Here is a 128,924-nt window from a genome sequence, read left to right on the forward strand (position 1 = left end):
TTGACTAAAATTAAAATTGAAGTAGCCTCATGTGACTGTGGTGACCATTTCTCACAGCACAGTTCTTTCTGGAGATGGTGAGCCCTAGACTAATGCAAGATCCTGGAACAAAGAGGACGCGTGGCCAGGGTTCCCACAGACTCACTGAATACTTTGGGACATTTATTTATCGATTGTCATACCGAGGGTTCAACCCAGGAGTGCTCTTCCACTGAGCTACCTCCCCAGTCCCTTGTGGTGTTTTTGGTTTTGTTTTTGTTTTTTGAGGCAGGGTCTTGCTAGGTTGCCCAGGCTGGCCTCGAATGTGTGGTCCTCCTGCCTCAGCCTCCAGAGTAGCTGGCATGACAGGCCACCTTGCCCTGCAGGACTGTTACATTACCGTACCGTGCAGGAGCGGCGGGGTGGGTGGGGAACCCCAGTGAATGAATCTGCAGCGGTTACACTTGAGCTCTTCCCAAGGGCTCTGGGGAGCTCCTGTGCTTTTGTCCGCGTCCTCTTGTTTGAAGTATGAAGAGATTTGAAGACTCCAGAGGAGGCAGGCTCCTGCGGGGCTGCCTGCTGAGCCTGGAGCCTGCCCAGCCCACAACCTCCAAACCCTAAGTCTCCCGGTCACCTCACTCCTCCAGTTGACAGAGGAATGAAGCGCGGGACCCACACAGTGGCTGCGGCACTGCCAGCAGGTGAAGGACCTGGGCAGTGATGGCCGGAGAGCAATTCCCAGTGAGGCCCCGGAGACAGCACATGCAGGTGCAGGGAGCCCCTGCCCCAAGCCTGAGCCCTCCCCACCCCACGCCTGTCCCCTCCCCACCCCCAGCCCATCCTGCTGGAAGCTTCCTTTCTCTCTTGTGGTCTTGAGAAAGGGACTGCAGCTGGTGACCACTGCGGTGTCAATGACTCCTGGGAAGCTTCCGTTTGCAAACGATGTCTGTTTTGACAAGAATCAAAAACTTAAGCCAAAGAACATCATCTAAACGGCAGTGCCCGGGTAGTGCCTCTGGAGCTTCGCGTAGCAGGCCCTGTTGGAAGTCTGGTCGTGTTAATTCGTTTAGCTCTTGTTTTTTAAGTATTTATTTTTCAGTTGTGGTTGGACATAATACCTTTATTTTATTTATTTATTTTTATGGGGTGCTGAGGATCAGACCCTGGGCCTCGAATGTGCGAGGCGAGCACTCTTCCACTGAGCCACCTCCCCAGCCCCTGAGGGAGAAGCAGGTGCTGCCCTACTTGGAGGTGGGGAAACCAAGTCACCAAGAAGCCAGGTCGCGAGGAAGGCGAAGTTCAAACTGCAAGGAGCCAGGAGGCCAGGGCTCAAGTCACAGGCTAGAAGGGAGGAGAAGGAGGCACGTGCCACCTCAGTGAGGTCTTTTGCTCTCATAAGATGAGGGGGCCACCCAAGGACTGGCCCAGACGCCACTGTGGCTCTGCCCATTTGCTGGTCTGGCCCTCTGGAGGCATCTGCGGTGCGGACCTCCGGTCTAACAGTTGGACTTACAAGAATGCACGGGCCAGGAACTCTAGGTGTGGACGTGAGCTGGGTTGGCCTCAGGCCTGCTTCTTTGTGTCAGCTGCGATTTTTCTAGATTACTCAGCCTTGGGGAGGCAAGCTGGGCCAAGGACAAGCCTTTGGCTGGCAGGAAGTGGTGTTTAGAGTGCAGCTCCACCCCCTGGGCTCAGCCTCCTCTTCCAGGAGCTAAGAGGACACAGAGGCCAGGTGGCGCAGAGCTGTGGCTCCAGGAGGTTAGCACGGGCTCACCCTGGCAGCCCGCTCGTCTTGGGGAGCCTCGCTGGGCTGAGAGGGGGCCCGATAGGTACTGGTCTCCAGCCTCCATTCAGTGACACTCTCTGCACCAGGTGTGGGCACAGCCCTGGGGGTCCTTCCAGTGTGCATTAACCGTTCCCTGGACCAGGGTACAGGACAGCCTGGGTCCCTCGTACTAGTCTTAGGCAGTTACCACCTCAGTGTCCTTATCTGGACAGTGGGGGTAAAGGCAGCCCTGAGCCACAGGGTCACCTGGAGGGTTGCAGCATCTTGCCTGGGGCTTATGCGCTAATCACCGTGACTTGGGCTCCCCTTGCCCACCTTCCCTCTCATTCTCCCTTCCTCATATCCAGCTGATAGGCTTCTGTACCCCAGTCCTCTTCTGTGACTGTGTGTGTGTGTGTGTGTGTGTGTGTGCGCGCGCACACACACATATGTGTTGCTGGGGATGGAACCCAGTACCCTGAACGTGCCAGGCTAACACTCTACCTCTGAGCTGCACCCCCAGTCCCACCAGATCACAGGTGCAGACCAGGGACCAGTGGGGGTGTCCAAGGAAGCAGAGCATCAAATGGAGAGCGAAACCCGCTGGAAAGGGAGGAAGAGGAGAGGAAGGGCTTTGTCCTGCCTCCTTATTTGTGTGTGGTGCAGGGACTGAACCCAGGGCCTTGCCTCCCACGTGCTAGGTGACCGGTCTACTACTGAACTACATCATCGGTCCCTTTTTCTGCCCTTTGGGGCACATCTTCATCCTGCACTGCAAACTGTGGAACTAGCCCTGGTTCCATCTGAAGGTTCCTGCATCTCAGGAGTGACAGTAGGGAGCCACTGTCAGTGGGCACCCATGAGGACCCTCTGTTAGGGAAGGAGCATGGTTTCCACCCTTGTAACTATATGCTCCTTCTGACCCAGCTCTTCCACTCCCCATTGGAGAGATGCAGAAGGAAGCATGTGTGAGGACGTTTCCCCCAGGGTTACTTAGAACAGTGGGACTAGTGGGATGCCCGAGGAGGGAAGGTCAAGTGCGTAATCCATATTGAACGATCAGACTCAGCTGCTAGGACTATATCATAGAACATTATTGACATGAGAAAAACTCATATTTTCAAAGAGGGGACAGGCTATCAAAGAGCATGTACCACCTGATATTTTTATGATGCCTAGGGAATATGAATAGGGAAATGTTGGGCCACTTGATCCTTAAGCACTGGCAGCTGTTCTCAGGTAGTGACGTGCTCCAAGCCCCCTGCATGGAGCACACCTCACTCTCCAGTGCACGGGGGCGCTGTGGTGCAGAGGGCCAAGCAAGGCCTGCAGATGCTGGAGGTCAAAGACCAGCTCTGCTCCACAGAAACTCTTGTGACCCTGGGCATGGCATTGAACTTCTCTAGGCCTCAGCATCCCCATCTGTAAACAGGGAAAGGAAGGATCCCCCATCACAGGGTGGAGGAGACAAATGGGTTAATAAGTGCAGGGGACTGAGAGCGGCGCCTCGTGCACAGTAAGCGTCACGTACCTACTGGTGTCATTGTCATCATGAAGAAGTTACCTAAGGGGCCAGGTGCGGTGGCGCCAGCCTGCAATACCAGCAATTTACAAGGCTGAAGCCGGTGGGTTGCATATTCAAGGCCAGCTTCAGCAGCTCAGCGAGGACCTAAGTAACTCAGTGAGACCCTGTTTCAAAATTTGAAAACTTTTAAAAAGGGCTAGGGATGCAGCTCAATTGCTAAGCCCCACCCCCACCCCCCAGTTCGATCCATGGTACCAAAAAAAATTATGTCAGGGGAAAATATTGGGAGACAGTATTACACTCTTTTCCTTTGGATAATGTAGACATGGGTAGGGGTTTTTTCTTATAGACCATTCCATATTTTCTAAGTCACATGAAGCACACATTACTTTTTTAATTGGGGGGAAATGTTACTGAAAGAAAAAAGGGAAGGACTTTTTACTTATTGTTGGGGAAATGAAGGATGAAGTCAGGTGCACAGAGTCCCATGCTTTTCAGGCCAAGGTCATGTGTGGATTCCTGAGCTTGATCTCCTTGGTAGGTCTCTAACCCCCACCTGGGCTACATGTCTTCTCCTCAGTAAGAACTCACACCTGCCAGGCACAGTGACACAGCCTGTAATCCTAGTGACTCAGTAGGCTGAGGCAGGAGAATCTAAGTTCAAGGCCAGCTTCAGCAACTTAGCCAGACCCTAAACAATTTAGCAAGACACTGTCCCAAATAAAAAAAAATTAAAAGGACTGGGGATGTGGCTCCATGGTAGAGTGTCCCTGGGTTCAATCCCCAGTACCAAAACAAAAAACAAAACTCAACACTTGTAAGGTAAGGCCGATGTCAGTGCTGAGTTACAAGCTCTTAAGATACCTTCAGCTAATATATATAAATACACACACACACGCATACATATATGGTCTTTAGCTAATCTTGATAGATTCCATAAAAAGAGGTTCACATATTTCTATTAATCAATTTATGCTTACATATATGTGTGAATACATATATAGAGGTGGGGGAGGGAGAGACAGAGAGACTCTTCAGCTGTAAACAGATTAGGTCCCATTCATAGCACTGAGACTAATCTGAGATTAGGTCCCATTCATAGCACTGAGGCTAATTGCTAAATTACTTATTTGCCTCTCTTCCTGGAATCCTGAGAGTTTCTTCTTCATATCCCTGGCATTTCCATTTCTTTTGTTTTTGAGACAGGGTCTCACAATGTTGTTCAGGTTGGCCTTGAACTCCTGCACTCAAGCAATCTTTCTGCCTCAGCCTTCCCAGTGGCTGAGACCACAACCATGCACTACCACTCGGGATCAATTTTTGTTTCTAAACAAATGAATGATATTTAACAAAAATCCCAATCATCAAAAGTGAAGAAACAAAAAAGTCCCACAAATGCAAGTTTTTACAGAGAGGAGGGTATAACAGACAGTGAGCTGAACTGGGAACCGGAAGACCAGAGCAGACTGGCCCTGCTCTTACTGACCCCATTCACAGATGAGGATGCTGAGGCTCAGGAGGCAAAGCTCACTCAGAAGAGAGCCAGTGAGCTTGCTTTAGGCCACCCCGTCCTTCCCCAACACTGGAGATGATGATGATGTGGCCACCTTGGCAGCCTCTGGGGAGAGGTGGTCTCTGTGAGCAGAGGCTCAGGTGCCCACTGCATCTGGAATAGCAGCGACAGAGGGAGGCCTTGCAGGGTTCCCTGGCCATGCTGGCTCCCCTCATCTGTTTCTTTCCAGCCACTTCAGTGGCTGCATCTGGCCGTGTTTTATGCAACAATGGAAGAAGCTCTGAATCCTTCCAGAGAAGGCATGTATCAGAGAACAAGCAGGAATACTTGTTTTGTTTTGCTTTTATAATGGCCTTGAGACATATAATTCACATACCATAAAATTCACCCCCTTATACAATTCGGTGGTTTTTTAGGACAGTATGTCAGAATTGTGCAATTATGAATACTACCTAATTTCAGAACATTTTTATCACTCCCCCCAAAGAAATCCCTTATCCTGTTCACCCACAAAGAAGAGTGAAATTATGTCATTTGCAGGAAATGAATGAAACTAGAGAGCATTCTGTTAAGCCATCTTAACATAATAACAAAATAAGCCAAACTCAAGAGGGTCAAGGTTCATATATTTTTCCCTCATCTGTGGAAGCTAGAGAGAAAAAGGGAAAGTGGGGGTATCTCATGGAAATGGAAAGGAGATCAGCAGAGAGATCCCAGAGGGAGAGAGGAGGGAAGGAAAAGGGAATGATATGGACCAAATTATATTGTTATCATGTGACGTGTGAATATGTGACAATAAGCCCCAACATTATGTACAGCTATAATGAACCAATTAAAAATATGGGGTAAGTCCCTTATTCTTTACAGCATTCCCCACTAACCCCAACTCCCCACCCCTGGGAACCATGAATGTACTTCCTGGCTTTAGGGGTGCCTGTTGTGGACACTTCACACAGGTGGGGTCATATGATATGGGTCCTTTGGTGTCGCTTCTTTCACTTAGTATATTTTGTTCAAGGCTCATCTAGGATGGAGCCTGAGAGAACAAGGACAATCGGCACATGGATGATAATGGAATTCATTCATTCAAATTTACTGAGGCCTGTGTGTCTGCCCCGAGGAGGCTAAAAACCTGTCGGGTTTCTAACAGGTATAGCGGGCTGGGGGGTGTGAGCTCAGTGGTAGAGCCATTGAGGCCTTGGGTCCAATACTCAGCGCTGCAAAAATAAATAAATTAATAAATAACAATGGACACTAGTAAGAAAGGCTAGAGTAAAGGAGAAGCTGGACGCAGGGAGAAAGAAAGAGAAGTGACTTTAAACGGAGAGGTCAGCGAAGGACTCCCCACAGGTGGGTGCCTCGGACGATCCCACTAGAAGGAGGCCGAAGGTGCCCAGTGGTCATCGCGCTGCCCCTCGCCGGCACTCAAGGATGTCCCGCGAGGCCCAAGACCTGCAGGCCTCGTCCCCACCGTGCCCTGGCGCTTCCAGGCCGGTGGTCACACCGGAGGCATTCTTCGACGCGGATGGTCCTGGTAGGCCCGGCGGACGAGTGCGGGCAAAGCAGCTGTTGGGGGCAGCCAAGGAGCCCCAGCTCCCCCGGCCCCGCCCGGCGCAGGCCGCGCCCGCCCGCGAGGCCCCGCCCCCGATAAGGCCCCGCCCCGCAGTCCCCGCTCCGGCGCACTCCCTCCCGCCGGCCGCGCAGGCTCACTCCGCCCTCGCGCAGACCCCGCCCCGGCGTCCCCCGCCCGCCGCCATTGGCTGCGCCGCCGCGCTCCCGCTCGCACTTCCTGGCGGAGCCATGGCCGCGCCGCGGGCCGGCCCGGGGTCTCCCGCGCCCGCGCCCCGCCGCGCCGCGCGCCCGCCGCCTCCTGCGCCCTAGCGCCGCCAGGTGGGCCTACGCCCGCGGGCTGCCGGCCGTGCGCCGTGCGGGGCCGGAGGGCGGGGGTCCCGGCGCCGCTCTGTGCGGGGCGCTGCGGGCGGGGCGCGGCGCGGGCAGGTGCCGCCGCCCCCAGGTGCGACAGGTACGGCCTGGGCGCCGACCGCGCGGCCGCAGGTGAGTGCCAGCGGCCCCCGCGCGTCGCGGCTCCACCTCCTCGCAGCCGGTCGGAACCTGCCCGGGCGGCGGTTGTGCGGCGGGTGCCGCCAGCGGGTGCCCGGTCCGAACGAGCGACAGAGGCGACCCCGAGGCCCCGCCGGCGACACCCGGACGGTGAGTGCTGCCCGGCGCCGTGCCATTCCGGCCGCGCTGTCTCCGGCGCTGCGCCTCCCCCGGGACCCGGCCGTCCCGGACGTGGGCTCCGATCCCTGGTTTACCGAAAAGACCTTTCACACGAAACGAGGTCTTCGCCGTGTGAGCGGACGGCCTTGACCCTTCACCTGCTTCCAAAAAGCCCCGGAGACCGCCGACGTCCACGCTGGTAGAAATGGGCCCCGAACCTCCTGCACGGAGACAAAAGGGAGCTTCCGACGCCGGGAACTCTCTCTAGATATCTTGGCCTAGAAAAGAAAGCTGCTAGCTTTTGAGGGCAAAGCTGAGCCTTGCTTGGCTGCCTGCGGTCGGGGCCAGGGGATTGTTGGTGTAGAGAGGATCCTGTGTTTTCTGCTCTGTGACCTTGGGTGAGCCCCTCAGCCACCTGGCACCGGTGTCTTAGATGTCGCACAGGGCCAAGGTGGCACGAAGTCAGGGGTATACAGGAGGCACTGTATGAATGCTGGTCGTCTTCTTTCTTCTCTGGGCCTCTCAGCCTCAGAATATCAGGAAGACCCGGGGCAGGTACAGCCTGTCATAATCACAAATTCGCTAGCTGTGCAGAGATATAGTTGCCCCTTCCTTACCTGTCCCCCAGGAGTTGGACAGGATGGAATGTGCCTGAATTTGTTTCTCCCATGGGAACAGGCAGCCCCCTCCTGTGTCCCCATTTATCTTAGAATAATGCTGACTTCTTGTCACATTGTTCTTTATTAGCAAAGACTGTTAAATAGGTAACAAAATTGATTCTTTTTACAGACTCAGCAGGAAAAAAATTCCTCCATAAACCCTCAGCCCCACTATGTGACATGTTCCCACATGATTTTCTTAGTTCTTCCTCCTTGTGCCCTCCCAATCCCCCAAGGTCCTCCTGAAACCTGGCTCTGGGCTGTCAGTGAGTTGTGTGGCATTTCAGCACTGGTAAAAACCTTAATACTGTGGTGTACTTGCCCATGCTGAGTTTGACCATCAGGTTCAGGGAAGTTCACACACTTGCTCGAGTTTATGTTCAAGATAGGGCAAAGGCCCCAGCCAAGGTTTCCTGCCTTGGACTTTCTTCCCCCTATGTCCAAGCAGAATAACAGTGCTGGCCTCTCGGGGCTGTATGGGGACCAAGCAAGCAAAGAGAGACAAAAGCCCAGAGAACAGTGTGTGTCTAGAATGTACTTTATACATGCTCATCATCACTGTGCCACATCCTCCACTTCGTCATAATGTTCAAAAGTGTGATCCTTGCTGGGGATACAGCTCAGTTGGTAGAGTGTTTGCCTCACATGCACAAGGCCCTCAGTTTGATCCCCAGCGCCACCAAAAAAAAAAAAATTGTGATCCTTGAGAGGTTTGGGCCTTGTTCCGTATGCTCCCAAGAAGAGCCTAGATTTGAAGATGGATTGTCAGCTGTTAGCTGTGTGACCACATCTCAGTGTTCTTATCTGCAAAATGTGACATTCACCTGATCAAGTATTGAGGGAGTTCAATATAAGGTAGCACATGGAAGTCCTGTGGCTTGTTTCCAGGGCCATAGTCTAGGCTCTGAAATGATAACTATTATCATTATAATCCTGATCTAAAAGCCCCTAGTTGAGACTGAAGACTCAGGTGGGAGCTGGGAATGTACATAACTCAGTGGTTGAGTGCTTGTGTAAGTATGCATGAGGCCCTGAGTTCAGTCCCCAGCACTGCAAAACAAAAAGAAGTGGGTATTAGCAGGAAGTGGGCTAATTGACATGTCAGATTTTAGATGCCAAAGGAACCCTGGTTAAATATTCTAAAGGCTGAGCTGGGGCTGTAACTCAGTGGTAAAGTGCTTGCCTAGCACATGTGAGGTCCTGGGTTCAATCCCCAACAACACATAAAAATAAATAAATAGAATAAAGGTATTGTGAAAAAAAATTCTAAAAAAAAAAAAAAAACCTGTTCTAAATAATGCTGACAACCTGATTCTTTGAACTCACAGGTCAGAGAGTCCTGTGTATTGCTCTGTTCTCTCCCACGTTCCTCCTTGGGACAGTTCTGCACTTGTTGTCCTTGGTATCTACAGCAGATCCTGCGATTAATGAATGACCTGGAGGAGCTCCTGGGGAGGGCTTCAGGACCAGACTTCTAGAGTTCATGTGCATACTCAGAAATCCTGTTCTTGTTGTAGGGCTGTGATCTCTCACAATGGAGGGAAGCCGGCAGACGCGAGTGTCTCGGCCCTACAAGATCAGCGAATCTTCAAAGGTCTGTGCCTGCACATTGCCTCAGACATGTGGTGTGCTGACTGACTCTCGCTTGTTGTTGGTTTCAGCCATAAGCAAAGGTAGATAAGGCAAGGGGAAAGAGCACCGGAGCGCCAGACTGCTGAGGGTGCGAGGGCACGGTGTGCACACTATGGCGTTGTCATCCTTCGCCAGGGTGGTGTCCTGGGGCGTCCCTCCTGTGTCACACCCGGCTCGCTTATTCGAGTACTAATGCTAGGATGCAGATAGAATAGGATGGGAACTGTGGGGTCTCTGTCCCAGTGTGGGGCTCAGCACCACCAGAGACAGGCGCATGAAGAACCTGGCTGCTGGCTTTAGGGTGGGGCCTCACCGGGATCCTTATGTGGAGGTTCCAGGGCCTCTTTCCTGCCCTGGACTCTCAGGGACCTCAAGAGTGAGCTAGGGTGTGTTCTGCAGGGCTAGGCTCACAGCCCCCTCAGGCTGGCTCCATCAGAATCAGCCTGAGGGAGAGTGGGGAGAGTCTGTAAAAGTGCCCTGCCTGGCTCCACCTGGGACCTGCTCAGTTAAGGTCTGAGGGCAGGACCTGGGGGTTGTGCCCACGGTCCAGTCCGTGAATAGAGCAGTCCCTGCCCCACAGCTGCTGTAGGTAAAGATGGAGGGTGCTCATTTGCAGCACAGTCCCCATTTGCACTTGTCTCCAGCTACAAATACTAATAATGCCCTCTTCTCTTTTGAAATTTCCCTTTTGGAGATTAAATTTTGTGGTTGCTTTAGCTTATGCATTTTGAGGGTGAAAACTGGTTCTTGGGGTGCAGAAAACTTACTTTTTGTATACAGAGCAAACCATGAGACCTCACTTGGGCAGTAGACAGGGTGCGGGTGGTGGTGGAGCTCCTGGAGAGGCTTTAGGACCAAACTTCTTAAAAGGCTTCTTAGTGGGAAAAAATGGAGAGATTCTGCATTGCCCAAAGAGGTGGCGAGCGGCTCGAGGTTGAGGCGGCTCTGTAGAGGCATCTGAAGGGAAGGCGCTGTGCAGAAGGGGTTGTTCCCCTGAGAGATGGTCTCCTGTTGCCACCTGAGTTTGCTGAGAAAGCTCCTGTATGTCTGCTTTCTGTCCATGAGCACAGAGGGCCCGCTGCGCTCAAAGGGGCTTTGTTCCTGACCTTGGCTGCAGACACAGTGTTGCTTTCTAAGTTTGACAGCACTGGAAATGTGTGTCTTTTAAAGTCAGATTCAGAGTCTCTGAATGGGAGCTTTTAGGAACAGGACAGGATCCGCTTTTCTTTAGTTGATTGTGTTTCTAAATTTTCTTATAAAAAATGAAAGTGGCCAAATCATACCTTGCATTTATGAACAGTAATTTAATTCACGTAGCCAGCCCTGAGATGGGCAGATAGCCTGTGTCCAAACCCTTCCTACCACGGCGCTCAGCTCAGCTGCTTCCCAAGTTCTCAGCTTGTGGTTTCTCCTGGTCTGAACTTGACTGGAGTCCCAGTGGGCCACTCTCGTGTGTCTGGGGGCATCCACTCAGCCTCAAACCTGCGAGCCTGGCAGCCAATAGCTGGTGCAGGTCATTCATGCTTGGCATGGACTCTGCCTATGTGCGACTCCACTATTCACTTAGCCACCCTGTGAGGGGACAGTGTACAGTGAAGCAGACCTTCACCCCCACACCTGCTGCATCCTCTAGATCACTGGCCCAACCACCTGGTCTCTTCCATCATCTGGCCTTGCGTGCAGTGATGCACCAAGAGGGGTAAAGACCAGTACAGCAAGGAGAGTTGGAACTTCTAAATTACCGAAATGCCAGAATTCTGCTCTTTGAAACTAGGGTTGTGTGTGTGTGTGTGTGTGTGTGTGTGTGTAAAGTCATCTGTGCAGCTGAAATGCCAGACACAGGCTAACCCGTGCACCTCTCCCCTGCACCACTCCGCTGCGGCAGATGGTCCCCTTGCAGCTGTGCCTGCCCCCCAGGCTGTATTCCTGTCGCACCACAGCTGGCTTGTGTGTGCCCATCTGAGTGCTAGGTCCCACCCCCTCACCACTTGAGAGCTGTGGGCTGGGCGCCCCCTGCGCCCCTTACTTGCTTCTCTTGGATGCCAAGGCTTTGCCTCACTCAGTCACCTGCTATTGTAGTGCTTCCTAATTTCCTTCCTGCCATCTATAAGGGCCCCAGGCCAGTGTCTGTGGGAGCCCAGACATTCCTGCTTAATTAGAAGCCAAAACTAGGCCAGCTTGCCTCTGTAAGCAGCCAGATAAACAGCCACCCCTGAGCCCTCCGTGGAGGAGCAGAGAGCCTGGCCCTCTGGGCTGCGGGGAGGGAGCCTCAGGTAGTGTCTCTGCGCACCCTCAGCAGGTTGTGAGGACACTCTCTGCTCTGGGACGTCAACAGGGTGATTGATGCTGCACTTGGCCAGACGCAGAATGACCACAGGAAACCATGGCTTCTAATTACAGCAGCAGTAAGAGCAGACTTGAAAGGGAAGAAAAGGAAACGCACCATTGCTGGACACATTGAGATGGGCCTCGAGTGTGCCAAGCACGCAGCACCAGCACCTTGCAGACCCGCAGTCTAGTGCCCTTCTCTGTACAGCTGCGTGCTCCCCTTCTCAGGATTACCACTAGCCAGTTCTTTCCTTAGCCCCCTTGAGTAGATCAGCTACTGTATGATATTTTTTTTGAATGGCCTGTTTCTCCCTACATTGAATTTTTCTTGCCCTTTGTGTGTGTGTGTGGGGGGGGGGGGTAGGTAAATAAAGCAGTGTGTGTACAGTATCCCTAAAATAAGGTGGGTCAGTCCTGCAAGGACTCAGAATCCGGTCTAGATTTGATGGATGGTTGTGTCCTCAAGAGCCTGTGGCGGGCGCTTGGCATTCTCACTGTCTGCCAGCTTGAATTGATCAAACCGATTGATTGGGATCATTCATGTTAAATGTATTACTTCCAGGATAGTGTGGTAATTAAAGCTGATGAAGTCAGACCCAGGTTCAAGTCTCAGCGCCACTGCTCAGTCCCTGTGGGATCTGGGCAGGTTTTGTGGTATCCACCTCCCTCACCTGGAAAAGGGGGGTTGTCAGGGTCGTTTGTGATGCTCGGAGGAGAGGATGTCTGGTGCATAACACAGCAGAGCACATCCTGAGCCCCAGGGAAAGACGGCTCTGCACTTGCATGCTAGTGGTCCTTTAACCCTGGACTGGGGTGTGAAGCCACACTTCCCAGGAGGATCCCAGAGCACCTAGTGGTAGGCAGGAGGCCAGCCACCTCCCTGGGTGGAAGCATGAAAGTGGGAGCCACGCTCTGGCATGACCGTGTGCCAGACACCGTGTGTGAAGTGGGAAGCTGTCTGTCAGCAGATTACCGTAACCTCAGTAGGAGTTGACAGCCTCATGGTGGGCACTGCTCAGGCATTGCTGGGTCAGCACTTTGCCCTCTTCTATCTCCCTACCTCCCCAAACCTGGGTGATAACACCCTGGTCCTCATTGCCAGACCAGAAGGTGGAGCCTCAAGTTCCCGGGCTTAACCCAAGAACCCAGTGAGCAGCAGAGCTAGGCTCAAACCAGTTCCCAGCTGACTTCAGGGCTTTGTGCACAGCTGCCCTCTAATATGGTAGCACCTTCCCGTCCTTTGTCATGACCTGGAAGCAGGGAGGGGAGAGAGAGAAGGAAGGGGACAGAAAGGAGCTTCTAGCACTCTGTTTAAAAAGAAGGAAGAAAGCCGGGCACAGTGGCGCACGCCTGTAATCCCAGTGGCTTGGGAGGCTGAGCCAGGAGGATGGGGAGTTGAAAGCCGGCCTCGGCAACTACTTGGCACTGAGCACCTCAGTGAGACCCTGTCTCTAAATAAAATACAAAATAGGGCTGAGGAGGTGGCTCAGTGGTTGAGGGCCCCTGGGCTCAATTTTCAGTACAAAGAAAAAAAGGAAGAAAATGGGGAAGGGGGAGAGAAAGCAAGAAAGTTTTTAGAAATTATAAAAAAAAAGGAGAAAGGATGGACAGACACACAGAGGCCCTCTGTGGTCCCTCATTCCTCTCCCTCTGGGGCAGGTCGCAACTGCTGGGTGGGTTGAGCCACCCCCTGACCAGCCCTCCTCCACAGGTGTACCGCTGGGCCGACCACTCCTCCACGGTGCTGCAGCGGCTGAACGAGCAGAGGCTCCGTGGCCTCTTCTGTGACGTGGTCCTGGTGGCAGATGAGCAGCGCGTGCCAGCCCACCGCAACCTGCTGGCTGTGTGCAGCGACTACTTCAACTCCATGTTCACGCTGGGCATGCGGGAGGCCTTCCAGAAGGAGGTGGAGCTGATCGGCGCCTCCTACATCGGGCTCAAGGCCGTGGTGGACTTCCTGTACAGCGGGGAGCTGGCGCTGGACGGCGGCAACATCGACTACATCCTGGAGACGGCGCACCTGCTGCAGATCTGGACAGTGGTGGACTTCTGCTGCGAGTACCTGGAGCAGGAGGTGAGCGAGGACAACTACCTGTACTTGCAGGAGCTGGCCTCCATCTACAGCCTCAAGCGGCTGGACGCCTTCATCGACGGCTTCATCCTGAGCCACTTCGGCACACTGTCCTTCACGCCCGACTTCCTGCAGAACGTCTCCATGCAGAAGCTGTGTGTGTACCTGAGCAGCAGCCAGGTGCAGCGGGAGTGCGAGCACGACCTGCTGCAGGCGGCCCTACAGTGGCTGACGCAGCAGCCAGAGCGCGAGGCGCACGCCTACCGGGTGCTGGAGAATATCCACTTCCCGCTCATCCCCAAGAACGACCTGCTGCACCGCGTCAAGCCGGCCGTGTGTTCGCTGCTGCCCCGCGAGGCCGACTGCGAGGGCTTCATCGAGGAGGCCGTGCACTACCACAACAGCCTGGCCGCCCAGCCCGTCCTGCAGACCAAGCGCACAGCCCTGCGCACGGATGAGGAGCGCCTCCTGTTTGTGGGCGGTGAGGTCTCTGAGCGGTGTCTGGAGCTCAGCGATGACACCTGCTACCTGGATGCCAAGAGCGAGCAGTGGGTCAAGGAAACGCCCCTGCCGGCCCGGCGGAGCCACCACTGCGTCGCCGTGCTGGGGGGCTTCATCTTCATCGCGGGCGGCAGCTTCTCGCGAGACAACGGAGGGGACGCAGCCTCCAACCTCCTTTATAGGTATGACCCCCGCTGTAAACAGTGGATCAAGGTGAGATTAAAGCCAGATTATTTCTTTTCTCTTGAGGCCTCTTTTCTTTGCCCTAACCTAGTCTTAACTTCCTTTCTCTCCGGGCCTTGGCAACAGTCCTGCTCCTGAACGAGGTGTGACAATAAAGAGATGAGCCACGGCTCCCACCCTCCCCACCCATGCCCCCTGGGGAGAACGAGGGCTGTCCGGGGACTCTCTGCCCCATGCCACATCCCACGTCAAGCTGCACGAGGCCCCAGCCCCATGCAGCAGTTGAGTGCCTAGGTTGTGACCAGGGCAAGCGAAGAACCAAATTTTCAATTTTACTTAGTTCTAACTAATTTACATTTAAGTGTAAATGGCCACATGAGGCACCTCACTACCAGCTGCTGCTTCCAACACGCTCCCTGAGTCTCGGCCTCCACCAGGCTTCTCTTTCGGAAACATTTGGGAGCAGCTTTAAGGAGTCCACAAAGCCCATACCTGGCCCTTTGGCAGGTATCAAGGCAGGATCAGGGAGGAGTGTGAACCCAGGTGCACACCTGAGATTGCGCTCCCACCTGGCCACAGTGTGGCTGGGATCCCAGGCCCATTCCTCCCCCTCTCCCAATCCCACATTTCCCCTCTGGAAGTGCATGTGGCCTTCCAGGCAAGGGGGTGTGGCCTGCATTGATTGGCATGCATCTGGCTCGGGTGGTCCGGGATGTGCCTTCTCTTGACCATTGCCCATTAAAATCTGTGTCCATCTTTATACTCACACCTCTGTATTACTTCTTAACTCTGTGTCTTTCTGAGCTTTAACACTCAGAATGGATTCAAGATATCCTTTTGATTTTATTCTCAAAAGTCTTAAAACCAAGCCAGGTGTGGCAGAGCGTGCCTATAGTCCCAGCCACGAGGGAGGCTGAGGCAGGGGGATGGCAAGTTTGAGGCTGCCCAGGCAACTTGGATTCTATCTAAAAGTAAACATTTTTTAAAAGACACAGTTCAGTAGAACATTTGTTTAGCATGTGCTAAGCCCTGGGTTCAGTCTCCAGTATCTGGAAAAAAAAATCTGGGCTGGGGATAATAGCTCAGTTGGTAGAGTGCTTGGCTCCCATGCTCAATGCCCTGGGCTCAGTTCTCAGCACCACACACAAAAATCTGAAACCCAGGGTGAAGCCATACCACTGGAGGGAGGCTGCAGCTTTGGAAGCAGCTCAGAGACTGTAACAGCGGCGGGGGTGTCTCGTCTGCAGGACCACATTCAGTCCCGTGTTCTGCAAAATTGCTAAAAAAAAAAAAACAGGAACGGTCAGGTCTTCCACTTTGCGATGTCCTGTCAAGTGCTACTTTCTTCCTTTAACATGACGGCAAGCAGCCTTAATGTTTTAAAGACTCCTGATGGAGAGTGCCGGGGCAGGCAATTTCTCGTGTCAGAAACCCGCTCACCAGACTACCTGCTCTGCTCCTCTGAGTCCCGGTCCACGAGGTCGACCACGTGGCCAGACAGATTTGGGAAACCGAGGGTTCCCTTCCTGAGGTTCTCAGTGTCTTGAGATCCAGGGGCTCTGAAAGTCTCACCAAAAGACCTCTTCTTGCCCCCCAGGCTCACTGGCCACATCACACCTCCTGGGCTGAGCACTCCATAGACATAGTTGGAGAGCACAGTGCTAGATAATGACACTGACCGGCATTGAGGGAAGGGAAGGTACAGGTGTGTTGCTTCCACAGGTGGCCTCCATGAACCAGCGGCGTGTGGACTTCTACCTTGCCTCCATCGGGGACATGCTGTTGGCTGTTGGTGGCCGGAATGAGAATGGAGCACTCTCTTCGGTGGAGACCTACAGCCCCAAGACTGACTCTTGGTCCTACGTGGCCGGCTTGCCAAGGTGACTGGGTCCTGAGGCCTCTTCTTCCAGCGTGACTTCTGGGAGAACAACGTTTAGTCCGCTCACTTTTGGGGTATTCTGGCCTCCAATTCTGGGGGGAAATCTGGCTTATGGGCAGCAGTGGGTAGCCACAAGGGGTCCAGGGTGCGGGAGCCTGGGCTCCAGTTCTAGATTGTCAGTGAGTGCCCTGCGCTGCCTAGATAAGCATCACCTTTCCAGATCCATGTGGTTCCTGACCCCAGGAGTCTCGAGTCACCAATGGGGGATTTACTGGAAGACCCCACTGAGCTCTGAGGGTGGGGCCTTCGCCCACTCAGTCTTCTCTTCCTCACTGCAGCAGAGGGGGCCGGCGGTGAACCCTGCCCAATGGGGTGGGGGGCAGAGATTCTGCTGGTGATCCTTCAGGCGCACCCAGTGGGCAGGAGCTGTCCAGGTGAGCAGCCCAGGCACCTCGGGGACCTTGTCCCGAGGGTTAGCAAGGGTGTGGGCAAGTGTAGCTGGCGCCAGGAGTCATGCCAGGCGCGAGTCCCAACCCTTCAACTCGTAGACGGCCTCTTTCACCTGGAGGATCCTGAGGCCGGCACAGTAATGACAGGCACTGCTGACCGATAGTAAGTGGCTGGCCCCTGCAGCTGTCACAGTGGCCAGGACTGCTCTTCCTAACTCAGGGCCAGGTGCTGCATGTGACTTGTCACCTTCTCTGGGTGACAGGACAGGACAGGCCAGCCTACCCTGGGCCATCCCCAAGCTGAGGTACTTCACCAACCCATTTCCAGGTGGAGAAGTGGAGCCTAGAATGTGTTCAGTCTGTTGTCCCCACAGTCCCGGCCAGCCAGCACCGGCTGTGCACTGGACACTGCGAGGACTATTATTCCTAAGCACTGCATGCCCAGGGCTGAGCAGTCCATGATGCGGCAGTGCCAGTGTGTCCCCGGCTGGCCCCACCGACTCATCTCTCGTGTGTCCTTGTTGGTAGGATGGGGCCTCTTAAGCCCCAGCCCACCTCAGCGTAGGACCCTGCTGGCCACTCTGCCACCCTAGGCCCATGCTGTGAGCTCCGCCAGGCACTCTCTGCCTGTCAGGCTCCTGCCATCACCCTGTCTGGAGTCTCACCGTCCTATTCTCTGGCTGTTTGTTTTGGTGGCCGCACTGGGGCTTCATTGTTTTGTGGTTGGGTCTGTTGGGTCCTTTTCTCAGTAAAGCAGCACCTAGGAGGGTGTGGTGGTGCCTGTTCCCTGTGCGTCCTTCCACCCTACGACTCCTGATGGGCAGAGGCCCCGGGGCGCCCGCAGCCGAGGCCACTGTGCATCAAGCTGGCGCAGCACTGAGCACCATCTCTGCTCCGTCTTGCAGGTTCACCTACGGCCACGCGGGCACCATCTACAAGGACTTTGTGTACATCTCGGGGGGCCACGACTACCAGATCGGCCCCTACCGCAAGAACCTGCTGTGCTACGACCGCCGCACGGATGTGTGGGAGGAGCGGCGGCCCATGACCACGGCGCGGGGCTGGCACAGCATGTGCAGCCTGGGCGACAGCATCTACTCCATCGGGGGCAGCGACGACAACGTCGAGTCCATGGAGCGCTTTGATGTGTTGGGCGTGGAGGCCTACAGCCCGCAGTGCAACCAGTGGACCCGAGTGGCGCCCCTGCTGCACGCCAACAGCGAGTCGGGGGTGGCCGTGTGGGAGGGCCGCATCTACATCCTGGGCGGCTACAGCTGGGAGAACACGGCCTTCTCCAAGACCGTGCAGGTCTACGACCGCGACGCCAACCAGTGGAGCCGCGGCCCCGACCTGCCCAAGGCCATCGCCGGCGTGTCGGCCTGTGTCTGCGCCCTGAAGCCGCAGCTGGAGGACAGGAAGAAGAAAGGCAAGGGCAAGCGGCAGTAGGGCAGCGCCAGCGCTGCCGCTCGCTCCTGGCCCCGTGGCCGGAGCAGTAGGCAGTGGCCACCCCTTAGCCCTCTGGAAACGTTACGTGCTCTTGGCAGCTTTTTTACTTTTATGATTCTTGGTATTTCTATGGTATCATAACCAATTAAACATGGTATATCACTTGACATATTATCTTGCCTGAGTGATTAAACCTGGGCCCAGGCAGAGACCATCCCTGGGATCTGTGCAGGCCTTCTTCCCAGGGAGGTCCCCACGAGTCCCCTTGACCTTCCCCCGGGAGCACCAGCACACAGAATACACAGAAATGTTTGTGGAGAGACGCGGGCCTTACGGGGTATTTCGGACCACCGAGTCTAAGCAAACCTGGCCCGTCTTTTAAAAATACAGATTCCAGGGCCTTCCTCAGAATTATCAACTCCAAAACTACCAGGACCGTTGTAACCAGCCTTTGAATTGTGAGCGTTGGCCATGGCCAGCAGTCGCTGGCCACGTCAAGCATGTGTTGAGAATGCAGGCCCACCAGGGCAAGTGATGGGCCAAGGGTACCACTGTGCCCTGAGAGTCAGGCTGGGAGTGGGGACTTCCTGCTGCGGACCTTTTCTTCTGGGCTTTCTGTCACAGCTTTTCCTGGCTGGGGATCTCTCTGCATTCTAGAAAGTTACAGGTAACCAAGAAAGAAAGGGAAAATAGCACGAAGCTCTTTGGACGTGTCATCCTGTAATTTGTGGCTTTTCACCCTCAACGTCCCTAACATTACTGTAAGAAAATCTACATTTCTCAGGAAGAAGAGTGAACTTTGTAGGACCTGCAGTTGTTTGCAATGGCTGTAGCTCTGAGGAGCCGTTGGGAGCAGAACACACAAACTCGTGGGTTCCCAGGGTGGTTGAGTGCCCCCCTCAGCTCAGGTGACATGGTGCTGGCCCTGGGTGCCTGCCACTGTGTGGCTTTGCCTGTCGGACAGGTCCTTTAGCAGATCTCCATCTGTGCCCGCGAACCTTAGCCGGCAGGTGAGATGGGAGGGCCTCTGTCTGTGAGAGCTGTTGGTTCCCTTGGCTTCTCCTAGATGGCTTCTCCTAGATGTGGTTTCTAGAACAGTCTCAGAGGTGTGCCCTCCAAGAGCTGTCAGACTGCAACCTAGCTGGCAGGTGACACAAAGCGTGACTCGAGGCCAGGAGTGCGATGGTTTTGACCCTGAGCCAGGAAGGCCAGGATCTGAGACCGGGATGCAGAAGCTCACTGTTGACACTGATGCGGGAGCGGAGCGTCTCGGTGCACTTCTGTTTTCACCCTTTGCTCTCCCCCAGGGTTTCCTGTCGTTCCCATCGCCCTGTTCCTGTTGTGGCCCAGGAGAGGGGGACATGAACCTGGGAAGCCAAACCAGTGCTGTCGCTGCCTCGCTGCTGGTAGCACGCAGGCCGCAGAGCGAGCTAGGTACTCGTGGAAATCCTGCAGCTGTGGGGAGGTCCTGCCAGGAACCCCGCACACCAGCAGGCTGCGCCCTGAGAAGTCCCGCGTTAACCACTAACCTGTGACTGAGACTCGCCTCTGCCTCTCAGGAAGGGTTTCATTGCCCAGACTCCTCCTTCCCCGCTCAGCCCAGGTCATGAACAAAGAGGAGGCGGCTCTAGAGAATCGAGTCAGTCTGGGGACAGCGTGCTGGAAGTTCTGAGTGGTTTGGACAGCAGATGGCTTTCACCTTGGGGAGGGGAGAGCCACTAGGGTCAGCCTAAGCCAGCTGTTAAGTTGTTGATGCTAGGGTAAGGTGACATGCTGGCCCTGGCTTTCTTGTGCCCCGTGGTTACATACCATGTCCTGCACTTTGCATCTGTGCCGTCCCTCTTGATGTGGTTGATGTCGTTTGTCATTTTCATGGAGTGGATGATGACGTTACTGATGCCAAGAGCATTCCACAGGTGGAGGACTGACAGGTAAATGTCGTCCTGGGTTGACTACAGAGTTGGCGGCAGCTACCCTGTGCTGGGCTTTTGTGCTCGACAGAAAAGGCTCACGGCCAGGTGCTGGGACAGGGCCAGGTTTTTGTCCCCTGTGTTTTTAAGTTGGGGGACAGAGCTTGGAACTGTGTGTAAGCAGGTGGCCTTTTAACCTGCAGTGGGGATAGCGTGGTCTCAAACCAATCTTGAGATGGGTGACATGCACAGCTGCCCTTGTGTGGTCACTGTGCAGGCGTCAGGCTGTGTGGAGCTTTGAGAACATCTGGACTTTCTTTTTATCTTGGTCTTTCCAAATAATCGTAGCAGGCTCTTATTCGATAGGTCTTGATCTTCCTCATTTTAAACAGTCGGGGTTTTAACTGTGTGAGAGTTGTATTTAGTCCTCACCCTGTTTGCAGAGGACAGTGAAGAGCTGGAGGACGCTGGCGTTCACAGTGGTCGCTCTGCTGCTGACAGTGCAGATTGCAGACGCCCTGTCGCCCCTAGTCCCAGCTACTCGGGAGGCTGGTGCAGGAAGTTTGCAGAAGGTGCCTAGAGTAGAAGCTCAACTCTGTTACTGAACTTGGCCTCCGCCCGCGATGTTCACCTCCTGCCATCTTAGTAAGTCTGCAGGCAGGTCCCGCGGCCTCCATCAGGAAGAACCCCAGGTGTGCATTTGTGTTCTGAATGCCCTCTACCTCCCCTTAATGGTAAGGCACCTCAGGAGTCTTAGCAGGGACTCCAGACGCTCTAGGGTGTTCACTTTGGGGGTGGGAGGCAACCTGCTCTGTTTTCGGTACGTCAGCTGTTTCCAAGCATCTGACCCCTAAGCAAGCAGGGCCTGTCAGTGTGTGCATTAGTACTGGAAGTGAAAGTGCCCTCTGCCCTGGTGACCCCCATAGAGCCACCGCCCTCGTTCTTTACCCGGGTCCCCATGATGTCAGCTGGGCTGACCACAGTCCAAGCAGTAGCCCATGGGCTCTTGGACTCTCAGAGCTTTGGGCCTGGACCTGCAAGGGAAGCTGCAGCCGTGGTCCAGACCTTCTGGTGTCTCTGTGGGTTCTGAGCATCTGCCTCCAGGAAGAACCTCTGGACGTAAGGCACTTCCGCCCACATCAGCGGCCCCCAGCCCTTGCCTCTCCAAGCCAGCTGGTTTTAGAGTTCTGAACTGTTTTGATACTTTTCCATAGTTTGCTAAACCATTTTGTAGAATGCCTGCCAGGGTTGTTCCTTGTGTCCCCACCTGCAGCCCCTTGATTTGTCTGTACAACAGTAGCCAGGACTTGCCTCGTGAGGCTTCCTCTAACACCTTTCCGTCTCCACGTGACCTGCAAGTAGGACTGTCCTAAGTCCCAGCTGAGCCAGAGGGCACCCGTCTTCCCAAAGACACCTGACTCCCTCACAAGGTTCTGTCTCTTCTGGAGCTCCTACCTCAGTGGTGTCAGTCAGAGGGACCCCACGGCTGGTCCCCACATCACCTTTCTCACCATCTGACGTGTGGCTGGGGTCCTGGTCCATCCCATTCACCTCTAATGACAGCTGAGCACAGTGGTCTCACCTGTAATCCCAGCCACTCAGCGACTTGGAAGGAGGAGGCAGGATGGCAAGTTCAAAGCCAGCCTCAGCGACTTAGCCAGGCCCTACGCCACTCAGTGAGACCCTGTTTCAAAATAAAAGATAAAAGGTCTGGGGGTGTGGCTCAGGGGTTAAACACCCCTGGGTTCAATCCCTGGCACCCCCATAAATAAAGGGTTAAAGACGTCGTAACAGTGACACTCCTCACGTCATTTCTTGGTTTTTGGTTTTATACTTTGTTAGACTTTGGTGGCTTCTGAGGGGTTGGAAGACTCAGGACATTGTCCCCTGGTTGCCTTAGCTAGAAGGATTGAAAAAAAAGCACTAATTTTGGTGGTGGAGGGACAGAGGGGTGAGTGGAGTCTGTCAGTTTTCTTTGAGAAAAGAAACTGCCCTGGAAGGGGCTGGACGCCATCTTGCAGGTGCAGCTGCAGGGAGGAGGGGCAGGGTCCCCGGGCAGGTGGAGGTAGGAGTCACACGCCAGTCCCCTTCCCGATTAAGTGGTCCGTTGGGTACGTCCTGCCTGCTGATGTCACAGAAATCTGTGATTGTGGGGTTTCCTCGTGTGTTGCTTTTGTATTTGTGATTTTATGACATTCAAAGTTTTCCTGTCTTACCTCTTTTTAATTGATTTTTTCGGTTGCTTCCTTTTTCTTTGTTGATAATTCCATACAGAGATTTCAGTTCTTGAAACACATTAAAATGATCTGCCTGCCAGGTGCGGGTGATTTTGTGATCACATTCCCAGGCTTGTGTGGTTATTCAGTGGCCGTTTTTCCTGTTTTCTCTGCACATATGAAAAGGAACCCCTGCGCCATCAGCGAGGAGTGTGACTTGGAAGGGAGCCCGGCTTCCTGTCAGGGTCGGGAGCTGGGCTCTTCCGTCGTCCTGCTTTACTGAGCCTCTGATTGCTGTGTTCACCCAGGAATTTCATTCAGGTCTCTGACTGCAGCACTGCGTCCCGGTGACCTGCAGTGACACCGTTTGCTTCATTGTGTGAGTTGGGGTAATTTGATTAGAAAAGAAGACTAGACACCAGGGAAGCGAGCCTGTGACAAGCACTGGGTTATTTTTAGAGGCAGCCGTTTCCTCTGGGGCCTGAGAGGAGGCTGGCTCTCCGCCCGAAGAGAAGCCCCTTCCTGTGTGGTCACTGGCCCTTCAGCACCGGGATGAGGGAAGGAGGCTCCTGCACACCCGTCACCTGCCAAACCTGGTCCAGGAGCTGCCCAGACAGGCCTTGTGGCCAGCCAGTGGCCAGCCCAGGCCCAGGCCCCGCGTTCCTCCCTTCCCCCTCTGCCCCAGGCTCCAGATGAAAGTTCAGGCGACTCCAAAGCTCAGGGTAATGACCTTGCCCAGGCTGGCCACCAGGGTTGCTGGCCACCAGGCAGTGGTCACCTTGGAGTGGACTCCAGTCAGATATTTGGTGGAGCTGGGGACACAGGAGGAGGAGCAGCTGAGGAGAAGGTGCTTCATCTCCTGCTGAGTCACGGCTCCCTTCCCAGCTGTCCCTGGGGCCCCGCAACCCTTCCCCTGCTGAGCAGTCTGGGCGTCACCTGGACACCATGGACACCCAAGCTGCTTCTCCCCTGCCCTCCCCTCTGCTCCTGCTGCCCCGCCCCTCTCCTCTCCCCACCTCTAGTCTCCACAAGTGCTGGCCTCACCCAGACTTCTCGATGGCAGCCTGAGGCTCCCAGAGCAGATGTCCCAAGTGTGATTAGTGGAGGCCACCTGGCTTTTCCAACCTAGCCTGAGAAGTCGGAGACTGTCCCTGTATTCCACTCCCCAGGGCCATCGCAAGGCTCCTCAGGCTCAGGGAGGAAGCACAGAGGGCACCTCTTGGCTGGAGGGAGAGCCAGTGACTTGGCAGATCCACCTGCAAACCCCAGCAGAAGCCTGTCCCGGGGCCACTGCCCTGGGCAGCAAGGGCTGGCTGTGGGCCCTGCTAGTGTACCTCCTGGCCTCTGCCCTGGGGAGGGCGTCCCTGCAGCTTGACCCACATCCACTTCCCCGGCGTTCCCAGCCCTCGGAGTGCCTAAGAGGCAGTGTGTGACCATCTCGTGGCTAGAATCAGGGGCCAGGGCCCTGTGCGGGGACTCTGAGGGCACCTACTACAAGGTGCAAGCCAGATAGAAACCCAGGTCTGCCCACCCAGACAGGCTCTCACGCCCTGAAACAGCCACCATCTAAGTCACTGCTGGGGCCCAGTCTTATGTCCCCAGAGCCTCCACTGGACACCGGGAAGTGAACAGGGAAGCCCTGACTTTCAGTCAATCATCAGCAAGATTGCTGTCACCTAAGCCGCAGGCAGTAGCAAGTAGCCATGGTTACGGGACAGGGGGCCCCCAGCCATTTCTTTAGAGCTTTTCATGGACACATGGGCACCACCTGTGGTGGGCTGAGGCCAGCCCGTTGTCTCAAGGACTGCCCACGTTTCAAATTGAGACCAACTCCACCCACCCCCTCTGTGGGGCCTGAGGGCAAGCGCTGTCTAGACACCCAGGACACCTGCCCGGGGTTTGTGGTCCAGCGGGCAGAGAGGTACTGACCAACACCCAGGTCAGGCAGGGCAAGTGCACCAGGCCTGCAGGACAGTGCCATGGGTGGAGCACGGAGGCCTGTGAATCCTAGCTCAGCAGAGCTCCATCAGCTTGGCCCCAGGGCATGCATAGAGCAGCCACAGCCCTGGGAGAGGAGGAGGAGGGACCACAGGTGACAAGGCTGGAGCGGACACGTCAGATCCACGTCTTCACAGGAGAGCTTCCCCTGCTGCTCAGAGGAGTGTGGCGATGGAGGAGATGACCCTCAGGCCCCTGCAGTCTCTCTGTGGTGGCCACAGTGGTTGGACCAGGGGCTTCTGTGACAAAGTCCTTCAGCAATGTGAAGCTAGTCGCCCCTAGATGTGGAAAAGGGCTGAAAGCCAAACCCACTTGGTCACGCCTCCTGGGAACCAGCTGAGCTCGCTCCCTAGTGTCGCTCTCCTCCTGGTCTGCTCTGGGGGCAAGGCAGGCCTCTGGGACTGGACACCCGGACTCTCCTCAGGGCTGTCTCAGAGTAGATGGAGTGTTCTCACCTGTTCCCGTAGATGGGGAGCAAAAGCCTGCTGTGCTTGGGATGGGTGTCCCCCAAAAGCCTGGGTGTTGAGGCTTGGCCCCAGGGTGCTGCTGTTGGGAGGTGGGGGAGCCTGTGAGAGGCAGGGCCTGTTGGGAGGGCTCAGGTAACTGGGAGTGGGCCCTGGAAGAGGAGTGTCTCCTACTTTTCTCTTTTGCACCCCATAATGAGGCAAATGGGACTCCTCCACCACACGTTCCTCACTACAGGCCTAAATGGGACTAGTCAGTCATGGACTGCTACTTCCAGAGCTGAGCCAAAGTAAACCTTTCCTCTTTTTAAGTTTATTTATCTCAGGGATTTGTCACAGTAACAGAAGGATGACTAACACAAGGCTGCTATGTTCTTTCAAAAAATTAACAGTAAAATTTATTGTTTGTGTGTGAGTGTGTGTCCTGGGTGTCCATGAATTTTAACAAAAAACCACTCACTACTAACATGAAAGCCCATGGATGAATAGATGGCTAACAAAGCCTGGTCCCTCCCCTCAGTGGCTGCTATGTTTTAGATGGGAGGTGTCCCCCAAAAGCTCACGTGTGAGACAATGCACCAAGTTTGGAGGGGAAAAGGCTGTGTTCTGAGACCTGAATCCACTGGTAGGAATGGACTGGGTGGTGACTGTAGGAGGTAGGGTGTGGCTGGAGAAGGAGGTCACTTGGGCTGTGCCTTTGGGGTGTATGTTTTGAAGGGCAGAGCAGAGCTCTCACTCTTCCTGGGGCCAGTCCTGAGCAGCTGCCTTTGCCCTTCCTCCATGATCTTCTGCCTCGCCCTGGGCCCAGAGTTACGGAGTCAGCCATCACAGACCAAAACTCAGAACCCAAGAGCCAAAATGAGTCTTTCTCCTCTGTGCTGCTCTCCTCGGGCCTTCTGGTCACTGGGAAACAGTGGACTGTCACTCAGCCTTCAGGAGGAAGGAGCTCTGGCCCGCGCGGCAACCAGGTGAGGCTCCAACACGGGGCACTGAGTGGAGAAGCCAGGGAGAATCTGTTTACAGGAAGTGCCCAGGGTAAGCAGATCCCTAGGGACAGGAAGAGAGCAGTGACCACAGGGATGGAGCAGGCACGGGAGGGGAGGGGGAACAATGACGGAAGGGCACAGGTGCCCCTGTGGGGACGCTTGAGCATTTCTGTGGCTCTGGAGAGTCTTTCAGTCATGCACTTGCAAAGGAAGTTGGTGTGTGACTTATATCTCAATAAAACGGCTACAGTATTAAGACAGGATTTCACCCCACTCTCATGGTCTGTGGCTCTCAAGAGCTGCAAGTTGTGCACCAGGATTCAAACCTCCCTAATTGGAACCTAGAACTGGTGCTGAAATGGGGAGCCTGGAGGGTGTGTTCCTTTGAGACCTGGTGAGTGCAGAGCTCAGGCATCCTCCAGAGGGGGCTCTGGAGCTGCGGGCCTGGTGCTGGATCAGCTGCAGCACTGTCACCAGGAACTTGCTAGCAGGCACCCTCAGGCCTGCCCGCCCTCGCAATCATGCCCTCAGGGCTGGGCACAGGAGGGGAGTTCTCTGATGCATGCTCTCCAAGGTACCTGCCTCCTTTCTCTATCCACCGGCCTTCTTGGGCTAAGTCCCTGCCCAAGAGCCAACCACTGTTCCCTGTTTGCTCTGACCCAAACCTGAACCACGGTTTCTCCCCAGCTCAGCACCGCCTGGCCCAAACATAGCCCAAGGTGGGCCACACCTCTTCAGGGACACACACCTGTGGCACCCCTGCCTGAGGGCAGCCCCAGGAAGCGCTGGCGTAACCAGCCCTTTGAAAAGGCCTCCAGCGTCCATCTGCTGTCCCCCGGGGCCCAGGCTCTGTCCCAGAGACCCAGCTTTACAGGCATTTCACCCCAAGGCCCTGGGCCTCACGTCTTTCTAAGTTGCTAAGACGGCGTCCTGTGCGCAGCTCTCCATTTCTAGATGCCAACACTGGGCCTTCCTGTTCCAAGCTGAACCCTGTGGACCTGGCCCCCTGCAGCGCTGTCACTCACTGGTGTCACCACAGCCCTCCTTGGTGTCTCCGGCCTTTACAACAGGGGCTGATCCCATCTGTGTCATGGTCAGAGCGCGGGGCTGTGAGTCGGGGGTGGTCCCTTTTCTCAGTGGCTAGGTGGCAGGCCCCTGAGCAAGACACATATCTCTGTGCGTCTGAGACAGATGGAGACGAGTGTTCCTCGGAGTGACCTGTGGAGCCCTTGCCCACTCGGCAGCTGCCCAAAGGCGGAGTCTGTGCTTACAGAATGTTTGGGGAACTCTGGAGGCAGAGCCCCCCTTGGAGAGGGGCACACAGTCACACACACACGCAGCCTCTGAAAGTCCAGTGGATGACACCAATGGCCCACGCTGGCTGTCCCTGGTCCCTCCTGCTGTCTCTCTCTGTGACAGAGATAGTGCGTGCACCCAGCACTCTGGAACATGGGAAGCCAGGAGATTCTGATGCCCCCTCAACTCCTCTGCTCCAAGACTCAGTGACTGTCCTGTCCTGGAGATATGCAAGGGGGCGGCTGGCTGACTGCTGGGGTATGTTCCCCTGGAGGACGGGGGTTTGATAGGTCCACCAGGTGTCAAGTCTGGCTTTTGATTTTGCAGGTCTAGAATCTTGATTTGGTCAATGCAGCTGTGATGGTTAATGCTATGTGTCAGCTTGGCTGGGCCATAGCAGCCAGCTAAATGGTCAGATAATTTTCTAAATATTTCTGAGAAAGTGCTTTAGATGTGATTACATTTAAATTGGTGGACTTGGAGGAGATCGGCCTCCATGCTGTGAGTGGGGTCTCATCCAATCAGTTGAAGGCCTTATGAAAACAGAGACTCACCTCCCTTGGTAAGGGAATTCTGTGAGCAGGCAGGCTTTGGACTTAAACTGCAACATTAGCTCTTCCCTAGGTCTCCAGTCAGCCGACCTACCCTGCAGATGTTGGGCATGCCAGAAGCTTCATAACCCTGGGAGCCAATTACTTCCAATCAATGTACCTCTCTCCATATGTCTACTTCTGTGTTAGTCTTTGGTCACTGTGACAAAACACCTGAGATAAACAACTTATAAGAAGAAAAGGTTTGCATGAACAAGGCCCTGGGTTCAATCTCCAGCACCCAAAAAGAAAGAAAATTGGAAGGAAGAAAGGAAGGGTTGGTTTTTTGGCTCGCAGTTTGGTAGGTTTCAGTTTGTGGTCAGTTGTCCTGTGGCCTTCGGCCTGAATGACACAGGACATCACAGTGGGAGCACATGCAGAGGAGCACTGTTCACCTCACATCATTGGGAGGGGAAGTAGATAGAAGAGGGGAGCTCAGGGTCCGACATCCCCTTCTAAGACATGCCCCCTGACCTTTCTCCCTTCCACTAGGCCCCACCTCCCTAGCCTGTAGTGCCGCAGGCTGGGGACAGTGTCTTCAATGTGTGGGCTTTGGGGAATATTCAAGATCCAAATCGTAGGGCTGGGGTGTGGCTCAGCATGTGAGGCCCGGGCTCAATCTCCAGTAGGAAAAGGAAAACCAAAACTATATTCCCATCTGCCAGGTGTGATGGCACACAGCTCAGGAGGCTGAGACAGGAGGTTTGAAAGTTCAAGGCCAGCCTCAGCAACTTAATGAGACCCTACGCAACTTAGTGAGACCCTGTCTCAAAATTGAAAATAAAGGGCTGGGGATGTGGCTCACGCTCAAGCCCTAGAACAAAAGAAAGAAAAACTCTATCCACATCCTGCTGGTTTGGCTTCTCTGGAGACCCCAACTGCTGCAATGTCCACAGGAGAACCAGCTTGGGAACCACGCCACGCAAGCTATACCGTGGAAGATGGCAGCAAGGGGACGTCCCCCAAAAGACAGGGCCGTGCCCTCTGCACCCAGCTGTGAAGAAAAAGAAGTGGGCCAAGGTCCAAGGGCAGCAGTCCCCTGAGCCATGCTTCAGTTCCCCTCTGTCAACCACAACCTGAAAATCCCAAATGAAAGATTCTAGAAAAAAGTGAGTTGTAAGTCTTAGATGATGTTGTTTGTGAGTCCTGGCTACATTTATCACCGTGTACTATTCCAAGGTGTTGTCAGTGATTGGTGTGGACCTCCCACTGAGCCGCATCCACCCAGCAGGCCTTATCAGAGGCAGGGATGCACAGGAAGGGGCGCATGCACGCACGCGGGGCTTGGTGTGGCAGAGGTCTTGGCCGCCTGCTGTGGGTTTGGAACGTGCCCCACGGGTGCAAAGGCACACGCAGGCAATGGTGGATGGCTTGACTGGCTGGTCAGACCTGGAAGGCCAGGAGGACTGGAGAGGAGGCCCGAGGACAGGCTGGGAGTGTGAAGGCCTGGTGCCCCACGGGGACATTCACTGCAGACCACCCCCCACGCCAGAGGCGCCCAGTACTCTACAAACAGAATGGCTGGTGTCTGTCACTGTGCCCCCGAGCAGCACTGCGGGCAGCTGAACAGAGCAGCCGAGGTGGCTGGGAGGGAACTGGCGAGTGAACTTCCCCTTGTGGGCTCCCGGAACTACAGGTCCCCAGCTGCCGCCCCCTGCAACACCACAGATGGAAGCCCCCGGCCCCACTGTCCCCTCACGGCCATTCCTCGTGCAGATCTCCCCACGCCCCTCTCCTCCTGGGTGTATGTCTATGGCGACTCTGTACTGTGGCTGCTGGGAGGATGGAGAAGACCTGGACCTAAACACGTCCACCGGCATGCCCAAGAGGACAGGTCAGGAACAACATGTGCCCAAACACGCAGGGCAGGACTTGGCAGGACCGCCTACGATTGGGCTGCTTAGGAGTTACGGTGCCTGCCTGGCGTGCGCTGGCCCTGGTCAGTGCCCTCCACCGCACTGCACCACACTGTGTGTGTCCTGTGTGTGCGGTGTGGCTGTGTTGTTTGTGGTGTGGTGTGGGGTGTGTGTGTGTGTGTGTGTGGTGTGTGCCGGGCATTTCCCATGCATCATGGACTAGAAGAGAATCTCACTGCTATGTTGAGTGCCACGAGAGACCTGGAGCTTTCCTCCGCAGAGCCAGCAGCTCTGGTCTCCCCTGGACGTCGGCCGCCCTAAGCGAGTTTTGCTTTTATATTTAGAGAGAATTAAGGCAAGCTGGATTTCTAGGTAGGATGAGCCTTGGTCTCCTGCGCCTGACCTCCCTCCAGCTTGTCAGAGATGGTAGCCATAACTGGGGTAGCCAATGACAGGTGGCAGGGTGCTCCCCTGCCCTCCCAGAGGCCACCCCCACCTCAGAACCTGTCCAGGAAGTTAAGTTCAACTTTACTGCGAAACCAGTGGCTCAGCCGCTCACAGCAGCTGCATCTTATATGCAAATCAGTTTATTTACTCACAGTGGAGCACAGCATAGCAATAACCTGCCGAATGGCAATTATGCTTTTTATTTTTTAAAACTTCCATTAAAATAAAGCATCTTAAATTGGAAAGAAACAATCCACGTCACAAGCCTGTTACTCAAAGAATGTGTGTCTGTTTGGTGGCCCCAGCGCTATCACTGTAAGCCCTGCCCTGACTAAACCCTCAGCCGCCCCAGGCACAGTGACATGCGGGTGTGCCCCAGGCGCAGTGACGTGCGGGTGCATCTGGCGTCTCCACATGCATTCCTCACCGCCAAGCAGGGCTCCGTGGAGTCACGAGATTGCACATGAGAAGACTTGGAAAATTAAGTTGCTGGTAGAGGGGCAGAGCTACAACCCCACCAGGCGCCTCCAACCCAGAGCAGGGCTGCTGCCCCCGACCCTGCGGCTGTGCGGTCCGCAAGGCCCACTGAGGTGGAGCAGGGCAAGGTCCACTCAGTGTGCCCCCAAGAGCAGCCTTTCCTGGGCCTGACGTTGCTCGGAGTCTTCCGCCGCCATCAGGCCAAGGGCAATGGAGCTGGGGCTCTCTGTGGAGTCCAGCACCTCCTCAGGGACTGCCGGCAACAAGTCAGAAATGTGCCATTAGGGTGGCATGTCCCCTCTCTCACCTTCCACAGGCTGGCCCCTCAGTGTCTTCCCATTCTCCTCCCTGTGACCCTGCTGCTCTGAAGCATCTGATGCAGGTGGCTTATTTGGGACAGCTATGACTTCTCCAGCTTCATGCATGCCTGTGCCCCGGAGTTCACAAAGCACCTCCAGGCTGGGACTCGGGCCCCCACCCCGGGAGGGTCAGCTGGTGTTGGCTTCTTGGGGGTCTTGGGCCCTCTCCATGTTCCTGTTTACACTGGTATGGGGGATGTCACAATCTCCTATCCAGAAACCAACTGTGAGAAAATCCTCCCCACACCCCCCATCACAGACCACAGACGGGGACAGTGAGGCTTGCCAGAGTGGACTTGCTCACGGGTCCCTGCTGCTAGGTCGGGGGCTAGGAACAAGTTCAGACCCCTGGACTTCAAGGTCCATGCCATAGACGCCCATCACATCCACGTTCACCACCAGCTTAAAGGAAATCAAGCCACCATCACAAGCTGGTTCGCTGGGCTCATGGGTTAGTTTCTCTTCAAAATTTCATGATTTTTCTTACACTTTCTTTGGAGTAGAAAAGGAAGTATTTTTGTGGGATAACAGAAGTAGAAGGAGTGCTTCCCCCAGGGGCATCTGTCTGACAGAAAAGAAAATCCCATGCAAGGTAGAAATTGAAGGAAAATAGACATTTTTTATGCCTGGGAAAAGGGTTTGGAGGGGTGACAGGACCAAGAGAAACGAGAGTTCTAAAGAGCAGCAGCACCATTTCAGCTCATTAATAACACAAACACGTGGCCCTGAGTGGTGGCTTTTCATGACTTAAGTTGCTGTCACATCCCTCATCTGGTTCATCTCAGTCTCCACACATGAGGTGGGCAAGGTAACCTGGCTCCCTCATTATACGGAAGATCGAGTCACAAAAATTAGAGTGTCTCCAACGTCTTCCACTGAGTTGGGGGCTGAATTGAGAATGGTGGATGGGGCTGAGATTGTGGCTCAGCAGTAGTGCACTTGCCTAGCATGTGTGAGACACTGGGTTCTATTCTCAGCACTACATAAAAATAAATAAAATAAAAGTCCATCAACAACTAAAAAAATTTTTTTTAATTTTTTTTTTTTTATACCTGAAATCCCAGTGGTTCAGGAGGCTGAGGCAAGAGGATCACAAGCCAAGGCCAGCCTCAGCAACTTAGTCCCTGTCTTAAAAACCTGGGAGCCAGGTGCATTGGCACAGGCCTGTAATCCCAGTTGCTCACGAGGCTGAGGCAGGAGGATCTCGAGTTCAAAAGCAGCCTCAGCAAAAGCGAGGAGCTAAGCAACTCAGTGAGACCCTGTCTCTAAATAAAAAAATATGGAATAGGGCTGGGATGGGGATCGGAGGTCAAGTGCCCCTGAGTTCAATCCCTGGGGCAAAAAAAAAAAAAAAAAAGGAATCCAGACCAATGTGACATCTTGTATTTTTCTCGACTTCCTCTGCAGTCCTTCCCCCTGGCTGGCTTCCTGTAAGGTGGGGGTGCCTGACCGGGGTCAGCTGCCTGGGGAGGGACAAGACAGGGAGGTGAGCACCCTGTGCAGAGAGGAGCTGTGCGATATGCACAGTGCACTAGAACGACTTCAGCTATGTGCATTCTGCCACGGAGAGAGAGAGACCAGAGAGAGAGAGAGAGAGAAACGACCAGGCCACCTGGTCCAGCTAAGGCACCGTCAAGGAGTGAGCATGAGGCTGACCCGAACCCGGGCTCCCTCCCCATCCCCACTTCCTCCCGGGCAGGCTGCTCTGCGGATACCAACACGTCCCAGCAGGGAAGCCATCATTCAGGACACGTTCAGACAACTGAAACCTGATTTTGTGACTGTGGGTGTGTCCAGCTGGGGTTCAGATCCTCTGTGTCCAGAACAGAGAATTGAGCAAGACACACACAAGTAGCAGGCCCAGTACAGGGGGAGAGTGGGGTGGGCTGAGCAAGAAAGGCCCCAGGCCCACATCTGGAAGTCACGTCTTACCTGCTGCTCTGAGGGGCGTTCCCTTCCATGTGGACTGGACCTTACCCCATTTGCTCCCATTAGGGTACTTGATCAGAATATTGTCCAAATTTCCCCCATTAGTTACTTTAGAACACCTACCCCCATTGGTCAGTTCAAAATGTTGAACCTGTGGTGGGAGTTGTCATGGTGATAAGTCCTCAGTCGCTGGAGTTGTCCTGGTAATGGGACAGGACAGGACAGGACTTGCCTCCCCATCTTGTTCTCCACCATCTTGCTTCCACCATCTTGGCGTCCCTGAACTCCTACCTAACAATTTGGCTCTGCAAGAAGAACCATCTGTGTTGGTTTTGTTAAGTGACACAGGGATAGAGCCAAACAAGAAGCCACCAGATGAGGGACACAGAGATTGGAGCAATGATTCTATAAGCCAGGGGACACCAAGAATTGCTGGTGACACTAGAAGTGGGAGAGAGAGGCAAGAAATAGTCTCACTCTGCTCTGGTTTCACTGTGTCCCCCAGATTTCATACACAAGAACCCTAATCCCCAAATTCATGTTAATGGCATGAGGAGGTAGGCCCTTGGGAGGTGGTTAGGATTAGATGATGTCATGAGGGTGGGGTCCTTGATGGCATTAGTGCCTTATAAGAAGAGGAAGAGAGACCTCAGCTGGTTTGCTATGTGGCCAGGTGATGCCCTCTGCAGTGTCCCCATGTAGTAAGGGGGCCTCTGCTGATCTGAGACTGTGGCCTTGGACGTCCAGCCTCCAGGAGGACAAGCTAAATAAACCTCTATTCTTATAGGTTATCTGGTCTCATGTATTTTGTTATGACAACAAAAAATGGGCTAAGACCCTCTCAGAGCTTACAGAGGGGGCAGGGCCCTGCCATTGCCTGGATTTTGGACCTCGAGCCTCCAGGATTGTGAGAAAATGAATCTTTGTTGCTCTAAGGTATCTAGTGTGTGGTTATTTGTTACAGCAGCTGGTGGCTGGGTGGCTCCAGGACTGAGGACTCCAGATGGCCTTGCTGAGACTCCTTGGAAGCCTCCCGCTGCTGGGCCCTCCCAGTTCATCTCTTCTCCCTCAGGCCTGTCCCCTCTGGCCTCTTTGGGCTCCTGCTTCTCTCCCACATACCTGGAATTCCGCCCTTATCAAGATGTTGCCATATTTGTTTCATTCACTCCTTTTCTCTTTCTGTTTTGTCCTCAAATATTTTAAAGCAAATCCCACATGTGATGCCATTTCATCCTCTAGGTTTCCAGAGCACGTGTGTTCTTACCTAAACAACAGCGTTATCGCAGGATGGCTTCCTGGTAAACAGCTCCTCAAGGCTGGGCCTAGCACTCCTCAGGGTGTCCCCGAAACATCTTTTTATGGCACTTGGTTTGACTCAGTTTTTAAATAAGATATAAATTCTGCATTTGGCAAATGCATGTTTTTTTTTAAATATTTATTTTGTAATTGTAGTTGGACACAATACCTTTATTTATTTTTATGTGGTGCTGAAGATCGAACCCAGGGCCTCACACGTGCGAGGCGAGCACTCTACCACTGAGCCACAATCCCAGCCCCAGCAAATGCATGTTTTATTCTGGATCTGCATCAGGTATGAGCAACACGGTTCAGACAAGTCTTCCCTCGGATTCCCAGCCCTGCAGTGCGGACACCAGGAGTAGCTGCCCCATTGAAGTTTTTTTTTTTGTTTGTTTGTTTTTTAACATATGTTTTTTAGTTGTAGATGGACACAATATCTTTATTTTACTTAATTTATTTTTATGTGGTCCTGAGGATCGAACCCAGTGCCTCACGCACGCGAGGAGGTAAGTGTTCTACCAAAGAGCTCCAGCTCCAGCCTCCCATTGAGTTTTGGGGGAATTAAATGAGGTCATCTGTTCATTCATTCAACACATATTTTTTGAGCAGCTTCGAGTGCCTGGTCTAGGTGTTGCAGAAATTTGGGGAACAAGACCATGCGGCAAGTCCTTGAAGCTTGGGTCCAGGTGGAGGGGCGGCACACGTCAAGCACACACAGCACAGATGAAGCCAGAGACTCATCAGTGCGGAGAAGCAAAGCAGGATGAAGGGAGGGAAGGCAGAGGAACAGCCACTGTGGCGAGGGCTCCTGGAGTCCTTTTTGAGCAAGCAAAGGGCTGAGAACCTGGCTTTGCAAGCCTGGGCTCATGTGATTCGCCTGTCACGGCCAAAGTAGCCAGGACCACAGGCTTGCACCCCACCCCCAGCTCACGCATGTGCATGATTTTATGACATCCTGAACTGGTCATTCGGAAAAAACTGACTCACTCAGTTATGCATATCTTCCAAATGTTCAAACTTTCCATTATTCATTATTTTTTAAATCACATTTGTTACTATCACACCAATCGCATCAGAAAATCTTTACTTCTTGGGAAGCCATCTAGCCCATGTGGGGGACATGGGTTTCTTTTTTTTTTTTTATGGGTTTCTGATTTTTGTTTGAAAGCTTGAATTTGGTCTTTGGCAACAAATGTCAAGTCACTAAGTCCCTCCTGTGATGACATTGAAAGGGTAAAGTTTCTAAGCTGGAAAGCTTGAATTAAAATGTAAAAGATTAGGTACTATTAAGTTCCTCTGTTACACCCAGATTCCTGAGATAGTTAAGACAACGCCCTACTGGCCATTCAGCCTAGGGCCCTGTGCAGTTTGTCACAGGGCCCGAACCAATCAGTTTGAATGTGTACCCAGTTTAGAAGTGACCAATCACCCCTGCCCAGCCTGTTCCCGCCAATGAATGGACTAATCATGTATCAGAGTTGTTGTTCAATTTTCCCGCGCCTCATGATGATTTGTTCTGATGTATGCAAAGCCCCCCGCCCTCTCCAAAAAGTGTACTTAAGCTCTGCTTGACCTCTGCTCTGGGCTCTGGGCTGCTCTCCCTTCTTGAGTGAGCATGGAGCCCCAGCGTGCTGGAACGGACCCCTAATAAATCCCCCTTGCCATTGCATGGAGCTAGTCTCGTGTGGTCTCTCCTTCTCCGACGTTTCGCTGGACCCTTACAGACATCACCTTTCTTTCTAATGTTTCTGCAAAATAATGATGATAATTTCACCTTTTTTTTTTTTTCCAGTACTGGAGATGGAACCCAAGGCTTTGTGTATGCTGGGCAAGCCCTCTACCTCTGAGCTACATCCCCACCTTTTAAAAATGATTTTGAGACATGCTCTCACTAAGTTGCACAGGCAGACCTTGAACTTTTGATCCTCTTGCCCCAGCCTCCTGAGTTACTGAGGTGAGGTAGGTGCCACTGGGCCCAGGCAGTTTCCACCATTTATGTCAGACATCTTGCTACGCAACTTACATGTTACCTTGGTACTATATTTATTGTCACTACATCCCTGGGACGTATTATTTCTCCGAATTTTACAGATGAGGAAATTGAGGTCAAGAGAGGTTAGGAACCTGCCCAGGGTCACACAACTATGACACACTTCTGTATTATCAGAATTCCAGAGAAATATTTCTCAGGTAGGAAAATTGAAATACTCTGATCCCTGGGGTCAACAACCAACTGCTGTGTGACAGACCAGTTTCCCCTGGTATAAACGGGAGACACAATCCCCATGACCCTCTGGAAAACACCCACTCACCAGACCCAACTCAAAGTGATCTCTTTGGGGAAGCCTCCTGCCCTCCCAGGGGACAATAATGAAAACGCCATGACCACTGCTCAACAGAAGGTAGAAAGGTCATGCCCTGTGTGTGGGCTCCTCTCTCATTTCCTCCTGGCCTGAGCCTAAGAGGCAGCGGAATTATCCTGCATTTGTTGCTGCTGTAACAAATGATCACACTGAAGGCTTGCTTTACAGTTCTTCAGGTTAGAAGACTCACTGGGCTAGATAGAGGCGCAGGCAGAGAGCCCTGTGCTCCTTCTGCAGACTCTGGAGGGACGTTTCTTGCCCTTCCCAGCTTTCAGAGGCACCTGCACTCCTTGGTTCCCTTCGTCTCCCACCTCAGAGTCAGCCTCAGCAGCCTCTGGAACCCCTCCCTCTCTCCAGCTGCTTCTGCGGCACCTCCTTGTCTTCTGACCCCCTTTCTCCTGCTTCCCTGTAAGAACCTCCGTGATGCCAGGGGACACCCCTGGATAATCCAGGGTGTGCTCTCATCTCAAGGTTCTGAATGTAATCACCCTGGCAGCCTCCCTTCTACCATGGAAGGCCTCAAGTCCCAGGCACCCAAGGTTGGGATGTGGATATCTTTAGGGTGTCTCGAGGGTCTTATTCTGTCTACCACATCTCATCAGGCAAGACCTTCACAGAAAGGTTAGGCAGCTTGCCATAGTTCACACAGCCAGTGGGAATCCTGAAGTTCCTCCACTGACCCTACACTCATGGCAAGTACCTGGGCCAACAGGGTTTTCCCATTTATCTCCTTGTTTTAAAGCCATGTGTTAACATCTCTGTGAATTATTTGAAAGTGAAGACTGAGACTCACTTATTAAAATTGTAATTTTTGGGCTGGGGATGTGGCTCAGCGGTAGCGCGCTCATCTGGCATGCGTGCGGCCCGGGTTCGATCCTCAGCACCACATACCAACAAAGATGTTGTGTCCGCCGAGAACTAAAAAATAAATATTAAAAAATCTCTCTCTCTCTCTCCTTCCTCTCTCACTCTCTCTTTAAAAAAAATTGTATTTTTTGCTCAACATTATGATAAAAATCACACAATTGTATGCCTACTGTAAATCACCAGTAGGCTTTCCTAGTCCTCACAGGAGGGCTCTCCATGTGCAGGAAAGTTTCATGTGGTGTCTTCCCCATCTTTTTGTTATCAAAATTTTCAAACACAGAAAAGTTGAAATATAGCATAACTCAGTTTTGACAATTATTAACATTTGCCACATTTTTTTTCTGTCTCTATGCATCTGGATGATACAGATTTTTTTTTTTTTTTGGTACCAAGGATTGAACCCATGGGTGCCTAATCATTAAACCACACCCCCAGCCCTTTAAATTTTTATTATTTATTTTTTTAATTTTGAGGGCCTCACTAAGTTGCTGAGGCTGGCTTTGAACTCCGAAGTCTCCTGTCTCAGCCTCCCAAGCCACTGAGATTACAGCTGTGTGCCATGGGCCTCCTCCCTCTCTTGATGTTGATCCATTAAAAAAAGTTTGCACTGTGGCTGGGGATGTGGCTCAAGCGGTAGCACGCTCGCCTGGCAAGCGTGCGGCCGGGATTGGATCCTCAGCACCACATACCAACAAAGATGTTGTGTCCGCCGAGAACTAAAAAATAAATATTAAAAATTCTCTAAAAAAAAAAGTTTGCAGGCTTTAATATTCACCCCTAACTTCTTCATGTTCACCCCTAACTTCTTCGGGATGCATCTTCTAACAATGAGGATATTCTCTCCATGATGCACAGTATCATTTTTACACTCTGAAAATCACCAATAATTCACTAATCATCTATACGCAATCCATGTTCAAAGTTCTCCAATTGGCAGAAAATATATAGTGAAACAAGCTTAAAAAACAAGCTTTATTTCCGAACAATCTTTCCCTTCCCCTTTGGTATCCCCTTCCCGGCTCGCTGCTACAGGAACGTGGGCTGGGTCTTGCTGGCATCTGCAGACACCGGCTGACAGGAAACCTGTCGTGGTGATGCACGACAACCCTGTCTTCCCAGGAGCTCGCTGGGCCGCTGGGCTCTCGGACCTCGTGAGCAAGGCGTTGATCCGACCGCACCACGGGAGAGGACACCAGGGCTGAGGAAAGCCCAGCGCCTAGTCCGGGTCACACAGCCCTGGCTGCGGCCGGCCGCGGGGCGCCTGCTCCCCAGGGCGAGGAGCCCGGGGGCGCGGCCACCGCCACGCGCTGGACTCAGGCCCAGCGCTGCAGCGCGCTCGAACGAGAGGGAATAAATGGGAGGAAAGGGGTGTCCACGAGCCAGGGGGCTGCAGGCACCTGCGGCGACCACTCCGAGGCCCCGCCGGAAGGCGGGGAGGCGCGAGCTCCCGGGGCCCGGCAGGCGACCCCCCGACCCCAAGCCGCCGGGCTTTCGCCCCCCAGTCTCCACGCGACTCTAGGCGGTCGCGCCCGGGTCCAGGCTAGGGCGGGCGATGGGCGGTGCGGGCGGTGAGCTCCGCGGGTGGTGCGCTGAGAGCGGGACACGCCCCCCGGGGGCGCGCAGGCGCCCCGCGCCCCGCCCCGCCCCCGGCCCGGCAGTGCGCAGGCGCGACGGCCGCTGCGAGCGTGGACGTGCGGCGAGAAGATGGCGGCGGCGGGGGACGCGGCGTGAGGCGCCGGAGCAGCGCCGAGTCCCATTGAAACGGGCCGCCATGGCCCTTCACAACCCACAGGTAGCTTGGTTGTGCCCCCGGACGGAAGGCCGTGTCCCGGGCAGTTGGGGGGACAGCCCCGCGGCGGGCGGGCGCGGTGGGAGCGGTGCGGGCACGCTGCCGGCCTAGGCCCCGCGCCGCGCCCCTCTGTGCCCGGCCGCCCCCGGGCCGCGGGACTGGCGCCGGGCGCGGGCGCCGCGGGCTGGCGTCCGGGCGGGGCGGGCCTCCGCGTGCTTGCGGGCCGCGGTCGAGCCGGCACGAAGCGCCTGCCCGCGCCGGTCGCCGCGCCCCTGGCCCCCCGCGCCCCGAGCCCGCATCCAGCCTCCAGCGGCTCCGCCACGCGGGCTGCGCCTGCTCCGGCTTCCAGACCCGAGCCGCTGCGCAGCATCCGGAGGTTCTGCTGCAAAGAAGCCGACTCAAGTCGCGGGGACCGCATTTGCACTTGCCTCTGGCTGACATCTTTTGCACAGATGCACCCCAGCCAGGCTGACACTAACGCACCCTGTCAGAGCAGAAGCTCCAGCTCTGGGGCCGTTGAGTGTAATCCGGAGCGGGGAGAGAGTCTAAAGGGCCTTGCTGTTGGGGAGATGTGCGTGCATGAGTCGAGTTCTCTCTCTTCCCCACTCTATTTTTCTCCCTTCCCCCAAATTGCAGTTATTCAGGCTAAAAGTCAGCTTGGGTCGTTACTTGTCAGGCTTGCCTTAGGCCCCTGTTTTGTTGACGTCTAATCCTTAGAAATTGTTGCACATTTTATGTCATCTCGGTGTGCTTTTTTAATGAAATTTGGGAAATAAAGTAGCTATTTGGAGAACTGGCGGCGAGTAAAATCATAACTCTTAAGCAATTGATTGGTTTTTGTAGTCTCTGGGCAGATGAAGACCTGATTAGACCTCTTTTAAACAATGGTTTTAATAACTTCTGATTGATGCATATTGTGGGATTAAAAACTCGCAAATCTACTTTTAAAATAGGTACTGTAGGAAACTGCGATTTTAAATTTGTGTTAGTTACCTTAGTTTGCATCAGAATGTCCCCCATTTAACTTATGCACACTTTTACATTTACTTTTGTAAGTGCTTAGTGTAGTTTCTTGCACCAGAAAGCTGCTTAATAGTTGAATAATTTTACAAATTGTGTTATTCAAATAGTTTCTTAAGAACTTGATTTTTGCCTTTTGCTCAGCTTAACTACTGATTAAATAGCTTATTATTAAGATTAGTATGAACAGGTATAATACTTCTTTATGAACTGGTGTTCAGGCATAATTCACTTTAATAAGCACCAATCACAATGCAAAATTGAAATCTAAGTTAATAGTGGTAAAATGTAAGCCTAATTGTATTTTCATTTGTGTTCATTGTCTCAGTATTTGAGTTTTTATATGACCATATTGCCTGCACACATCTTTAACACATTGGATTGGCAAATATTAGCTAAATATGAATATTAGCAACATTTTGTATTTATTCTTTCAAACCGTGACTTAAATTCTTTGAATGTCTTTCACAGAAAAGGGAGCAAAAGCAGTAGTTTGATTTTGCACAATTTTATTTTTGAAATAATAGTAATAGAAATAATATTAGAATCATATATGATAGGACTTAATTATTGGATCCTGCTTGAGTTGTTCTGAACATTTGAAGAAGTTTGTTTTATTTGGTCACCTGCTATCTTCAAGGTCTTTCAGTCTTAATGGTTGTTAATTCATTAATTCAGGAATATTGGTTGCTTTCCATGTGTTAAGTGCCATTATATGCAGACTACTTATTTACTGTTGGAAGTAACATCCAGAAGCTAAAGGTTAAGGTCCCATTTGAAAATTGACTTGTTAGGTTCGAATTTAAACTTTTCATATAGATTATAGCCTTCTTCCATAGTATTGTAAAGAATTGGTTGAACCTTGTTCCCTAGATTGAAGTACAGTGGTGAGAAACTCATAAGCATTTCAGATGCCAGTATCTTTCATCATTTTAACAAATACAAGTGATGAACTTTGACATTTGAAATGTAAGTACATTTCTAATTTGTATTTGTTGTCTCAAGTGAACTGATGAAATGATTTAATTATTTTAAAGCTACTTGTTCTGTCTTGTGTTTGAAAAAATTGTTGTAGCCATCAAAGTAATGAATAGTGAAGTCTTCACAATAAAGCTTCCTCACCCAGTTTCTGTCCTTCACATAGGAAAGCTTAAGAAGAAAAGGATTCCAAAGTTTGATGATTTGTTATTTAATGCCAGACCTAAGTGGCATGTTTACTTTTTGCTGTGCTTAGAGTATTCAAATAATGGAGAAACATTGTATCATCTCCACACAAATTAGTTACATAAGGTTATTTTTATTCTTTTCTTTCTTTTTTTTTTTTTTTTAGTACATCTTTTAATAGATCAGAGTTTTCAAGTGGCACATTAAAGGTGGTACTCAGGACACTTGTCTTTGATACCACAGCAAAGAATGAAAAATAATAGGAAGAGCCTGCTTTCAAATTTGAAATCAGGCCGTTATTGCTGCTTACTGCCACACATGCAAGAATTACTGTCGGGATTCCACCTCTTGGGTCCCCTTCTTCCTCCGGGAGAAGTCTTTTCTGCTGTCCTTTAATAAACTTCTAATTTCTCCTCTGAAAAAAAAAAAAAAAGAATTACTGTCACACAAAACAGACAAATCTGTTTGCAGTGGAATGTGCTGGCTTTGGGCCATTGGATTACTGTTATTTGTCACTTAGTGCCACTTCAGCAGTGTAGAAGTCCATTTCTAAAGACTTGCATGTGCTTGGACTGCAGTTTTCCTGTCTGTTGAAGTGATCTCCCAAAAGGTTTTTCTATTACTGTTTCTGTTAGTCCAGGCTGGGTTAAGAACTAGTGTAAGAACATAGAGGGAACTTGTAGAGTATGTTCATAGTATTTGTTTCAACGACCAGAAAATGTATAGTTTATGTAGACTTTCATGACCTAGTTATTTTCTGACTTATTAGAAAAATCTCCTTGAATGTGATCCATTTTCATTGAAGACCTGGGAAACCAGAAGCTACCTCTCCATTAGGCCTTGCCTTGGTACCTTTCCAGGCCCAGTTGCTCCTTCCTGGGAAAAGGGCAGGTGAGGTGTTGCGGTAGGAGTGTGGGTTAGGACTGGGAGAGAAGGGTAATGTCCAGGAGAATTCAAGCCTGTGTTCCTGGAGTTTTCCCCCTTAAAGGCAGCACCTGCACAAGAATGGTGGCTGTTCTTAAGACCCTCAGGCCCCTACCTTCTGGGCTTGTGTCTGCAGCCTTATTGATTGTCATTCTTCAGATCAATTCTCCATTTATTTTTCTAATATCAGCTCAAGGGCCATGAAGTCCACATTCCATGATTCAAGAGTCCCACAATCAGTGCATTAAATGAAAGAATCTCCTCATAGGAAGGCAGGTGCTGTGCTTGTGCCTGTGGTCTCTGGTTTTAATATTTTGCTGCCTCAGTGCACACCTCTTTCTCTCCTCTGATAGTGGTAGTGTTTGGTATTCTCTTTGTCCTTATGAAGAAATGCTCCTTTTCATCTCTGTATTGGTACATTGGTACATGTTGGTGTTTTTTTTTTTTTTTTTTTCTGGCAAAGGTTTAAAAAGTATCAAAAAATTTATTGACAGCTCTAAACTTACAGTCACTTACAGTCTCCCTGGAGCTATTGTAGAAAAAAAATAGGTCTGTGTAAATGTTAATTGAATACTGTTAGATGTATTAGGTATGCCCTGCTGTAAGATACTGAATGCTGCCCCCCCCCCAATGGCATTAAAACTGCACAAAATGCAGGTTAGGAATGTAGCTTAGTGGTAGAGGGCTTGGGTAGGGTGCTGAGCCCTGGGTTCAACCCCCAAAACAGAAAAAGGAAAACAAAACTGTACAAAATAGAGTGTCACATTCTAGACCTGATATTGTGGGTGCCTTGGATAGGGTGAGAATGGAACTGCCCTGTAAGTAGCTTATCCCACTAGGTCCTCAGAGGAGGTTTGCTGTCTGGGTGAGATGCGGTAAGGGCAGCTTTGCAACCACCAAAATAGAAATTTTCCATTGTGAGTGCATGTCAGAAATAGTCATTTTTGTTTTAAAATGCATGGAATAGGTTAGGGGATGTAGCTTAGTGGTAGAGTGCTTGCTTGGCATGTGTGAGGCTCTGGGTTCAATCCCTGCACTGAGAAACAAAACAAAACACATAGAATAAAGCCAAATTTTGGTCTAAATTACATTTTGCAAGCACAGACCTTGTCAAGTAGAACTAGGAGCATTTAATGTATAATTCTATGCAGAAAGTTATGCTTTACCTCAGGAGTTGACAATCTGCATTGTTTAATTCTCACATAAACATGATAGTGTCCTTTGCCATGGATATAAGCAATGTTTTTTAATTTTATTACATTTGTTTAAATTTAGCCAGGACCATTAACTTGTGAATTTATTGGTTATTTAAATAACTGCAAGAGCTTTCTAGCATCCCTTTCCCGTCCCATTTCTCCTATGTTAGACATTTTGTAACTGAAAAGAATAGTGAAGCAGTGTCTCTGGTGAGACATATATCATTATATCATTAAAAACATACTCTTTCTGTTCTTTCAGAAGGTATCAACCTTTCCCCTTTTGCAAGGTCAGGCTGAAGCTTTGGGGTAAATAGTAAAGAGTTTGGAAATAAAAGTTTAATTCTGGAGTTTTTGGAGATTCCCACCAGTGTTGTAAAAAAACTTTTCCTTGTATGTGTGTGTATATGTCTGTTTGTGTGTGTGTGTGTGTGAGAGTGTGTGTGTGTGTGTGTGTATATATAAAATACCTTTTTTTTTTTTTAAACTCGGGACCTTGCACATGCTAGGAAAGCCCTCTACCACTGAGCCTAACCCCCCAGCCCATCTCTTAAGATTGTGTGTGTGTGTGTGTGTGTGTGTGTGTGTGTGTGTGTATTTTTTGTACCAGGGATTAAAACCCAAGGGCACTTAACCACTGAGCCACATCCCCAGCCCTTTTTTGTATTTTATTTAGAGACAGATCTCACTGAGTTACTTAGAGCCTTGCTAAGTTGCCGAGGCTGGCTTTGAAGTTGTCCTGCTTGATATATTTAAAAAAAAATTTTTTTAAAGGACTTTTTTTCAAAGCAGAATTGAGAAGAAGATGAAGAAATTTTTAATCTATGGCTTCTCTTGATATTTTAGGTAATAATTTTCTTTAGATGGTTGTCAAGACCATATATATTTATTTAAGACCTGAAATAGTCCTTTTAGGTAGATCTGATCTTTGGACAGGAAGAACATATTTAAAGTAAGACACCAAAGTTTGCAGTATCAGCATTTGAAGAATGCCGCACAGTATGAACTGTCTAGTTTAAAGCAATCCTTATAGCAACTCTATTTGTATTATTATCACCATTTACAGATGAGTGAAGACCTAAAGGTTATGACTGGAGGTCACATGGGGCTGATAAGTGAATTGTCAGGTACTTAAAAGCAGGTCTTTGGACTTCAATATCCTGTGTTTTTTCTACTTTGCCAATTGCTTATCTTAAAGAGACTGTAAAGAGCCCTGTATTTGACATTGTGACTTCCCCCATAGGAGTTCCTTAATGAAAATGTGTAGAATGAAGAAGCAAATGCTTAAGTGTTTAAAAGTTTAATATGTTACTAATTTTGTGTAGAGTATATTATGATAAAAGTCCTTACTGCTTTTATTTTTAATTACAAAATAAAGATATGTTATTTTTAAACCACGCCAACAATACAGAGCATTAAAGTGAAAAATATAAGTCATCCTCCTCTCTGCTCATTAGCCCCCAGCTTGATGTTTCTCTTCTGTGCTTTTCTCTTATGGGGCATTTGTGGTTGTTATTGTGTTGTTCCATGTTCCATGATGCCGTCTATTCTACCCAGATAGTCACTGAACTGAACTTTTTGAAGCAGACATTGTTTTCATAATTACTGAAGGCACCTGCCCAAGTGAGGTTTTTCTTGTTTACTTGATTTCACCAGGGAAGCAGATATTCTGGAGGTTAAAGTGGCTTTCCAAGATCCAATGTACAGAGGATTATGGAAATTTCTGAGGAATAAAAATGTTGTCCAAACAACTTAAGTTTTTTTCTTGGTAGACATTCAGCCCCTTAATTTTAGCTGCCATGCTCTGGGTTTTTATTCAAAAAGAGGTGATTCTCATTCAGATTCTTGTAGGCCCATTGCCTTTGCACAATGGAGTACCCAGAGTACCATCCTTTCCTTGAATGGAGAGATTGGCGGGTCACCTGTCTGTGAATAGAAGAGAAGTAGGTAATTCACCTGAGTTTTTCTTCACTGTCTCTAGAGTCATCTTTTCTCCTCACTTTGTGGAGTTACAGTACTGCAACAGAGGCAAAAAGAGAGAGAGAGAGAGAGAGAGAGAGAGAGAGAGAGAGAAACTCTTCCCAACTCAGGTCTGTGTCTCCAGAGACAACCACACTGAACTGTTTCTGATTGATAAAGTAGAAAATTAGGTCTTCCAGGGGTAGCATCCTGTTTTGTCTGGAATTAATTTGTAGGCTGTTAGACACTTCTATTCAGAACCACATAAAGAGAACTTTATATCTTTTATGATTGTTCTTTTCAAGATTTTTGGTGACTGGATGTCATGAGTGTAGCGTCAAAAAGGTAGCTCCCTTAGACTTCAGAAGCTCACAGAGCATTGGGGAGAGAAACAGGCTAATTGTGCTGGATCCATTTTTAGATTAGTAGTTCTTGTAACTACTACACTGTTCATATAGATAAGTGAACAGTGTCACATATCAAGAACATGCACTTATTGGTTGCTTTGTTCAACCATGGAATAGTAGTGAGACTGGGCCAGGTGGCTCATGCTTAGCTACTTGGGAGGCTAGAGCAGAAGGATCACAATTTTGAGGCTACCCTGGGCAACTTTAGTGAGTCTTTCAGAATTAAAAAATAAAAAAGGTTGGGGCTGTAGGTCAGAAGTAGAATGCTCCTGGGCTTGATCCCCAGTACAAAGAAAAAAAATAATTACTGGGTAGTTCTCGTACACCAGGCATTGAGGCTTTACCAGTGAGCAAAACCAGTCCTCATCTCTCACATGGAGCTTATGGTCCAGTGAGGAGGACAGTTGCTAATCAGGTAATCACAGCAACACATGTATCATACCAACCTCAAAAAGGTGTCCCAAAGGTCTGGGACTGTGGCTCAACAGTAGCGCTTGCCTTGCATGTGTGAGGCGCTGGGTTCAGTTCTCAACACCACGTATAAATAAATAAAATAAAGATCTATCAACAACTAAGGGGAAAAATATTTTTAAAAAATATGTCCCAAAGAAAGGGAACAAATTCTGTTGGCATAGCTCAGGAAAGTTGAGGAGGGTTTTCAGGGAAATTGAGGTTTACAGCAGAGACAGTATGACACCGTGTGTGGTGGCCCTGTGCCTGGAGGGAGGTTGGAATGTTTCAGAGAGCTCAGCCTGTGTGTCTCAGTACAGAGCTGGCAGGTCCATGATTGTAACCACTATTAGACTTTACTGTCGTTATCCTGAGGAAAATGTGGAAGAGGAGATGAGACATTTGGCCATGGAATTTCATAATCAGGTTGCAGTTTGGAATCACACTCTGCCTTATACAGAAGGCTGTCATGGGGTCTCAGTAGCCATAAGGAGATCAGTTAGAAGGGTTCTTGAACTTTAAAAAAAATTTTTTTTTTAGTAGTAGATGGACACAATACCTTTATTATTAATTAACTTTTTAATGGGGTGCTGAGGATCGAACCCAGGGCCTCACATGTGCTAGGCAAGGCTCTACCACTGAGCCACAGCCCAGCCCAGCCCAGGTTCTTGGACTTTTGACTACGGGTGCGTAGAGGTGGAGTGGCATGGTCCAGGAGAAGGTCAAGGTAAGGTGGATTGCAAAAGCAAGAGAGTGTGACTGTCAGGGCTGGGAGATGTCTCTTCTAGCAGGGTGACATTTGAACTAGAGTTTTCAGGCAGGAAGCAGGGGACAAGGGCATGGGGGGAAGAATATTCAGAGGAACAGTCTCAAAGCCTGTGGCATCTCTGGGAAACAAAGACCAATTTGTGGCTAAAATGATGCATAGAATGAAGTGGTGAGATGGGTGTGGAGAGGAGAGGTGAGGACTAAGTGTTCTCTTGGAGCAGGTGGGTGTCTAGAAAACCACAGGTCTGAGGTGGCAGCAAGGGTCCTGGCATGGTCTTCCTCTTGCTAGGTGGGACAACTGTGGGGGTCTGATAGGGATCCTTCATGAGTGTCTAGGGCTGGATTCCTCGGCTCTCCAGATCTGGGAATCTACTCTGCAAGCATTTTAACTACCATAACTTTGACGGGGAAGTAGGACATTTCTTTTGGGGACTTCTGAGGCAGATTGATGCAAGGTGAGTAGCCCTTGAATGTCCTTAATGATAATGGGAAGAATAGTTAGGGAAGGTGACTTAAGCATAGCATTCCCTTTATTTTTGAGGGGGTAGGGACACCTTTAAAAACATTTCTTTCCGGATTATATTTCTACAAATAAAGTATTAAGAAAGGTGTCACGCATAATATCCTATGATTCTCCTGGGATTATTTCTGTTAAGGTCTTTAAATGTTACTTTTAATACTTTTGGAAGCAAATTAAAAAATTTTGAAATAATTGCATGTAATTTGTGATCCTTGGGCACCCTCTGCTGACAGAATTGCCCTCCGGGTACCCTGAGTGCTGATCCCTGTGAACCAGCCCCTAGACCAGTGTCGAACCCCTGCCCAGGTGGCCCTGTCCCGGCGCTGTCCCAGACCCCAGTGTGGGTGTGTGCACAGCTTTTTTCATTTCACCTGTGAATAGGAGTGAATAAATCATACTTTGGACAGATATTTTGCTGTCTCAGAGACTAGGTTATGTGTGAACAACAACAAAAATCCCAGCTTGTCCTACTCTGAGAGTGGTATTATCCAATTTCAGCACTGAGAGGAATTAAGCAGAATCAGTCAGAGGAACCCAGAACTTTGCCCCTTTGATGATTCATCATGTTGGGTCTTCACAGTGAGATTTCTGTTTTGTTTGAAGTTCCTTAAGTGACTGATGATTTCTTTTCAATAAACATTTATCTAGCATCTGCTTGCTGCCTGGGCCTGTGTTGGGGGTTAGGGTTAGATGCAGAAGCACATTTGTTTTTCTTCAGTGTAAGTACAGATGTGTCCCCAAAGCTATAGAGGTGCTCTCACTGGGGCCTCCACCCCTGCCTTGAAGTAGTGCCCCGGCCCCTGTCCTGCTCATCGCAGCTGCCTTCCAGTTCTTGCTGAATCCTGGCTATGATTAGCCTGGTTCCACGGACGTTCTCGTTGCTGGTCAAGGATTTGTCAGCTAAGAGCATTATTTTTTTTAATTTTTAATTTTTAATCATACATGACAGTAGAATGCATTTTGACATATTATACATACATGGAGTATAACTTCCCATTCTTGTGGTTATACATGATGTTGAGCTACCCTGGTCAGGTATTCATATGTGAACACAGGAAAGTGATGTCCAGTTCATTCCACTGTCTTTCCTATTGCCATCCCTTCCCTTCATTCCCCTTTGAGGGCATTTTTGTGTCTCTAGTCTTTTCAAGTAATTGCTCTTGGTACTACTTTGCTTCCTATCTCTGCTCTTTGTGCCAGGAACATAAACTTCCGTTTTCATCTGTGACTAGAGTTCTAGTCAGTGAGGAAGAGCTGACCTTTTTTTTAAAAAAAAAAAAAGAAAAGAAAAAGAAAACTCTTGAGAAAGCAGTCTCCAGTTGGACTGGAGGTTCAGTGCATGTGACTTAGACACTGTGGCATCATCCTGGCCATGACTCCGTCTCCACCTATTTGCCAGAGCTGAGTTTGGAAAGAGTCGGCCTCCCATCCCACAACAGACAAAATGCTTTCTTCTTTTTAAGGTGAACAGAAAGTAAAGTACGGGGCTGGGGATGTGGCTCAAGCGGTAGCGCACTCGCCTGGCATGCGTGTGGCCTGGGTTCGATCCTCAGCACCACATACCAACAAAGATGTTGTGTCTGCCGAAAACTAAAAAATAAATATTAAGGAAAAAAAAAAGAAAGTAAAGTACATTGCTGTTCTTTTTCTTTGCAGTGGCTTTTTATCTAATGGAAACAGACTTGAGTTGTATTAATTAGTTGATCACTTCTTACGAAAATGGAAACACATCTCATGTATTTTGTGTGTAAAGCCGTCTTTGTGGGCCCTGTGAACTTCAATCCTCTCAGGGCTGCCTTTCCTCTGGGAGGCAGGTCACCTACAGAGGCCTGTGTGACCCCCTTGCTGAGTGTGTGGAAGGGCAATCTTGCCTGGTGGAGGTGATGTTGTATGCCAGGTGAGCCACTACCAAGCAAAGGGAGCCATCGCCTGCCTGACAGATCTGGGCAGGGGTCAGGGAAGCATTCTGGAGTCTGGTGTGATCTGGCTCCTGTGTGCTCCCACTGCCCAGCAACTTGGACACTCAAGTTGTTTGCCCAGACTGAGCAACTGGACAGGGACCAGTGGAAGGAAATAACAAAGAGGACAGTGTATGGGTTTGTCTTGTGGTTCTAGTTTTAGGAGTGAAGATGAGTGTAGCTTGCACAACTACAGGAGACACAACGGCCCTCTGGGGAAGTCCTTCGTAATGATGAGAGCTGATTAACCCAGTGTCCCAGATGTAAAACACCTATAAAAACTTAAATCAGGTAACCAGTATACCACTTACGGTAACTTGGAAATAATTTTTATGTTCACAGAATTGGAAACTTGGGACTTAACGGATTAAAAAAGTTGGCTGCCTTCTGAAGTGTTCAGATTGATGGTCATTTCACTGAGAATGTGGAAGTGGTCCTTAAGCCCCCTTTAGGGTTTTAAGTGCCACTCTTGTGCAGTGTCTTGAATCCAACTAGCTCACATGTGTATTACATATAAGTTATTTTGTGAAATTCTTCCCTTGTTTCTCAGCAAGTGTAGCCCTGAGATCTGAAGTGGTACTAATACAAATACAGCATCAGGAGCTCCTCCCTTCCAGTTAGTGTGACACGGCCCTGAACTTTGCTGACCTGGTCAGAGCAAATGCAGTCAGCCCCAGATCTGAGGCCCGCGAGAGGCTGTTTTTCCCAGTCAGAGGCCTGGTTGTGTTGGTGGTGGTTCTCTTTATTTCCACACCTTGTCCTTGGACAGCCCCGCTGATGGCTTCACTCATATTCCTCGCTCTGTGCTGAGCTCGGCTGTCCTCACATCAGGCACTGTGAGGACAGTAGTGAGAGAGAGCAGGTTGCTGCCGCAGGAGACCTCTGCTTGTAGCTGTGCTCCTCAGCAGTGCCACAGCTCCTGTTCCCAGGAGTCTGCTCCCATGCCATCTCCTCAGGGAGGCCTGTTGATGGCACCTTGGAAGCCCCGGCCTCCTGCCTGCTGTCTTGCCCTGCTTTCCTTCCCGAGCACCTGGTGCCCGTCTGGTACGCTGCGGTTCTATATCCTAGTGGAGCTTGTAGTTTTCTGTCTCCCCAGAAGGCAAGTTGAAGGAGGGCAGGGATTGTGTCCCTTTATTCAGTGTTATGTGCCCAGGGGCTAGAACATGACAAGTGCTCATTGAACGTCTATTGACTGACTGGTTTCTGTGGTGCTGGAGATCAAATGCGCCTCACACATGCTAGGCAAATATGCCCCCGAGCCACCTCCCAGCCGTTGGCAGATATTTATGTATAAATTAATTAATAAAAGCTATGTCACAGTGGGTGATTTGGAAGTGCAGAGTCCAGTGGAAAAGAGCTTAGATAACCAGCTATTCTAAGCCAGAGTAGGAAATGCTGTCACAGGAGAGTTATGGGGGACACCATCACTCAGAAGGTTTTTTGGGAAGAGAGTTCACAAACGTGAGCCTCTGGAATTGAATTCTGCAGTGTGAGGAGCTGGCCAGGCCAGTGGGGCCCAAGAGAAGGCCCTGCACAGTGGCATGGGATGTAGGGTGCAGGCGAGTCTGGGAAGGTGTCTGGGCTGCTTTTCACCCGGAAGGTTCTGCATGGGCTTTTCCTGGACCAGTCAGGATCCCTATTGAGAAAGCACTGTGGTGGCCACATGCATTTCAGAGGCGACAGGTGAGCCTAGAGGCAGGCACTCTTACAGAGATGCTTTTGAGGAGCAAGGGATGGCTGCGTGAGGGCAGAGTAGGTCAGGTTGCCAGTGGCCATGGCAGGGGTGGGCAGCTTCCTTCCCTGAGTGCTGGCGCTGCCTTTCCTGTTGTGAAGCAGTGGGCTGTGCTCCATGTGCGGTTTAGTGGAGTGTCTTCCTCCACTTCTCGCATTGTGAATATTCTTCCGTTAGACTGTTTTCCTCCAGTATTCTCTCCCTCCCTCCCTCCCTCCCTTCCTTCCTTCCTTCCTTCCTTCCTTCCTTCCTTCCTTTCTTTCTTTCTTTCTTTTTCTTTCTTTCTTTCTTTCTTGTTTATTTTAATATTTATTTTTTAGGTGTAGGTGGACAAAACACAATGCCTTTATTTTTATGTGGTGCTGAGGATCGAACCCGGGTCCCGCCTGTGCAAGGCAAGCGTTCTACCGCTGAGCCACAATCCCAGCCCTTTCTTTCTTTCTTCATTAGTGCTGGGTTGGAACCCAGAGCCTTGTCCACTCTAGGCAAGCACTCTGTCACTGAGCCACATCCCCAGTCCTTCAGTATTTTTTTGTGGGGGAGGGGTACTAGGGATCGAAATCAGGGGCACTTAACCACTGAGCCACATCCCCAGTCCTATTTGTATTTTATTTCGAGACAGGGTCTCACTGAGTTGCTTAGTGCCTCACTTTTGCTGAGACTGGCTTTGAACTTGTGAACCTCCCGAGCCACTGGGATTACAGGTGTGCACCACTGTGCCTGGCACATTTTTAATTCTTAACTGTACCAAGCATAATGCTACCTTACTGTATCTTACAGTCCCTTGAATTTTGCTGTGGTTTAATTGTTCATGTGTCTGTGCCTTGTGGGCAGCACAGATTCTGATTCTGGCCTTTGCATTGTTCAAAGGATCTAGGGCAGAATTGGTTTCTCTGAACCTCAGGTCTTTTTCTTCATCATTCAGTCAGTAGATCTTTATTAGATTCTAAGTCTTGTGCTTAAGGCCTTGTACAAGATCCAGAACTGGAAGACATGGGATCACAGAGGTAGATCATGGTTAGCACAAGATGTGAACAGTGCTTTTATAAAGGGGCTCAGGAATCCGTGCTGAGGAGTTAGTGCCTGTGTTGAGTTTGAAGGGCAAGTGGGAGTTCATTAGAGCTGCGGAGGAGGCAAGAGCTGCCTGTGTGAGGTGCGAAGGCAATGAGTGAGTGAATGTAGACTAACTGGGTCTCAGGTGCCCAGGGAGATGAGGCTGGATGGGAGGCAGGACAGCTGTTGCCCTAGGCTAGTTAAGATTCTGTGTACACTCTGCCACCAGGAGAACCATGTGTTCTGGTTTACACCCATTGTCCTAGTGGAGCTAGTAGTGATCCTTTCATTCTGAAATGTACCTTTGATTTGGATGATAAATGGTCACCCAACTTAAAATCAGAGTTGGAGGCATTGGGCAGAATCAGCAGGGAGCATTTAAAATGCTGGAATGAGGCCAGGACACTACCCCAATTAACTGACCCCAGAGTTGCTCAGGTGTGGCCTGTGGACGTTCTGATTACAGTATAGCCTGGGTTCAGGGTTGAGAGCGCTTGTTTGGCCTTTGTCCTCTGGGTTTACCACCCACCTCAACCTCCCAGGTGAGCACCTCTGGGACTTGGTGAGCTGCTTGGATGAAAATCCCTCTCTTCAAGGTGTTCAAATCCAGAGTACCACATATTTGCCCTCAGGAAGATTTTTTGAAGTCTCAAGTTAAATTTTTCTACCAAAAGATTTTAAATCTTAACAGTGAACTTAAATATATAATTAAAGAATGGAGTGCAAACTATTATAATTTCGGCTAGTACACTGTATCTGCATAATTAAAACCTTGGGAGGACATTTTTTTTTTAACAGCTTGTGAGGTGAGAGTTGAGTTGAAGTCACTAATGGACTTCTTCCTTGGGAGCTGGGCTAGTCTCCGCTCTCAGAACCCTTTTTCTCAGAACCCTTTATGCTCAGCAGATGGTGACTTTGCAGCTTTGTATTTCTTTGACCTGCCTGTCTTATGAAACTGGCTTCTCATTAACAACTGAAGCAACTCATTAAAAGGCAAATTCTATGTGGACTTCTTTCCAAAATTGAAAGGAGAAGCAGGGCAAGGACCCACCTTCTAGTGGCCCTTGTCATTGGGCAGATGAGATTGTCCAAAGCTAGCATATTAGAAGAGTTTGTGGTCACACCTTTTTCTTCACAGACTTCCTCTAAAATGAAGCTCTGGGTTAGTGGTGTGCCTTCTTTCCTGGCAGGCGGCCTTCAGTAGCCAAGCTTTTATTGGTTTGGTTCCAGCATGTTTCATTTAGTGAAAAACCCCGTAGCACAGATGGCGCTTACAAGTTTCTGCCTGTGTAGCACTTTGTTTAGTGAAACAGGATAGTTTTGCTTCAGTGTTTTTGGCAGTAGTTGTCTGTGTGTGTAGTGAGGAATTGAGGACATGGTTGGAGAGTTTTGGTGGTAGGAAAGCCTGAGAGCAGCCAGGAGGAATCTCAGGTGACCAGGTGATGCTGGGACAGAGGCTTAGGAAAGGTGCCGGGCTGCTGCCTCGGAACAACAGAATGAAAACGCCAAATACTAAAAAATAAATATTAAAATTCTCTCTCTCTCTCACTCTTTCTTTAAAAAAAAAAGAAAGAAAGAAAACGCATGCAGCGCATTTTAGATGGATGCTGGCCTGCGGGTCTGTGGACCAAGGGATGTGAAATCTTACAGTTCTGGTGAGTGAGTGCTTACGTAGCTCTTGAGAATTCTGTCTTATAAGTGAAAAGCCTGCCCTGTGCTTCAGGAGCCGTTTTCCTAGTTATGACAGCTGCCTCAGCCATCTTTCCTGTTCAGCAGTTTTTAAGAGAATCAACCTTACTGAAGAATAATTTGATATAATAAATGTACCCATTTTCACACCACCACAGCCAACATCAAGAATATTTCCATTGCCTAAAACTGTTCCTTCCTGCCTCCTTGCTGTGAGTCCCCACCCCTGTCCAGGCAGCTAGTGAGCTTATTACCCTCCTTTAGCATGGGCCCCAGCAAAGACAGAACTATTTCTGCTACAGTTTCTTTTTAGTTGGTCTTCTGTGTCTTTTCCATTTCTGTTTCTTCTTAAGACTGGCGCTAAGGTGGTTATAGTGGATATGAAACTTGAGGGATCTTAAACTTCCACTGGGGCTCTCTCCCAGGTAGTATTTACTGATTGACTTCCTAGTTTATCATCTGCTGTCTGTGATGGAGATTCTGCATACCAAATTCTTACGTAATGAGGGCTCTATATTTTCCTGCTGTTTAGTGCTAGCAAAACAGTTAAAATTTAACTGCCACTGTGCAATTTATCTCTATTGTAGACAGGACAGGAAAATTGTTAAAAAGCGGATTTTTGTTAAGTGAGTCCTACTTGGAAACAGATTTTAATTCAGTGTCTTCATGAAAGAACTGAGAGAATATGTAGCCAAGTACATATTTTGAGAATGTTATGTCAGGTGAGAGGACTACTCTGTGTGTGTGTGTGTGTGTGTGTGTGTGTGTGTGTGTGTGTGTTCTGCTTTGTTTTGGTACTAGGGATTTAACCCAGGGGCGTTTAACCACTGAATTACATCTACAGCCCTTTCTATTTTTTATTTTTAGACAGTGTCTCCCTAAATTGCTGAGGGCCTTGCTAAGTTGCTGAGGCTGGCTTTGAACTTGTAAACTTGTAATCCTCTTGCCTCAGCCTCCTGAGTCACGGGGATTACAGGCAAGCACTACGACATCCTGCTATGAGAGGACTACTTTGTGATAGGACTTTAGTGGTCAAAATAAAATGCACAAACAAATGAAACTAGCCACCAAATGGCTGTACTTTGAGTCCTAAGAAGGAGAGATGCTGTCTCTGAGAGTGGCTTTGTAACATGGGTTGTCTGCTTTGTTCCCTTCTTTTCAGGACTCTGTGTCCTAGGGAAAAGTAAAGCAAAATTCAGTGGCAGCCAGGCAGCTGCAGTGCATTCAGTGGAGGAACAGGACTTTCTCTGCCTTCCTGTCCTTTGTCTGTTTTTGCATCTGTCACACTCACTGCAAATGGAGGTTCACTTGCCCTGTAACAAAACTGTCAGTGTCTTGAGCCCTTCTTACTCTCACAATCCCACACAGGTCAGTGTGGATAGTTGCTGCTCAGTAAATATTGTTAGTGAAGTTGCTGCTTTGCATTGACTGTCTTCAGACACCCGCAGAACCAACCACATCACTTTCCAAAGTTGAAAGCACCATGTGATTGTTCATAGATTTCAGTCAGCATCCATCCTGCACTGTTGTGATCAATAATTTTTCCTTTTGAAGCAAACATTGACTGCTTTTTTTTCTGCTTTGAGATATTCACATGCCCCGCTGTTCACCCATTTAAGTCAGTGTGCCTTTTAGTGGCTTTCAGTATATTCTCAAGTTATGCAATATCACTACAGTCAATTTTAGATTATTTCATTACCCCACAAGAAGCCTCCGATCTGTTGTGCTTATTGCTCGTTGCCCCTATCCCTTAGCTTTGTACGAAGTCGGCTTGGATTGGATTTGTCTGTTCGGGACACTTAAAATGAATGGAGACTTAGAATTTGTGACCTTTAGTTAATCTGGTTTCTTTCTCTCAGCTTTATGTTTTCAGGGTTCATCAGGTCATCACATGTATTAGCCTGATGACATTTCCAAACCCATGTTCCTTAATCCTTGTCAAATCCAGGAGATTCTTGTAGAACTGCAAGGTCGTGAAGTCCGGCATTTTATAGGTGAAATCCAGGTTTTCATCACTCAGAAAAGTTGTTTCTTCTTAATGTTTACTTACTGGAATAAGGAAATGAGGGAGGAGAAGCCCCATTTCTCAGTTTCTCCTGTGTTGGTGTGACTTGGTCATGCTGGTGGACGCTGCCTGGCTTAGCTTTGCATCTGTAAATGGGAGACTGTTCTGGAGCCTTTGTGATGGTCTTCCAGCTTGGAAACTGTTAAGAATGGTGCCAGTGGGCTGGCTGGGGATGTGGCTCAAGCTGTAGCATGCTCGCCTGGCATCCATGCCGCCCGGGTTTGATCCTCAGCACCAAATACAAAGATGTTGTATCCGCCGAAAATTAAAAAATAGAAATATTAAAAAAAAAAAAAAGAATGGTGCCAATACAAGAAATTACGATTATCTCCTGGAAAGCCTGATCTATTGCCATTGTCCTTTTTGAAGGCAAAGAATATTAATTTAGGGGCAGCCTACGTATACTTGCTTTTGAATTGCTAGAGAGGTGAAGCATTTGGAAGTTTAAGAACTCAGAATGCTGTGCTCTGGCGCCCCCTAGTGTAGGGCTCTCCAGTCACCCTCAGTTTTTGTCCTCAAAGTGGTTTCCTGTGGCTCCCTTTAGTCTGGGTAGAAAAGCTATGGGTGTGCAGGTGGTGATAAACCTGTTTCCTTCTCCCCGTCTTTTGGGCTGAGGTTGAGGAATTTATTTCTGAGCCTAATGTCTTTGTTTTTCCATTGGCACAGACACTGATGTATCCAGCTTTGCCCAGCCCCTTCCCAGGGCCCTCTGATAGCTGAGGTAGCCCCCAGTTTAATCCAAAGACAAAAACCAAGAGTGACCAAGCCAGGGGCCTGTGTTTCAGTGAGGTCCCATCCCATCTGTGTCTCCTTCCCATCTGTGTTGTGGGCTTGCCCTCTCTTTCCTGAGATATTTATTTTTTTCATGTCCTCTCTAAAAGGGGCAGAAAATAAATACATGTGAATAATATAAATTTTGAAAGTCCGGGATGGGGTGGACACACATGGTCCTTCTGCAAAAGACGAATGTGGGTGGCTGATGCCTCACTGCACAGTCAACTGGACTCTGGACGCCACAGCACATGCAAGAGGAATGCTTAGTAAGTCTCTCTCTCTCTCTCTCTTTTTTTAATGTATTTTTTAAGATATTGATGGATCGTTATTTTATTAATTTATTTATATGCAGTGCTGAGAATTGAACCCAGCGCCTCCACATGCTAGGCAAGCGCTGTACCACTGAGCCACAGCCCCCGCCCTTCACAAGCTGCATTCTTGTTCAGCTTTTTGACTCCGATGTACTGCCAACTTTGGTGGGGGTCCTCAAGACTGAGGCAGCTTCCCAGCATTTACCTTACAGCCTTGGTGGAGCGGTTGGAAGGTCAGAATTAGGGACAGCAGTGCAGACGTTCTGTAGCACGTGTGGCTTACCAGGGCCTTCAGGTACTGCTTTGTTTTGTCCTTAAAGCAACCCTTTGTGTGTCCTAGGTCCTGCACTGGATTTTGGAAACAAAGGAAAGAATGGACTTGTTCCTACTTTTTAGTCTCACTTGCTAAATTAATTGTAATTAATTCATGTGACCAGTGGCATTTCCTTCCTCACTAGAGTATGAATCCTGTGAAGTCAGGCACATCTTTATTTTATCCAAAGATGTATAGATCTTTCCCTTTATTTAACAGACTTTAAATTTATTAATCCTCCACAGAAAGGAAAACATTCCCATTCAGATAAGGAGAGGAGTAAATATGTTTTTCAGCTTTAGATTTTTCTCTTTAAAGCTTATTATTTGGAAATAATTTCAACTTTACAAAAGTTGCCAGAAGAAAAATTGTACAAAGAGGGCTCAGATTCTCCTTTACCCAGATCCACTTACGACTTAACTCCATTTGTTGAATTATTTTGGGTGCTTGAATTCCCCCTCAGAGACACACAAGGTATCCAGACCACAGACTCAGAATCAGACACACTTAATTAGACAAAATTTTCTCAGAACTCCTTTATTCCTAAATGCCTGAGTGACTTTCCTAAGGAGAGATTTTTCTCCCACGTCACCACAGGCTGCGACTCCCACCATGTAAGCTCACACGGATACAGGGTGGGCTACCGGGTGGGCTACCATGCTGTGGTCCAGATCCTTGTCCCTCATGGTGCCTACCTGTGACTCTGGATCCAGCCGGGGGCAGATATTGCATTTAGTTTTTGTTCCTCTTTAGCTTTCTGTGATCTGAAACATGATGTGATCTTTTTGAATTGCACAGTCCCCACCCTTTGCCTTTGGTAACATTCTGCATTTTGCCAAACCTAAAAGAATCTTTATTTTTGAGAGGTGGTGCTAGGGATCAAACCCAGGGCCTCTTGAATGCTGGGTAATCAATGTACTGCCGAATCACATTCTCCCAGCCCTAAAAATAATTTTTCCCCCCAGTGCTGGGCATCAATCCCTGTGTTTGAATTTCTTTGTAAACTCTTAGGTGTCACAAAACATGCTTCAGCCTTGAGTCAGATATCATTTTAGTTAAATAGTTGCCATTAAGATGGCAAGGCAGTGTAATTTATGTCCACTGGATGGAATTTGCTCTTCAATAAATATTTGGCCTCTTTTATAGTTCCTTTGGAAGGGTTGTTAAGGATTGAGCCCAAGAGTACTCTACCTCTGAGCTTCATCTCCATTCTCCACTTTGTTAAATTTTGAGACAGAGTCTTGCTAAGTTGCCTAGGCTGGCCTTGAACTTGCACTCCTCGTGCCTCAGCCTTGGGAATTGCTGGGATGACATTATGCCCTTTTTTTAAAAGACTTGAGGTTACATATGAACTCAGTAAAGTGTGTTGAGAAGTGTAATGTAAATCAATACTTCACGTTCATTTTCAGTTTTCTAGAAGAAAACCTGCCCAAAGAAAATACCTAACAATCCTATAGGACATTCTAGTTCTTTTTTTTTTTTTTTTTTTAATATTTATTTTTTAGTTGGCGGACACAACATCTTTGTTGGTATATGGTGCTGAGGATCGAACTCGGGCTGCACGCATGCCAGGCGAGCGCGCTACCGCTTGAGCCACATCCCCAGCCCCCGACATTCCAGTTCTTATCTCTATATGTCTTTTCCTCATTCTGAATTAAAATAGATCCTTTGGTATCACTGGTAAGAGAAGATACAATGGATGATTTTTAGTGCAGCATGCTCTTAGTGAATCTTAAGTTTTAACTTCACACTTGCAATATCTTAGCAGTTCCTTGGTTACTACTCTTGTACCTTTTGAATTCATTTTCTGGAATTTATAAGGAGCACTCCCCCTTCCAAAAAATGGGTATGTTATTTTTCCTTCTTTCTTTTCCTCTTCTGCCCTCCACCTTCCCTGCCCAACCTGGGGTTGAGCCCAAGGCCTCATGCCTGCTAAGCACAGTGCTCCACCCCTCACCAGAGACTGTTACTTTTCTTTTGCACTTGAGTAATAATCTGACAATAGGGTGGAATTCTTTGAAAAAAAATACTGTGGAATTCTAGGAACAAAGTAACTTCTTGAACTTTCCAAATATTTTGTCCCATTGCTTTATAGCTTTGCTGTTCTGCTCTTAAAACCTGTTGAGTTTTAAATTTAGCTCTTTACATTTAGTAGGCTAGTTTCCACACTTTCTAATAGCTTCCCCAATTCCTTTTCACCATTCCATTGCTTGGGATGTGCCTGAGTGAAATTTAAACTTTCCCCCTTGTTGCTGAAGGTAAGAAGATCTGAGATCATTTTGAGACTGTTACTTTTCACTATTACTGTTAACACATAGTGTTGTTGTGGACTTGTTGCAAGTATGTGGAGACATTTATTTGCTGGGGGCTGACCAAGAGACCTCCCTCAAGGGCCGGTCCTTTCCTGTGCAGGGCAGACTACCAGCAGAGGTGAAAATTGGTTACCATTTTTCTGCATTTATTATAGTAATGAGTATTATCCATTTATCTAATATTTAGTTTCAGGTTATTTATTTACTTATTTATTTATTACCAGGGATTAAACAAAGGGATACTTAACCACGGAGCCACATCCTCAACCCTTTTTTATTTTTATTTTGAGACAGGGTCTCACTAAGTTGCCTGGGACCTCTCTGAGTTGCTGAGGCTGGTCTCCAACTGTTATGATCCTCCTGCCTTAGTGTCTCGAGTTGCTGGGATTACAGTTGTGCACCACTGCGCGTGGCTAGTTACAGGTTATTTTTGAGGCACACATATATAAATTTCCCTTTAAGTTAATGGATTTTAAACTATGCAGAGCAGAGGACTGTTCCTCCCGCCCCCCACACTTAGTAGTTTTCAAGTAAAGATCAAGGAATTGCTGTGGAAATCACTCAACGATGGTTCTTGTCAGTGACTGACTTCTTGCAACTCCAGGAAGCATACACTGGTGGGCACTGGCTGGCGCTCATCTGTGCTTTTGCCATGTGTTTTTCCAAAAATCTGTGAAATCAAGTCTCATAGCTAGATGCTGCGTTTATCTGCTGTATGTGTCTGTGCATCATGTTCAAGTGCATTTTTAAAATTAAGAAATTACGTACTCAGAGATCATTAATCAGGATCATTAACACTTGTCTGTTTTGGATTTACCTCTCTTCCCTCTTGAAACTCATTTTCAGCTTTTTGCTATGTTAGGGAAAATTGAAATGGAGGTGGTGACATGAGTCAGCAGAAAAGTGAATGGAGGTACAAAGGCAAACCGGAAATACTGGTGGATCAGAAATCTCTCCCATCAGCAGGACTAAGCTTGCTGTACACAGTTGACATGTTTCACAAGAAACTTTGTCAATTTTAGAGTAGTGTTCTTTGACAGTTTATGGAAAAGTTTAAGATTTTTCTTTTTAGTAGTTGGTAAATAGTACACATAGAAAAATTTCAGTTTGCAGTCCTCAGTTTAAGTTGTAAAAGGATTTGGGGGATTCTGGCCCAAATATTGCATAGGATTGCTACCATCCACATAGTATTTTTGGGAGAATATAAATGATTTATATTTTTTATGTGATGGCTGATTCTCTCTCTTTTTTTTCCCCCAGTATATTTTTGGAGATTTTAGTCCTGATGAATTCAATCAGTTCTTTGTGACTCCTCGCTCTTCAGTTGAGGTAAGATAAAGCTGTTTTAGTGAATAAATGTAAATCAATACAATTAATGGTTGTATTTGCTTCTTGATTTTTAATTTGTTTTTGAATGAAGAATTCCAGTCTACAGAAAAGTACAGACTAATATGAGAAATGCCTGAACCCACCAGCTAGATTTGATGAATATTAACATTTTTCTGTATTTGCCTTATATTTTCAAAACATGAAAAAACTATTACAGATGCAGTTTGGAGCCTGTTGCCTCCATCTCATTCCCCTCCGTGCCCTGGAAGAGCTCTGTGGCAGGTGCCACGAGCGGTTCCTGACTATGTTGTTCACCTAGGCTTCATGCACATCTGTTGTCTCCAGGGAGTGAATTGTAGTGTTCTGTGAGCTTCAAAATGTCGTGTGAATGATATATTGTGTTCATCCTTTGTAGTTTATTTTAAGCTACTGTTGTATGCTTCAGCTTATCTGTGCTTATACATTTATTCTTGTTCTTTGATTTTAATTGCTCAGTACCATGGCTCTAATGCAATAGTTTATTTACATGTCCTCCTGAGGACCATTTTGGTCTTAGGTTCAGCTGTTAAAAACATAGACATAGCTTGTCCTGTCTCCTTGAGTCCCTCTGTACGCATTCTCCGGAATGTGGGGTGGGTGGCCCAGATTTGTACCCCTGGGGGAAATGCGCTTTTGTAGTCTTCCTGGTGATTGGTTACTGGTTTGCTGTCTGAGAGGTTTTCAGTCTGCATTCCCTTCAGCCAGCCTGCCGGTTTTCTTCTTCACATTTTTTTTGGGGGTGGGGGGTGGGTGGGTACTGGGGATTAAACTCAGTCAGGGGCACTTGAGCCACACCCCCAACTCTATTTTGTTCAGGATTACAGGCAGTGCCACCACACCTGGCTTTTCTTCACATTTAAAAAAAAAAAATCAATGTAAATTCTTAGTATTGGCATATTTTGAATTCTAATAAATGGATTCTCTTTTAAAAAAAAAATTTTTTTAGGGGCTCTGACTTTGCCTTGCCCACTGCAGTTGTGCTCTCAGCACCATTTGCCGAGAGCACCTTTATTTTATGTGGATTGAACACCAGTGCCTCACACATGCTAGGCAGGTTCCACTGAGCCACAACCCCAGCCCAGATTCTCATTGTTTTAATTCACATTTCCAAGATTACAGATAATTGATGCTAACTCATTATTGTCACACATCCCTTGACTCTGTAGATTTTCTCTTCTTGAGTTACTTTGTCTTTATATCTTACCTGTATTTTCAAATCATGTGGCTTATTTTGTTCTTTTGATTTGCAGGATAAATAATCTTTGGTCTTACATGTTACAGGTACCTCTTCCTAGCACGAGGCTTTTAATCATGTGCCATACACTTTTTGGGGTGTTTTGTTGGGAAAGGGGAGTATGTTTTTTAACTTTAAAGTCAAATGTGTTGATTTTGTTTTCATGTTTTCTGGATTTATAATTTAAAAAAAAAACACAATCTTGAAGAAAAACTTCTTTCTCTTCCCAGAGGGATGAAGACATTTTTGTCTGGGGTTTTTAAACTTTTTATTTCTACACTTGAGTGTGTAATACAGTCCTGACTTGTGTATTTGTGTGGCAGCAGGACTCTGACTTTCCCTTGCCCACTGCAGTTGGGCTCTCAGCACCATTTGCTGAGAGCACGAGAGCAGGGCCCTCAGGTGTTGATGGCCCTGTCTGTGTGGTTCTGCGTGCCCTGTCTGAAGTCTTCTGGTTGTCTCAGGCTTCTGGTAGAGTGGGAACCCTAACCTAATTCACAGGTGTTTGACCGCCCTGCACCCTTAATTCTTTGTTATGGCATGTTTGTGATCAGCATGCCAAATCCCATGGAGAATCTTACCAAAATTTCAGTTGAATTTTATTAAAATTATGGATTAATTTATAAAATAATTAATAGCTTTATGATGATGAGTTTTCCTGAAAATGACATTGTTATATTTTAATCATTCAGGCATTCATTCCTTCCTTTGTTTTTTTTTTTTTTTTTTTTTTTTTTTTTTTGAGAGAGAGGGGGGAGAGAGAATTTTTAATATTTATTTTTAGTTCTCGGCGGACACAACATCTTTGTTGGTATGTGGTGCTGAGGATGGAACCCCGGCCGCACGCATGCCAGGCGAGCGCGCTACTGCTTGAGCCACATCCCCAGCCCATTCCTTTGTTTTTTAATATTTATTTTTTAGTTGTAGTTGGACACAATACCTTTATTTATTTATTTTTATGTGGTGCTGAGGGTTGAACCCAGGGCCCTGCACATGCTAGGCAAGGGCTCTACCGCTGAGCCCCAGCCCAGCCCATTCATCCTTTTTTTAAAAAATATTTTTAACTGTAGATGGACACAAAACCTTTAATTAATTTATTTATTTTTATGTGATGCTGAGGATCGAACCCAGTGGTAGAGACAAGCACTCTACCACTGAGCCACAACCCTCATTCATTCTTTCTTTTGTATTATGGAATAAAACCAGGTCCCATGCATACTCTCCCAATGAGTGAAATCCCCAGCTCCAGTCCTCTTTTAAAATGTCTACTCTCTGTGATTAATGATATCTGTTTTAGTTTAAGAATAACATGTCTTTGTCATCTTTTCAGATTTATATTTTAGATATGAAGCTGTTGAAAATGGGATTGAAAGGGAGAGAAGTATATAAGAAGTCAAATCTTTAACTTTTTCCCCCTAAATATTTAGTTTTTAATTATAGGTGGACACAATAAATATCTTTATTTTTTTTTAATGTGGTGCTGAGGATTAAACTTAGTGTCTCATGCATATTAGGCAAGCACTCTACCTCTGAGTCACAACCCCAGCCCAAATCTTTAACTTTTAATGAAGTTTAACTAGCTTCTTAGGTCCTTCACTGATAAGTATACACAAGCGTATGTTTGCATGTACATTAAATATTCATGCATGGAGTTCTTTCATTGGATAAAATGGGTGGGGAGAGCTAACTGGTTTGAGTAGGGTCCTGAAGTCAAGGGCTGGGGTCTGTCGGGGGCACTTCCATTTAACCTTGGCAGGTCTTTCACTCCTCTTCACCTTGGCTGCTTAAATTCTAAGAATTGTTTTTTAGAGTTGTGGAGGTAAGACTAAAAAAGAATATATTGAAAACATTGTATTTAGGTTGTATAGATGTAAGAAAGATTTATGCTTGTTTTCTTCTGTTTCACTTTAGGAAAAAGAAAATAAAGTTTATGTCAGATTTCATTTTGGAAATTGAATACATTCAATTCGAAGTCATTCCCATCTCTTGTGATCATTGATATCATTATGTTAAGGAATCTGAAGTCTGAGCCAGGAAAAAGTGAAAGTTATATTACATTGCCTGAGGCAGTAAGATGTATCTGTGTGTTTTAGGATTTTGTAGAACAAGCTCTGAAATTTAGTGTTTTCCAATAAAAAACATTTAATTAGGAAAAATGTAATCAGGTTTCATATTCCCTAAGTGTTAGTGTTGAGTTGTAACTTTATAGACTCTGCTAATGATCCATTTAAAATAATTTGTCTTTGAATCATAGGAAGACCTGGCAGCGCTTGCCAAGAACACTGCAACTTAACTTCTCTTTGTGATGAAGTATTTTAAAAATGATAAAGCCCAACTTCTGTTCCCCCTGGCTCCCCCATTTAAACAGGCTAGGCTGTCTTGGGCACTTCCTTTATCTCCTCATGCTTCCTTTTTTTTTCCTTTCCTTGTGTTTTTAACTTGATAAAATAGAGAATGCCCATTTACTTTACAGAAATGTTTTAAAATTCGCTAACGTCTAGTCTGATACCCGACATGTAGCATGTATTGCGAAATAGGAATGGTGCAGAGGTTCAGGTCAGGCCACACCTTGCATTTGCAGAAGCAATGGCTGTTTCTCATCAAAATCAGGTTTGCTCTAGAAATCTCAGTGTTTCTGCATTTATTTGGACTTTTTCTTCTTCTTCCTTTTTTCCTCCTCCTCCTCTTCCTCCTCCTCCTCCTCCTCCTCCTCCTCTTCCTCCTCCTCTTTTTTCTGAGCATGCATTAAAGTTTAAGGGAGTGTGACAAATGCTGTTTATTCACCAAAGGGCCAAATTAATTAATTAATTAATTTGACTAATTAACATAATCGGATTCAGTTATTCTCAATATTATAATTATTACATTTCAAGAACCTGCTTTATAATGACATATAATTATGAAGTAGTGACTGTTTGAGGGGTTTGTGAGGACTGAGTACTGACCCCTCACTTCCTGCACAACCCTTTGATCTCTATCTTATAGTAAAATAATTGCACTTAATTCATGCACCTTTTCTATCACAGGGCTGTAGCACAAATTAGAATCTGGCCCTAATTGTCATACGTGTTTTTTTAACTGTTAGGAAGTTGATGACGTGCATTTCTTTGCATGAGGCCCAGAACTGAAAAGCCCCAAATTAAGAAATGTAGATTGCTGTAATGTGACAGCATTCCACCCTCCCCAAGCCACACTCCTCTCGGTGAGAGCTCTGTTGTCTATGGTTTGCTTGTTGGAAAGCTTGCCCCTGGTAAGACAGGGTGGCCATTAGTTTAATGGATGTGGGTGATGCTAAATATTATTTTAATTCTTTAAAGGTAACTGGTAACTTTCTAGGACTCTGCTCTAGTTTATAAACCAAGGTGATTTAAAAATTTCCCCAGTGGGGAAAATGCCTTCAACTCATTTAATAAGCACATTTCCACCCCTTCATAATTATGTTGTTAGTGCTTGAAATAGGGAGGAAATGCTTGTTTTTCTTGTAGCCATCTAGACTCTCTGTGTTGGAGGCAACATACACTTTGGCCACCACTGAACAAGCCCACAGTAACCTAGTGCAGCTATAGGTGCGTGCGTGCGTGCGTGCGTGCGTTGAGGGGGGGAGGTTGTGATGTACAGTTAAGACTGATCTGAATTTGGTCTCCTTATGGGACTTCATGGGAGGAGTCCTGCCTCTCAAGGGTCCTTCCAGTGGGGAGCAAAACATGGCCACCTCAGGAGGAGACTGAAGCATGACCTTTGCCTAGGATGCCTGTCCAGGACTGGAGCAGTATTTTCAGACTTACGTTGATTTGATGTTAAATCTGAAATAACTAGATTTTGACTTTTTGTACTGTTCAGTCTGCATTTGTGTGGGGAATCTTAGGTCTGCTATGATTTTTAAAATTTTGTATTTTTTTAAAAAAAATTGTATTAGTTATTGATGGACCTGTATTTATTTATTTGTTTGTTTGTTTGTTTGTTTATATGTGCTACTGAGAATCGAACCAGCACCTCACACATGCTAGGCAAGTGCTCTACCACTGAACCACAACCCCAGCCCAGATTTTGTATTCTTATAAGTAGCTGTACAAATTAAAAGAGTGAACTTTGAACTACTCTTCCAGTTTTATTTTACTGTGTATTTATTGTATCAAGTTATCTTTTTATCCAGTTAACAGAGACTAAGGAGTATCTTTGTGTGGTTGAGATTTGTGGAATGAAAGGTGCCATGTGCCCAAGGGGGGGGACGGACCATTTTAGATATTGTGGAATTCATCCAGCATCGAGTAATCCCCACATTACCGAATCAAAGCAAATGCTAAAATACAGAACTTTGTTCTGATACATGAGATTGTGACATCCTTTGGGCATCGATGCACCTGAGCTGGATGGTGGTCTGTGATTGGACCCTCTATACCGATTCCTAGAGGTGCATTTGTTCACTTCCCTGGGACGCTCAGCCCTGGCTGCTGCTTGGTACTCCATGGAAACAGACCCCCTTCCTGAAAGCAGCAGGAAGACGTGTCCAGCATATCCTGAGCACTCAGACAACATTGCCTTTGTTGCTGGGCCATCCTGTCAGGGAGTGCTTCTGATGTCCGTGGGGCTGCCTCTGAGGGCTGAAGATTATTTTTTCAGTCTTTCCTCCCCCATGAAGAACAAAGTATAGGTGTAAAGAGAACTTTCTTCTGATATATGGGATTATGACATCTTTTGGGCTTCTTGATGAGATTTTTGTGCAGTTATTCAAAATAGTGTAGATAGATCTCCATCTCCAGGGGACACTATGTGTCATTGGCAGTGGCAGAAGGAGCAGATGTTAGGATGAGAGTTTGCACACTGCTTCTTGTGACTGAAGCAGGGCAGAGTCATGCTTCATGGTATCCTTGACAGCTCTGTGCCCACTGCTTTGGACAGACGCATGCCTCTACTCGATAACTGTGGTCCACCTGAAGTGTGGCATGTGGACTGGTCTCTGCTCTACAGGGGCCAGGTGCAGTGTCCATGTCAGCACTTGTCTGTGTGCTGAGTATGGTGCCTCCTGACCAGGGGACTGTACAGCTGCAGGTCCTGAGGTGTTGGCTTCCCTTCTAGTCACCTCTTTTTTTCCCCTTGCTTTCCTGTTTGTCATTATTTTCAGGGGCAAGAGCTTAGGGGTAGGTGTGAGGGGTTATCCGTTCTGATTGCCAAATTGTCTTGCTAAGAGTTCATCAGCCACTCAGGCAGCAGCTCCACAACAGCAGTGGGTGAGAGCTGCCAGGGAGCTCCCACCCCAGTGGGCCCCAGCCCCATCTGGACTTGCAGGCCATTCTGCTGCATGGATGTGTGAGCAGACTTGGAGAAGGGTTGCACAGAGTGATGGTGTTTTGGTTTCTGTTTGCTTCCAGGTAGCAGATATTTGTTCTTTCTTACCTAATTCCTTCTCCTAAATTTTCTTTTTCCACACATGTCATTTGAAGCATTCCCAGCTCTTGGACCAACATGGACTAGCTAGGAAGAAGTACTGGAGAGGTTCACAGTATGATCCTGCTTTTTACAAGGAAGTCTGATTGTGTCATTTGCTTTCTCTCAAACAAGAAACATGATGTCTAGCCATCGATTCATTTATGGGTGGGGCACTGTGTTTAAAAGGGAGCCATGGTCTCAGGCCCGTCTTTCTGGTGGGCTATTGTTCTCTGCTCTCTGACAATAGACCTGGTCCTAGCCTCTGCTGCTGTGCTGTGGTGGTCATGAAAAGAGTGCAGATGGTCAGGAAGAGTCATCTTCACTAGTGGACAGCAGAGGGTCTGTGGTCTCTGTGGTCAGCCACCAACAGCCCAAGAAAAGTAAAGAAGTCTGTGTCAGAAGCATTTATTGTAGCCAATTTCCATGTCTGTTAGAGTTCATTTAAAAATTTGGCCTCATTTTTGGATGTTTCATAATGATAAATATTTGAAAGCATTTTTATAGTGTTTTTTTTTCCTTTAAGGGAATAAAAGCTGATTTTAGATTTTAGAGACTCACTATGTATGTTATTCTAGTAAAAGTAATGTCAAGAGAAGTTGCATGGATAAAGGGTTTTAATGAAATGTTGCCTTAATGCGCAGTAGAAAGTATTGGGTTTTAACTTTCTGTTGAATTAAAATTTGTTTTCTGATTCCTTGTGCAGCTCCCTCCGTACAGCGGAACAGCTCTGTGTGGAACACAGGCTGCAGATGAACTGCCTGATGGTAAGCTGGTTCTCTCCTATTTCCCGACTCGGTTCTGTCCAGGTGTCCTTGGTGGGCTGCTACCTGCAAACATTGCTGTCCTCTGGTTCATGCTTTTTGAATCAACATTTCTTTGTAGTGTTAAGTTGTTGAACCACAGTGTAATTCATCAGTGAGCTGCTCTGACTGGCAAACTGGCTCTAAGGGGTGTGTTGGACCTCAGAGTCCAAGACTCAGGATTCAGCCTAGGGAATGGTTGTTTAGTTTTTTTCTTAAGTGTTCTCAGTGCCACACGTGTGCCATTCTTTATAGCCTCATGCTTAGGTTTCAAGAGAGTTTCCTTGTTTTGCTGCTGGGGGAACAGCAGGCCCAGGGATGTGTGGTCTTGGAGGGTAGTTTTTGGACATCTAAGGGCCATCTGGAACTGTTGTTCTTTGCCCCAGTCTGTGGTTGCCCTCTTGGGAATTCAGGGAAAGGCTTCATGTCTTGGTGTGCCCTTCTTTTGGACTTGGTCACAGGCCCTGGGCTGATGGCCAGGGATGGCACTTATTGAGATGCAACCATTTCCTTTTGTTTCAGCACCAGTGTTGAAATGCTAGAAGGCCCTGCAATCAGCACAGGCTGCTGTCTCAGGCTGAAACCTGTCTAGATCATTTTCAGTTCGCACTAAAGGCCCTTGCTGGCCTCTGAGAAGCTGAAAGAATATTATTTTTTGGAGAGCCAGGAGTTTTGATTCCCTTTTTAGTTAGTGTGGTAAGACTTGTGAAAAAAGATTTACCAAGTTAACCTTTTATTCCACATGGTAACATTGAAAGTGATTGTATCTAAAGTTATCCATTTCATAAGAAACAGTAATATAGAAGACTATAGGGGAAAGTGCACATTTAATATTAGCTGAGGATGGCTTTGAACTTGTGATTCTCCTGCCTCAGCCTCCAAAGCTGCTGGAATTACAGGTGTACGCCACTGTGCCTAACTGGTCTGTTCTGGGGACCCAAAAGCCTGCTGCAGCCTCTAGGCCACTTTTCCATCTTACTGCACGTGCTGGGGGCTGGGTCCTTCCTCCTGTGCCTCTGCCGAGCACGCAGAGAGCATATGCTGCTGCATGTTCTGTGCTTACAGATGCTCTGTTCTCCCTCCTGTGCTTTCTTCCTGGTCCCACACCCTCTCATCCACTCCCCCTTTAGGCTTTTGTACTTCTTGGCTTTCCTCCTCCATTCTCTACTCCCTTAATCCTTCTTTTATTCTACTGGAAACACAGCTGGAATATTGCCACCTGCCTGCGTGCTAGGCCCCTGTCTCTGAAGCCTCTTTGCTCTGTGTTTCCATTACTTTGGTTACTCTTGATGGGCCTGCCCCCCTGATGGCAATGGGTCTGCCTCCCTTTCAGCATGCCCAGCTGTGGGTGGCAGGGACATGTTAATTTCTGAATGCCTGTCAGCTGCACAGTGTATATCCAGAAGCCTGAAGCCCTCGGTGTGTGTGTTGGCTGAATGATTTAAGATGCTTTCTGCATCACTTTTTATAGCTCTGCCTTTTTAAACAGTTTCTAGAGCTCTTCATAGCCTCGCCTCAACCCCCACCCCATTTAGTTGTCCTCCAGGCTCCACGGACCTCTCTGTATCTCTTATTGAAATGACCTGGTCCTGTGCCTAGCAGCAGTCACAGCTTCACCTCACTCTCTGCATCCTCCTCCTCAGTTGGCTTGTCTGTCTCCTTAGTAAGTGTGAACTTCCTGCATGGGGACCTGGCCTTGCTCACCTCTGGCCTTCCGCCCCCTACCTTGCACCTCGGGCCACTGTACTGCATGTACTGTGCACCCTTTGAGAATCGCTGCCCTGGGATGTTGTCATTTCAGCTGAGCTGCTTCTGGTTCCTTCAGCAAATCTGCCTGCAGCACCTGAGTGTAGCCTTCCTGTCTTCCCATGTTGAAAACCATGCCCGCAGGCCTCCTCCACTCTCCCGACACACTGGGCTCTGCCTGAGCTTTCCACCGTGCAGTGCACTTGTGTCCACTGTTAGCATCCTTGGGAAGAGGAACTGTCCTGGCTGTGATTTTCGCCTTCCAGTGATGCCAGCCAAACAGTACTGGGTGGATGTCTTGGTGGTAGGGGTGGCACGTTGTAGCAACTGTGTCCACGCTACTTCCCCCCAGCTCATGTAACGCTCTGAGATTGAGAGTCGAGGTGGGGAAGGCAGTGCTCTGCTGGAAACAGCCTTACCTGAGCAGCATGCTGAGTCCATGAGGTTTTACAGCACGCACCAGCATCTCGGGGTTCCCTGGGTGGGTGTCCTTCACCCAGGCACATTCACCTCCGTCCACATAGCTTTGCAGCCTCACACATCATGGGTAGGTGATGCTGGAAGCAGAATGGACGGTCAGCCCCTAGACAGAATAACCATTCTCTTTTTAATGAAGGAAACAAAAAATGAATACCCAGGGATCAGAGGACACGGGCTGTCCTATTGGTAGCTTTAAGTGTAGACTTGCTGATAGGTGTAATCATGATCAGTGTTCTTTCCCAAGAACTTTGTTTTTGTGGGCAGGATTGCGCCCCTTGCCCGCCCCAGTTATGATACTAAAACAAATGGAAGACTCAGCTCAGTCGGCCATTAGGCACCTGACTTCTTCCCTCCCATTGACGAGCACATCATTGGCTTCTATTGGTCTGTATTTTTCTTCTTGGTGCTGGGGATTGAAATCAGGGGCGCTCAACCACTGAGCCACATCCCAGCCAGTTTTTATTTTTTATTTTGAGACAGGGTCTCACTAAGTTGCTTAGGGCCTCACTAAGTTGCTGAGGCTGGCTTTGAACTTGTGATTCTCCTGCCTCAGCCTCCAAAGCTGCTGGAATTACAGGTGTACGCCGCTGTGCCTAACTGGTCTGTTTTTTATTCCTAAAAAAAGACTTTGGAGCCAAGGTAAAACATAGTCAGTTTTCTCTAGTAGGATACCATTCTTGGTGCAGTGTGATAACTTTTCTTGAAATACGTTCCCTGAAAAAACATTGGCCCCTTATGCTAGACTCAGTGACATCTTCACTCTTGCATTAAAAATAAATTATAAGTCATGTGTCCTTTTCTTAGCTTCAAACTTAAAACCTTTTAGTCAAATAGAGAGTAACATTGATGCTTGAAGTCTATTGAAAGACACAGTTCTCATATTCAACCTAATTTCAGAGAAATGAGCTATGAAGATATGTACAACTTGTCATTAATGAATATGTAGATTATGGCTAACAGGGAGGAAGTATAAAAAAGTTCCAAAGAGATATTTAGAAGTCCAGATTTATCTGTTGGAGTGTTTGGAAGTGTCTTTGCCACTCATGGAGTTGATAGAGTGTGAATCCATTCAGTGGGCACTACATCCACCTTAGGAGGCCATTTCCATGTTTCCATTGAGGTGCCCGTGGAGGAGGCCCAGAGACAGTATATGCTTCTGGACGGGATTCTTTGTGTACCTCATGTCTCTGAGTTCTTGAGTCACACTAATTAGAGAAGCTGACGTGACAATATTTTGGTCGCCATGTCCCCCCCAACCCCCCAAAGTAAGTTGTCCAAAGTACATATTCCCATAAGCATAAAGTAAGGTGTAAGCAAGTTTCCTTTGAGGTTTGGTTGTTGTTTTGTGGTGCTGGGAATTGAACCCAGGCACGCGCTGTCCACTGATCCGCCCCCCAGCCGAGGTATGTACAAAACCAAAACTTTTTGTTTTAATTTAAAATTTTTTTTAAATGTTAAAATTTTTAAAAAAATTAATTATTGGTAGACCTTTATTTGTTTATTTTTTGGGGGGTCACTGGGGATTGAACTCAGGGGCTCTCAACCACTGAGCCACATCCACAGCCCTATTTTGAATTTTATTTAGAAACAGGGTCTCACTGAGTTGCTTAGCACCTCACTGTTGCTAAGGCTGGCTTTGAACTTGTGATCTTCCTGCCTCAGCCTCCTGAGCCACTAGGATTACAAGCATGTGTCACTGCGCCCATCTGGACCTTTATTTTATTCATTTATTTATATGCAATGTTGAGAATCGAACCCAGTGCCTTACATGTGAGGCAAGCACTCCACCAGTGAGCCACAACCCCAGCCCAAGACAGAATATTTTTTTAAAAAATGTTTATTTTTTAGTTGTAGTTGGACACAATACCTTTTTTTTTTTTAAAGAGAGAGAATTTTAATATTTATTTTTTAGTTATTGGCGGACGCAACATCTTTGTTTGTATATGGTGCTGAGAATCGAACCCGGGCCGCACGCATGCCAGGCGAGCGCGCTACCGCTTGAGCCACATCCCCAGCCCTGGACGCAATACCTTTATTTCACTCATTTATTCTTATGTGATGCTGAGATTCGAACCCAGGGTCTTGCACATGCGAGGCGAGTGCTCTACCACTGAGCCACAATCCCAGCCTGACAAAACATTTTTTTTAACCACAAATTTATTTTAACTTTTGTCTTCTAAAAGTCTTTTTTAGTTACCCAAAAGATTGAAGAAAAGCATAGTTTTTTTTTCATATCCCCATTGAATATAATTTTATAGATGTTATTTATTTTCAGCAAATTATTTATTGAACCTAGAAATTATACACACAGAAACACACACATTTATTTATTTAATTTTTTCTTTTTTGGGGCGGTACCAAGGATTGAACTCAGGGGCACTTGACCACTGAGCTATCCCCACCCTATTTTGTATTTTATTAGAGACAGGGACTCACTGAGTTGCTAAGTGCCTCAACATTGTTGAGGCTGGCTTTGAACTCCCGATCCTCCTATCTCAGCCTCCCAAGATGCTGGGATTACAGGCATGCACCAACACGCCTGGCTAGAAATAAAATATATTATAGATTTGTTGAATTAGGAAAACAATTTGAGGTTTCAGTTTTCAAAAATAAAATGAGTCATTATTGGCACTTTCATAGTTTATAGAGCCCTGGTTTTAACTAAGTGGCTATTTACTAATCAGTTTCTCTCCAAACAGGACAAGAATATCAGAGAATTGAGTTTGGTGTTAATGAAGTAATTGAACCCAATGACACTTTGCCGAGAACCCCCAGCTACAGTATTTCAAGCACATTGAATCCTCAGGCCCCTGAATTTATCCTTGGTTGTACAACTTCCAGAAAGACCCCTGATGGCATCGATAAAGAGGTGAACTACAGCACTGTTGACTGCCAGTGCCCAGTCTCTGCCCTCACTTTGCATAGCAGTTCTAATGTGGAGGCAGAAGTTTTGGAAAATGATGGTGTCTCTGGTGGTCTTGGACAAAGAGAGCGTAAAAAGAAGAAAAAACGGCCTCCTGGGTATTACAGTTACTTGAAAGATGGGGGCGAGGAGAATGTTTCCACAGCAGCCCTGGTCAACGGCCACGCCGCTTCAGCAGGCCCCACCAGCGTGGGTGCTGAGGACACAGGGTTTCTGGGTGATGTGCTCCCACCTGTTACGCCGAGGACTTGTGGCAGCCCTCCGAACTCCATGGACTTCATCAGTGACACTGTGCCTGACGGTCCTTTCCCTGGAGCATTGGACGGAGATGCCAGGACTGCGGGGCAGCCTAAGGGCTGCCATGGGACTGATTTTGAGCAGCCCTGCCTCCCTGCAGGTAGCCTGCTAAGGACAGCTGTGGCTCCGCCCTACTCTGGTACTGATACTACTGAAAACCTTGGAGTTGCAAATGGACAAATACTTGAATCCTCCGGTGAGGGCACAGCTGCCAACGGGGTAGAGTTGCACACTGTGGAAAGTTTAGACTTGGACCCAGTGAAGCCCGAGAGCGTGTCACCTCCTGCTGACAGCATGGTCTCTGCGCCCGGCACCATTCCCATTAGCCAGCCTGCCAAGTCCTGGGCCAGCCTCTTCCACGATTCTAAGCCCTCTTCCTCCTCACCTGTGGCCTATGTGGAAACCAAGTGTTCTCCTCCTACCCCATCTCCCCTGGTCTCTGAAAAGCAGGTTGAAGTCAAAGAAGGGCTTGTTCCAGTTTCAGAGGATCCTGTAGCCATAAAGATTGCAGGTACAGTTAAATAGGTGCAGGGTGAGTGAAGATGGGCGCACATCTCGTGGACTGGGGGGAGCAGTGGAAGACAGTGGGGCTTGCTTTCGCACTCTGGTGACAGCCGCAGTAGTTGATGTGGATGGGGGGAGTTTGAAAGAGTGCCTGTGTCTTAAACAAACATTGTCTGATAGTAAACCACACAGGAACACCACGCGGGGAGGGATGCCGGACCTTCACGTTAAGTGAAAAACAGTTCTTGTCTGTCATGAGTCCTTCCTCTGGTTACAGATCCCCGTTCCATTTCTTGCCTTTTGGTTGGGTAATTCAGCTCCCCTGCTGAATGTGTAAGGAGCCTGTTCCCTGTGACAACCGTTCTGCAGCTTCAGTGTGATGACTCCTGACTTGTACTCACTTTGTATTCTTTCTTTCTTTTTTGTATTTCTTAAGATGTAAGGAGGCATTTTGTGAATATCACATAGGGTTTTCCCTTTTTCAAAAATATTTTTTAAGTTGTAGATGGACACAATACCTTTTTTTTAATTTGTTTTTATGTGGTGCAGGGGATCAAACCCAGTGCCTCATGCATACTAGGCAAGTGCTCTACCACTGAGCCACAATCCCAGCCCAGTTTTTTCTTTTTTTAGTGACTACTTTGGTTGAGTAGATGGATTTTATTCAGAGTTTTAGCACACCTAAGCCAGCTGTTGACAAGAAAAGAAAAATTGAGTCCAGCCCAAAGTTAACATTTTCTTTCTACTCACAGTAAAAATGTAAAGTAGCCAGGCATGGTGTCAAATGCCAGCTACTTGGGATGCTGAGGTTGAGGAGGATCACAAGTTCTAGTTTGGTTTTAGCAACTTAGGCCCTGTCTCAAAATAAAATATAAAAAGGACTGGAGATATAGTGCATCGGTGAAGCACCCTTAGGCTCAATCCCTAGTACCGTAAAGTGAATAGTGCAATTCACAGGTTGGGTTTAAGGGGAAGGTAGGAGTCAGAGCTTCCAAGGAGCTGTGTGGTTTTTTTGTGCCTCAGCAGTACAGGCTGCTGCTTTAGGTGTGAGTCTGTCAAGATTGGCAGCCAGCTTTTCAGGCCGTTGCCCCACTAGCCAAATTGTAGGCAGACTCATTTAGACTTGTGTGCTTCTGCTTTAGCACTCTTGACAGCATTCAGTGCCAGAGTGTATAGTGAGCCAAGACAGGCACGCCAGATTCCACCACAAGAGAGCACCGTCTCGGATGGCAGTAGGATGACAGCAAGTGATTACTGTCTTTCTTGCTTTATTTTTAAAGAATATTTTATTTCTTCCACTATTATTTTGAATCATCTTGCTTTTCTGGAGGTTCCTTAAAATGAAAAAAAAATCTATAGATTAACCATCATTATTTTGGGTAGTTTATTTAATACATTTAATATATTTCTTTTAGAATATATATTTTAGAAATATATTGCAAGGGTCTGCTGTCACAGTCAGGATAAGGCATTGTAAGCCTTTGCATAGATTTAATAAGTCAAAAGTTTTTTTCAAACCTACAACAAAAATGTACATCAGAATGTTTTTAAAACCGTGCATTGTAAGTTCAGGGTCTTAAAAGCATTGTAATTATACTTTTATTCCTGTAAGTTACTTCACAAAGGAGCACCTTCCATCTCTGGAAATGTTCTCATTCTCTATTTAAAATAAGAAAGAGAAGTTCCATTCAAAAAAGCAGTCTGCTCAGTCATGTGCTTTAAAAGTGCTTCAGTATGTATTTGCTCCATTTTGTGTATGTTGGAGTCTGATGGCAAACCAGCTTTGCCAAAGACTGCGGGTAGGGGCCTGCCAGTTTCTCAGGTGGTGGCCGAGAGCTTGCTGGGCACAGTTCAGGTTGTCATTTTTTAGTAGGCATCATGTCTTCTTCCCCAGTAGATTTATTTTCTTTTTCTTTTTTTTTTCCACGTAAGCAGCAAAGAGGTGTTCATTGCGAGCTAGCTCAGTCCTCCACGTGCACACAGCAACTGGTGATACTGAGAGGCCAGTAGATTTATTTTCTAATGTTATTGTTCTGCTTTTGTTTGGGGGTACCAGGGATTGAAACTCGGGATGTGGCACCTGACCACTGAGCCACATCCCCAGCCCTATTTTGTATTTTTTTAGAGACAGGGTCTGACTGCGTTTCTTGGTTCCTCGATTTTGCTGAGGCTGGCTTTGAACTCAGGATCCTCCTGCCTCAGCCTCCCTAGCTGCTGGGATGACAGATGTGTGCTACCGTGCCCAGTCCTTAATATTATTTTGATTAGGCTAGTTACAAAGATGTGCTCACTCACTCTGTGAGCAGAAGTACAGTTCCTTTCAAACTGTCCCTTTCTTTGGCTCATGTTGTTGTCAGCATTGCCTTCTGTGAAATGACTCAGTGACAATGCTCACTCTTGGGGAATGGAGGGCTGAGGTAAAGTGGGACTGTTGGGAATTTTTACACCTTTACCATTTTCTCCTGCTTATGGATTTACTTTATCAGAATGATAAATAAGTCAGATTATAGTCCATCTACAACTAAAAAAATACACACACACACACAAAGTCAGATTCACTACCAAAGATTTCCTTTAATGGGCATATTTTTCAGTGTAGGCTTACTTATTTTAAGTAGCATTTAGTTGAATGAAATGCTCATCTAACTAAATGAGAATATGACTTGTATTAGAATCTAGCTGGTTCTACTGAGTTTTTTTAATGTTTATCATAAAATTCTATTATATTTATTAAATGAATTAATTTTTATTAATTAATTTATTACATTATTAATTAAACTTAATCATAATACCTTGGGAAAGAGAGAGAATGAAACAGTTCAGATACCCCATCTATTCTTTTTTGAATTATTTCAGTAATCACTGTTTTTGATCCCAGATTATTTCTGATGCCCACTTTCCTGGATCATCTCCTCTATCATTAATTAAATCTGCTTAGTAATTCCAGCTGATTTTTGTATAACCAGAAGTCAGATACAGATCAGGAAGGCAAATCCGTTGTACAGGAAAATAAGCATCATAGGAGGCACAGTGGTCCTGGGGATGGGATCCACATCTCCAGCTCGCTGGGCAGGTGCTCTGCCCTGAGCTCCACATGCACCCATTTGAGGCATTTTGAAGTAAAACACAGCCATTTGATTACCCAGAGACCATTTACCCACTTGAATGGTTTGACTTTTATCATCTTTTCTGTGTAACTTTGCAACATTTTGCTCCACTGGCTGTTTAAGAGGAAGAGATGTCCGGGAGAAGCAGGTTAACTCAACACTGGATGCCACTCTCTGAGTCTAGCGAAGTGTGCGTCTGAACAGAACAGGGGAAGGAGTTTGTCTCGGGGCTGGTTTATGTTGCTCTAAGAGCGTTGTCATTTTCCATTAGGAATAACTGAGCCAGGGGGCAACAAAAGGAACTTGAAAATCTGGGTAGCTTGTGTTTGACAGTGGCTGTGACTCAGGCTGTGTTCAGAAAGCATTGTGACAGGGTACACCAGGGGAGGGTGGTCTTTGCTACTGCCTCCTCCATTGCTTTCACAGAGTAACTGCACACAGGAGCTCGCAGCTAAGCACCTGCTTCAAAGCTCTGGGCTCTACCAGGGACACAAGTCATATTCCAAAGTAAACTATGATTAAAAACTTCTGCAGTACAAATAGAGCTATTTTGGTTTGGGTGTTTAAAATCACGCATCAGTGTAGTTTGTTTAAAGGCTGGGCAATGAGAGAGATGAGTCTGTATTCTCTAATCAGATTCCAGTGAAAGAGAATCAGGTAAAATGAGGTCAACTCTAAAAATATGCTGCTAAAGTCTGGGGCTTGCAGTGTTGCTGATCAGGCTGTTTCTGCATGGTGTTGCATGGTGGTTTTATGCCTAAAAGTTGTTGCTGAAGAGCAGCAGTCATTCCCAGTTGGATCTGCTCAGAAGGGTTGATTTCCATGTTCACGTGTGCATGAAGTATAAGTGAAAATATGTCCTAAGACTGTTTTGTTTTGATGGTTTATAAATCATATTATATACCTTCCCCTTCTGTGGGAAATGATCTCAAATACTTTGCACCCTTCTGAAAACTCTGAAGTAGTTAAAAGCTCTGCCCCTGTTGGCAGGATGTCACCCTATGGGTGAGAGGCAGCCACTGGCTGACTCCATGTGTGTGTGTCCTTGCTTATCTGTTACGTGTCTGTCTCGTGTACAAGTGACCTGAAACCCTTGACTTGGAGTTGATCTGTGGCCAATGGGTAGTGGGACATTTTGGTCACTTTGTTGTTCTCCATCTGATTAGATGACCAAAATACCTGTGTCCTTCCAAAGTGATGGTGATGAGGAGAAGAAAAGCACTGTAAGAATGTTCTGGAGAGTTACGAAGGTTAGCAGAATAGCAGGTCAGCATCAGAATGTGAATTTGGGGGTCAGTTATTGACCTTGAGAACCAGTCTGCACCTTGGTTTTTCATGCATGTTAATTGGTAATGTGACCTCTAAATCCTAATTTTAGGGAAACAAACTTTGATGATATCAAGGTTTATAATGCTAGTATTGTCATTGAGTTCATAAATCATTTCAGGTGACTCATTTGTAACAGCGTGTGAGCTTTGTATGTCTTGAGAAAACAGAAGGGATGCTAAGCAATTTGTTTTTTTCTGAGTGTTGTCAAATTTCATAAAATAGTTGAACTTTAACTCAGCCTTTTAATGAAGTGAACACAGGGGTTTCAACTTTGTATCTCTTATCATCTTTGGCATTTCTTGCCAGTGGGTGAACATTGACCTGGGCTGCCCCACCAACCCTTACCAAAAGATGGGTGGGGTATGGGAGTGTACCCCTGAAGTCAGCTCTGCAGGATTTCCATGGTCAGTGGCTCCAGCGGTGGGAATTGAAGCAAGGCTGCTGGAAGGGGTCAGTCTGCTCTTGTGAGCCGATCTGGAGTTGTTGCCCTCAAGGGAGATGAAGCAGATCAAGCCATCAAACCAGCAGCCACGATTTTGGAACACAGGTCCGTTTTAAAGTTTAAACTCCAGAGACACTCCCTCCTTCTTCTTCCTGGCCATCCTCCTTTCTTTTGGTTCGTAAGGAGACACTCCCTCCTTTCCTTTTGACTCCCATAACTACAGTGCCTCTTGGTTTTAGTCTAGGAATAAGATAGCAAATGGAAATGACGGTGTTGCTAAAGGAGCCACTTAATTAACCAAAGAGTGCTGCTAGAAAGTTGAAAGTGGTGCTCACCTCGCTAGTCCCCAAGTCCCCATCTTGGCAGAACTTGGTTTGGTAACTGGGGGTTGGCTGGCAGAAACCAGGATTGCCTTTGCTCTGAGTTCTCTCACTGTGCCACAGAGGAGGAGCTCACCAGCCCCTCCACGATGTGTTGGTGTCACACACTTTATGGCTGTTGAAGTTACTTGGGGAAAAGGCATGATGTGCAGTTGCTACAAAACTGGAACTGTAGGATTTGGGGATATTTGGATCTTAAGAGAAAATCCTAGACAATAAGGTATTTAGTCTGAGATTTTTTTAGAATCTGTCATTCCTTTTTGAAATGGAACTTTATTAATATATATTCTCAACATGTTCAAAACCTATAAGTTTAGGGAATTTAGCTTAACTATTTCCTCTTGGAATGCTGAAATTATTTTCTCAAACCTGTGCATGAATTCCCTTTTCTTTGCACCTGTATTCTGCACCTCCATGCAGGTGTTGTCTGTACATTTCCTTCCTCATGCCCTTTTGGTGCTCTGCACCTGCAGTTCATTGCAGGTGAGGAGTTAAGTGATCTGCTCTAGATTTAAAGTGAATGGAGTGGCAGAGCCTTCGTGGGAACCCAGGTCTTCTGGTTTGTGTGCCTGGGATCTTGCCCAGAGCCTCTCATGGGCTTTCTTAACTGTGAGGTTAAGTGAGCTTTAAAGTCCCTCAAGTCCTTTCTAGCAAGTTGGAGTGGAGTCATATGTTGACACCAGCAACCCAGATCTGCAGATGTTTAATCCACCTGTACTGCTGCCCCACAAGAACACACTGTGTGCCAGGCAGTCTGGGCCAGCAGGCAGTGATTTTCCTGCCTAGAGGGCAGCCCAAGGCACAAGATGAGAAGGGGGGGCCGGAGTGATCACCTACCCTAGGTGGGGAGGGCACAGGGAAGGCAGTCTCTTGCAACCAGTAGGGGTCGCAGTAGCAGATTGGAGACTGGGGACCACAAAAGCCACTGGGTGCTGTTACCTTGGACAGGGAAGACCCTGTTGAGCAGTAAGTATGAGGTTTTGTTCTGGAGCAGTGTCCAGCTGCCACTAATTCAGGACAGAGAGCTGTCTCTGTTGCTTGGAGAACCACGAGGGCAGCCTTCCGGGCCTTCAGTGGGGACTGTTTTCAGGTACAACATCTAGAGAATCACATTTTGAGGTCATTAGAAGATGCTAATAACAGATTGACACCGTATTTTAGTTTATAAAAGATCTATCACTAGAGAAAAAGTTTGGAGGAGTAAAAATAAGCATTAAGAAAATGTAGAATGCCAGTATCTCGTTTTCCGTCTATAAAGATTTGTTCTGCACTTAACATTGTACCAAGCTGGGCGTGGATGGTGCTCGCCTTATAATTCCAGTGACTTGGGAGGCCGAGACTAGAGGATCGCAAGTTTGAGGCCAGCTTCAGAAATTTGGTGAGACCCTAAACAACTTAGTGAAACCCTGTCCCAAAGTAAAAAATAAAAAGGGCTGAAGATGTAGCTCAGTGGTAAAGTGTTCCTGGGTTCAATTCCCAGTACCAAAAATGCAAAAACAAACAAACAAACCATTGTATCAGAGGACTCTTTGAAAGGATGTTAAAAACTTGAAAGAAGCTGTACCGAATGTCCTTTTGGTTGTACAACATGTTTCAGTCTTTGCTCTTTTGATATTGCAGGTATGTGTCCTTGTGGAATGCTCTGTTGGTTGCAGTTCTTGAACAAACCACTAGGTGATGCTAAAAGACTTGAACTTGATACCATGGAAGAGAATCAGGGAAGGGGCAAACCATAAATTGGCATTGATTTGAGGGAAGGGTTGATATAGAAACCAATAGGTTCTGTCTGACATGTATACGTGGCTTCCCAAGTCAATGCTGGCAAGCAATCAGCTGCAGTTGGCTCTAGGGTCACAGCCTCCAGCATTCAGGTAGAGCGGGCCACAGCTCACTTGAGAACCTGAAAACAGCCTGTTCCCAGGTGGGCTGAGTGCAGCCACTCCTCAGCCTGCTGGCACCTCGCCTCCCTTTGGAGGCAGAGTTAGCTTTGTCATTAGTGGGGTTTTCTTGTTTTGAGCTGAAACTCTTGAATTCAGAGTACTCTCGATCATTTGTAATCAGGTTTGATGTGGGAGGGAAGTTTCAGACAGATCTGGGTACCTCGTCTGGGTTGGTTCCTTCTGTTTCCCGTCAGTGTCTGCTGAATAAGAGCGAGTGTCTTCAGGCCCGTCCCCACCTCTCTTACACCTTGCCTCTCATGTCATCAGAAATATAGAAGGTTCATCTCCCTCTCAGAACACCAGTGTATGCCCCGTCCTCATTCCTTCCTGTGGTCCTGTGCCACTGCCCAGCCAGGCCTCCGCCGAGTGCTCCCACTGACTCTCTCCACTTTGGCATGGGAGCCATTGCTCCTTTTGCATCAGAATGTACACTCCCTGCCCTGAACCCTAGGGGCTTGAGTGTGTGTTTGTGGGAGTATAGATAGGTGACTTCCTAGGCTGTGTGTGTAAAGCACTGCGGGTGGTGATGTTCCTTTTGTCCACCTCTAGGACTGAACTTGCTCTCTCCTTACCACACAAACAGAACACAACTTGCTTGTCCTGTTGTGTCCTCCTGGGGAACATGGGACCACCCCCCACCCCCAATGTCTGACTGCTGGTGTCTGTCTCTGTTCCTCTACAGCTTGCATGTGCAGCCGTCAGCCCCTGACTGGCCTCCCCAGTGCTTCTACAGTCCGTATACAGCACAAAGCATCATCCCCCAGCCCTGACCAGCTGAGCCTACTGTAGGACTATAGCTGGGAGTCCAAGTCCCTTTTGTCACTGGACTATGAGCTGTCCTAGAACAGGGCTGCCAGTCAGTCTTCTGGGCCAGGTGGGGCTCAGCCAGGGTCCGCTTAGTCATCAGCAAGAGGCAGGGTGTTTATTAAGGAAGGCTCCTGTGGTAGGAAGACTGCTCACCTTGAGTCTTATGGTTACATAAAAACTTATGCAATTGTTATTAGGTGTAGAAATACTGTGCCAAAGATTTTGGGGTATGATGCTGCTTTAAGACATTCTGCCATTGCATTAGAGTATCGATGTGTGTCTGGAAACGCACAGGTTTGGGCAAAGCAATTATTGACTCATTGCTGTGCTGTGGCACACACTAGAAATGCTTACCTGCTGTGGTAATTTGATGAAAACAGTGTAAAAATCTACTCTTAAGTACATCTGAAGCCATGGGAAGAGTGTCTGAAACCTCAAAGTAAAAGGGATTTTTAAGTGGAGCACAGTGCATATTGGAGAGGAAGAAAGAGATTGGCCACTGAATCAGGTAGAGCCAGGTCTTACAGCTTGGTCCAGTTACATGACCTTACCTTTTCATCTGTAAAGTGGGGATTATAGTGGTGCCTTGAGGACAGTGTTGTTATGATGATTATAAATAATGTAGATAAAGCTCCCAGCACGGTGTCCCCCAGATGACAGGTACCATCTGTGCTGGGTGTCACCACATGTGGTCTTGGGGTTCAGTTCTTTAACTGACTGTCACCTTGTAGTAAGAGAGGTAAGAAGAACTTTACAAACTTAGTCTAGTTGAAAAGACACTCTTGGGTTCTCTTGAACCTGCATGTTTTACTTTTATTATGGGAGAGCTACTTGAAACTTGTTCCCTGTGCTTCCTCAGGTAGAGGAAAAGGGAAGGAGGAAATGAGATGTGTGTGTTGACGTTTGAATTGTGCATGTGCATTTGACTTATGCATAATTCTGGGACCTGCCAGTGCAGCTGTTTTTGAGCAATTTTTCTTTGTGTGTTGCCTTAAATAAATGCTAATGTCAATTTGTGTGCATTGAGTTTTCTTTCCTTTCATGCAATTAAAAGTAAAGGAGGCAGTGCCCTGTAGCCACAGATCATGGAATCCAGGCCATGGCCACACTACCTAGATCTTGTGAGGTCATAGGCAAGTTACTTAAATTTTCTTAGCGTTATTAGTTTCTTTATAGTGAAAAAGGGATAGTGCTGGCACTCTGGGATCACTAAGGGTGAAGTCCATCCAGTCAGCATGTGTGAGTTGAAAAGAGCATGCTGACTTAAAAGGTGTCCATAAATTGCAGTCGTTGCTGTTACAGGAGTTGTAATGGGACATGGAGAGACCTTGTCTTGTTTCAAAGCATTTTTTGTTATTGTTATTGTTTAAAGATGGCTTATTGTTTAAAGATGGCATTCATGACTTTCTTAAGACTGAAAAAGCACGGCATCAGGGTGAATCTGAGGCTCAGAAGCTTGCTTATAAATGGAGTAAGGAATTGCAGTATGCACAGCAGTCATGCAGGTGGGCCCGTGATGAAGAATACAGTGTAGGTGGCAGAGCACGGTTCTTCTTGACAGGAGCGCCCTGGCTCTCCAAGCCGCCACCAGGCACCTCGGTGCAGTGTGCATGGCACTAGGTGCTGGGCTTCAGAGGTGGAGATTTGGATTCCACACCTAAATGCTTTGTATCTAGTGTCCAAGGGACCTTGTTATTCATGAGGCATGCCTGGCTGTCAGCATTGAAGGGAAAAAAAAAAAAAGCCTGTAGCTTCTAAATCTTCCTCTGATGCTGATATAGTATATTTAATTTTTTTTTCTGTTTCTCATTTAAAAAAGGTATTTCTTGTGCTTCCTGGTTACATTCCCATGAGTACTGGGGGGAATATTGAGACTAGTTTTAATCATTAAATACTATACTTGATGTATAAATTCCAACAATATGTGTTTCCATCCGGTATGTGTTCTGTTGAAGGGATTTTCAACACTTCCATGGACTAGAGCATATGAATAGATCTGAATGTTATTCACTAGGTGTCATTAATTTCTTAAATGTGCTTCTCGCTCTTTCAGAGTTACTGGAGAATGTAACCCTGATACATAAACCAGTGTCATTGCAACCCCGTGGGCTGATCAATAAAGGAAACTGGTGCTACATTAATGCTGTATCCTTCTTGGACACTGTCCCCAGGGTGGACTTCCTGCAGTGGTCTCTTCTTAAAGTGCATTTACTTAGTGCAGCTTCCATGAAAACCAAATTTTGAATCTGAAAACTTGGTTCATTGCTAGTCTGCCTACCTTGCTTTCAGGGTTATTCCTGACTCTAGCTTCTCCACTGCCGCCAAAAAGAGAATTTGTTGACCTGTGAATGACAGAGTCAGGCAAGTGTTAATCTCATGTAATGGCCCCAAATAGTAGGCAGAGTGACTACTTAGAACTGCAAATTTTGTTCTAACTGACCTGATGGTCTTGGTTGAATCAGGTTTCTGAACGTGAACCTGACTGCATGGTAGGTCACTCTGTAAGATCACAAGACAGTCGTCCTCAGTATTATTTGGTCTGTGCCTTTTTGTGTTGACCTATCTAGCTCAATATCCTCGGTTTATTTTTATATGCTCTCATGTTTAATGTGCTTTTAGGAAATTTGCCGGTTCATTTCCTTTACGTTTCCTTACTGCCAATGTTTAGACCCTGCAGGCGTTGGTCGCTTGCCCTCCGATGTATCACCTGATGAAGTTCCTTCCTCTGTACTCAAAAGTGCAAAGGCCTTGTACGTCAACGCCTATGATAGACAGCTTGTAAGTAAGGTGTTGGAAAATACAGTTAAGGGGTGGAGTTTCCCCCCCTTCCATTGTTAGAATTTGAATAGTCGAGCAGAGTTCTTGATTTCCTACAAATGAGTCCTGTAGTTCTGTGTTTTTTTTTAATCTGCTTATGAATGGAACATTATGTTTTCTTAAGATTTAGTAGAAAACATTTTTGTTTTACCAGTTTAAAATATCACTTAAAATTTATAAAACATGTATATAGAAAAGATGAAGAAGAGATTTGTTATCATCATTACCATTGATTACCTAAGGCCTGCTATATTTATCCTAATTAATATTGTACTAATATTTATCCTAATACTCCTTAGCCATCAAGGCTCTTTAGTATGTCTTTTTTTTATATTTATATTTTTAGTTGTTAATGGATATTTTATTTTATTTATTTACTATATGTGGTGCTGAGAATCGAACCCAGTGCCTCACACATGCTAGGCAAGTGCTCTACCACTGAGCCTCAACCTCGGACCATAAGTATGTCTTTTGCAAAAAATGTATCGCTTCACTTTCTCCTTTCTCCACATTTAGTGTTCGGCTGATGAATGAATTCACTAACATGCCAGTACCTCCAAAGCCCCGGCAAGGTGAGTAGAGGCCAGGACTTCTGAGACGCTGCCTGTTGGGAGCGTTTGGTAAATTCAGTCTTGCTGAGAAGAAGATGTCTTTGTAAATGCAGGTGGCCACATCTGTGCTGTTCTTAACCTCTGGCCAGTGGGGAGGTGGGGAGTTTTGATGATTTGGATTTGTGATGTCCTTTTGGTTTTGAAACTTGGTGTCCTGTTTCCATTGCAGCTCTTGGGGATAAAGTCGTGAGGGACATTCGCCCTGGAGCTGCCTTTGAGCCCACGTACATTTATAGACTCCTGACGGTGATCAAGTCGAGCCTGTCTGAAAAGGTCTGGGGCCTGTAGATCTGATGCCCAGTGCTGCCTTTGCTGCCCTTGCTGCCCTTGTCTCAGCTGCCCTTGCACCCCAATACTGTCATGTGGTGGTATCAGGGCTAGGTCTGCATTGTGGTGGAGTCAGCTGTGTGTTACATTGAGAGAGTGACTACCACCCATGTCAGGAGGCCTTCACTGTGTACCGAGTGCTGTTCCCAGTACTGACTGCACTGGCTTTCTGTGAGTTAAGCAGTGTTATCATCTCCTTGTTAGCAGCTGACAGAGCTAAAGCCACTGTCCATGGTCAAACAGCTGTGCATGGCTGAGCTGGGCTCTCAAGACAGCTGGCTTAGCCACTGCACTGATTGCCTTCTGGGTAGAGTAGAATGTATTGAGCCTGGATGGTGGCAGTGTGCAGGAGAGCGTCAGGCTTCAGCAGCTGTCGAGGTCCCTGACTCTTTTACCTTAAAAAAAAAAAAAGGATTTTTTTGGTTTGGTTTTGCAGTGCTAGGAATTTAACCAAGGGCCTCATTTATGCTGGGTGCTCCACCACTGAGCTATAAACCTAAAATTTTTTATCGTGTGTTTTACAAAGAGGCCTTATCAATGGCGCTGACAGCTGTTGAGAGTGAATCAGGGGTACCCTTAGCACAGTTAACTGGAACACTTCTTCCCTGACCAAGTTTGTGGTGGTGAGTCAGTATGTGTGTGGTTGAGATGATGCTTAGGAAAACTTGTGCACAGATGAGAAAATGCTGTCCAAACGGAATCAGGTCAAATTGAAGCTGCATTGCTGTGGAGAAGGGTGAGTGTCCAGGGCAGGATAGTGGAAACCACCGGAGGCAGCACAGAATTTTAAGCTTTTAAAATACCCCCAATACAGGATTGGGGTTGTGGCTCAGAGGTAGAGCACTCGCCTGGCATGCTTGAGGCACTGGGTTCTATCCTCAGCACCACATAAAAAATAAAATAAAGATATTTTGAAAAAAATACCCGCAATACAGCTTTTGGTATTGGCTTGCATTTCTGTTTCCCCGTGATGAAAGTGTACAGAATGTTTGTTGGGGATGCAGAAATGCAATAAAGCATACCCATTGCCCTAAAAGAGCTCACCGTCCAGGGTGGGAGTCAGATTCCTAACAAAGTAAACAGGTAAATACAGAGAGGAGATGGTGTATAGCTGCTGTGGAAGCAGGGGAGGGGTAGCTTAGGTGGAGGCAGAGGTAGAGGGGGTTACTCAGGGAGGGTTTCCTGAGCTGAATCCCTTTAGGATTGTGCTTTGAAGTAATGGTAATGAACAAAAACATGATTTTGAAGTTTCATTAATACTGAATATGTCAAGGTCCCCAAGGCCACCCTTGCTCAGGTTTGTTGACTTGCTGGCAGGACTCAGACTCAGAAGCTGGTATGCTTGTGTTTATGCTTTATTCGCCATCGAAGGCTTCTAAGCAAGGTCAGGAAAGGAAAAGGACACAGGTTTGGAGGGATTCCCCAGCTTCTTGCCCAGAACCTTTACACAGCATGTTTTTAATTCCTCTGCCATCAAACTGTAATGACACATGGGACTGTAGTCTCCCAGGGACACATGCTGGGGTCAGAAGGGAAACAGCTACTCAGCATAAACCATGTTACTTGCACAGAAGCTAGGCACTTTCCTTCTCAGGACTTGGGATAGTGGGAATCTTTCTGAAACTGAAGTTCCCAGACATCATCCAGGGGCCAGCCTGGCAAACAGGCCTCTCCAGGGAGCACAGCTAGCCGTTTGTGCTGCTGACCCATGGGCGGTGCCCATTTTGCCCTTTGTTGAACACACCAGAGTGTGCTGGCACAGCAGTGCTGCCTGGGTCTTGTGGTCTGTTTGGAGAGAGTGAGCAAACCCAAGTACAGTCTTCCCAGAGACTTGATGCAGAAGAGCTTGCAGACCCATGGGCTAGGCAGCGTGAACCAATCCTGATAAATCACAGAACACACAAAGCCGGCATTGGATTGTAAAACTAAGGTGTGACCACATTATATGCCTCACCCATATATGCCTCACCCATAAGTGTCTTGATGATGTGTGTATCTGCATATAATAGCCAACTCACTCTCTGAGTCAGTACCAGTACCAGTTTTTGCGTATGATTGGAGTCCTTTCTCAGAGTTAGTTGCTCATCAAAACGAAACAGATGCATAGGCTGTCTGGAGTAAGTGATAACCCCCTGTGCTTAGCCAGTGATGTGGCCCTAGACATCTTATTTTTTATCTTACATTTCATTTAAGCAAAAATGCAACTTTAAAATAACCTCTTTTTACTATAAGATGATAAGATGATCTACTGTAAAAAAAAATACAGAAAAACATAAATAAGAATATAAAAATTCCTATTCGTTCTAGAGATAAGTATTTAATCTGTTTTCCTTCCATCCTGCCCCATGGGATCTCAGCTACTCAAAGAAAAACTCTTTATATCAATTTTTGAAACTCCTTTATATTTAATCTTGAAATTGTCAGCAGAGGAATAGTTTGAATATACAGGTCTTTGGACACTGTAGGCCTGAACAGCAGCCACCTGAGGGTGATGTGCTCCTGCTTCCCTTCCAGGGTCGACAGGAAGATGCCGAGGAATACTTGGGCTTCATTCTGAATGGCCTCCATGAGGAAATGCTGAGCCTCAAGAAGCTTCTCTCACCAAATGATGAAAGTAGGTCATGGTCTTTCTCCTACTAAATGTGTGAGGATATTTTCCTAAGAATATTTTAAAATATTTTTTAGTTGTTAATAGACCTTTATTTAGTTCATTTATTTATATGCGGTGCTGACAGTCAAACCCAGTGTCTCATGAGGCAAGTGCTTCGCTACTGAGTCACAAGCCCAACCCTGATTTTTTTTTTTTTTTTTTAACTGTGCTGGGAATTGAACCAGGGGCCCATGCATGCTGGGCAAACACTCTACCTCTGAGCTACCTGCCCAGCCCCAGGATGCATTTTTAAACAAATTATGCATACTCCAGGGTTAAGCTGCCTCGCCCCTCCTAACAGCCATGGACCTGCCCCAAATCACTTTTTTTCTCATTAAGATAGCTAGTTAAGCTTGGTGTGGTGGTACACGCCTCTAATCCCAGCGACTCAGGAGGCTGAGGCAGGAGGATCACGAGTTCAAAGCCAGCCTCAGCAATAGCAAGGCACTAAGCAACTCAGTGAGACCCTGTCTCTAAATAAAATACGAAATAGGGCTGGAGATGTGGCTCAGTGGTCGAGTGCCCCTTAGTTCAATCCCTGGTACCCGTTCCCCCAAAAGATAACTAGTTATTTTATGTTGTCTTTTATATACCATTGATAATTATATTTAGATAAATTAAAATTTAGCTCAAACCTCTGCTGTTGTTCTATACTTTTTTTTGTTTTTAAGATTTTTTTTTTAAGTTAGACATAATATCTTTTTGTTTTTGTGTGGTGCTGAAGGATCAATCCAGTGCCCACATGTGCAAGGCAAGCACTCTTTTGCTGAGCTATAACCCCAGCCCCCTGTCCTAGACTTTTTTGTTTTTTAATGTATTTTTAGTTTTAGATGGACACAATACCTCAATTTTATTTATTTAGGTTTTTTCATGTGGTGCTGGGGATTAAACTTAGTGCTTCACACGTGCTAGGCAAGGGCTTTACCACTGAGGCACAGCCCCAGCCCCTGTCCTATACTTTCAATTAGGAAAATGATCAAGAATGCAGAAAATCAGAAAGAGTAGCTTGATAAGTAGCTGCACGACTGCTGGAGTCTGCAGTCATTAATATATCATTGTTTACCTTTCTCGGCATGAGCATGCGTGTGCTTGCACACATTGTTTACATTTTTCCTGAATGATTCAAAGTCAAGGGGCAAATAATAGTTTAATTCGCTCCTCAGTGCTGAAGCACTCAATCCCAAGATAAGAGTCTTTCCTACATATTCACAGCCCCTACTCTCATGAAAAACCAACGGCGATTACAAATTCTATCTGCTTTCCAGCATGCCTGCAGATTTCTCCAATTGTCCCAAGAACCTCTTTCACAGTAGTTAATGCAGTCCACAACATGGTAAAATCCATGAAGCTGCACGTGTTGCATTTGGCTATTGTGACTCTTGAGGTAGACACACCCTGATTTTATTTTTAAAACTACAATTGGCAGGTGTGTTCAGGTGCTTCACATAGAACCTTTCTTTATTTCTGGTGCTATAACCCGTAGCCTAAGCAAACCCTCTCCTTTCCAGAACTCACAGTCTCCAATGGGCCCAGAAGCCACTTGGCAGATGAGGAGGAGCAGGAGGAGCGAGGCGGAGGAAGCGAGGATGAGTGGGAGCAAGTGGGCCCCAGGAACAAGTCTTCTGTCACCCGCCAGGCGGATTTTGTTCAGACTCCAATCACTGGCATTTTTGGTGGACACATCAGGTTTATGCTTTTCTGGAAAAATTTAGTGTTTGTCTATTTCAGGGTTTCATAGTTTTGCTAACAGCGAGGTGTGAGAACTGTCCTGGCGCATTTTGCAATCCGTGGTTTGCTTTTATACTTCCTGCCTGCTCTTTGCTTGTCCTTCTGAGTGCCTCCCTGTCAGCCTCCAGTGCTGTCCTCCTGTTTACTGGGCCCTTCTGTAGGGCACTGTCTATCAATCAGGTGTAGCTGCTCACTACCACATAGTAAGAGAAGAGCAAACTGACTGAGCTGTTTGTTTCGTTAAGAGAAATTCATGTACCTTATTGGAGGTGCTTTACCTACTTATTTATTTATTATTTGATGTAAAAATATATTTGTTATAAAATATGGATAGTAAAATGATTACCATAGACATGTAAGTTAACATATCCCTTGTCTTACATAGTTCATCCTTTGTTGTCGTGGCAAGAACAACTGCAGTCCACTCATGTAGCAAAGCTCCTGGACACAGTCACCCCATTCACTGCAGCCCTTGTAGTACCTGTCAGGTCTTTGTCTTGCTCACCCTGCAGATCTACTGCTTTGTACTTCCTGGCTGCATCTCCCATCTCCTTTTCTGCCCCTGCCCCTGGTAATCTCTGTCTCTGTATATTTGACCTTTTTAAAAAAATAGATTCCAGAGATAATATGAGCATACAGTATTTTCCTTTCTGTGTTCAGCTTATTTTACTTGGCATAATGTTCTCCAGGTCCATCCATGTTTTGGCAGGTGGCAGGAGCTCCCCCCCCTCCCCTCTTTTTAAAAAATATTTTTAGTTGTGGATGAACACAACACTTTATTTATTTATTTATGTGGTGCTGGGGATCGAATCTAGTGCCTCACATGTGCCAGGCAAGAGCTCTACCACTGAGCCCCAGTCCCAGACACGATCCCCTTTCTTAAGGCTGAGTAATATTCTGTTGTGTGTGCACACCACAGTTTTTTAACCATTCATCCTTGGACGGACATGTAGGTTGATTCTGTATCTTGGCACTGGTTGTGAATGGGTTGGAGGAGTTTAGACATCAGACCATGTGAGCTAGGAAGTGAAGGAGTGGAGGGAGATACTATCACACAGAGGAGAATCCATGACCCCAGCTCAGTGCCACTTCCTTTAACCAGCTTGCTGTTCATTCTTGACGTCCTTCTGAAAGGTTTTCATTTATTTGCATTAGAGCCTTTCACCGCCACATGGTGTGGGTCTGACATGTCTGTGTCCAGGCAGATTCCCTCATCAGCAGTGCTCTAAGGGCCTGCTGTCAGTAAGTGTCTTCTGGAAGGCCTTGCAGGGTATACTTAGTGAGACTTTGGCTGTGTTGTCCCCGTATTGAGTATCAGAAAAAGCAGCAGCTTTTCAAGGTGTCAAGAGTTGGTCTAGTCTTTTACTCTGGGTATAACAGCTTTCAACAGGCTAATAAAGAACCTCAAAACGTCTGCAGCGATGCCCTCAGAAGCTGGTCTTTGTCCTGTCTGGAACTGGGCTTTGAGCCAGTCACGTGGCCATGTCCAGCACTGAAGCGAAGCTGCAGGCCCTTCCCTTTGGGTGTTTTGGAGTCTGTGGAGCTGCGTGTGTTCGGGGGAATGCCACACACTGACTGTTGCTGCCACGATTCATCTTGGTAGACACGTCCTGGGATGTCCTGTGTTGACAGGTTGAGGGGACAGAGATCCAGCATGACAGTCTTCAGGGAGGGTGACTGCCTTCTGTTCCACCAGCCAGCAGCATGGTGTTAGCACTTTGGGGATGCTCTCTCAAAGACACAGACAAGGGGACAGCTCAAGGTGGGGGCAACAAGAGCCCCCATCCCTCCACTTTTTGGTGCAGAGGTGGAGTTTCAAAATCGCAAGGCCATAGAAGGCCACCATACCCAGAGATCCCAAATGTGTCTAAGGATAATGACTGGACATGCCAGAACCCACCGTGATGCAGCTGCTGGCTTGGCTGAATGGTGGCCTGGCCGCCAGCCCCAGCTTAGGTGTGTGCGGTCTTTGTTTCTTTTTAGAAAAATGATAAAGCAAAGATAAAGAATCCTATAATTTAGGAAATCTTAAGCCACCATTCAGCATGATTCTCTATTCAGACCAGTTGAGAGAGAGATTCTCCTCTAAAGTTCAGCCTTGTTCCGGTGCTTTCAGCTTCCCTAGGAAGATCAGCCCTTTTCCAAGCCCCACCCACACCCTTTTTTGGTGGGGGGGGACACAAAATACAGGCTCTTTGTGTCAAGAAGGTAGCCACCTCTTGACTGCTTTACCAGCTCTCCTCACTGGTGTCTCCACTGTTCTTTTCTTGAGCCCAGAGAGCTGCTGTCCCTCAGCTCAGGAAGAGCGTGGCAGTGTGTGATAAACCCTGGATGGAGCAGCCTTCAGCTTGCTCTCCGTGGGTCTTCCTGGGCAGTCTAGGAAGACTGCCCACTCAGTTCATCCCTTCATGAACCAGTCACTCTGACTCAGAAGAGACTCCCTTATGGTGACTCCTGGACTGTTTCATTGCTGAGCCTAAATGGGAGATGGGCTGAATGTCCAATTTCTTCTCAGAAAAACTTAGAAAAACCACCAAAGAAAAACCAGATGGAATTGGAGCCTTTCTTGGAAGGGAGGAAGTCTTGTCTTCTTGGAATGGAACTTGGTTTTATCTTCCACACCCTGCTCCCCTTCTGTGTGTCATCTTTCAGGGGAAATATGCTATTAAAATATTGCTCACCTTGGAATTTCCTCTATTAGAGCTGCCATAATGCTCTGAGAAAATGAAAAGTGTCTGCAGTTTGAGGCCAGGCAAGATGGTCGGTCACGCTTACTGAGCGGCACATGGAGTAGCAGTGTGACATGGAGGTGGAGAGTTGGAAGAGGAGATGGGTGTCCTTCCTGAGTGCTGGAGCAAGGCTAGGCTTGGGTACTGACACCTAGCATGGGGTGTTGAGTCATTTATAAGTTCAGTGTACCTTTAGCTTTTCTGTGCTCTCTAATCTCCTAAAAGTGATAACTGAGTAATCTGATTTTCAGTGCTTATTCTCCTTTCCTGGTGGTCAATCTTAAGGGAAAGTGGCAAGGAGTGGGCTCTTACATTTTTGTGGTTTTTTTTTTTTTTTTGCTTTCAATTATTAGGTCTGTGGTCTACCAGCAGAGTTCAAAAGAATCTGCCACTCTGCAGCCATTCTTCACATTGCAGTTGGATATCCAGTCTGACAAGATACGCACAGTTCAGGATGCACTGGAAAGCTTGGTGGCCAGAGAGTCTGTCCAAGGTTATACTACAAAAACCAAACAAGAGGTATGTTCACAGTTGAAGAAGAATGCAGAATTAGGAATGAGGGGAAATGGATTTGAATTCTGCCTCTCAGATCAGTTGCTTAAATTTTTTGTATTGAAAATTTGCACTTTTTAAGAATGGAGCGGTTGTGGTGGTACATGCCTGCAATCCCAGCAGCCTGGGAGGCTAAGGTGGGAGGATTGCAGGTTCAAAGCCAGCCACAGCAACCTAGGGAGACACTGTCTCACAATAAAAAGGGTTAGGGGCCTGGGGTTGTGGCTCCACGGTGGAGCGCTTGCCTTGCACGTGTGGGACCCTTGGTTCAATCCTCAGTACCACATAAAAATAAATAAATGAAGGTATTCTGTCCAACTACAACTAAAAAATAAATCCTTTTAAAAAGGCAGCAGGGTGGGGGAGGGCTGGGGACATAGCTCAGTGGTTAAGTGCTCCTGGTTTTAATCTGCAGTATCAAAGGTAAATAAAAATGCCTGTAACCCCAGCAACTTGCTAGCCTAAGGCAGGAGGATCGGGAGTTCAAGGCCAGCCAGTCTCAGCACCTTAGCTAAGCCCTAGGCAACTCAGCAAGACCCGGTCTCTAGATAATATTTTTATATTATTAAAAAAAATACATTATGAAAAAGGGCTAGGGATGTGGCCCCTGGATTCAATCCCTGGTACAAAAATAAAGAAGAAGAAGAAGAAGGATGGAGTGGTGAAACAGATGATCCTAGCCACCTCTTGGCTCTAAATTGTGTGGCACAAGCTGATGATCTCCTTTGGGTCTTAGGTCCAGCGCTGGCAGTCTGAGCAGGTGTCACAGGGTCAATGCTGCCTCCCGCAGGGCTGGCTTATGTTCATGGTGCACAGCACAGTTTTTACCTTTTTCATCTTGGTGAGTTAGGAGTAGCTGCTTACTGCTCAGTGCTTTCTGTCAGCTGTCGAGCAAGGCAGAGCTTCCTGGTTCTTCTCTCTCTTTCCCTGTTTTCTGCTCCAGAGTAGAGAAGGCCTTCCCCATTTCTTAGAGTGTGGCAATGAGTTCATAGTCATGTGTCGAGGTGAACGCCGGCTTTGTTGAAGGGTTGGAGTAAGCCACCGGATGTTCCTGCAAAACCGTGTGTGGGTAGGCAGTGAGTGGTAGCTGTAAGGTCGACCCCTGTCTCCTCATTGTCCATTTCCTGCACCTGTGTGCTGAGTAAAAAAGAGCAAAGGAGACCCTGGAGACCTTTGCTCCTCCTTTGGATTGGCTAAACCACATTGTCAAGGGATCTGCAAAGTTAGGCCCCATTCTCAGGTTTTCTGATTTGCTTCTGATCTGCAATTTCGTTTTAAAAATAAAAGAGCTAGGCACCAGACAGATACCTGGGTAAGCTGAGAGTCTGGTGGAGGAGCCCATGGAAGAGAGAACGGGCTGGGTATTTGTATCTGGCTGTGGGTGGCTTCATCAGCTTGGCCCAACCATGGCAGCTGTGACTCCAGAGGTGGACCATGTATCTGGCTGCTCTTACCACTTTCCTCAGTCTCTTCTGTGAGCCAGTGATGGCTGTGTTGGGCCACTGGTCCTTCTGGGAGTTCTTGAGCCTCTGCCTGGGTAGCCCAGGAAAGACCCTTGCGTAATGTGCCTTCTGTACTCTTGTTGTGCTGCAGTTGAACACTGATCAGGACCAGGGCTGTGCAGGCTTGGGGACAGGCAGTGGTCAGCCTGTTGCTGGCGGTTGGGGGGGGGGGGAGTGCTTTGGGAGAGCAGTCATTGGGAGGAGCCTCGGGGATGAAGAGGAGTGCTGCACCCTGTTGTGGCTCTGTGGTGTTGCCCACACAGTCAGGAGCATCCAGAAGAGCAGGCGTGTGAGCAGGGGTGGCTTTTTAGATGACTTGTATGGAAATATGTATACAAAGCAAAGAATGCATTTTTTTGAATGTGACTTTTAAAATTTCCTTTTAAAAATACCAGATTTAGGGCTGGGGCTGGGGCTCAGTGATAGAGTGCTTGTCTAGCATGTGAGGCACTAGGTTTGATCCTCAGCACCACATATACATAAATAAAATAAAGGTCCATTGACAACTAACAAATGTTTATATATATATATATATCAGATTTGGTGTTGAGGGTGTAACTCTGTGTTGGAGCCCCTGCCTAGCATGCAGCCGGCATACCAAGGACCTGGGCTTGAACCCAGCACAAACATACATCCTGCAGATAAAAGCCCAATTTTAATTTTATTGGATTTTAGGTGAAAGGTGGTTTTTTCCCTTCCTCTGTTAGAGTATAGGAAGTATAGATCCATTGAAAAAACGCTCGCTATATAGAAAATGCCTGGCTATGTGGTTAATTGGAAATTGTGCCTTAGTTTTCTGGAAACCCAAAATGCATATTAAGAATTTCAGGCATTCAGTGAGTCACTGAGAGCTTCCAAATGACACTAAGTACTGAAGGGCACCCTAAGAGGTCACCTGGGCCTTTCATCCACAGATGGGGACCTGGAACCTCACAGAACTGATCTCCAGGGTGAACTGTCAGCAGTGCCCCACCTTTGTTGGCTCATAGGTAATTGCTGGGCCCAGAGATGCTCACTATCAGGCACAGTGCGATGTGGGGAAGTGTGAGGTAGTTTCTCCACCTGGAATCTTACCAGGGGGAACATACGCAGGAGGAGCCTGGGAGGTCACTCACTCCAACCAGCGATGGCTCTTGAGCTTGCTTTCAGAGGACACCTCCACATCAGACATGTGTACAGTCCTCTGACAGGTTTGTTTTTCTTACTATGTTGTTACCTTTTGGATGCTTTTTTTTTTTTAAATTTTTGTCAGTATTCTCAAAGAAGATAATAGGAAATATTAAAGAGTTCGTAAGTATAGTGAATGGTAAAGTGGAAACACAACTGGTTAAAGAAAATTTAGCTTTATGCTGGGCTCTATGGCTCATTGCTTATGATCCCAGCAGTTTGGGAGGTCAAGGCAGGAGGACTGCAAGCCCAAAGTGGCCACCTCATGAGACCTTGTCCCAGAATTAAAACAGGCTGGGGGTTTAGCTTTGTGGTAAAGCATCCTTGGGTTCAATCCCCAACACTAAAAACCCAAAATAAAAATCTAGCTTATTTAAAAGGAGCATTCTTTGGATCTATAAAAATATGTCAGGGGCATATTAATTGATAAAACCAAAATATTATGAAATTGATGGTTAGGATAAATGGCTTTAGGGTTTTTGAAAACATTGAACTGAAAGAACTGACATCAGTGTTGTTGAGACCACATGCATTGAGTGGACTGGGAAGGAGCCGGAAGAGAAGATAAACGCTTCCAGGGCGTACCCTCAGGGACCTGCTGCGGCCTGTGTCTAGGCCCTGCCTCCTAGTGTCCACCCCCTCCCAGAAATATCATCAAGAGTGTTAGTCCACTGACAGGTCAGAACCTCATGATCCAGGCACTTCCCAGAAGCCCATGTGTGGACACTGCTGCACTGGGGACCGAGCCCCTGGCCTGTGAGCCTTTAGGGGACATTCCAAATCCAGATCATGACACTGAGAATTATGAAAAACCAGGTCAACACATCTGAATCCAGGCTGCCTGCCACAGTGCAGAACTTCCCTTGGCAGTCACAGATGGGCTGCAGGGCTGGGGCAGGAAGGGTCGCGGAGCCCTGCTATTGGGTGCTGGTGAGGACATGTGCTGCCCCCTAGTCGGACAGGACGGGTGTCCTGGTGTGTTCTGTGTCCCAGGTTGAGATAAGTCGGAGAGTGACTCTGGAAAAGCTCCCTCCTGTCCTTGTCTTGCATCTGAAACGATTTGTTTATGAGAAGACTGGCGGGTGTCAGAAGTTGATCAAAAACATCGACTATCCTGTGGACCTGGAGATCAGCAAAGGTAATGCTGAGGTGCTCCCAGAGTGGCCAGCACCACATTTTATGATAGGGGGTTATGTCAAGATGAAGGGCACTTTCTTGGCTTTTTAAATCTCAAATTTCTGGGCTGGGATGTGGCTCAAGCAGTAGCGCGCTTGCCTGGCATGCGGGTTCGATCCTCAGCACCACATACAAAGATGTTGTGTCCGCCAATAACCAAAAAATAAATATTAAAATTCTTTCTCTCTCTCCCTCTCTCGTGCTCTCTCTTTAAAAAAATAAAATAAAATAAATTTCAAATTTCTTGACATACACATATGTCATATACGTACATTTTTCGTGTTGTGTATGGTGCTGGGAATAGAACTCAGGCCCCCCAGACATTCTAGGCAAGTGCTCTGCAACTGAGCTACATCCTCAGCCCCTCTTGATTTTAATATTAAAATTGTCACTAAAATGGCTTTTTAAAAGGGCTGGGGTTGTGGCTCAGTGGTAGAAAGCTTGCCTAGCATGTGTATGAGGCCTTGGGTTCGATTTTCAGCACCACATAAAGAAAAATAAATAAAGGTATCGTGTCCATCTACAACTAAGATATATATATATTTTTAAAAATGGCTTTTTAAAAATAGAGGCCAAGAACTGGGGATGTAACTCATTGGTAGAGCGTTTGCCTAGCATGTGTGAGACCCTGGGTTCAGGCCCCAGTGCTGCTACAGAATAAAAGTAAAAACAGGCAGAAATGAGTAAGCCATATGGTTTACTAGATGAGAAAAACAGAGCCTTTGTCCATCAAAGTAAGTACCCACAGCTGTGTTGAGCAGCGTGGTTGGATGGCAGTGGGACTCCCTCTGGTTGCAGTGATGCGTGCGTTAGCTTTGTGAACTCCTTGGCCATGAGTCCCCCAGGTAACAGGGCTCAGCACATTCAGAAAGCCACTTAGAAGAGCCCCAGATTAAAGCCTCGGCAGGACAGCTGAGTGCACCCCTTGAGGGAAAGCTTTTGTCGATGCTTCAGAATTTACGAAAATGTCTTGTACAACATTGAAAGTTAGAATGGTACCCTGAGGAGTCGGCATGTCCTAAGGTCTGGGAAGCAGAGGCAGGTGCCTTAGCAGCATTGGCTGAGGAAGCTCATGCTCTTTCCCACCTGCCTGACACACCTGGAGTCTCCTCACAGCCAGGTGCCACGTGTAGTCGCGCCCTTGGTGCCCAAGGACAGCATGGCACCTTCTGTTAGGGACTGTAGCTCAGAGTGGGGCTGCAGCCAGTCCCCTGTCCCTCCACCCTCCGCTTCACAGCTGCTTCCACCCTCTCCAGCAGTGTGGCTTCTGATCTGGAGACCAGAGGGAGGAGAGATGCCAGCAAGGCATGATGGGTCCCCTTCCAGTCTGCCTTTTCTCGGAACCTTGAGGCAGCCCCTGGGAGGCAGCCCCGGCACCGGAGGCGCCTTGACCTTCACCTGCCCGGGAGCCACCGGTGCTAGCAGGTGGCTTGCCTTCTGTTTCTTTCCTTTTTCTCCCTCTGGGTCTCTTTTCCTCTTCTTCCTTTCTCTTTCTTTCTGTGTTTCTGTTTCTCTCGGTCTTCCTCTCTCTGTTGCTCTTCCTTGGAGGTCTCATTGTGTTGCCAAGGACAGCCTTGAATTCCCGAGCTCTGCCTTAGCCTCCTAAGCTGCTGGACTCCAGGCCTGTACCACTGTGCCCTGGGGGGATCCCGACTAAGCTGATTGCACCTCTCTCCTTGCTTATTACATGTGGTTTTGTATCTGCTCCCACCTCAAATCCTTTGTAGAAAGAGAAATGACATCACTGGGGGCTGGAGGATCTTGCTGGGGTGGGGGTGGGGGTGGGGGAGGAGAGGAGGCACAGTGGCTGCCGAGAGTGCCTCCTGGGATGGGCTCCTCCTGGCCCTGAGTGCACCTGCCTGGGAATTGAACCTGAAGACAGGCGCAGGCTCAGGGAAGCATATTGGCCTCACATGGTTAGAGTTTGATGTGACTCACTTATGAAATGTTCTGATTCTTGGGTTTCCCAGGACTGTTTTGGTGAGCTTGCTTTTGAGTGGACAGCATTTTTCTTGTGTAGTTTTTTAGAGCATCTGTTTGCAAGAGGCGTCCAACCCGAGCCTTGTGGTTCTGGGCGTTGCTCGGGCAGCTCGCAGGTGGGCTTGGCCTGTGCTCCTCCCTGCCCTGCACGCTGGTTCCTCTCCTGGTCCACTAAGGGCAGAGCTCTGCTCTCTGCCCTGCTGCTGGCTTGTTGGGTGGAGACTGTCCTAGCCCTTGGCTTTTGTTACTCTGAACCTCAAAGTGCTTTTGTGGATTGGAGCTGTTGATGTTTTGTTTTTCAGAACTGCTTTCTCCAGGAGTTAAAAATAAGAATTTTAAATGCCACAGAACCTATAGGCTCTTTGCAGGTAAGTGCTGTTTTGCTGTCCCTTGCTTGTTGAAGCAGTGGTGAGCAGTGGTGGAGCCTTTACCCCCAGGCCCCCTTCCCTGTGCCATCACTCTCGTGCAGAGTGTGCTCTGCTCTGTGGACAGGGAGCCCTAGGGACATGGTCCTGAAGCGAATGCCTCTGTCTTCAAGGCAGAGTGAACTTCAGCGGCCAGCGAGGTGGGGTGACCGGCAGTGGAGCCTCTGTATCAGCTGGTCACTCTCCTGGGTTTAGAGGTGTGTCCCACCCTGGCATCCCTGGACCCTCCTGTATATGGTACTGTATATGGTACCTCCCCCGCTCCTGGGCCTCCAGCCTCCCCACACTGAGATCCGAGAGGGTGAATGGCACACCCCATCCCTGGAGGGGCTCAGCAGGGTTTCCCATCTGTCTGCCTCAGTCACTCCTGAGGTTTTAAGGGTTTGATGAGCCATATCCAGGGCCAAGGATCTGGCCACACTGGAAGGTACCTGCTCTCTCTGTCTCCCTTGTCTCCCATGCTTCGATATTTGTTTTGTTGTTTTGTTGGGTTTTGTTTGTTTGGTTTTGCTTTCCCCTCCTCCTCAAAACATCTGATCACAGCCCCTCCCTGACCTGTTGGGCCCTAGTGAAAGTGGCAGCAGGTGCCTTCTCTCATGGGTGTGTGCAGTCTCCTTCCCTTGCCTTCGAGTGGAAGTTCTGAGGTCTGGTGGGCACTCTGCGGCTCTGCAGCCAACCAGCCTGGCTCTGTGGCCAGCCTGGCTCCTTGGAGCCTGCACTGAGGTCCTAGTGGACCTTCTTTGCTTTTTCTCTGCATCTACCCGCTTCAGACCCTTGCAAGGGAAGGTTGGTAGTCAGGGACAGGCTGGAGAATTCTTTGTCTCTGGGTCAGGTGCCTCAATGTGAATGTGTATGCATTCTCAAGAAGTGAACTCTCAAAAAGTAAAAGCTTTTCAAAAACAAAAAACAACAACAAAAAAAAAAACCTGGGTCTCTGTTCTGCCTCTGACAGTGGGCTCTCCTGGGATAAGTGATGTGTTTCACATTAGTTACCTGGACTGCTACCTTAAGAAGTTGGGATGTATGGAGTACAGTTCTCCTGAACTTTTATTTAGAGTAGAGGTGTCTTATGGAAGTATGGATTAATTAAACCCTTAGGTTCTTCAAATTCTACTGACTTGGTTGGTTACTTTGAAAACAAAACTATTGGTCTTCAAGGTCAAAATTCAGGACAAAAATTCCAAAGAGAATTTGGGGCCTAAGAGACATGCTGGTGTCCTGTGACTTGTGCACAAGAATAAGCTGGGACCTTCATTGGCTGTTTACCTGTTTCTGACTGCAGAGCCAAAGAGTCTGGCCAGTGACAGAATCCACCCCTTTAGTAGCTCTGTCCTCCAACTCTAAGAATTTGTCCTCCCAGCAACCGTTCCTAGCCCAGAGTGGACCTGGGCCTTCTACATTCCTTCAGCACCCAGACGTGACAGCTGCCGCTGGAGCCTGAGATGTTTGGGTTGTTCAGTGCTGACATTTCCTGCCAATGAGACTGCGACTGCCCGTGGCTATGCCTTTGGGCCACTGTTGGGGGAACACAGCTTAGCAGTCCACACTGCTCTTCCTGTCCAGAATTTGGCAGGATATCCTTCACCCAGCCTGGTGTCTCCAGCTGAATGGGTGTTCTCCGCCCTGCCTCACAGGAGGGGGAGCCCATGTCCTGTGACTGCCTTCGCTGTCCTCACCACCTTGCCCAACATTTACGTTGGTCTAGGCTTCTTTTGTTTGTTTTGTTCCAGGGGTTGAACCCAGAGGCGCTTAACCACTGAGCCACATCCCAGCCCTTTTTTATATTTTATTTAGAGACAGGGTCTCCCTGAGTTGCTGCGGCTGGCTTTGAACCTGCAATCCTCCTGCCTCAGCCTCCTGAACTGCTGTGATTACAGGTGTGCGTCACCTCACCCAGCTTGTCTAGGCCTTTGACTAAGACTTCATGGTTGAGCTACAGGATTCTTTAAAAACATAAATACAGGCCTAGGGATGGGTTGTGTGGCTGCTGAGGCTCTGTGGGAGGTGTCTTTGTGAGCTGTTAGGTGTTTTAAATATGCTATTAAAATGTGTGTGTATAATGTGATAGTGTGCAAGACAGGTGTCTTACACGTGTGGTATCATCCACACATAGTGACAGGTTACGTGTGGATACAGGCCCGAACACGAGATCTGTCTTGCCTTACTCTTACCCTTGCCTTGAAGCTATGTGCAACTTTGTACTATAAATCACATTGTTTGAACTTTATAACACTGCTCTCAGTTCCCCCTCTCCCATGGACATCCCAGGACAGGGGCTGCCTCTAACAGTGCCTGCTGCTCTCTTGCAGTGGTCTATCATCATGGCAGCAGCGCGACCGGAGGCCATTACACTACGGACGTCTTCCAGATTGGCCTGAACGGCTGGCTGCGCATCGACGACCAGACGGTCAAGGTGGTCACCCAGTACCAGGTGGTGAAACCAGCTGCTGAGCGCACAGCCTACCTCCTGTATTATCGCCGAGTGGACCTGCTGTGACCCTCTGTGCGCGTGTGTGTGCCTGATGCCCGCTTTTAGAACACCAGTCTCACTAACTTCCTGCCTCTCTTTAGTGGCTCTTTAAAGAGAAACTTTCTCCTTTTTGCGAAAATGGGCTCGAATGAAAAGGAGATGCCTTGGGGTTTGTGCGCAGTGTAGTTTTATGTTGACTTCTAACTTCCAAATCAAAATCATTTGGTTGAAACAGACTGTCGCTTGATTTAAGAATACACAAAAACCCATATTTCTGAAATAATGCTGATTCCTAAGAAAGGGAAACTTGCATTTGATTCCCAGTCTAATTGCTTAGTAGAATAAATTCTGCACCAGCAACCTTGTAAATTTGTGAAAAATGAATTTTATCTTTCCTTAAAAAATAAATTTTTTAATCCATTACACTTTCCTCCCCCACCCTTTAGTTTTTGATAAAAATGAGCCAGTTATTGGAGAAGAAAATAGTTCTTCAGAAGAAAAATAAACATAAAAAATAAGTTGCTGGTTCCTAACAGGAAAAGTACATTTTAATAATTGTGCGATGAGAAACTGCTTACGTACACATTGCGATCAACATTTGGAGTTAAGATGCTAGTCTGCATAGATGGGTGATTGTAACCTTATTGCCATTAAAAGATTCCAAAATGCATTCATGCTTCTGTGTACCCGTGATGAAGAAGGGCAAACACAAGGCTGCGTCCCGAGTCTGCTCTGTCGGCTCTGCTGTCGCTCCTCTGTACCGCCGCGTCCCCACTTGTACACAGTTTAGTGACACCTAGGAGTATAAAGTTTCACCCATCAATAAAAATCACAAAGTTGGTTTAAAGCTGCCTGTGTTTCTTTGAATGCAAAGACCTTTTTCAGTGACGCGTTCATGGGGCACAGCTGCACCTGCCGGCTACAGGAAGCCCTGCCACCAGCCGAGCTGTGGATCTAGGCCACTGAGGTCCTAGAATCCCAGTTAGCTGGAAAAGGGAGGTCTTGGCACCCCCCCCCCCCCATTGGTACTGTATCCCAGCAGTTTCCAGGTACACCAAATGGTGGTTAAATGGAGACTGAGCAGCTCAGCAGCACCTCCCAGCGCCACCCTCAGGTGCCTGCAAGAGAAGAGAGCACATTGCAAGGGAGAGGCTGGTGGCAAGGGCTCCTGCCCCATGCCCTGTGAAGACGACTCCTAGAAATTTGCCAGATCCACGCACAGAGAAGTGGTTCTTGTATGGCTGAGCCCTTCTCCATCTCTTCCTTTACCGCCTGGTGTTCTCATGCCTTGGTGCTGTTCTTTGAGGGAAAAGAGCTTACCCTGTAAAATTACAGTACTAACATCACCCGCTTGGCCTGTTTACCCAGTCATAACCCCATTCTGATTTGCTTGGCTGAATTACAATTTAACTAGCTTCTTGTTAGAATAATGTACAATTCCTACAGAACACATGGAGTTTGGCAGGCAGTTAGCATTGCGGGGAGCAACCCACACCCACAAAGACCTAGCCAACGATGAAGCAGAGCCTGACTCCATGGCATTTAGTCAAGTTCTAGATGGGGCTACTTGAGCCGCTCACAGACAAATCCTGTGCCTAGGGCCCTCTCTGTCCTAAGTCGGTCAAGAGAAGTGGCCTTGTTGCTGGGTGTTCCATGGGGGGTCTGGTGGAGTGCCTTTTCAAGCAGTGGAAGAAGAGGCCTGCTTAAAGTGGGTTGGGCGCCCAGACCTGTACCCAGTTCTGCAAATGCATCCTGTGTCCGCAGATAAGAAAATTTCCCCTGGAATATCTTTCTTGGCTTCCCGCCAATCTGAAAATTGATAGTGTCTGCTTGTAAGCCCAAGATGGGTTGTGAAGCATGGGAAAGGGAGTCCCTTTGAGGATTGAGAGTCTCTTTCAAGATGCTATGGATTATGTCCATCGGGACATCCAGGTGTCAGTCCACTTGTGGCTTGGGATGCTGCATCTATTCCTAAGGTCACTGTCTCTTGTGACAGTCACCTGGTAGCCAGCAAAGGAGTCTCCTGTCACCGTCCTGTGTCTGTGTTAGCACTGCATGTCCCTGGCCTGGATTTGGGTTGCTTTAACAAGTGTCAAAGTGTAAAAAGCTGACAACAGCCTGAAGTTCAAGGTCGAACTTCTGCAGCTCAGTGTTCTTGCTATGTGCTCCTATGGCAGGGTGAGCTCTGGTCTCACAAGGACCCTCGTCCCACCCTGGCCCCCACCTCCGTCTAATCCTAACACCCTCGGGCCCTGCCTCTGGGTACCATTTCAGGGCATCAGCTTCAGCACAGCATCCCTTTAAGCGCTTAAGGTCGCACTTAGGGTGGAGATATAGTTACTTTTGGTTTTGTTTTGTCCAAGCAAGGTCAGCACATCATCAGCTGCAGGCAGGAGAGCAAACCCCAGAGGAGCCGAATATACCAGGGAGAGGACAGCCTAGAATTAGGAATGACCAGCATTCAGTCCTGGCATTAACTGGCCATAGCTAGAGAGTTGGATGATTCCAGCAAATCCAAACATTTTCTGAAGTCTTGCACCGTCGGCCACCCTGGCTTTGGGCCTTCATTTACACTTACAGTTTTTCCTGTTAACTTCAGTGTTAGCAGCTACAAAATTGGTGATTTTTTTTCTTCACTAACATGTGGCAGTCTCTAGGTGGCTTCTAAGTGCAAAGTGAATGTTAAGATATTGTAGCAAGTCTATCACGGGGTGATGTTCTCAGGGAGGAGCCTAATGAAGTCCCGCCAGCCAACAAGCTGCTGTAAAGTGGTGGCCATTCTCTGCCCTGTTGGTGATGATAGTCCGGCCACTGGGAGTCTCCTGGGGCATTCTGCAGTCATTTCTCAGCATAGTCGTGTTAGGTGTGCTGTGGGTGACACAGCAAGAACTGCATAGAAGGCATCACATCACCTCCCTCAGTGACATCCCTGGATGTCGCTGTCAGCAGCTCTGGGACCGGCCCATGGTGCTGCTAGGAAAGCTGAGTGCAGTCCATGAGTTGCTTCTGAATCGACCAAGCTGAGCCAGTGGGGACATGGTAGTCGGTGGTGAGCTGACCTCTGTTAGTCCATCAGGAAGGAGACAGGCGAGACGTGTTGGGGACTGCAAATCAAGTCAAGATGGCGCCTGGCAGTTTGCCAGGAGTGGTTTGTGAAGCAAGGCCACCGAGCCATTTAGATGGTGGGAGTTCCTATTTGGCTGATTGCTGTATCTAGATGGTGCTAATTGAGTCAAGCTGTGTATAATTAGTTAGGTATATATACCTCTGCTGTCCCGCAATAAAGCGGCTCCTGCTACCTTGAGTTCCCGCTCAGTTCCCACTGAGTTTCCCCGCAATAAAGCAGTTCCCACTTCAACCTTCAAGTTACTTGTCACCTCCCGGTTATTTTGCCCAGCCGGACTGCGGCATATGGTGGCCCGTACGGGGAGCTCCAGGACGCCTGGGAGTAAGTGACAAGGTAAGGCTGCTCACCCCTGAGGATAGGGCGAGAGGATGGCTGACCATTTCAATAAACAGTGTGTTCTTGTTTCGTTTCGTTTTGTTTCGTTTTTAAGCTGCCTGTCCCTAGAAATAAATAGGACAGGAGGAAAGCTGATCGCCCCTGAGGAACAGATAGGGCGAGAGAACAGATGCACATTTCAAGAAAAAAGAAAAATTGATACAGTGTGTTTTTGTTCCGTTTTTGTTTCGTTTTGTTTCGGTTTTGTTTTGTGTTATCTTAGTGGATTGCATTATCTTTGTTATGGAAAAATGGGATCATAAGTTAGTAAAAATCAAACCGAAAGGGTGTTAAGTAAATTGCTAGAGGAAGGAGGCACCTCAGTAAAACCAAGAATAATTAGGGCATACGTTGATACGATACAAAAATGTAGCCCATGGTTCTTTAAGGAGGAGTTGTTAATATCACAATGGGACCATCATGGTGAATATTTTTAAAAGATAGAAAAGAAAAACCCTGGAACTCTGCCAGTTGGCACATTAACATTATGGACGTTGATATGATCTCGTTTGCTTAGTCCAAAGCCTTCAGTTCAGACTATGGTAGAGGAAGGAGAAGACATCTTAGATCAAGTAAAAGAGAAAGTCTCTCCAGCTAGTCAGGGGAAGAAAGTTTAGAGGAGGAAGGGCTATCAGGGGAGAAGTTACAACAGGAGGCTGCTACTAACACCTTTCTATCATCAGAGGGTGTAAGTATTCAACCAACAGCTCCACCTATGGAGACAACATATGCTGGGTGACCCCCCAACCCCCATAGTTGATAGATGGGATCCTAAGATAGGACCTCGAAGATTAGCATGCCCTGTACTTGAGGATGAGGGAGGGCAGCGATATCACCAGGTTTTGGATTTTAAAACTGTAAAGCAGTTGAAAGAAGCTGTAGCATCCTATGGTCCTCAAGCCCCTTTTACCATAAGCATGGCTGAATCCATTGCAAATTATAACCTGACATCAGCAGATTGGGCTGGCATGTGCAAGGCTGTGCTAAATGGAGGACAATATCTGTTATGGAAAGTTGCTAATCAGGAATTGTGTATGGAGACTGCCAAGCAAAATGCATCATCCGGGTATCCACAGAGAAATCTAGATATGTTGCTAGGAGAAGGACCTCATGAGGATCAGCAGCAACAAACTAGATATGATTCTGCCATATACTTACAAATCGCTTCAGCTGCGAATAAGGCATGGAAGATTTTACAAGGACAAGGAGATTTACAAGGTCAATTATCTAAGGTAATACAAGGAGCTAATGAACCTTACGCTGAGTTTGTGGATAGGCTTATACAAACAGCAAGCAGAGTCTTTGGGGATGTAGAACAAGCGATGCCATTAATAAAGCAACTAGCTTATGAACAAGCCAATAGATGGTGTAGGGAGGCTATTAGACCTTGGAAATATAAAGACTTAAATGCATACATTAAACTGTGTAGAGATATTGGTGAACCAGTGATGCAGGGGCAAGTCTTGGCAGCTACAGTAACCCGGGGAGTACAACAAGCTTTAGGTGCCAGGCCAAAAACATGTTATAATTGTGGTCAACCAGGACATTTTAGAAGGAATTGCCCCATAGGAGGAGGGTTTAAAACAAGTTACAAAACTGGGTATGATCAAAAAAAAAAAAAATACCAGGTGTTTGGCCACGATGTCATAGAGGAAAACATTGGGCTTGTGAATGCCATTCTCAGGCTACTGTAGAGGGTACTTTGTTGCCAAAAAACGGACGAGGGGGCCCGATGCCCCGGGGCCCACAACCACAAATATACGGGGCATTGAAGAAACCCAGCAACACCATCAGGGTAGTGCCCAGGACACATTATCCGTTAACTCCCTCATCAGACAAACCAGAGGAAGCGCAGGATTGGACATCTGCACCTCCACCAGAGCAGTACTAACTCCAGAGATGGGAGTTTAAATCATTCCCACAGGGGTAAAAGGGCCTCTTCCCCAAGGAACAGTAGGCTTATTATTGGGACGCAGTTCTTCTACTCTAAAAGGACTTATGATAAGTTCTGGGGTAATTGATCCTGATTATGAATGTGAGATAAAAATTATAGCTAGTTCTTCAAGGGGTATCTCAGTAATTTCACCAGGAGATAGGATTGCACAGTTAATACTCCCTAGCTCACATGACAAATTTGCTAGTCATAATGTAGAAAGAGGTTCCAAAGGATTTGGCTCCACAGGTATAGATTGGGCTATGCTTTCTTTAAATTTAGATTCTTGCCTTATGTTAAACTTAACTATTCAAGGAAAAAAATTCAATAGACTACTAGACACAGGTGCAGATCTTAGCATCATCTCTCGTCGAGAATGGCCAAAAGATTGGCCTTTACAACAAGCCACTCAAATGCTTCGAGGCCTAGGGGTGGCGACTAATCCCCATAGAAGTGCGATAGTATTAAAATGGAAGGATCCTGAAGGATGTAAAGGAACTATACAACCACATGTATTGGATCATCTTCTTATAAATTTATGGGGATGAGATGTTCTAGGTCAATTGGGATTAACATTAACTAATAACATTCCACATATCAATCCAAATGTGCCCACTATTATGGCTGGACAAGTTTTTAGGAAAGGAAAAGGATTAGGAGAACAAGGACAAGGTATAGTGGCACCAATACAAATAGATCAAAAGACAGATAGACATGGATTGGGTTTTTGGGAGGGGTCACTGAGACAATAAAAATTACTTAGAAATCAGAAAGGCCAGTATGGTTTCCTCAGTGGCCCCTGACTAAAGAAAAGATACAAGCAGCCCATGACTTGGTCAATCAACAATTAGTGGAGGGACATATACAACCTTCTATCTCTCCCCATAATACTCCCATTTTTGTTATCAAAAAGAAATCTGGCAAATGGAGACTATTACAGGATTTAAGAGCTTTTAATAACGAGATGGTTATCATGGGACCTGCTCAATCGGGGATTCCTCAATTGTCTGCTTTGCCAAAAACCTGGTATGTTTTAGTTATAGATATTAAAGATTTTTTTTCCATTCCAATTCATCCTGAGGATAGTCCACGTTTTGCATTTACTATCCCTGCACTGAATCATGAAGGTCCTGATCAGAGATATGAATGGAAAGTACTCCCTCAAGGGATGGCTAACAGCCCAACTATGTGTCAAATTTATGTTAACAAAGCAATCCAGCCACTTAGAAATCAAAATCATTATATGGACGATGTATTATTAGCACACATAGATAAAAATACATTGCTAGAATGTTATGCCACACTTACAAACTTATTAAAAAATTATAATCTAGAGATAGCAATAGATAAAGTACAATTAAAATTTCCAATTAATTATTTAGGAGTTCTATTATGCTCGACCATGATCCGCCCACCAAAAATTCAAATACGAGTAGATCAACTTAACGACTTTCAAAAGTTGTTAGGAGACATAAATTGGATAAGGCCTTATCTAGGCATACCAATAGGAGAGTTGGGACCTTTATTTGATATCCTAAAAGGTCCATCGGATCCACATTTACCCTGCATGTTAACGCCTGAAGCAAGAAAGACATTAAAACTCATTGAAACATATATGGAAAATATGCATTTGGATAGAATTGATATAAGTTTGCCTCTGTTATTTACTATATTACCAACTAAAAATATTCCTACAGGAGTATTTTGGCAAGAAGGTCCATTATTATGGATACATTTATCTTATTCTCCTAACACTATTCTTACTAGGTATCCTGAGGCTGTAGGACAATTAATACTCAAAGGAATAAAAGCAGCAAAGGGAGTGTTTGGAATTTCTCCCAATAAAATTATTACTCCATATACTATGAATCAAATTGATGAGTTAGCTAATGAGTTAAATACTTGGGCAATAATCATGTGCAAATCTAATGTTTCATTTGATAACCACTTACCATCTAATCCTTTGCTGTCTTTTTGGTCCTCGCATCCTGTAGTTTTTCCAAAAATGACAAGAAAAACACCTATCCTGAATGCTCCAATAATGTTCACTGATGGGTCAAATAATTGTACAGCAGCAGTAGTTACCCCTGATCAAGCTTTTACATTTTTAGTACCCGAACAATCAGCTCAAAAGGTAGAGCTTAATGCAGTATTACAAGCTTTTGGGATGTTTAAAGATTCTGTATTTAATTTATTTTCTGACAGTCAGTATATAGTTAATGCTATAGTATCCCTTGAAGATGCTGGTAGGATTTCCCCTTCCTCTACTGTTTTCTCTTTGTTTTCCACTATACAAAGTCTTATCTGGGACAGAAAAGATCCATTCTTCATAGGACATATCAGGGCACATACAGGATTGCCTGGAGCCCTTAGTTTGGGTAATGATTTAGCAGATAAAACTACACATGACATAACATGTTTTTTCTGTACTAGAAGAAGCTACAAATTTTCACAAATCCTTCCATGTCAATGCTAATACTTTACAAAAGCATTTTAGAATAACTAAGGAATAAGCTAGACATATAATAAAACAATGTCAAAATTGTGTGACATTTTTACCACAAGTTAATCTTGGAATTAATCCTAGAGGACTGATATCTAATCACATCTGGCAAATGTGTGACGTCACACATTTGCCAGAATTTGGAAAATTAAAATATTTGCATGTTACAGTTGATACTTCTTCCAGATATTTGATGGGCTCCCTTCATGCCAGAGTGGGCATTTTGCCACTGTGGGCATTCCAAAACAGTTAAAAACAGATAATGGCCCTGGCTATACTTCTGCTTCTTTTAAACAATTTTGCTCATCATTTGGCATTACTCATATAACAGGCATCCCATATAATCCACAGGGACAAGGCATAGTTGAAAGAGCCCATCAAACTATTAAAGTGTACTTATTAAAGCAAAAAGGGGGAATTTGGAAGGGGTATATATCCCCCAAAGATAAAGTTAACATAACCCTTTTTACTTCAGACTTTTAAAATTTGGATTCATCAGGGCTTAGTGCTGCGGAAAGGCACATGTGTCCAAAAAATGTACATAAGCCAAAGGTACTTTGGAAGGATATTCTAACTGGACAATGGAAAGGTCCTGACCCAGTGATTGTCTGGAGTCGGGGGTCTGTTTGTGTGTTTCCACAGGGAGAACAGCAGCTGATTTGGATTCCAGAGAGACTAACTAAAGTGATTTCTACAGATCAAAAAGAAGATGATTTGGCTCAAGTCCGTAACAGCTGATATCCAGAGCTCCAGCTTGACTATTCTTACATCTGCGACAGTGATTCTCCCACACCTGGAGGCTAATGAATCATGAGCACCATTGAGGCCTATTTCAAATGTAAAAAAACCTTGAGGCTTAATTGTGGGAATACCTTCAAACCCATATGCCAGTTACAAGAAGAAGGATGGGATATCAAAAGAAGAGTCAAGCCCAGGTGGTAGCCAGGATGCTTTTTTCTATTTTATTTTTTGAGCTCATACAGACCTAGGTTAATGTATTTCTGATCAGTTTTAATTTTTGATCAACTATGGATTTTTAAAATATTGCAATGGAGATTTCACCTGTGAAAAGCTACAAGGCCTCTACTATTGTGTAATGTGTGCACACTTGTGTTTTGTGTTGTATGTCTGTATGTGCGTATGTCCATATTTCATATATGAGGAGCACTCATGAAAAAATGGATCCAAATATTTTTTATTCACGTGATTTATTTATTTATTTATTTTTTAAAGAGAGAGAGAGAGAGAAAGAGAGAGAGAGAATTTTTAATATTTATTTTTTAGTTCTCGGCGGACACAACATCTTTGTTGGTATGTGGTGCTGAGAATGGAACCCGGGCCGCACGCACGCCAGGCGAGCGCGCTACCACTTGAGCCACATCCCCAGCCCCTATTCACGTGATTTAAACAGTTTAATTTAAATTGTGTATTGTTTTAAAAAGTGAACAAAAAAGGAGGTTAACAGATCTGTTTGTTTACTTTCATATTTCCTTTTCATTATATTTAATAATTTTTTTTCAGGATAATGTATTAAATTGTTTAGAAAATTGTTTTCTTAGTGCCTGCTGGAATGCTACACAATTTTCTTTAGCCATCATTGCCAGAATTCCTACCTTTAGACAAAAAATAGAAGAATTTCCAGTATTACTGAAAACCAAATGAGACTTTGGAATTACAGCTACCATCATTACAGCTGTTGCTGTTTCTGCTGCTAGTGCTGCAGCTTCTGCGATAGCTATCACACAAACTGTACAAACTGCTGCATCAATACTTCAAGAAGAAATAGACATATTAATGGATTCCTCTGCTTTAAGCTGCTTACAGAACTTACCTGGACCGTGTATCACTTCTATGCATTATGAATCTATAGAGACAACAAACTGTAACTCTTAATAGTACCAGGGTATCTTTGCTGACGGTGTCATCGGTGGTACAGTTTTTCCAGGGGTTTCTCTCTTGGAGTCGTCAATGGCTTGGTATCGTGGCATTTTGTATCCTCCTTCTGCTTATGGCAGGTTGTTTATGGTGTTTGTGTAAAAACCACTATGATCGTTATCCACAAGTATGGCTAAGTGTGTTGGGCCGGTAGTCAAAGACAGGTAAGATCCAATTACAATGGTACCAACCTAAGCCAGGAGGCTGACAATTTGAGGTCAGACCATCCAATGATGGGTAAGGACCATATGTAGTATTGGACAACCTAAAACAGGCACAGTCCCTAAGCCACATACTTGTTGTTCAATAAAACAAAAGGAAGGAGATGTTGGGGACCGCGAATCAAGTCAAGATGGCACCTGGCAGTTTGCCAGGAGGAGTGGTTTGTGAAGCAAGGCCACCGAGCCATTTAGATGGTGGGGATTCCTATTTGGCTGATTGCTGTATCTAGATGATGCTAATTGAGTCAAGCTGTGTGTAATCAGTTAGGTATATATACCTCTGCTGTCCCGCAATAAAGCGGCTCCTACTACCTTGGGTGCCCGATACCTTGAGTTCCCGCTCAGTTCCCGCTGAGTTTCCCCACAATAAAGCATCTCCCACTTCAACCTTCAACCTTCACCTCCTGGTTATTTTGCCCAGCCGGACTGCGGCAGAGACGGAAGGTCCAGGTGTTTCTGTTACTTCTCTGGTTCCAGCCACTGCCTTGTCAACTGTCCCCAGTGTCCTGTACCCCAGTTTCCCAAGCAACAGTGAACCTAAAAAACACACAAAATGATGCTGGTGTTAAGTAACACGTCCGGGGACACCTTGTCTCACCAGCCAAATGTCATGTTTTTTCTATAAAATCAACCAATGATCAAGGGCACTGGCTTTGTCCCCCTTGCTTCCTGGGAATTGTTTTTAGGCTGCTCTCCATCTTTGACAACAAATGGGTGAGCAGATGCCTCCCTTTCTGATCTGTCCTTTTATCCTCCCCTACCCCAGCAAGCAATGTCACCTTATCTTAATTAGCAAGTGTGGGGGGTGGGGATTTCAATGTCGATTTACTTGTCAACTGTGCTTGCTTTTTTGCTTCCCAGACTTGGTGTCACCTCCCCTGTCCACGTGGCCCTAATTGGGGACCCGTTGCATCGACTGGCTGAACATGGATTGTTGTGAGGCGGTTTGGAAACACTGGCGAGTGGCTTCGAAATCACTGTGTTTGCATTGAAGGAGGTCTACGCAGTCATTTAGAGGGCATTTCTTTGACTCCAGGGTTTCACAGAGTGATTCTGTTGAAGATATTTTCATTTAAAAATTTTCATCTACCTCTGTCTCAGGCTATTCAATGCCTGCTCTGTCTTCCCGGTTGTTTGGGAGGAACGTATTTTCTATTTAATGCTGTAGAAACATCCAGGCCTCTTTGTGCAGTGCCCTGCGTGAGGCCAGCACCACGGGAAAGTGGTCAGTGGGCGAGATGAGTCAATGCGGCCTGCAGGACGCCAGGGGACCGAGCACATCCGAGAACTGCGCAGATAACCTTTTAGACAATTTTTACTTTTAATAATTGGAAGGTGGTTGTTTCCCAAACCTCAGCCCGTCTGGAGTGTGTTTTGGTTTATCGCCTCAGTCTGGACGTCGTGGTGGCCCGGGGTTTCTGGGTTGGGGCTGGTAACACCTGACCTTGAGCTTCCAACTACCTTTTAGAAAATCCTGCCCTCTTTCACCCCACCCCATATTCTGTTTGATTGAAGAGGTCATTCCATCCTGTGTGTGTGGAAACAGGTATTAAATATGCACTTACATGTATTTTTGTGGGTGTGGCGAGCCTCCCGAGAGGCGTGGGATTTCTTCCTCACTTGGCGGGGGCTAGCTCTGGCCAGTTGCCCCTGCTTGGTTTCTGCCCTGGTGACCGTCGGTTGCTGTTCCTGCCATTCTGATGACGGTGGGCTGCAAGAGTTCTGGTGTTCTAGTCTCACGTATCACACGAGTTTGTGGGAAGTTACTCCTGTGCTCTGCAGAGAGAGGACAGTGTCCCTGGACTTCCAGTGCAGCGCAGGCCTTTGGCATCAGGCAGGCGGGGGATGCTAGGGGACAGGTGCTGTGATGAGTAATTTCCATGTTTTTTGAAAAAGCGTAAGTTAGCTTTGCAGTGAGTAAAATTCACTTTTAAGAAGATTAAGAAGACACTGGTTTCCTGGTTTCAGGGCAGGACCACACCTTCTTGTGCTCTGACCCTGCGGGCGCAGTCCTGCCTGCCGCTGCCAGCTGTGAGGTCTGAGTGCTGGGGCACAGTGGGCAGTCTTAGGGGTTCAGGCCTGCTGCCCTCAGGCTCTCCCTCCAGCCTTGCCGCCCCTCCCCTCCCTGGAACGTGGCTTCTTCTTTGTTTTAAGGCCAAGTTTGTTGTCTTAAAAGTTCTGGGAACAACTGAGGTTTGGGCTTCCTGCAAACAGGCTTGCTCCTTTGCTCTTCCCACTTGAGGGCCTTACAAGGAATATTGTCCATGTTGTGCCACTAGGCCACTCGGGACTTGGCTCTGTGGCCCGGCACTCGGTGCACTGCTGTGCTGGGGAGGTGCTCCACCCTCTGTTTTATTTTTTTGGAGCCAAGTTGAGTCTCTGTGCTGCCGAAACTGACCTAGGACAGGAGCTCCTCGCACCTCAGCCTCCCGAGCTGGACTGCAGCCACTGCACCTGGCTTTCACACCCCTTTAGACTTGCCACCTGCCCTGCTTGCTGAGGCTGGCCACTGGCACTTGGGAGTGAGTGGGGACGGTGAACAGCAGAGCACACTTAGGAGTTGGGATGAACTGGGCACTTGCAGCATTCAGAGCAGGCAAGTGGAGTAAGGCCTGGCCGGTGCAGGCGCCATTCTGCAGCAGGCCCCTTACCCTGCCACTAGCCGGCTCTGACCCTGGGCTGGTCACTGAGCCCTCTGCCTGTGAATGACGAGGGGTGGCACTGCCACCTGGGCCTGCCGGCAGGAGGAGTAAGGGACTAGATGTGACCTGTTCCCTGTAGGCTCGTGGCAGGGCTGGCCTGTGTTGCTGTCGGGCCCTGCTCCTGCTGTCTGCTGAGACTGCGTGAGGTCACCAGGCGGCCCTCACCATGCCTGCCCGGGCTGGAGTGCGGGGCTGTCTGAGGCGGACCTGCCCTGAACCCTCAGCACCTGCCCACAGATGCCCTCTGGCCGTTGGGAAGCACACCAGAGGAGTTGCACTGTGGCCCCCTCACGGAAGCGGAAGCGCACCAGGGAACCTGGGGCTGGGCCTCTGCTGGCAGCAAATGGCTTTGGGGAGTTTGGTCTCATGCTCCCTTTGATCTTGAACCCTGCTTCCCAACCCCTCCTGTCCGCTCTGGATATTCCACCCAGCCTCTGGTCAGGGACCCCCTGGGTGAATCTCCACCAGAAACAAACCCAAGGGTCGTGGGGGTCAGTCCCTTAAGGACGCCAGGGTGGGCTGCCCCAAGGAGCCCTGCCAGCTCACTCCCGAGTGTCCTCACTCCCTGCAGTTCCCTGCATGGCCAGGAGGTGGCAGCACACCCTGTGCTCTGTTACTTCTTGACAGCGACACGAGGGGCTCCTTGGACACTGAAAGCCACTGTGCACTGGAATAAACCAGGAAAGGCAGCGTCCACCCTAGGATCTGGGGGCAAAGGAACAAACAGCTTCAGCCTTCCCGTTTACACCGAGGAGAAACGCCCTTCCGTAGCGCAGCAAGTGTCCTGAAGGTGCTGACTCCTCACCCAGGCCCATGGGGCATGGGAGGCTCGGCTCCGGGCAGGCTGTAGGCGAGGATGGCTTTGCAGCAGTGACCACACCACAGCCCTGGGCCACCCCAGGCCATCACAAGGCCCTGGAATCGCCTGGACTCTCTGACCTCCACTGGAAAGTAGACTGGTCATGTCTCTCCTGAAATTTACACTGAAACAAGTTTACTCTGGGATTCTGGCGGTCTCAGTGCACCAAGAGCACGTGTGTGTTTGAGAAATTCACTCTGGAGATGTGTAAGTGTCTCCGTCGCCTATGGGCCCCTCGGTGCCAGCCAGCCGGTGGGCTGCCCTGCTTCCGTCTTGGGGCCTTGGCCTACTCCAGTTGGTGCTTACACGCCTTCGCTGTGCCTTTGAGTCCCGTTTCAGTGTCTTGATCTTGTTATTCTAACGGCCAGAGCATGTGAACCTAGCAGAACACCAAGCCCACCAAAACCCAGGCCCTGCCGCCCCTCCTTGCCCTGACTGTGCCTCTCAGCACAGGGCCCCGAGGTCTGTGAGCGCCGGCCAGTTGTGGCACCCCAGCACCCCAGCACCCAGGCAGGCTTGCGGCTGGTGGGGTGAGGGTGTGGGGCTGAGGGTGGCCCCCTTCTCACAGCAGGGAGAGCTCTAGAAGGTGGGGGCCGGGGCAGTAGGATCCGGGGAGCCTGTGAGTGCCGGGTGCTTTTGCTGCCTGTACTGCGACATGTGGTTTGGAAAATATTGTGAAAGACCCAAGTGGCCACCATGAGTCGGCATGTTCCTGTGGTTGGTATTTGCCTTGGGACACCCGAAAGCCAACCCCCTCATTTCACTTTAGTAGAAGTGATACACTGACTCAAATATCCTGTCCTACTTAAGTGAGGGCTGGCGGGAGGAGGATGGAGCAGAGGCCAGGCTACCGCGTTCCTGGCCCTGCACTCTTGGCGTTTGGGGACAGGGCCCCTCTGTGGCAGGGACTGTCTGCTTGTTGTAGGGCATCAGTGACTCTGGCTGCCACCCTCTGGATGCCAGTAGCACCCCTGCCATCCAGTGTGACGACCCAAAGTGTCTCCAGACATTGCCAAACATTGGCTGGGGGCAGCCACCCCGGTTGGGAAACAGCCGTAGGTGACGTCCAGTTTGCACTTCCGTCCATGGCACCCTGCACTGCACCCCGTCTCCTCTTCAGCCTCATGCCTCTGACGTAGATCCGCGAGGTCACGTGTGCCCACACCATGTCTTTCCCTCCTCGGAGCCGAGCCGCGTGCCCCCCTGTAAGAACGGGCACTGCTGCCTATTCATTCCATGTGGACGGTAGTCCGGCTGCCAGCCAGGGCTGTTCTGGACTTCTTGGACATGTCCTTGAGGGGCATGCTCAGGAGTGGACCAGCAAGGCCTGGGACAGGCATGTGCTCAGCACAAGCAGACAGTGTCACACCATGGTCCCAGTGTCCACTCCACCAAGCCATGGAGGGAGCCAGCCTGAGCCCTGGCAATTCCACAGGTGCTGCAGGGTCAGTGCAGAGTTGATGTGCTTGCTCCGAGCCCTGTTTATTGAAGTTCACTCTCAGGGACTTGAACTCACATAAGTACATGCTGGCTCTGACGGGCTTAGCTGTTTTTTAATACTGAGGATTGAACCCAGAGACACCGTAGTCACGGAGCCACATCTCCAGCTCTTCTTATGTTTTTATTTTGAGACAGGGACTCACTAAGTTGCTGAAGCTGGCCTTGAACTTGCAATCCTCCTGCGTCACAAGGATTACAGGTGCACGCCACCACACCCAGCTTAGACTCCGCCAGTTTTGATAACAGTCTCTCCATTAATAAGTTATTGTCAAAAGGTAGTTCTGAACTGTAGTTCTTCCATAGTTCTGAACTGTACGACGTCCTTTGTCACTTGCAGTCAGGCACCACCCTGAACAGCTAAAGTCAGTCCATCTAAGTTCTTCCCAACACTCACCAGGATCTTGGGATGGGGTGGGATGAGTCCAGGCATGAGTGAGGAAATGCGTGCCTGGTGGTGGCATTCAGAGTCACCATACCTCGTCCCCCAGGCACGCCACCTCTCCCCTGGTTCTGCGATCACTGTTTCAGGAGCAGAACTGGAGGCTGTTTGTGGAGGGGTGTGGGAGTGCGGGTGCAGCTGGCTCGGGCCGGCACCTGGCCTGCCAGCCCTGCGCTCCGAGGCTCACGGGCCAGGTGCCCGTTCCTTCTCAGTGTTCCCTGAGCTTCACCAGAAGGACCTGGGCTGATGCTCCGGCAGCCGCACCTCTGATTCCGCACCTGCTTGCCACCTTGGGAGCCACGCCCAAAGAGCAGGAGGGAAGGACTGAGGAGGCAGGCGGTGAGCCTGCCAGCCGTCCCCGAGGGCACACGCTCCGTCTTCCCATCTGTCCTTGTGTTCCCAGTTTTCTGCCGTGGGCGTTTCTCTCCTTGTAGGTCTGGTGACCTTGTCTGCTGCGTGCCCGAGGGTGGCGGGCCCAGGGTAGCTGCTTCAACCTCCCTCTCTGCCCCCATGAAGGGTTCCGAAGACCAGGGTTCCGGTTCTCTGAGGCCCGCGGTTTGGCCCTGTTACAACCTGCGGGACTTATCTCAATTCCCATAACCTAGGGGCGATTTGCCAAGCTCAAGTGCTGGTTTGAGAATTAGCACTGAGGATCAGTCACTTGCACCGAGATTCAAGGATCCGATTCCACGTTGGAAGCACGGGGAGTGGAGGCTTCGTGGGCGCCGAGCGCCGTTCCGTTCAGATGAGTTCAGCACAGACAGATCCTAAACCTAAGGATTAAGTTCTCCTTTAAATATTTCTGGGTTTCCAACTTCAGGGGAAAATATGCCTGGGAAAAATATCTTGGGGTTTCATCAAACACTTGGAAAGTAATCTGAAAACATCTTTCCAAACCCTGCGCGGTTCCAGCCTGAATCCTAATTGACGCTTAATAGTTTCTCAGTCAATTACTGTTCCTGTGAGAGGCTGAAGAGAGGTCTGTTCTGAGAGGTTCTGGTGATGCAGGTTGGGCCCGGACCCCAGCGGTCTGTCCGCAGCCTCCCCCACCACACACAGGCCTTCTGTTTCCACAGATGCTCACCCCAGCCTGCTGTCGGCTAGGACCAGAAGCAGGTCTGGGGCAGTTTCAAGCGTATTTACTTATTCATTCATCAAACATTTATGGAGCACCAAATGTGCCAGGTTTTGCTTGTAGTTGCAACCAAAAATTAAAGGTAGGATTCTGACCACTCCGTCTTAAAGAGCTGGCAGCCGGGGAGAAAGCAAGGCCCGGAGCTGGGCTAACGCAGAGCACTCCAGCCCAGACCAAGGCCGCCGAGCAGGGGCCGCCAAGCAGGGCCTTCAACTATGTTCACTGCCTCTCCACACTGATTTTTTGGTATCTACAGAAATTCATGCTGAAATAGTGTCTTTTCCCGTGAGCATGCATCAGCTTGGGGAGAATGGAGTTAAGTCTTCCAGTCCATAGACATGGTGTGCCCCTCTATTTGTTTAGGCCTTCCTCGATTTCTTCCAAGGCGTTTTGATGAAACATACAGATGTACGAACTTTGTTAGATTTATATCTCATAATTTCATTTTTGTAGAGCTGTTATAATTTTTTTAAAATACCATGATCTAATACTTAGATCTAATGATAGTTTATAGAAAATCATTGATTTTCATATGTTGAACTTGCACTCTGGAACCTTGCTAAAAACCCATTGTTTTATAAGCTGTTTAATAGTTTTTTAGTACATGCAATGGAGGAAGGATAGCATCTTCAACAAATGGTGCTGGGAAAACTGGAAATCCATTTGCATCAAAATGAAACTGAATCCCTTTCTCTCACCATGCACAAAAGTTAACTCAATATGGATCAAGGAGCTTGATATCAAATCAGAGACACTGCGTCTGATAGAAGAAAAAGTTGGCTACGATCTACATACTGTGGGGTCGGGCTCCAAATTCCTTAATAGGACGCCCATAGCCCAAGAGTTAATAACAAGAATCAACAAATGGGACTTACTTAAACTGAAAAGTTTTTTCTCAGCAAGAGAAACAATAAGAGAGGTAAATAGGGAGCCTGCGTCCTGGGAACAAATTTTTACCCCTCACACCTCAGATAGAGCCCTAATATCCAGAATATACAAAGAACTCAAAAAATTAAACAATAAGATAACAAATAACCCAATCAACAAATGGGCCAAGGACCTGAACAGACACTTCTCAGAGGAGGATATACAATCAATCAACAAGTACATGAAAAAATGCTCACCATCTCTAGCAGTCAGAGAAATGCAAATCAAAACCACCCTAAGATACCATCTCACTCCAGTAAGATTGGCAGCCATTATGAAGTCAAACAACAATAAGTGTTGGCGAGGATGTGGGGAAAAGGGTACTCTTGTACATTGCTGGTGGGACTGCAAATTGGTGCGGCCAATTTGGAAAGCAGTATGGAGATTCCTGGGAAAGCTGGGAATGGATCCACCATTTGACCCAGCTATCGCCCTTCTTGGACTATTCCCTGAGGACCTTAAAAGAGTGTACTATAGGGATACTGCCACATCAATGATCATAGCAGCACAATTCACAATAGCAAGACTGTGGAACCAACCTAGATGCCCTTCAATAGATGAATGGATTAAAAAAATGTGGCATTTATACACAATGGAGTATTATGCAGCACTAAGAAATGACAAAATCATAGAATTTGCAGGGAAATGGATGGCATTAGAGCAGATTATGCTAAGTGAAGCTAGCCAATCCCTAAAAAACAAATGCCAAATGTCTTCTTTGATATAAGGAGAGCAACTATGAACTGAGCAGGGAGGAAGAGCATGAGGAAAAGACTACAGTAAATAAAGACGAATGGGGGGAGAGAAAGGGAGAGAGAAGGGAAAGCATATGGAAATTGTACCTTCAATGATACACAAAATTATAAGAGGTTGTGAGGGGCAAGGGGGAGGGAAAAAATAAGGGGAGAGAATCGAACAACAGCAGGGGAGGTAGAGAGGGAAGATGGGAGGGGAGGGGAGGGGGATAGTAGGGGATAGGAAAGGTAGCAGAATACAACAGTCACTAATATGCCATTATGTAAAAATGTGAGTGTGTAACCGATGTGATTCTGCAATTTGTATTTGGGGTAAAAATGGGAGTTCAAAACCCAATTGAGTCAAATGTATCAAAGATGATATATCACGAGCTATGTAATGTTTTGAACAATCAATAAAATAAAATAAAATAAAATAAAATAAAATAAATAGTTTTTTAGTGTATTCTAGAGAGTCGCGTGGCAGACATGGAGAATTCCATCTCTCCCTGTCCCTCTCTCCCTGTCCCCCTGTCCCTCTCTGTTCCTCTCTCCCTCTCTCCCTGTCCCTCCCTGTCCCTCTCTGTTCCTCTCCCTGTCCCTCTCTGTTCCTCTCTCCCTCTCTCCCTGTCCCTCCCTGTCCCTCCCTGTTCCTCTCCCTGTCCCTCTCTGTTCCTCTCTCCCTCTCTCCCTGTCCCCCTGTCCCTCTCTGTTCCTCTCTCCCTGTCCCTCTCTGTTCCTCTCTCCCTCTCTCCCTGTCCCTCCCTGTCCCTCTCTGTTCCTCTCCCTGTCCCTCTCTGTTCTTCTCTCCCTCTCTCCCTGTCCCCCTGTCCCTCTCTGTTCCTCTCTCCCTGTCCCTCTCTGTTCCTCTCTCCCTCTCTCCCTGTCCCTCTCTGTTCCTCTCTCCCTGTCCCTCCCTGTCCCTCTCTGTTTCTCTCCCTGTCCCTCTCTGTTCCTCTCTCCCTCTCTCCCTGTCCCCCTGTCCCTCTCTGTTCCTCTCTTCCTCTCTCCCTATCCCTCTCTGTTCCTCTCTCCCTGTTCCTCCCTGTCCCTCTCTTCCTCTCTTCCTCTCTCCCTGTCCCTCTCTTCCTCTCTCCCTCTCTCCCTGTTCCTCCCTGTCCCTCTCTTCCTCTCTTCCTCTCTCCCTGTCCCTCTCTTCCTCTCTCCCTCTCTCCCTGTCCCTCCCTGCCCCTCTCTGTTCCTCTCTCCCTGTCCCTGCCTGTCCCTCTCTGTTCCTCTCTCCCTGTTTCTCCCTGTCCCTCTCTCCCTGTCCCTGCCTGTCCCTCTTGTTCCTCTCTCCCTGTTTTTCCCTGTCCCTCTCTCCCTGTCCCTGCCTGTCCCTCTCTGTTCCTCTCTCCCTGTTCCTCCCTGTCCCTCTCTGTTCCTCTCTCCCTGTCCCTGCCTGTCCCTCTCTATTCCTCTCTCCCTGTCCCTGACTGTCCCTCTCTGTTCCTCTCTCCCTGTCCCTGCCTGTCCCTCTGGGTCACTCTCTCCCTGTTCCCCTATCCCTATTCAGGCTGATATCTTTGTTTTCTTTTTCTTGGGCATCTCCCAGGCCAGGCCTCCTGATAATGCTGGAACTGGGCGGATGAGGGTCTTGCCTGCCCTTGGCCTTGGGGTGGGTGCTCTGACGGGGGCTGGGAGTCCTCGTTGGGTTAAAGAAGGCTCTTTAACTTCCATTTCTCAGTTCTCCAAGAGCCTTTGTCAGCGATGGCTGTTGAGTTTTGTCAAACATTTCTTCTACGTCCGCTGCTGTGATCATGTGGTTTTCCATGGTTAGGTAACATGTCAAGTTAAACTGCAGATTTTTGGAATATTCCACTGGCCTTGCACTCCTAGGACAAGCCCCACTCAGTCGTGGTGGATCACATTGTGTATGTTGCTGGATTCGGTGCCTGGGGTTTGGTGGGGAGACAAGCAGCCCCGCTCCTTGTCGCTCCGTCCTGAGCCCGTCTCACGACCAGGCCACAGGGCTGCCCGGGAGGTCAGCATCCTGGTCCCCACCAGCTGCCCCCGTGCAGTGCAGGGTGGCTTGGTTCTGTCTCAGCTCTCTCCCGTCTGCATGCTGCCCACATGCTCTCCTGCTGCCTTGCAGGGCTGGCTCGGGAGCAGCCCTGGACTCCCAGATGAGCCCGAGGACCCTCCTTTCTCTGACCTCACTGTGGAGGCTGCGGGGTTCTCCTCCAGGCGTCTGGCAGATTTTGCCAGTGGACCTGAGGGCGCCTCTTCTGGAAGGTTCTAGGGCTCTGAGCCAGGCCTGGAGACAAGAGGGGGTTCCCTGACTGCCCTCAGCCCCCAGAGTGCGTTGCCGCACCCTGCCTGGGGCTTTGCCTCCAAGGAGAGGGACAGGCCAGCCGCCCAGGGCTTGCCCCCTGGCTAGCCAGACCCCGTGGTTTCCCAGGAACAGCAGTAACTGGGCGCAGTGGCCGGTGTCGCTGAGCCCAGGCGTCCAGGCGTCGGCGAGCGAGAAGCCTGCAGGTTGGACCGTGCAGGACTCTGCTCCGGCTCCAGCTTCTCCAGCCTCACCCCACGCTTCCGTCCTGTGTTCTGGGTGAACTTGGTCTGGCCTTCATGGCAAAGTGAGGGACGGAGGGCAGGGTCCCTGGAGAGGCCACGCCATCAGTTACCAACAGAGACACCCACCGAGGCAGAGAGGGAGCATGTGGCAGGCAGGCGCTGCGGCAGGGCTGAGGTCACTCCCGGCGCCTGCTGTTCGGGACACTGACGGGTGGGTTAGGGTTAGGTTTAGGGTTGGGGTGGGAGGTGGGGGCGCCCCGGGTGGGAGGTGGGGAGCACTGTGGCCCTTCAGTAAGTAGGAGCCCTCGCGGGGCGCCCCAAGCTGGCCCTCTCCTGGACTTGTCCGCCCTTCCGTCTCCGCAGCAGCCCCGTGGGGACCGCGGGGTTCTCTGTCCTCATTACCGGGAGGGACGTGAGTGAGGCCCAGAGCGAGCGAGCTTCTCAGGGGCACCGCAAGGACTCAACCCGGGCACAGGTTCCACGCAGCAGCCACCTCCTCAGCCAGCAGCGCTGTGGCCTCGGGAACAGGGAACAACGGGTCGTGCCCTTCCCCTGCGGTGACTGAAGTTCGTTGGTGGGAAAAGTTGTGAAGCGCAGTTTCCCTAGGGAAGCCCGCGGGTCCCTGCGCCCCGCCTCGATTAAGAATTCTGGGAAGCCAGAGACGTCCCTCTGCATCCCTCTGCGCAGAGAGCTGCCACTCTCCGCCCCTCACACGCTGGTCCCTCCCTAGGACAGAGCAGGATCCCGTCCCTGCGGGAACTGTACAGCCGTCTGCAGTGACCCCATCCTGCCTGCCCCAGGACTGACTCAGGCCCCGAGGGAAGCACGGGGGGAGCAGCAGCCCTGCTCCTTGTCGCTCCGTCCTGAGCCCATCTCACGACCAGGCCACAGGGCTGCCCGGGAGGTGGGCACCTGGTGCAGGTGCAGGGTGGCTTGGTTCTATCTTAGCTCTCAAGCCAGTGGTGGCCCGTCCATCTGCCCTCACTTCTCAGGGTACCACGTGGCCAGTGTGGACTTGTGACAGGGGCCACCCCATCTGCCCTAAGGCCATAGAGTGCCCTGCTCTCAAAGTCCCCCCAGCAGTCCCACCTGCCCACCTGCCTCTTCCTTCCCCTCTCATCTCCCTTCCGGTCCCATCTCACACGTGTCCAGGCGCCGCGAGTGAGGGTTTAGGGTCCACTCCCCTCCTGGGGGCCCCTTTCTTGCCTTGTCACCCTGGCAGAGCGAGGCGGGGCGGCCTGGCCCTGCTCCGGCTCCCAGGAAGCAGCATGCTCTCTCCACTGATGGGGAAGTCACCACAGTTTGTTTTCTAATCAAGGCCCTTTGTGGGCTAAGACCCCTTTCTAGTGGTCAGGGCTTGCTTCTTAGTCAGGGTGGATGACGCCGACTCCACTGAGATGACCGTACGGTTTTTCTTCTTTAATTTGTTCATGTCGTGAATCATGTTGATTGATTTTAACAAACTTTTAATCTTAGAATGATCCGAGATTTCACAGAAAAGGCGCAGACAGCCCAGAGCCCCGTGTGCACTCAGTGCGCCTGGAGCTGCGCTACCATGATGGTCACATGGCCCCCTGGCCGTGCCGGCCTCTTGGGTGGCCCTGTGTCCTGTGGACATGTGCAGCCGGTTCTCTTTCTTTCTTTCTTTGATGTCTCTGGCCCCGGAGCCCTGTGAGGGCAGGGGCGTGTCCCAGCAGGAGGACCGACTGCTCCTCCAAGAGGCCCTGGGACTTTGTTAGATGGCCGTGAGGGGAGCCCAGGGTGGTGCTGGCGGGGCCCCTTTCTGCGTTGGGTTTGCTCTGGGGACTGAAGCCAGGGCCTGTGTCGCGGAGCAGAGGCTCTGTCACTGAGCTCAGCCCTGGCCCCAGCTTGCGGGATCTTGCTGAGGATTTTGACAGGTTTTCCTGGGTCTGCGTGGTCCTGGGTGGTGTCACATCCTTGTCTAGCTCTGGAGTCAGATGTCACAGGCCCTCACTCGGGGACCCGCTGCTTTCATAGACAGGGGGCTGCTGACGGTCTGTGCCGCTTCTCCGATGACCTTGGTGAGTTGGTCTTTAATGAATCAGTCCACTCACTCCAGTGAGGAGATTCATGGCACCACACTCTTCAGCCTGTTTCCTGTTGCTCTTCACGGTTTATAGGATCTGCAGTGGTTCTGTCTGTCCGATGTCCGTCTTTCTCGCCACTTCTTGTCTTGACCAGAGTCTGGTATGACCATACTCAGCAGTATGCAGACTCCCCAAGAACCAGCTTTTGGCTTTGTCCATTTTCTCTCTTGATAATTTCAGTTTTGTGAATTTTTGCTGTCCGCATTATCATTTCCTTGCTTTTTCTTATTCAAGATTTAATTGGGACTTTCTTTTCTGCTCTTTTGTTATATGGAGAGAGGTCTCACTTAATTGTCCAGGCTGATCTGGGATCCTGGGCTCTAGGGACCCTCCTGCCTCAGCTTCCTGAGTAGCTGGGCCCGCAGGAATTCACCACACCTGGACATATTTTCTGCTTTTTTTTCTTTTGGGGTGGACTTTGGGGTGCTCAACCCTGTGCCACATCCCCAGCCCATTTTTGTTTGTTTTGTTTTTGAGACAGGGTCTCGCTGAGTTGCTGAGGCTGGCTTAGAACTTGCAATCCTCCTGCCTCAGTTTCCTGAGCCTGGGATTGCAGGCTTGGCTCTTTCTGTTTCTTAAGGGAGAAACTTGGGTCACCGATTTGAGACTTTTCTTCTTTTCAGATATTAGCGTATGATAGTATTAATTTCCAGTGCTGCTTTAGTTACACCCACAGATTTTTTTTTTTGTACTTGTGGATGGACAACACGTCCTCATTTTATTTGTTTCATTTTTATGCGGTGCTAAGGATGGGACTCAGTGCCTCACACAAGCTGGGCCGTGCTCTGCCGCTGAACCCCAGCTCCAGCCCCACACCCCACGACTTTGATATGTCATGTTTCTGTTTTCATTCAGTCAAAATACTTTCGATTTTCCTTTGTGATTTCTTCATTTGCTCATGAGTTATTTAGGAGTGTGTTATTTTCCAAGTGTTTGCACATTTTGGAGATATTTTTCTTTTATTAATATTTTCATTTGATCTCTACTATGGTTAGAGAACATATAAGATTTAAATATTCTTCATTTGTTGAGATATGGCTCAGATTATGCCTGTGGTTTTGGGATGACCCAGTCCCAGTATACCAGAGGCAGGCAGATCCAGGATTGCACAGAGGACAGTTTATTGGGGACTCACTGACAGAAGTGTGGTCTTAGGTGGCAAGACCACTTGGATCCTTGCAGTTTGGGTCACAAAACCCAGTGTGTGATACCCTGGGGTAGGGGAAGTGAGTTCGTCCTGGCTGGAAAGGACCTTGTCTATCTTCAGGTGATGTTGAAGAGCCAGGAGCAGCCCTAGAGCCAGGCTCTGGTGGTAAAGCCCCACGTGTGACTCTGTGGCTTTATCTGTCTATGGTTTGCCGAGAAACTGCAGGACAACCCAGCAGGGCTGCTCTGGAGCAGTCTTGGTGGTCATGACTCTAGATGGCTGTGGTCACCTCAGGCTGACTCCTCAGAACAGCTTAGTGAATATTTAACGCATTTGAGAAGAATATAGAGCCTGCTGATTGGTGAGTATTCTATAATGTTAAGCCAGTTAGTCACTTTCTAAGTCTTGGTAACCCTACTGCTTTTCTGTCTCTGTGTTCCATCCATTAGTGAGAGAAGAACGTGAACTTTCCAACTATAATCTGGATTTGTCTAGTTCTTCTTTCAGTTTGGTCAGCTTTGCTTTATGTGTTTTAAAGCTCTGTTATCGGGCACATATGCATTTAGGAACTTTCCATATTCCTGGGGGGTGGCCTTGTCATCATGACGGTGAGCCCCTCTCACCTCTGGAGCGGTCCTTGTCCTGAAGTCGGCTCTGCGGGTACAATCGTCACACCAGCCTGCTTGTACTGTGGGCATGCTTGCTGCACGGTCCACGTTTCTCCACCTCTGGGTTCTTATCCTGTCCAGATCTTTGTATTTAAGTTGTTTCTTGTAGACAGCGTATGTCCAGGCCTTGGTTTGTCCTGTGGTCTGACAGCCTCTACATCTAGTTACAGTGTTTAGAGCATTGACATTTAATATAAATGTCAATATCATTGAGGCCACGTGCACTGTGCTTGCCTTCAGGGGTCAGCTTTGTGCTGATGCTGGAGATGAGGGGGAGTGAGACCTGTCTCCACCTTGTAGACGGGCCAGCATCGGGGCCAGCATCGTTTAACAGAGTGAAGTTATTTGCATGATAAATGCAGAAACACAGGGGACCAAACACTGCTAGAGAAGATAGAAGGGGTGCTTGCCAACTCTGCCTTCACAGAGAAGGCACAGCTGGGTCTACACAAGGTGGCGAGGTGACGAGGTGACGAAGCAGAGCATGTGCCAAGGCCTTGAGGAACCAAAGGCCCCCGTGGGTGCAGGGAGCAGGACGAGGTGTGGTGAGGCTGAGGCATGGTGTGCGTGTGCTTGTGGGGTGAGGGCGGCCACTGGGGTTGGGGGTAGGGGGAGATGGGCCCAGGGAGCTGCCTGGAATGACATGGAGGGTTTTGATCAGCAGGTGTAGACCTTGGTCAGAACTCGCCAGCTCACACCTGGGAGGTGGTGTTTACGTGGGTGTAGACGTGGGTTGGAACTCTCCAGCTCCCATTCAGGACAGGTATTTTGTCGGAGCATTAATGTTGGCATCAGCAGCACCTCTGAGGCCCCCTGCTGATGAGGCTGGTTGTGTCTGTGCCGCCAGCCTCAGGGGCTCACTCTTCTCAAACACAGAGGGGCACCTCCCCGTTTTGTGTGTGGGTAGCGGACCTTTCCCTTCCAGGCTCGGGCCTCGTCGGTCCCAGAGATCTCGGGGTGCCTGGCTGGAGCGAGGTCAGGAAGAGAAGGTAGAGTCCAGCCTTCAGAGCCCCCGGTGAGACTGGCCTCAAAAGAGAAAGCGTTTCCCGGTTCCTCAGCTTCCAGTCTGCATCAAGTCCAACGTCAAACTCATCAGCCGGGAGCAAGTGGCCCCCAGGGCTTCATGTGAGGGGCAGAGTCCTTCCCCGGCCCCCATGGAGTGAGAGGAGAGGAAGGTGAGCTGCCACCTCTGGTCCAGACCCCAGGGAGGAGGCTCATGGGGCGAGGCTGGAGGCCCAGGGGCGAAGGCTCCCTGGTCTGCATGGAGGGAGGCCAGGTGGCGGAACAGCTGTGGTGTGTGGCTTGATGGGAGATGGTGGCAGTGGGGGGGACACCTGGCTGGCGTGGGTTGAACAGTGGCCACTAAAAGGACACGTCCAGGCCTGACCTGAGAGCCTGTAGTGTGATCTGTTTGGAAAAGGTGCCTTTGCAGATGGCATCAGGCAGAGGGTCTTCAGGTGAGGCCCTGAACCCCCAGGGCCAGCCCTGCAAGTAGTTGATGAAGAACAGGCGGCCACTGCACACAGAGGCAGAGACTGGACTGGCGCCGCCCAAGGCAAGGACGC

At 48.1% G+C, this 128,924-nt stretch overlaps 2 protein-coding genes across 5 annotated transcripts; both read left to right on the forward strand.

The window, feature by feature from the left end:
* The first annotated feature begins 6,576 nt into the window (after positions 1–6,576).
* KLHL36 (kelch like family member 36) lies at positions 6,577–18,317 on the forward strand. 2 transcript variants are annotated; one of them, XM_081274632.1, is made up of 5 exons: positions 6,577–6,993; positions 9,179–9,255; positions 13,333–14,406; positions 16,099–16,256; positions 17,610–18,317. In XM_081274632.1, the coding sequence occupies exons 2-5, from the start codon at positions 9,196–9,198 to the stop codon at positions 18,148–18,150; spliced, it is 1,833 nt and encodes a 610-aa protein (XP_081130758.1). In that variant the 5' UTR covers positions 6,577–6,993; positions 9,179–9,195; the 3' UTR covers positions 18,151–18,317. The 2 variants fall into 2 exon arrangements, with proteins under 2 accessions (XP_081130758.1, XP_081130759.1); XM_081274633.1 differs by having other exon boundaries at positions 6,577–6,837.
* Positions 18,318–38,606: 20,289 nt separating this feature from the next.
* On the forward strand, positions 38,607–103,376 carry USP10 (ubiquitin specific peptidase 10). Of its 3 annotated transcripts, XM_081274055.1 has the most exons (14): positions 38,607–38,999; positions 60,872–60,940; positions 68,344–68,404; positions 73,366–74,397; positions 84,449–84,540; positions 85,064–85,173; positions 85,729–85,784; positions 85,993–86,096; positions 88,665–88,764; positions 90,309–90,486; positions 93,611–93,776; positions 97,472–97,616; positions 99,937–100,002; positions 102,369–103,376. In XM_081274055.1, exons 1-14 carry the CDS (start codon positions 38,760–38,762, stop codon positions 102,554–102,556), a joined length of 2,607 nt encoding a protein of 868 aa, XP_081130181.1. In that variant the 5' UTR covers positions 38,607–38,759; the 3' UTR covers positions 102,557–103,376. The 3 variants fall into 3 exon arrangements, with proteins under 3 accessions (XP_081130181.1, XP_081130183.1, XP_081130182.1); XM_081274057.1 differs by lacking the exon at positions 73,366–74,397; XM_081274056.1 differs by lacking the exon at positions 97,472–97,616 and having other exon boundaries at positions 102,369–102,571.
* Positions 103,377–128,924: the final 25,548 nt, after the last annotated feature.

This window comes from Spermophilus citellus, assembly GCF_964194105.1.
Source record: "Spermophilus citellus genome assembly, chromosome: 18".
NCBI classification, from domain to species: domain Eukaryota; kingdom Metazoa; phylum Chordata; class Mammalia; order Rodentia; family Sciuridae; genus Spermophilus; species Spermophilus citellus.

Bases quoted from the DNA above. Each gene is read 5' to 3' on its own strand.
- KLHL36 (XM_081274632.1), top strand. From the start codon at position 9,196: ATGGAGGGAAGCCGGCAGACGCGAGTGTCTCGGCCCTACAAGATCAGC. The intron at 14,407-16,098 runs GTGAGATTAAAG...TTGCTTCCACAG, and splicing joins GCTGTAAACAGTGGATCAAG to GTGGCCTCCATGAACCAGCG. The intron at 16,257-17,609 runs GTGACTGGGTCC...TCCGTCTTGCAG, and splicing joins TACGTGGCCGGCTTGCCAAG to GTTCACCTACGGCCACGCGG.
- USP10 (XM_081274055.1), top strand. From the start codon at position 38,760: ATGGGCGGTGCGGGCGGTGAGCTCCGCGGGTGGTGCGCTGAGAGCGGG. The intron at 90,487-93,610 runs GTTTATGCTTTT...TTCAATTATTAG, and splicing joins ATTTTTGGTGGACACATCAG to GTCTGTGGTCTACCAGCAGA. The intron at 93,777-97,471 runs GTATGTTCACAG...TCTGTGTCCCAG, and splicing joins CTACAAAAACCAAACAAGAG to GTTGAGATAAGTCGGAGAGT.